Raw genomic sequence first — 107,122 nt, forward strand, 5'->3', positions numbered from 1 at the left:
AGCCGAGATCCTGCCACTGCACTCCGGCCTGGGCGACAGAACAAGACTCCCGATAAACACACACACACACACAAACTGGCCGCAGACACTCACAGTGGGATTTTAATTATTATTCCTAACACCAAAAATACAAGATGTTCAACTCACAACTTTTAAAAAATGAAGCATAGGAAGGTTTTGTTGTTGTTGTTGTTTATTTTGTGACTGTGCAGTGGCAGGATCACTCCTCTCTCCAGCCCTGACCTCCTGGGCTCAAGCCATCCTCCCACCTCAGCCTTCCAGGTAGCTGAGATTATAGGCGCGCGTCATCACACTTGGCTACTTTTTAAATATTTTCAGAGTTAGGGATTTGCAGGGGGTGAAGGGAGTGTCTCCCTATGTTGCCCAGACTGATCTTGAACTCCTGTCCTCAAGTGATTCTCCCACCTCAGCTTCCCAAAGCACTGGAAGTACAGAAGTAAGCCACCACACCCGGCCAGTCTCTCTTTGTTTTGTTTTGTTTTTCTTTTTTTTTTTTTCCTTTTGAGACAGAGTCTCACTCCCTTACCCAGGCTGGAGTGCAGTGGCAAGATCTGGGCTCACTGCAACCTCCGCTTTCCAAGTTCAGGCGATTATCCAGCCTCAGCCTCCCAAGTAGCTGGGACTATAGGCGCCCACCATCAAATCTGGCTAATTTTTGTATTTTTATAGAGACAAGGTGGCCGGGCGCGGTGGCTCACGCCTGTAATCCCAGCACTTTGGGAGGCCGAGGCGGGCGGATCACAAGGTCAGGAGACCGAGACCACGGTGAAACCCCGTCTCTACTAAAAATACAAAAAAAAAATTAGCCGGGCGCGGTGGCGGGCGCCTGTAGTCCCAGCTACTCAGGAGGCTGAGGCAGGAGAATGGCGTGAACCCGGGAGGCGGAGCTTGCAGTGAGCCGAGATCGCGCCACTGCACTCCAGCCTGGGCGACAGAGCGCGACTCCGCCTCAAAAAAAAAAAAAAAAAAAGAGACAAGGTTTCCCCAGTCTGCCAAGCTGGCCTCCAACTCCTGACCTCAAGTGATCCATCCACCTCAGCCTCCCAAAGTGCTGGGATTACAGGCATGAGTCACCGCACCCAGCCTTTTTTTAAGATCTCATTCTGTCGCCCAGGCTGGAGTGCAATCTCGGCTCTGCAACCTCCACCTCCCAGGTTCAAGCAATTCTCCTGCCTCACCCTCCCAAGTAGCTAGGACTACAAGCATGTGCCACCACGCCCAGCTAATTAGACACATGTTGGCCGGGCTGGTCTCGAGCTCCTGACCTCAGGTGATCCGCCTGCCTCAGCCTTCCAAAGTGCTGGGATTACAGGTGTGAGCCACCGCACCCTGCCTACAAAAATGCTTTTACAAGAGAGAGAGAGAAGGGAAGAGAGAAAGCAGAAAAGAAATGGAAAGAAAGAAGAGAAAACTCATAAAAGAAAAAGAAAAAATAAGAGAGAAGGAAGGAGAGGGAATCCAAAACAAATTGAGCTAGCTAGCCTAAAGATGTCCTCCCAGTGGCAAGTATGAATAACATCCTTCCATCCATCTTCATTGTTTAGGCTTCTCTCTCTCCCACAGCTTCCCAGAATAGGGACCTTCGTCTAACTCACAGCCCCACACCTGCCAGAGACAGAGCTTGCTAACTGTATAGGGAGCCAGTACACCTCATCAAGAGCCCTCACTCAAGCCAGTGTACCTAGATCAGGTTCCAGCTGTTCTACCTAGTGGTCATGTACTTTACTTAACCACTCAATAACTGTTCCTTCCTCTGGAAATGAGGAGGTTATATTAATATTACAAATACGTCAAAGGGTTGTTATGAAAACTGAAATGAGGTAGTATGGTCATTATATAGCACTTAGTGCCAGTGATGGTAAGCACTAGACAAGCATTAGCTATTTTTGTGTTTATTGAATGAAACAGAAAATAAGCTGTTTGACAACAGAGACTTGGCCGATTTTGTTAAAAGTTATATCATTGGGCTGGGCACGGTGCATCACGCCTATAATACTAGCACTTTGGGAGGCCGAGGCGGGGGGATCACAGGTCAGGAGTTCAAGACCAGCCTGGTCTTGAACACAGTGAAATTCCTTCTCTACTAAAAATACAAAAAATGAGCCAGGCATTGTGGCACCCACCTACAGTCCCAGCTACTCCAAAGGCTGAGGCAGGAGAATCCCTCGAACCTGGGAGGCGGGGGTTGTGATGAGCCAAGATTGTGCCACTACACTCCAGCCTGGGTAACAGAGAGAGACTCAGTCTCAAAAAAAAAAAAAAAAAATTAGCCAGCATGGTGGTGCACACCTGTGATCCCAGCTACTCAGGAGGCTGAGGCAGGAGAATCGCCTGAACCCAGGAGGTGGAGGTTGCAGTGAGCTGAGATTGCACCACTGCACTCCAGCCTAGGTGACAGAGCAAGACTCCATCTTAAACAAAACAAAGGAAAAAACAGAACCTACTACATGCCAGGCAGACACTGTTGTAGGTGATGAGGATATAGCGGGTTTGTTTTTGTTGTTGTTGTCATTGTTTTTTTTTTTTTTTTTTTTTTTGAGACGGAGTCTCGCTCTGTTGCCCAGGCTGGAGTGCAGTGGCCGGATCTCAGCTCACTGCAAGCTCCGCCTCCCAGGTTCACGCCGTTCTCCTGCCTCAGCCTCCCCAGTAGCTGGGACTACAGGCGCCCGCCAGGTCGCCCGGCTAGTTTTTTGTATTTTTAGTAGAGACGGGGTTTCACCATGTTAGCCAGGATGGTCTCGATCTCCTGACCTCGTGATCCACCCGTCTCGGACTCCCAAAGTGCTGGGATTACAGGCTTGAGCCACCGCGCCCGGCCGTTAATTGTTGTCATTGTTGTTTCGAGACGGAGTCTTGCTCTGTCACCCAGGCTGGAGTACAATGGCATAATCTCGGCTCACTGCAACGTCCGCCTCCTGGGTCCAGGCGATTCTCCTGTCTCAAGCTCCTGAGTAGCTGGGATTACTGGCGGCCGCCACCATGCCTGGCTAATTGTTATATTTTTTAGTAGAGACAGGGTTTCACCATGTTGGCTAGGCTAGTCCTGAACGCCTGACCTCAGGTAATCCACCTGCCTGTGCCTCCCAAAGTGCTGGGATTACAGGCGTGAGCCACCGCGCCCAGCCCTCATGTATGATTTCGTGTTTGTTCTTAAATTTTATTTACTTAATTTTTTTTTTTTTTTTAATTCGAGATGTTCCCCAGTCTGGTTTTGAACTCCTGGCCTTAAGCAATCCTCCCACCTCAACCTCCCAAAGTGCTAGGATTATAGGCATAAGCCACAGTACCCCGGCTGTTCTTACATTTTAGAAGTTTGATCATTTACAGTGTTTCTACCACCTATTACTAAGCATCATTCTAGGACAGTAAATCTAAGACAATTTCTACCCCTAGCTCTACCTTAAACTTGGACCCAACACTTCCCTTCTCAGGGTCTCAGATCTGTGAAAGGGAGTTTTTGAACCAAATGAATTGTTCCAGCTATGAGACTAGAATGTATTTCTTGACCTTGGAGATTGCATAATCTAAGGGTGTTCATTTTGGAGTTGGACAGATCTGGATTCCTATCTGCCATTTATTAGTAAAATAACCCTGAGCAAGTGACCCAGCTGTTTGGAACCTGTTTCCTTGTCTGTGAAATGAGCATGACACCTCCATCTCACACACTTTGTGAAGGTCCCTTGAGATAATTTATGTAGTGCTTAGCATAAATGCTAGATACAAAAACTCCTCTTTGAATGACAACAGTGACAAGTGGCAGTTTGAAGGACTCTGGAAGTAGACTGCCCGGACCCAAGTCCTTCTATCATTTTCTAGCTAGTTACCATTTTTCTGTACCTTGATTTTGCCTGTCTAAAATGGGGATAGTGGCAGGGCAAGGTGGTTCACAACTGTAATCCCAGCACTTTGGGAGGCTGAAGTGAGTGGATCACTTGAGGTCAGGAGTTCGAGACCAGCCTGGACAGCATGGTGAAACCCTGTCTCTACTAAAAATACAAATAATTAGCTGAGCATGGTGGCCGGTGTCTGTAATCCCAGCTACTCGGAAGGCTTAGGCAGGAGAATCGCTTGAACCTGGGAGGTAGAGGTTAGAGTGAGCTGAGATCCCAACACTGCACTCCAGCCTGGGTGACAGAGCAAAACTCCGGCTCAAAAAAAAAAGAATAGAAATTATCAGTTGGGCTGGGCGCAGTGGCTCATGCCTGTAATCCCACCACTTTGGGAGGCCAAGGCGGGCAGATCACCTGAGGTGAGGAGTTCGAGACCAGCCTGACCAACATGGAGAAACCCCATCTCTATTAAAAGTACAAAAATTAGGCCAGGCATGGTGGCTCACGCCTGTAATTCCAGCACTTTGGGAGGCCGAGGCAGGCGAATCACAAAGTCAGGAGTTTGAGATCATCCTGGACAACATGGTGAAACCTTGTCTCTACTAAATATAAAAAAAATTAGCAGCCGGGCGCAGTGGCTCAAGCCTGTAATCCCAGCACTTTGGGAGGCCGAGGGGGTGGATCACGAGGTCAGATCAAGACCATCCTGGCTAACACAGTGAAACCCCATCTCTACTAAAAAATACAAAAGGACGGGCGCGGTGGCTCAAGCCTGTAATCCCAGCACTTTAGGAGGCCGAGACGGGCGGATCACGAGGTCAGGAGATCGAGACCATCCTGGCTAACACAGTGAAACCCCGTCTCTACTAAAAAATAGAAAAAACTAGCCGGGCGAGGTGACGGGCGCCTGTAGTCCCAGCTACTCGGGAGGCTGAGGCAGGAGAATGGCGGTAAACCCGGGAGGCGGAGCTTGCAGTGAGCTGAGATCCGGCCACTGCACTCCAGCCCGGGCAACAGAGCGAGACTCTGTCTCAAAATAAAAAAAATTCCAAAAAAATACAAAAAACTAGCCAGGTGAGGTGGCGGCGCCTGTAGTCCCAGGGGAGGGAGGGGAGGAGGGAGGAGGGAGGGGAGGGGGAAGGGGGGAGGGGAGGGGGGGAAGGGGGAAGGGGAGGGGTGGGAGGGGAGGGCGGAGGGGGAGGGGGAGGGGAGGGGGGAGGGAGGCGGGAGGGAGGGGAGGGGAGGGGGAGGGGAGGGGAGGGGAGGGGAGGAGGGGAGGGGAGGGGAGGGGGAGGGGAGGGGAGGGAGGGGAGGGAGGGGAGGGAGGGGAGGGGAGGGGGAGGGGAGGGGAGGGAGGGAGGGGGAGGGGAGGGGGAGGGGAGGGGAGGGGAGGGGGGAGGGGAGGGAGGAGGGAAGAGAGGGAGGGGAAGGGGGATGGAGGAGGGGAGGGAGGGGAGGGGAGGGGAGGGGAGGGGAGGGGAGGGGAGGGGAGGGGAGGGGAGAGAGGGAGGAGGAGGGGGAGGAGGGGAGGGAGGAGGGGGAGGGAGGAGGGGAGGGAGGGGAGGGGAGGAGGGGGAGGGGAGGGGAGGGGAAGGGGGATGGAGGAGGGGGAGGGGGGAGGGGAGGGGGAGGGGAGGGGGAGGGGGAGGGGAGGGGGAGGGGAGGGGAGGGGAGGGGAGAGGGGAGGGGGGGAGGGGAGGGGGGAGGGGAGGGGAGGGGAAGGGAGGGGGGGGGGGAGGGGGGGGGAGGGGAGGGGGGAAGGGAGGGGAGGGGGAGGGGAGGGGGGAGGGGAGGGAAGGGAAGGGAAAGGAAAGGAAGGAAAGAAGGAAGGAAGGGAAGGGAAAGGAAAGGAAGGAAGGAAGGAAAGAAGGAAGGAAGGGAAAGGAAGGAAGGAAGGAAGGAAGGCAGGCAGGCAGGCAGGCAGGCAGGCAGGCAGGCAAAAACCACTGGACATTAAGTGCACAAGGAAAAACAACTGGACATAATACTTTTTTACTAGTGAAATTGCTGACTCCAAGTTCTTAGGCAGGGAATGTAATAAGTGAGTCTGGAATATATTACTGTGCCAGAAAGCAATGAAGTGCTCAAACACTGTGGTTGTGTCACAAGGACTTAGGGACCAACTTGAAGAAGCTATCATTTGCCAAACTTTTCGTAATTTCAGCATGAAAAACTGTAATAAATTTTAACATTGGAAAAAATCTGTAAATTCACAGTGATAATAAAAAAGGGGCAGGGATCTTCTTTTTTGTTGTGAAAAGTCTCGCTCTGTCACCCAGGCTGGAGTGCAGTGGCATCATATCGGCATTACAGGTGTGAGCCACCACGCCCGACCCAGACCCTGACTCTTACAAAAAAATAAAATACCTATAAATACATACATACATATAAAACATATACATACAAAAAACAAAGGCCATGTGCAGTGGTTCACGCCTGTAATCCCAGCACTTTGGGAGGCCGAGGTGGGAAGATCACAGGGTCAGGAGTTCAAGACCAGACTGGCCAACATAGTGAAACCCCATCTCTACTAAAAAATACAAAAAATAAGCCAGGCCTGGTGGCGGGCGCTTGTAATCCCAGTTACTAGGGAGGCTGAGGCAGGAGAATCACTTGAACCCAGGAGGCGGAGGTTGCAGTGAGCCGAGATTATGCCATTGTACTCCAGCCCGGGCTATAGTATCAGACTCCGTCTCCAAAAAAAAAAAAAAAAAAAAAAAAAAAAAATATATATATATATATATATATATATATATATAAATCATTAAAATGAAAACATAGGCCAGGCGCGGTGGCTCAAGCCTGTAATCCCAGCACTTTGGGAGGCCGAGACGGGCGGATCATGAGTTCAGGAGATCGAGACCATCCTGGCTAACACGGTGAAACCCTGTCTCTACTAAAAAAATACAAAAAACTAGCCGGGTGAGGTGGCAGGCGCCTGTAGTCCCAGCTACTTGGGAGGCTGAGGCAGGAGAATGGCCTAAACCCGGGAGGCGGAGCTTGCAGTGAGCTGAGATCCGGCCACTGCACTCCAGCCCAGGCGACAGAGCGAGACTCCGTCTCAAAAAAAAAAAAAAAAAACATAAAATGAAAACATAATGCAGCAAAAGAAGCAAGACAGAAGGGGTAAGCTGTCTTGCCTATGTTAGTCACACAGAGGCAGTGGCAGAACTGGTATCAGGAACTTTACCTCTACCATCCCTACAATTATCTATCTATATTGTTCAAGACAACGGCTCACTCTGTTGCCCAGGCTGGAGTGCAGTGGCACAATGCTGGCTTACTGTAACTTCAGCTTCTCAAATCATCTGTATCTTTGTCACACATGGAAAGTTAGAGTATCACTTGCTAAGGAGACAGATGAGATCCCAGCACACTACAGCCTTGAGTTCCTGGCCTCAAGCGATACTCTTGTAGGCAACCTCTGCCTCCTGGGTTCAAGTGATTCTCCTGCCTCAGCTCCCAAGTAGCTGGGATTACAGGCGTGCACCACCACGCCTGGCTAATTTTTTGTGCTTTTAACAGTAACAGGGTTAGCCAGGCTGGTCTCCAACTCCTGACCTCAGGTGATCCACCGGCCTCGGCCTCCTCAAGTGCTGAGATTATAGGCGTGAGCCACTGCGCCCGGTCAGGCACCGCCACTCTTGGAGGGCAGAGGCTGGCATCTTGCTGCATTGGCTCAAGGAAGCTCTGTAGGTACTGCTTCCTCGTTGTCTTGTTTCCATACTCAGCAACCTTTTCATGACCCATCCCCCTTCCTACATTTAATCACACATATCTCAGAGTGCTGGGGCTTTATTACAAATGGAGTTGACTGCTAGAGAGGTCCTTCTCCAATCTTTCTTCTGTACCTTCTTCCCTCCCAAAGACATCTCTCTAGGGGAGGTCAGTAGGCCATTAGGTAGGAGGAAATCTGGAGAGTGAAAAGGGGCAATGCTTTTGTCAAAGTCCTCTAAAACAACCACTGAGTCTGAAGGCTGGCTCCAGTTGAGAATCTTCTACTGGAAGAGGTTTAGCTCTCATCTTCAAGGTCCTTCATTTCTACATCCTGGGGAGCTTTTGTCTTCTTTTGCCTTTTGAGCTGTGGTTCACTAGTCCTGGCTGGCTTTGAAGGGGCTTCCACTGAGTAAAGGGAAGAAGGAAGTATTAACCCAAATAAATCCAGGATTCCCCTCACCCACCTCTGTCCCAGCCTTACCTTCCATGGCTGCCTTCTCTTTCTGGGCAAGCCGGATCTGCTGGAGTAGTTTTCTGCGCTTCTTCCCTGACAGAGTAATGTTGGCACGTGCACTGGACCTGATGGGTAAGTGGAAATAAAGATAGCTAGGTTAACCTGAACCATCCAAGGTCACACAAATGGTTCTGGCTATAGAAAAGGTATTAAATAAATGTAATACCAATAGTAATAGAAACCCTAAATATTTACATTAAAGAAGCTAATAAAAGGACAAGAAGCTAAAAAAAGGATCGGGGGCAGTGGCTCATGCCATAATCCCAACACTTTGGGACGCTGAGGTGGGCGGATCACCTGAGGTCAGGAGTTCAAGACCAGCCTGGCTAACATGGTGAAACCCCGTCTCTATTAAAAATACAAAAATTAGGCCAGGCACGGTGGCTCATGCCTGTAATCCCAACACTTTGGGAGGCCGAGGCAGGAGGATCATGAAGTCAGGAGATCGAGACCATCCTGGCTAACACGATGAAACCCCATCTCTACTAAAAATACAAAAAATTAGCCAGGCGTGGTGGTGGGTGCCTGCAGTCCCAGCTACTCCAGCCCATGGTGGCGGGTGCCTGCAGTCCCAGCTACGCCAGCCTGGCGACACTGCACTCCAGCCTGGCGCGCCACTGCACACCAGCCTGGCTACAGAGCCAGACTCCATCTCAAAAAAAAAAAAACAAAAAAAAAAAACACAAATCAGCCGGGTGCAGTGGCGAGCGCCTGTAATCCCAGCTACTCGGGAGGCTGGGGCAGGAGAATCACTTGAACCCGGGAGGTGGAGGTTGCAGTGAGCCGAGATTCACAGCACTTCACTCCAACCTGGGCAACAGAGGGAAACTCCGTCTCAAAAAAGAAAAAAAAAATTAAAAAGAAAGGACATAGAAACTAATTAATGTGATGGGAACTCTTCCTCAAGACACAGGAGGCCTTGAAACTTACAAGTGAAATCCTATGAGTACCTTTGGCAAAACTCACCGAGTTTTACACGCCTATGTGTGCACTTTTCTGTATGTAAAAATAAGTTTACTTATAAAAATCTATGTGAATGTACAATATTACTTGGAGAGTCAACAGATTTCCTGAGATTTTTTTTTGAAACGTAGTCTTGCTCTGTCGCCCAGGCTAGAGTGCAGTAGCGCGATCTCGGCTCACTGCAACCTCCGCCTCCCAGTTCAAGCAATTCTCCTGCCTCACCCTCCCGTGTAGCTGGGACTACAGGTGCCGGCCACCATGCACGGCTAATTGTTGTATTTCTAGCAGAGATGGGGTTTCACCATGTTGATCAGGCTGTTCTCCCGATCTCAGGTGATCCGCCCGCCTCAGCCACCCAAAGTGCTGGGATTACAGGCGTGAGCCACCGCCCCTGGCTTTCCTGAGATTCTTAACAGAATCCAAAACCCAAAGAAAGGTTGTCTGCTATTGTGAGAGGCTAGCAGAGCTTAGGAACTAACAGCCGACAGACATTCCCCGCATAAGCGTCAGTGCACAAGAAGGTGAGCTGAGAGGTGAAGCTGCTCCGGAGCTCTGCAGGGAGGAGGGAAGACTCGGTGGGGACGACCAACAGGATCTAGTACTCACGCCCGCTTCTTGAGGTGGTGCCGCGTGATCAGCCCTTGGTCTATCACAGCCCCGACCACCCGGTGCCTCAGACGCCGCTCCCGATTCAGCACCCGCCGGCGTTTGAACAGCTTCTTCTTCAGCTCCTACTGGGGAGAAAGATGTGAATCAGATGGAGTGGGCTCACCGCGACCCCGGACCGCTCCACGAGGCAACCCTGGCCCCTCATTGGTCCCAACTTTTGCGAGATAAACGGGCTCGGGGACACTTCAGGAAACAAAGTCGCGGCCCCCACACAGTCACCGTTCGGGGCCGGTTGATCTTTCCCCCGGGAGCTCCCATAGCTGCGATGCCACGCCAGTTCACGGTGCGTACTTCCGCTCAGCGCGGGATCCGCGTGGCTCCGCCCCGGCCTTCGGCGGGCCAATCGCAATTCGAGGGCGGGTCCTTGGGCTATATAAAGGAGCCCCGCAGTACGAGAGATCTTTCCGAGGGAGGTAAGCGAGGAAGTGGGGTTTTGGGTAGTAGTAGCCTGGATGGGGCATCCGGGAGCGGCGGCCGGGAGTGGCGGGGGTGTCGGGCGAAAGGCTCTGGGCGAGGCCTTAGGATCCTCCTTTTCTTGGCGGGGATCGGGCTTGTGGTACCGCTCCCCGTAATGTATGGAGGAAGAGGGAAAGGGCTCTGGCCCCCTCGGCGTCATGTCTTCGGTGCCGGCGGCTTCCCATCCGCTGGTTCTATCCTCAAGCGCCGGGACACCGGGAATCTCGGACCGGGACAACCGAGATCCAGCTGGCTCCTCCATGGGGGTGCTCACATGTTCTCATTTGATTTCAGGTCTGCGGACGCTGTATCCCCTCTTCTACTTCCCGCTGCAGCCAATAAAGGCCGTTCCTACCATAGTCAGTCTGTGTCCGCGTTCCTTTTTCCGAGACTGAAGAGTTCGGGGAAGCTGTATGCCGCCTTTCGCTACGCGGAATTTGCAGATCTTCCCCTGGACCTCGGGCCTCTGGATGGAGTAGGGTGGACGCTTCACACAAGGTTCTCTGGTCGAACTTAACTAACCTCCAGATGGCTGCGCTGCGTCGAATGCTCCACTTGCCGAGCCTGATGATGGGGATGTGCCACCCCTTTCCGGGTAGGGAGGTGGGGGAAGAGTAGGGAGGGCAGGGTGGGTTCCTCGTGACTCAATAGTGTAGTCCCTGAAATTGTGGTTCTCAGACCCTGCGGTGGGCTGTGCTTGGTGGCTCACGGCTGTAATCCTAACACTTTGCCAGTCTGAGGTGGGCAGATCGCTTGACTCGGGAGTTCGAGACCAGCCTAGGACAACATAGCGAGACCCCCGTCTACAAAAAATTAACCGGGCATGATGGCGCCTGTAGTACTAGCTACTCAGGAGACTGACGTGGGAGGATCACCTGAGCCCAGGATGGGGAGGCTTCAGTGAGCCATGATTGTGCCACTGCACTCCACCCTGGGTCACAGAGTGACACCCTGTCTCAAAAAAAAAAAGACCCCAGTGTATATATGCGCCATTTTTGCAGTGGCGAGATAGACCGAGTGACACCCTCCAACCGTGCCCACAGACTCACTGGCTGGTAGCTGCCTGGCGGACCGCTGTCTCTGGGATCGGCTGCATGCCCAGCCCCGTTTGGGCACTGTCCCCACCTTCGACTGGTTCTTTGGATACGAGGAAGTCCAGGGGCTCCTACTACCGTTGCTGCAGGAGGCACGGGCTGCCACTCCTCTGCGGGTGCTGGATGTGGGCTGTGGGACCTCCAGCCTATGTACAGGCCTCTACACCAAATCTCCACACCCAGTGGATGTGTTAGGGGTGGACTTTTCTCCTGTGGCTGTGGCCTACATGAACAGCCTCCTGGAGGGTGGCCAAGGCCAAACACCTCTATGCCCTGGGCACCCTGCCTCCAGCCTCCACTTCATGCACGCCGATGCCCAGAACCTGGGGTCTGTAGCTTCTTCAGGCTCTTTCCAACTACTGCTGGACAAGGGCACCTGGGATGCTGTTGCCAGGGGAGGTCTGCCTAGGGCTTACCAGCTGCTATCAGAATGCTTGCGGGTTCTAAACCCTCAGGGGACCCTAATTCAGTTCTCGGATGAGGACCCTGATGTGCGACTGCCCTGCCTGGAACAAGGGTCCTGTGGCTGGGCTGTGACTGTGCAGGAGCTAGGCCCTTTCAAGGGCATCACCTACTTTGCTTACTTGATTCAAGGCTGTCATTAAAGACATTTTAGTAGTCCTAACCCTAGTATTTCTGTGGGCAAAGAGAGGGCTGAAGAACTATTGTCTTTGCAAGCTGTCTGGCTGCAAAGTGAGTCCTGGCTTCCACATTTAGTAGCTGGGTGCCATGTTGCTGAATGTTTCTGTTCCCCAGTTTACTCATCTGCAGAGTGGGAATAATCTGGGGTTACAGAGATTGCATACAATGATGTGTGCAATATTTAGCACAAGATGAATGCTGAAAAGAGAAGGTACAAGTGGGTCTTTCCCCAGTTTCAACTAACTGGAGCTCCTAAAAGCAGCAGACAGGAACTGAATCCAAACCCCGGCGCCGACTGACTTGTATAATCTAGTGGCCTAAACTGTAAGCCTCATTTTTCTCACCTGTAAAAGGAGATTGTGAGAGGATGGGTATAAGGAGCTTCATAAACCTGGATGAGATGTTTGAGAGGGAGGGAACAATACTTACTCTCAAAGCTATTAGGAGGCAGGAGACAAAAATATTCCACAAAGCCACTTCAACAAACACAGGAGCCTGTTGCTGAGTCCCAGAAGGGACAGTGGTGGCTTCCAGACACTTTATGTCCTCAAGAATCCAACAAGCATCTTCATCATCCTGGTCTGCCCCCAGCTAAGTCCAGCATTAGGTGTTCTGTGGGCTCCAAGCCCAGCCTGGGATGGAGGAGAAGAAGGGAGAAAAATATTACTGATATATTATCAAATTACAAAACTGGCTTATTCCTATAATCACAGCACTTTGGGAGGCCAAGGTGGGCAGATTGCTTGAGTCCAAGAGTTTGAGTCCTGGCAATCAAGTGACATCCCTAACTCTACAAAAACAAATTAGTCAGGGATAGTGGCACAGGCATGTAGTTCCAACTACTCAGGAGGCTGAGCTGGGAGGACTGGTTGAGCCCTGGGAGGTTGAAGCTGCAATGGGCCGTGATAAGCTGCTGCACTTATGTGGTATTCTTTGCAATGGGCTGTGATAAGCTGCTGCACTTAATGTGGTATTCTTTGCTTATGAAAATATAGAGCAATTTTATCACTAAGAGCCTAACCTCGTAGCCTCAATTTTTTCATTTATAAAGGGGAAGTACCTTCATTGGGTTTTTCTGAAAATCATGAAGTAAAAGTGTTTAGCATAGTACCTGGCACATAGTAAATGCTCAAAAAAATGTAGCTTCTTGGGAGGCTGAGGCAGGCAGATTTCCTGAGCTCAGGAGTTTGAGACCAGCCTGGGCAATACAGTGAAACCCTGTTTCTACTAAAATACAAAAAAAAATTAGCTGGGCGTGGCATGGTGGCGTGAGCCTCTAGTCCCAGCAACTTGGGAGGCTGAGGCAGGAGAATTCCTTGGACCTGGGAGGCGGAGGTTGCAGTGAGCTGAGATCCTGCCACTACACTGCAATCTGGGCGACAGAGCATGACTCTGTCTTAAAAAAAAAAAAAAAAAGTAGCTTATTTAACAGTGCACAGACGTGGCCGGGCGCGGTGGCTCATGCCTGTAATCCCGCCCTTTGGGAGGCTGAGGTGGGCGGATCACAAGGTGAGGAGATCGAGACCATCCTGGCTAACACGGTGAAACCCTGTCTCTACTAAAAATACAAAAAATTTGTAAAAATACAAAAAAAAAAAATTGCCCGGCCGGTCTTGGGGCAATTTTATCTTTTCCCGTAGCAATGTAAGTATTTTGAAAGTACAGATTAAGGCTGGGTGCGGTGGCTCATGCCTGTAGTCCCAGCACTTTGGGAGGCCGACATGGGATGATCACAAGGTCAGGAGATGGAGACCATCCTGGCTAACACGGTGAAACCCCGTCTCTACTAAAAATACAAAAAATTAGCCAGGCGTGGTGGTGGGTGCCTGTAGTCCCAGCTACTTGGGAGGCTGAGGCAGGAGAATGGCGTGAATCCAGGAGGTGGAGCTTGCAGTGAACCGAGGTGGCACTACTGCACTCCAGCCTGGGCGACAGAAGGAGACTTGTCTCAAAAAAAAAAAAAAAGAAAGTACAGATTAAAGGATGGCACCCATTCTGATACCAGAACTGCTCTCTACAATTCAACTTTGCCAACTGCCTTGACTTTTATCTCCCACATCTTCACATTTATTGAGCACCTGCGGTGTGCGGCACTGCGGAATGCAGGGGCCATAACTGACTTCCATCTTGGCTCTGCCCAGAACATTCAGATCACAGTGGCCCCCTGAATGAGCCACCTACCTTGCCTGGCTCTTCACTTTGGTCTTAGAGGAAGGCCTCAGCATCCTCTTCCTCACCATCAGTGAGCAGCAGCAGCTCCTCATGGGGCCAATGGAGATCCCCACTGTCTTCATTCATCTCAGAGGCTTCCACCACAATAGACAGCAGATGGGACTTTTGAGAGAAATCCTGAACAGGGACAGCAAGGAGGTTCGGCCAAACTGGAAGGTAAGCCAGCTGCCAGACACGGGGTGGGGAAGTATAACCTGAATATGCCAGTGACCTTCAACCTTGCCAATTATCTTCTATGTCCCAGAGAGTGTTGGGCGGCCTGGGACTTTCTGGATGCTGGGAGGAGCCTGGGCTATTTGTAGTCCAAAGCCCATCCTCCTTGCTTCTCCCTGGCACGAGGGCCATGGTGGTGATTCTTAGAGTGCAAGATGATTGAACTCAGAGGAGGGTACTCCTGCCCAGTGCATCCCACAAACTGTTCCTTTAATCTTCTTTGGAGCCTGGCGCCTTAAGCATTGACTGTGCTAAGGGATTATGGGCTTTCAGGGGAGGGGAAAATGCCCAAGAGATGAGATCAGATCTTTATTTCTACTTACTCCCTGGAGACACTGGGATGGCAGCAAGGGTAGGAGACAAGGGCACCTGGATTAAAGCCCTGTGGGCCAAGAGTCGTGATAACCAACTTGGAAATTCCTGACTCCTTTGCTTACTGATTTTCCCAACCTGGCATGTTTGTATGTTATTTAATGAATATTTATATGGTGTTTACTCTTTGTCAGGAGCTGTTTTAATTGCTTTACATATAACTCATTTAATTCTCCTAAAACTGTGAGACAAGTACTGTTAGAAGCTCATTTTCTGATGCAGAAACCAGGGCACAAGAACTTGCCTGTAATCAGTCACACAGCTAAAAGGTGTTTTCTTCTGTAAAGCAGAATTCAGTATGTTAAACGAATCCAGCCTTTTAGTGGTTGAAAACAAAGGAAAACAGCCAGGCACGGTGGCTCACGCCTGTAATCCCAGCACTTTGGGAGGCCGAGGTAGGCGGATCACGAGGTCAGGAGCTCGAGACCAGCCTGACCAACATGGTGAAACCCCGTCTCTACTAACATTACAAAAAATTAGCCGGGCGTGGTGGCGGGCCCCTGTAGTCCCAGCTACTCGGGAGGCTGAGGCAAGAAAATGCCGTGAAACCGGGAGGCGGAGCTTGCAGTGAGCCAAGATCCTGCCCCTGTACTCCGGTCTGGGTGACAGAGTGAGACTCCGTCTCAAAAAAAAAATAAATAAATAAAAGAAAAGAAAAAGAAAACAAAGCAAAACAAAAAGCAATACCAGCGGGCGTGGTGGTGCACGTCTGTAATCCCAGCTATTCGGGAAGTTGAGGCAGGAGGATCCCCTGGGCCCTGGAAGTCGAGGCTTCAGTGAACCATGATCGCCACTGCCCTCCAACCCTGGGCGACAGAGCGAGACCTTGTGTCCAAAAACAAACAAAACCACGCCCACACACTAACAACAAAACCAAAAAAAGCCCTAGACAATACCAAGTGTGTACCATAACGAGAAAAGGAACAAGTTGTTTGTAAAATAAATGTTAAAGATAAGTTACTATTACCCATTTCTCCAACCAGTACACTTGACTTTCAGTGTTTGTTCCAGAGTTGAGGGGATGGAGAGGGATGTGTATGTGTGTGGATGACTTCCATTCGCTGTGTTGAAAACGCCCAGGTGACTGCAGGAAACCACAGAGCACAGCTCGGGGCTCTACTGATCGGGAAACGTCGGAAGACAGAAAAATGGGCAATCATAAAACCCACGGCAACCATGAAGACACGGACTCTCCCCCTAGCAATCCCACCCCGGAACTGAGGATACAGGGTGCCCGCGCTCAGCCCTTGGCGCCAGCGCTTCTTGGACACCCTCAACCCCCTCAGCTAAACTTGAGATCCCGGTGCTCCGGATTCTAAACGTTTCCTTGGGCGGGTCCTCTCTAGCCCGCCGTTTATCTATGGTTTCTGCTATAGGGCGCTCTAGCCTGCGCGAAGGGGCAGTGAGACCGCGCGGGTACGGCTCGCGGCTGCGACGAACTCCCGTGGGCGCCCTGCTGGTTGTGCAGGCGGCCATGGCGTTCTTGCGGAAAATGCTGATCACAGTCGCATTGCTGGGCGCAGGGGCTGGCGTGGGCCTCGCGCTCCTTGCTATCGTGACCCCGGGAGAGCAGCGGAAGCAGGAAATGCTAAAGGTAGAAGCAACTGGTAGTCCCGAGGATGGGTGGGCGGGTGGAGAGCCCCGTACTGGAGCTCCTGCGAACTCCCCTTCCTGCCCTCAGGAGATGGCACTGCAGGACCCGCGGAGCAGGGAGGAGATGGCCAAGACCCAGCAGCTATTGGTGGCCACTCTGCAGGAGGCAGCGACCACGCAGGAGAACGTGGCCTGGAGGAAGAACTGGATGGTTAGCGAAGGCGGCGCCGGCGGGAGGTCACCGTGAGACCGGACTTGACCCTGTAGGCGCTGGGACCTGGGCTCGGGCTCAGGAATCCGATGCAGGCTTTCTCCTTCGTGGGCCCAGCGGGGAGTCCGGCCGAGATGCCATGCCTAGGACCCTCCAGGGTCCTGTGAGCTACCGTCCGGTGAGCACGTTCCCCCCAAACCCTGGACTTACTGCTTTAAAGTCCGCAAGGCGGACCAGGGCCGAGACGCGAGTCGGATGTGGTAAACTGAAAGAACCAATAAATCATGTTCCTCCAGCCAGAATGAGCCCTGCAGTCGACACCTACCAATGCTTAGAGACCCGTGGTCGGTGCTGGGGGCGCGGCCTGCACCTGCTACCTGTCCCATCCCACCAGAAGCTGATCCCAGTAGGTATCCCGACCACATTCTCTTTTTTTTTTTTTTTTTTTTTTTTTTTTTTTTTTGAGACGGAGTCTCTTTCTGCCACTCAGACTGGAGTGTGGTGGCACGATCTCGGCCCACTGCAACCTCTGCCTCCCAGGTTCAAGCGATTCTCCTGCCTCAGCTTCCCGAGTAGCCGGGATCACAGGCGCGCGCCACCACGCCCAGCTAATTTTTGTGTTTTTATTAGAGACAGGGTTTGACCATGTTGGCCAGCCTGGTCTCGAACTCCAGACCCAGGTGATCCGCCTGCCTCGAACTCCCAAAGTGCTGGGATTACAGGCGTGAACCACCTCGCCCTGCCACGGCCACATTTTCTATTTCTTTTTTTTGAGTTGGAGTCTTGCTCTTGTCGCCCAGGCAGGAGTGCAGTGGCACAATCTTGGCTCACTGCAACCTCCGCCTCCTGGGTTCAAGCTATTCTCTTTACTCAGCTTTCCAGGTAGCTGGGATTACAAGCGTCCGCGACCACGCCTGGCTGATATTTGTAGTTTTAGTAGAGGCGGGTTTCACCATGTGGCCAGGCTGGTCTGGAACTCCTGACCTTAGGTGATTCGCCCGCCTTGGCCTCCCAAAGTGCTGGGATTACAGGCGTGAGCCACTGCACCTGGCCAACCACATTTTCAAAACAGGTCATGTGGTGTCAGGTTGGAGTGTACTTCCCAGGATAACCGTGGGACATTCCTGAAATCTGAACTATCCTGGAAAATCTTGAAGTAATGGATGCCTACAGAGGACACTCAGGACTCCTGTCCTTGGAGCGAGATTGGAGGGGCATCTAGCACTTAACATATGCCACGGTGCTGTGGCCATTATTTAACCTCTGGTTAATCAAGCTTAGGAGGCTGACTTACTAGGAGTAAAAGGAGTGTGCTTTGAGTCACAGTTCTTGGTTCAACTCCAGCGTGTTACAAACCTCAGTCCTGTTGTATGAAAGGTCATAACTACTAAGATTATTGTAAAAAATTAATTTAGAAATGTAAAGTGGTCTCCAATCTCTGAATTCTGGTCAGGATTTATTGGAGTTGCCACTGAGAGGATGAAATAAGTGGGGTCAAAGCCCCACAGCCTAGCCAACCAAGTTGCTCCTTTTTTGTCTATCCTTTGGTTCCCAAGCAAGATTGCAATTGAAAAAAAGGCTGCTGTTATTAAAGTCAGAACACCAAATAAAGCTTTTCTTTCTATTTTCTTTGAGACAGAGTTTCTCTGTTGTTGCCCAGGCTGGAGTGCAATGGAGCTATCTCAACTCACTGCAACCTCCGCCTTCCAGGTTCAAGCGATTCTCCTGCCTGAGCCTCCCCAGTAGCTGGGACTACAGGGGTGCGCCACTACACCAGGATAATTTTTGTATTTTTAGTAGAGACAAGGTTTCGCCGTGTTGGCCAGGCTGGTCTCAAACTCCTGACATCAGGTGATCTGCCCGCCTCGACCTCCCAAAGTGCTGCAATTACAAGTATGACCCACCGTGCCTGGACCCAAATAAATCTTTCTAACACTGGGGTATAAACCCAGATACGAGCATTGGTGCTCTTTTCAGATCTTTTTTTTTTTTTTTTTTTTGAGACGGAGTCTTGCTCTGTCGCCCGGGCTGGAGTGCAGTGGCCGGATCTCAGCTCACTGCAAGCTCTCCCTCCGGGGTTTACGCCATTCTCCTGCCTCATCCTCCGGAGTAGCTGGGACTACAGGCGCCCGCCACCTCGCCCGGCTAGTTTTTTTTTGTATTTTTAGTAGAGACGGGGTTTCACCGTGTTAGCCAGGATGGTCTCGATCTCCTGACCTCGTGATCCGCCCGTCTCGGCCTCCCAAAGTGCTGGAATTGCAGGCTTGAGCCACCGCGCCCGGCCTTCAGATCTTTACAGAGTAACTGTGTCCTCTCCCCTAGCCCAGGAAGGAGAGGAGGAGTCAGGAGCAGTTTGACAGGACACCAGGGTGGGGTGATCAGCATCCGGAGGGGCCATCATAGAGAAGCTCATCAGTGCTTCTTGGTTGGTTTTAAAAAGCAGAGAGAAGCGCCAACATGTGAGACCCTGTATCTACTAAAAATACAAAAATTAGCTGGGCATGGTGGTGCATGCCTGTAGTCTACTTGGGAGGCTGAGGCAGCAGAATCGCTTGAACTCAGGAGGCAGAGGTTACTGTGGGCCGAGATTGCCACTGCACTCCAGCCTGGGTGACAGAGCAAGACGTTGTCTCAAAAAAGAAAAAAATTACCCTTTTAGCCCAGCATTTTGGGAGGCCGAGACAGGCGGATCTTGAGGTCACAAGTTTGAGACCAGCCCGGCCAACATGGTGAAACCCCATCTCTACTAAAAATACAAAAAATTAGCCAGGTGTGGTGGCGCACACCTGCAAACCCAGCTACTAAAGAGGCTGAGTAGGCCGGGCGCGGTGGCTCAAGCCTGTAATCCCAGCACTTTGGGAGGCCGAGACGGGCGATCATGAGGTCAGGAGATCGAGACCATCCTGCTTAACACGGTGAAACCCCGTCTCTACTAAAAAAATACAAAAAAAAAAAAAAAAAAAAAAAAACTAGCTGGGCGTGGTGGCGGGCGCCTGTAGTCCCAGCTACTCGGGAGGCTGAGGCAGGAGAATGGCGTAAACCCGGGAGGCGGAGCTTGCAGTGAGCTGAGATCCGGCCACTGCACTCCAGCCCAGGCGACAGAGCGAGACTCCGTCTCAAAAAAAAAAAAAAAAAAAAAAAGAGGCTGAGGCAGAATCGCTTGAATCCGGCAGACGTTGGTTACAGTGAGCCGAGATCACACCACTGCACTACAGCCTGGGAGCTAAAATGAGACTCCACCTCAAATAAGTAAGTAAAATTATCCTTTTAGTAGCTAATGCTTACTGGGGATTTATTAGGTACTAGGCACTATGCTAAAGCATCTTATACCAGCATTATGTAACCCTCACGACAATCCCAAGAAACAGGCACTATTATCCCTATTCTATTAAGAAGCTAGGTTTTGGCCGGGCACGGTGGCTCAAGCCTGTAATCCCAGCACTCTGGGAGGCCGAGACGGGTGGATCACAAGGTCAGGAGATCGAGACCATCCTGGCTAACACGGTGAAACCCCCGTCTCTACTAAAAAATACAAAAAACTATCCGGCCGAGGTGGCAGGCACCTGTAGTCCCAGCTACTTGGGAGGCTGAGGCAGGAGAATGGCGTGAACCCGGGAGGGAGAGCCTGCAGTGAGCTGAGATCCGGCCACCACTCCAGCCTGGACGACGGAGTGAGACTCCATCTCAAAAAAAAAAAAAAAAGCAGCTAGGTTTTCTGGGTGAGATGTGAAATAACTTAAATGACATCACTAAGGTAGCAAAGCTGAAGGAAAAGTATAAGAAAGATGTTGCTGGCCGGGCGCGGTGGCTCAAGCCTGTAATCCCAGCACTTTGGGAGGCTGAGGTGGGCAGATCATAAGGTCAGGAGATTGAGACCATCCTGGCTAACACGGTGAAACCCCATCTCTACTAAAAATACAAAAAATTAGCTGGGTGTGGTGGTGGGCACCTGTAGTCCCAGCTACTCGGGAGGCTAAGGCAGGAGAATGGCATGAACCTGGGAGGCGGAGCTTGCAGTGAACCGAGATGGCGCCACTGATTCCAGCCTGGCCGACAGAGCAAGACTCTGTCAAAAAAAAAAAAAAAAAAGGCACTCTTGTGTTCTCAATAAATAAATAAATGAAAAAGCAGCAGCAGTTGGGCTTTTATGTTCCATCTTACCATAGGAGTAAAAGGTGCCATTCAATGTACTCTCCACCCCTTTTAGCACCTCTCTTCCTCAACTTCCCCAGCAGTTAATCAGACCCAGAGATTAGAAACAAGTGTCTTTGTTGGAAACTAAAGATGAGGAAGAGGGTCTGCTACAAATGCATTCCCTTTTAGCCTCTTCCTCTGCCTTGGTTTTTTCCCTCCCAGCCATTCAGGAAGGAGTCAGGCATGTACAGAACTCAGGGTCTATTTATTAGGAAGGAGATGTCAGTGCTTTATCAAAGATGAAGGGGTCACAGAGGGACGATGGGACAAAGGCCCTCAGCTGGGACATTTCTTGGCCACAATGAGAACAGCAGAAGGCACGAGTCCTGAAGATGGAAGAAAACAGGCTTGAACCACAAGGATACTTGGTTTTTGCTCCCAAAATTCCTGGCCTTGCACCATATTCACAAAACCCCTTCTCTTTGCATCCCTCCTTTTCCCAAGCATGCCTCCCTACTCCCCCATGTCCTAGTTTCTAGTCTTGCAGCCATACCCAGCTCCTGCAGAGGCCGCTCCATGTCAGCTTCTGAGAAGGCCCGTCTGGGGAAGCCACTGAGCAATTGCACAGGGTCCTGGCCCCCTCCTGGTTCCTCCCCACGGTGGAGCTCCACATAGAGCCTCACGGCTGCCAGCTGTTCCCGGGCCCGGAACGTCTGGGTCAGTGAGGTCCCATCTGGCAGCCTGACCTAAAGGGCAGGGGAGATACTCAGTACTGTGGGCATCAAAACTCAATGAGGTGCCCAAGTAAGGCAAAGAACTAAAGCTAGCCCCTCCTTCTTAGATTGAAGCAGCACAACTATTTAAAGCACCAAATGAACAGCCACTTAGGCTCTGCTTTACTAAGTGTGGATGATAGACTCCCAGCTCCCTCACAACCTAAGAAAGACAAGGATAAGATTATACAAAAGAATCTGGATAAATACCACATCACCAGATAGCTGCATAATAAATCAAATAAGAACATGAACAAGTAAAAGGGTAACTGCTGAGTAAGAGAGAGGTATGAGTTTAAATATGACTGGAGCAGGTGAAATTTGATACCTTTCCCAAGAGTAGATAGGATTTCAAAAGTCATTTACAAAGAAGGGAAAGATTTGGCAAAGGGCACATTAACTGAAAACAGCTCTGAAATGGGCACCTTAACAGGCAACAAAAGGGGTCCCAGGAGGAAGATAGGAATCAGAATCAGTACCTGTATGCGACACTGGTCATACTCCCGCTTGGTGGGAGGCTCCTGGCTGGGAGAAGAGGGAACAGGACCTGGCTCTGGTGCTGGTGGGGGTGGCTGAGAGCCCACACTGCCACCATACTAAAGGGCAAAGCAAAACACTCAATCAGGTACTCACCCACCCTCAGGTGAAACACATCATGTAAGCCCAAGATTTCCCTCTGAAGCTGGAAAAGATTTACTAACCTGCCCACTCCATTACCCGTGGCGTCTTCTCAATCACCTACCTTCTTGGCTCTCTCTGCTTTGTCCCTCTCGATCTTTTCTCTAACTCTTTGTCTGGAATGTAGACAAGAGGAAATTAGGTCAGACATCAACAAAGCAAATCTTGATTTCTTTCTCATCTGCTATCCATCATCTCCATTGCCTAGACCTGGCTGCTAACTCCTCGGCCTTTTCCCTCCGCCTCTCCTCTGCAGCCCGGCGCATCTCATCTTCCTGTAGCCGCTGTCGTGCTGCTGACAACTCCTGCCCTTGTCTCCTGCGCTGCCGTTCGCGTTCCAATGCCTCCCGTTCCTCTCTCTCTTCACGCTCCCGCTGCTTCTGGGCCACCAGCTCCAACATCCTGTGTTGCCAAGAGAAAACAGCTCAAGAGAAATGGACAGAGTGAGAAGGTGCAAAGTTTACCATAAACAAAATTAGGCGACATATATCCCAAAGTAGATTAAAGAAAAGGAAAAGAAAATGCCAAGAAAGAGGAAATGTGGAAAGGTCAAGGTTCTTTGATCGGATGTGTACCGGGGCGAGGTGGAAGACGACCCTCAGAGACGCGAGACTGTTCTTACTGTACCTCTTAGTCTGTTCCTGTCTTTCCTCTTCACTCAAAACGGGTTTGCCTTCTCCGGCAGCAGAACCAGATCCTACAAACAAACAATCGGCATTATTATCCCTTCAGATTCTCCTCGGACCCTCCTGAATAATCACACGGTGTCCCTCAGTCAGGACCTTCAAGGCCGCCTTGCTCTGAGGAAGTGGGCTCCCGTCCCAGGATATGTCCAAGGGGGGTCTCTAGAGGCTCGTCCACATCGGGGTCGTCTTCGTGCTCCATCAGCCTGGCAGGGAAAGTTGGCGGGGAGCTTAGCTCTGAGGCTACCCCTTCCGCTAGCCCCCAATTCTCCGCCACCCAGGACGAGCGCTCACCAGTCCATCGCAGCCTCGATGCCCTGGTTCCCTGTGAGGGCCAGAGCCTTCTCCCTGGGGGCAGAAACACCATGAATAGCGCCCACGAGCCATGGTGACCGTCAGGCTGACGAAAAAGGCCGGGACAGGTCCGCGGCCCCCCACCCCCGCAGGCCGCGGTTGGGGAACTCTCTTACGCGCGTCCCCTGGGGAAGCCCATCTCGATGAGACTCTCAAGAGCCGTCAGCTCCGCCATGGCGCCGATACCGCCGCTTCCGCGGGGACCTGGTGTGTGACGAGAAGGAGCGCGGGAAGGGTCAGCGCGAGACAACCCGCCCTCGACGCCCGCGGACGGGCGCTCGCTCTCTCACCCGGCTCTATAGCAGTCAGGGACACCGACGAGAAGAAAGCCGAGGGGAAGCGGAAGTACCGGATCTGTTTGGGTCACGTGGGGGCGGACGTCGACGGGTGCCGCTGAGAACCAGAAAACTTCTGGCCCTGCTGCCAGAACTTTATGTGGGCGGGAACAGGGAGGCAACCCACCAAGCCAAGGCTCCTGGCTGCTGTGGGGAAGAAAGCTGGTGCGGCTCTGAAACCCGTGGGCGGAATGAAGCCAGTTCCCGGAACTTCATCCTGCCTCACCCTCCTTAGAAATTAGAAGGAATATGGTCCCTTAGCGCAACGCTTTGGGAAGTTCTTTGGCAATGTTTGCAAGGAGCCGAAGAAATGTACTTGCTCTTTGGTCCGCTCATTCTCTCTGGGGAATTGAGCCATCCTCTGCCTGACTGCCAAAGGGATCTTTGCGAAACACAATGATCTAATCCTGTCCTCACCTCCCTGCTTAAAACTCCATGACACTTCCACCATCTAGGACAACTTACTCTTTTTTTTTTTTTGAGATGGAGTTTCACTCTTGTTGCCCAGGCTGGAGTGCAGTAGCGCAATGGCGCGATCTCGGCTCACTGCAGCCTCCGCCTCCCGGGTTCAAGCAGTTCTCCTGTCTCAGCCTCCCGGATACCTGAAATAACAGGCGCCTACCACCACGCCCAGCTAATGTGGTTTTGTTTGTTTGTTTGTTTTTTTGTTTTTTTGTTTTTTTTTTTTTGAGAGGGAGTCTCGCTCTGTCGTCCAGGCTAGAGTGCAGTGGTGCGATCTCGGCTCACTGCAACCTCCGACTTCTGGGTGCATGCGATTCTCCTGCCACAGCCTCCTGAGTAGCTGGGATTTCAGGTGCCTGCTACCATGCCCAGCTAAGTTTTGTATTTTCAGTAGAGACGGGGTTTCACCATGTTGGTCAGGCTGGTCTTGAACTCCTGACCTCAAGTGATCCACCTGCCTTGGCCTCCCAAAGTGCTGGGATTACAGGCGTGAGCCAAAGAGGCTATTTTTGTATTTTTAGTAGAGATGGGGTTTCTCCATATTAGTCAGGCTGTATGATCCGCCCACCTCTGCCTCCCAAAGTGCTGGGATTACGGGCATGAGCCACCACGCCCAGCTGTTTTTGTTTTTGAGACAGGATCTGGCTCTGTCGCCCAGGCTGGAGTGCAGTGGTGCAATCTTGGCTCACTGCAACAGCCTCCTAGGCTCAAGCCATCCTCCCACCTCAGCCTCCCAAGTAGCTGGGACTACAGGCACATGCCACCACACCTGGCTAATTTTTCTTTTCTTTTCTCTCTCTCTTTTTTTTTTTTTTTTTTTTTTTGAGACAAAGTCTCACTCTGTAGCCCAGGCTGGAGTGCAGGGGCACAATCTCAGCTCACTGCAACCTCGGCCCACCCCAAGTTCAAGCGATTCTCCTGCCTCAGCCTCCCGAGTAGCTGGAATTATAAGCACCCACCACCATGCCTGGCTAATTTTTGTATTTTTTAGTAGAGAGGGGTTTCATCATGTTGGCCAGGCTAATCTTAAACTCCTCACCTCAGGTGATCCACCTGCCTCAGCCTTCCAAAGTGCTGGGATTACAGGCGTGAGCCACTGCGCCCGGCCTACTAGAGACTTTTGTATGATTAATCCATATTTAATCATTACAACAATCCCTATGATGTAGAAACTATTTTTAGTCACAAAAAAACAGACTCTAGGTCAGGCATGGTGGCTCATGTCTGTAATCCTAGCACTTTGGGAGGCCAGGGCGGGTGGATTACCCGAAGTCAGGGATTCAAGTCCAGCCTGACCAACATGGTGAAACCCCATCTCTGCTTAAAAAAATGTAAAAATTAGCTGGGCATAGTTGCATGTGCCTGTAATTCCAGCTACTCAGGAGGCTGAGGCAGAAGAATTGCTTGAACCGAGGAGGCGGAGGTTGCAGTGACCCGAGATCGTGCCATTACACTCCAGCCTGAGCAACAAGAGTGAAACTCTGTCTCAAGAAAAAAAAAAAAATACAGAGTCAGAAAGATGGTTTTGTTTGGCTGGGCACGGTGGCTCACGCCTGTAATCCCAGCACCTTGGGAGGCTGAGGCGGGCAGATAACAAGGTCAGGAGTTCAAGACCATCCTGGCTAACATGGTGAAACCCCATCTCTACTAAAAATACAAAAAATTAGCCAGGCGTGGTGGCACACACCTGTAGTCCCAGCTACTTGGGAGGCTGAGGTAGGAGAACCACTTGAACCCGGGAGGCAAGGTTGCAGTGAACCGAGATTGTGCCATTGCATTCCAGCCTGGCGACAGAGTGACAGGCTGTCTCAAAAAATAAAAGAAAAGGTGGTTTTTCTTTTTGAGACAAGGTCTGGCTTTATTGCCCAGGCTGGAGAGTGGTGGCACAATCTTGGTTCACTGCAACCTCCTTCTCCTAGGCTCAAGCCATCGTTTCACCTCAGCCTCCCAAGTAGCATGTACCACGCCTGGCTAACTTTTGCATTTTTATTATAGTAGAGGTAGGGTTCCGCCATGTTGCCCAGGCTGGTCTCGAACTTGCGAGCTCAAGCCAACCCCGTCTTGGCCTTCCCAAGTGCTGGAATTACAGGCGTAAGCCACGATGCCCAGCCAAGATGAGATAATTTACCTAAAGTCGCAAAGTAAATAACAAAGCTAGGATTCAACCCAAGGCAGTGTGTGTTCTCTAAACCACTATGCTATGTTGCCTCTGCACGGTAGAGTGACAAGCACGGGCTTTATTTTTTTATTTTATTTTATTTTATTTTATTTATTTATTTATTTTTTAAGAGACGGAGTCTCGCTCTGTTGCCCGGGCTGGAGTGCAGTGGCCGGATCTCAGCTCACTGCAAGCTCCGCCTCCCGGGTTTACGCCATTCTCCTGCCTCAGCCTCCCGAGTAGCTGGGACTACAGGCGCCTGCCACCTCGCCTGGCTAGTTTTTTGTATTTTTTAGTAGAGACGGGGTTTCACCTGGTTAGCCAGGATGGTCTCCATCTCCTGACCTTGTGATCCGCCCGTCTCGGCCTCCCAAAGTGCTGGGATTACAGGCTTGAGCCACCGCGCCCAGCCTTATTTTATTTATTTAATTTATTTTTTGAGACAGAGTCTCCATCTCAAAAAATGAAATAAATAAATAGTAATAATAATGATATAGTATGACCTCTCATTATTTGTAAATAAATGAACACTAAGGAAGGCCAGGCACAGTGGCTCATGCCTATAATCCCAGCACTTTGGGAGGCTGAGGCAGGCAGATCACTAGGTCAGGAGATCGAGACCATCCTGGCTAACACGGTGAAACCCCATCTCTACTAAAAATACAAAAAATTAGCCAGGCGTGGTGGCGGGTGCCTGTAGTCCCAACTACTCGGGAGGCTGAGGCAGGAGAATGGCGTGAACCCAGGAGGTGGAGCTTGCAGTGAGCCAAGATTGTGCCATTGCACTCCAACCTAGGCAACAGAGCAAGACTCTGTCTCTAAATAAATAAATAAATAAATGGCTGGGTGCTGTGGCTCACACCTCTAATCCCAGCACGTTGGGAGGCAGAGACGGGCGGATCACGAAGTCAGGAGATCGAGACCATCCTGGCTAACACGGTGAAACCTCATCTCTACTGAAAATACAAAAAATTAGCCGGGCCTGGTGGCGGGAGTCTGTAGTCCCAGCTACTCGAGAGGCTGAGGCAGGAGAATGGCATGAACCCAGGAGGCAGAGCTTGCAGTGAGCGGAGATGGTGCCATTGCACTCCAGCCTGGGCGACAGAGCGAGAGTCCGTCTCAAAAATAATAATAATAAATTAAGTAATTAATGAACGCTGAGGAAATACAGGAATCAAGTGAAAGGCACAGGGACAAAAGAGAAAAAAAGAAAAACTAAAAATAAAAGGCACAGGTTATTCACTACAGTGTTATAACAAGTGTATTCTGGATAACATATGTATTCTTTTTTTTGTTTTTAAAGACGGAATCTCACTCATTGCCGAAGCTGGAGTGCTCACTGCAACCTCTGCCTCCCGGGTTCAAGCGATTCTTCTGCTTCAGCCTCCTGAGTAGCTGGGATTACAGGTGCCCACCACCACGCCCAGGTATTTTTTGTATTTTTAGTAGAAATGATGGCCGGGCGCGGTGGCTGAAGCCTGTAATCCCAGCACTTTGGGAGGCCGAGGTGGGTGGATCACGAGGTCAGGAGATCAAGACCATCCTGGCTAACATGGTGAAACCCCGTCTCTACTAAAAATACAAAAAACTAGCCAGGCGTGGTGGCGGGCGCCTGTAATCCCAGCTACTCAGAGGCTGAGGCCGAAGAATGGCGTGAACCCGGGAGGCGGAGCTTGCAGTGAGCTGAGATCGCGCCACTGCCCTCCAGCCTGGGCGACACAGCGAGACTCCGTCTCAAAAAAAAAAAAAAAAGGAAATGAGGTTTCACCATGTTGGCCAGGCTGGTCTCGAACACCTGACCTCAAGTGATCTGCCCACTTTGGCCTCCCAAAGTCCTGGGATTACAGGTGTAAGCCACCAAGCCCAGCCAGGATAACATAGTATTCTAAATTTATTCTAGAGGTTCGATAATGAATAATTTTTTTAAAATTTTTTTTGAGATGGAGTCTCACTCCGTATCCCAGGCTGGAGTGCAGTGGCATGGTGTTGGCTCATTGCAACCTCTGCCTTCTGGGTTCAAGCAATTAGTCTCAGCCTCTCAAGTAGCTGAGAATATAGGTACCTGCCACCATGCCCGGCTAATTTTTATATTTTAGTAGAGATAGGGTTTCATCTTGTTGGTCAGGCTGGTCTCAAACTCCTGACCTCAGGTGATCCAGCCACTTCAGCCTCCCAAAGTGCTGGGTTACAGGCACGAGCCACTGTGCCTGGCCTTTTTTTTTTTTTTTTGAGACACAGTTTCACACTTGTTGGCCAGGCTGGAGTGCAACAGTGTGATCTAGGCTCTCTGAAACTTCCGCCTTCTGGGTTCAAGCGATTCATACTCAGCCTCCCGAGTAGCTGGGATTATAGGCATGCACCACCACGCCCAGCTAATTTTGTTTGTTTGTTTGTTTGTTTTTTTGAGACGGAGTCTTGCTCTGTCACCCAGGCTGGAGTGCAGTGGCCGGATCTCAGCTCACTGCAAGCTCCGCCTTCCAGGTTTACACCATTCTCCTGCCTTAGCCTCCTGAGTAGCTGGGACTACAGGCCCCTGCCACCTCGCCTGGCTAGTTTTCTTGTATTTTTTTTTTCAGTAGAGACGGGGTTTCACCGGGTTAGCCAGGATGGTCTCGATCTCCTGACCTCGTGATCCGCCCATCTTAGCCTCCCAAAGTGCTTGGATTACAGGCTTGAGCCACCGCGCCCGGCCTGCTAATTTTGTATTTTTAGTAGAGACGGGGTTTCTCCATGTTGGTCAGGCTTGTCTTGAGCTCCCGACCTCAGGTGATCCACCCACCTCATCCTCCCAAAGTGCTGAGATTACAGGCATGAGCCACCGCACCCGTCCTGATTTTTAAATTTTTTGTAGAGTTAAGGTTTCAATATTTAGCCCAAGCTAGTTTTGAACCCCTGGTCTCAAGCCATCCTCTTGTCTTAACCTCCCAAAGTGTTGGGTACAGGCATAAGCCGCTGCACTGGGCCATGTTATTCAGTATTAATTGAAATTTGTATGTGTTACTTTTATATTTTTTAATTTTTATTTATTTATTTCCTTTTTTTTGAGACGGAGTCTTGCTCTGTCTTCCAGGCTGGAGTGCTGTGGCGTGATCTTCGCTCATTGTAACCTCTGCCTCCCTGGTTCAAGTGATTCTCCTTCCTCAGCCTCCCGTGTAGCTGGGATTACAGGTGCGTGCTATCATGCACAGCTAATTTTTGTGTTTTTAGTAAAGGCGGGGTTTCACCTTGTTTGCCAGGCTGGTCTTGAACTCCTGACATCAGGTGATCCGCCCTCCTCAGCTTCCTTCTCGGCTTCCCAAATTACTGGGATTACAGATGTGTGCCACTGTGCCTGCCTTATGTGTTACTTTTTTTTTTTTTGAGATGGAGTCTTGCTACGCCACCCAGGTTGGAGTGCAGTGGCGTGATCTTGGCTCACTGCAACGTCCGCCTCCCAGGTTCAAACGATTCTGCTGCCTCAGCCTCCGGAGTAGCTGGGATTACAGGCACGTGCCACCAAGCCCGGCTGATTTGTTTGTATTTGTAGTAGAGACACGGTTTCGCCATGTTAGCCAGGATGGTCTCCATCTCCTGACCTTGTGATCCGCCCACCTCAGACTCCCAAAGTGCTGGGATTACACCGCACCCAGCCCATGTGTTACTTTTATAATTAGAAAAAATTATAATGGCCTGTAATCCCAGCACTTTGGGAGGCGAAGGGGGGTGAATCATTTGAGCCCAGGAGTTCAAGTCCAGCCTGGGCAAAATAGTGAGACCTCCCCCCACATCTCTATAAAATATATACATATATATATATAATTTAAAAAGGTATAATATCCACACAGGCCGGGTGCGGTGGCTCAAGCCTGTAATCCCAGCACTTTAGGAGGCCGAGACGGGCGGATCACGAGGTCAGGAGATCGAGACCATCCTGGCTAACGCGGTGAAACCCCGTCTCTACTAAAAAAATACAAAAAACTAGCTGGGCATGGTGGCGGGTGCCTGTAGTTCCAGCTACTTGGGAGGCTGAAGCAGGAGAATGGCATAAACCCGGGAGGCGTAGCTTGCAGTGAGCTGAGATCAGCCACTGCACTCCAGCCTGGGTGACAGAGCGAGACTCCATCTCAAAAAATAAATAAATAAATAAATAAATAAACAAATAAATAAATAAATAAATAAAATAATAATAATGGCCACACAGTTGAGGATTATACTGTGTAGTAACACAATACAGACTTTTCTACATTCACTTAATTAAAAAAAAATTCAAGGCCAGGCGTGGTGGCTCAGGCCTGTAATTCCAACACTTTGGGAGGCCGAGGCGGGCAGATCACAACGTCAAGAGATCGAGACCATCCTGGCCAACATGGTGAAACCCCGACTCTACTAAAAAAAAAAATACAAAAATCAGCTGGGCGGGGTGATGCGCGCCTGTAGTCCTAGCTACTTGGGAGGCTAAGGCAGGAGAATCGGTTGAACCCGGGCGGCGGAACTTACAGTGAGCCGAGGTCGTGCCACTGCACTCCAGCCTGGGTGACAGAAGTATGTATACTACTCTGAAAAGTGGATGTGTGGACAGTGATTTGAAAAGAATCGTAAACAATAAACATTACTTCCTTTTAAAGGTCCTTTAATGTTTTTACAGTGGATATGCAATAAATACAAATGGAGGGAAAAAAGGGATGAGAAATTCCTTGGTATTACTGTCGTTTTTGTTTTGTTCTACCTAGCAAAAATATAAATTTATTCTTAAAATCCCACTGAAGACACTCATTGACAGAGCTGTTTTGAGGGTGCATGATATGGATCAACTAACTACAAGCAATGGGCCAGTGACCTGATTTGTAAGGCCCATGGACTAAGAACGATTTTACATCTTTAAAGAAGGGGGTCTGCGTGGGCACCGTGGCTCACGCCTGTAATCCCAGCACTTTGGGAGGCCAAGGTGGGTGGCGTACCTGAGGTCAGGAGTTTGAGACCAGGCTGAGCAACATGGTGAAAACCCATCTCTACTAAAAAAATACAATAGTTAGCCAGGCATGGTCGTGGGCACCTGTAACCCCAACTACTTAGGATGCTGAGGCGGGAGAATCACTTGAACACAGGAGGTGAAGGTTGCAGTGAGCCGATATATATCGCGTCATTGCACTCCAGCCTGTGTGACAGAGGGAGACTCCTTCTCAAAAAACAACAAAACAAAACACAAGGGCGTCTGGCTGTGTTGCCCTGGCTGGACTGGACTCAAACTCCTGGGCTCAAGAGATCCTCCCATTTCACCTTCCGGAGTAGCTGCTACTATAGGTTCGCATTACTATGTCGGGTGGTTTTTCCTTTTTAAATGGTTACAAAGGTCACATAAATACTCACATAATAATATTCTCCATTTTATCCTCTTAAACCCAAAGGTTACATTATTTACTAGCTGACCGTTTAAAAAAATAATTGGGGGCCCCTTTCTATTCTTTCCCAGACCTCAGCCAGGAAAGAAAGCGCCAAGTCCCAGACCTAAACAAGCACTCAGCCCAGAGAACCATGACTCTGCTGTGGCTCTAGAGCCTGGGGCTGGCTCCCAGCTCGCCGTCCAGCCCTCCCTGGAGGCAGCGGGTTCCCCTCTTTCCAGGCGCCGGGCTGAGCGCCCCAGGTGGGGCTAGCTGTGCCCAAGATGCCCCCAGGCCCCTTTCAGAGCGCCCCTGCGGCTCGGGCGACGACTCGGCGCGGGCAGCCCCAGCGATCGCGTAGGCAGAAGTGCCACACCAGGGCGGCACAGCTCAGCAGGGCCAGGGCCGTGCCCACCCCGACGGCGGCGTGGACCAGAGTGCGGGGGTTGGGCGGCACCGTAAAGCGGCTGCAAGGCCCGAAGGCAGGGATGTCAGCCCCCTCGAGGCCCTCTCTTCCAGCCTCAGGCACGCGGCTTGCCCCAGCCTCGTTAGCGGCCACCACACAAACGACATAAACGCCCCCTGGCTTCAGCCCCTTCAGTTCGGCTCTGCGGACCGTAGCGTTCAGCTGGGGGCCCTTCTGCGCAGCCTCGCTGCGGTCCCAAAGCAGCAGCCAGTAGTGGAAGACGGGGGAGAAGGGGGCACACCAGTGGACCACTGCGCGGCCCTCTTCCGCCACAATGCTCACTTCTCCCATGCGCGGCGGGTCGGGCGGCTGGGCAGGGCTGGAGAGTCCTGGGCACAGGCAGGCCGCCGGCCCGGCCCTCTGTAGCTCCTTGCAGGGCACCTGCAGGTGTCGGCAGTGGTCGTAGTCGCAGGGGACAGCCGGAAAAGGCGGCCACGTCGTCTCAGTCTCATCTTCTTCCTCTTCTTCAAAGTCTTGAGGGGCCAAGGGCTGAGCTCTGGGAACCAAGAAGATCACGGCCAGGAGCCACAGAAGGCAGGGAGAGCCCAGCATGGAGACTGGAAGGGAAGGGTTGGATAGATAAAGCCTGTTCAACCGGAAAGCCTGCCATGTCCTCTGTCTGGACACAATCTCTGGAGACAGGAAAATGCAACTGGGGACCAGAAGAGTAAAGAGGTTGGAATGAGGCAGACACACTTATTTGTCAACCAACTTCTGAGTCCAGGCTATGTGCTTGGTTTTAGACAAAAAAGAAAACATGGTCTGACACATGAGACAGATGCATGATCAGCATGTGTTAAGTATTAGAAACAGTTAATAAAGTGCTAGGGGAGAGAAGGAAATGATTTACCTAGCCCAGGGAAGAACGGTAGGATATTTACTAGCTGCCACCCAGAGAAAAGATCTAAGCCAAACAAGTAACAAAGCTGGGCCCCTAGGCTAATGCCTATAATCCCAACACTTTGGGGGAGATAAAGGCAAGAGGATTGCTTGAGGCCAGCATTCCAAAACAGCTGGGGCAACACAGACCCCATCTCTACAAAAAAAGTATTTAAAAATTAAATATTAAAAAATTAAAAAATATTAAAAATATAGTCCACATGCCCGTGGTCCCAGCTACTCAGGAGGATCACTTGAGCCCAGGAGTTCAAGGCTGCAGTGAACCATGATCACCCCACAGCACTCCAGCCTGGGTGACAGAGTGAGACCTCAACTCAACAAAAACATGTATCTGTCAGTGACACAGGCAAAAACCCAGAAATGAGACAGAAGAGAGAAAACACAACAGTAGGGAGAAATATTGTAAGCACAGCCGCATTTTTTTTAAACAAGAGAAAAAAATAGGGACGCTGGAATCCTCCCTCCCCACCTGCTATCTGTGCAAATCCTGTCCAAGGAGTCCTGGCCCCTGCCTGCCCTCCTCCTCCTCTCTGGCCCATAGCAGCTCCTCACCAGTGGGTAGGCCTTGATGCAGCGGGAATCCACCAGCCGATGTCTGTGGGTGTTAAGCTGAGGGATCCCCAAGATCTCAGGCTGTGCTGTCAGGTTGTATCTTCAATGCTGTTTGGCTGGAAGCTTTTATAACCTTCGACTGTGATGTCACCACCTAGCTCCCCTCCTCCTCCCCCCACCTCCCTGGTGATTGCCAAAAAAGAGGGCTGCTCCCTTCAGAGGGACCGAGTCACGGGGCCAGGGATGGGGAAAACCACATGCAATGGTTTCAGCTGGAGCCCAGGATGCCTGGGTTCTGGAGGGGAGTGGAATGTGGAAAGCAGCCAGGCGCTTAGAATCCGAAGCCTGAAGTCATACGAAGGGATGGGGAGGGGAACATAGGAGGCGGCCACCTGGCTGGTATTAGAGGAAAACAGCTGCGAACAGCACAGGCCTGAGCTGCAACATGCTGTTTTGGTAAAAATCATACCACATCCATGGCAGTCATTTCCTGTCTTCTGCCTCCCAATGGACAGAGAAAGGCAGGAAGGGAGGGGCATAGAGGGGGCCAGAATGATGTCTCCCAGCTCTCCAAACCTGCCCTACACCAGCCCCCTCCCCTGGGGGAGACGAAAGTCACATGCAGGGAGTAGGAAGCGTGCTAGGGGTCAGGATAGCTTCTCCCTCCTTGGACTTCCTAGGCTTATGAATGGAAACATCTGTGCTTAAAATAGCCCGGGGCTGGAGGCCTTCCCCATGAGCAGCCCCTGACAAGAAGACCTCCCCTCTAATGGTGGAAAGTGAGAGATGCCTGGGGAACACAGGGTTTTCAAATGGCCGTGAATCCATTTCAGAGTCAAGGAGGAAGCTGACACAAAATAGTTTATTGAAGGAAAAACGAGGGGAGAGGGGTCAGGTGGGAAAGTGCTGGAATGTGAGGAGTCTGCCCCTTCAGGAACTAGAGCAGGTGGGGCGCTGTCGGAGAGCCCCCTCAGCGGGTTCGGAGCTGCCCAAAGTTTCTGGGACAGGGGCAGAAGCAGGAGCAGGAGCAGGAGCAGGCAGGTTGGCCTCCGTCAGCAGAGCTGCATCTTCCCAGGAGCCTGAACCTGGGCCAGGAAAGGGAAAAACAAAATCCCAAATGGGATATTAGATTAACCGGGGGTCCCACCCAGGACACGCCGCAGGATGCCCCTCACCATCACTGGCCTCAGGCTCTAGCTCCTCTTCTCCGCTCAGGGGCTGCTGATCTGGTTTCTCCTCCTCAGACAGCTGACCCTCTGCAGCCAAAAGGGGAACGCAGGGGTCAGACCCAGACACTCAAGGAGAAAGCCAAGGAGTCAGGAAGGAGAGAGTGTGGCGGCTGCACCATACCTGTCCCCGAGGGATCTTCAGGGCTCTCACCATCCTCTGTAACATCTGATTGTGGAGTTGACTCCTCCTGGCCTTCAGGACCTGTGCCTCAAAAGCAGGAGAGGACAGGTTAGGGTTAGGGTGGCTGTGCCTGGATGGCAGTGTCAACCTCACCTTCCTCACCTTTCCTTTGACCCTTGTCTCAATCGGTGATACCCTAAGCCTCATACTGGATGAAGCAGGGACTCCCTCTGGTCCAGCCCAGCTCAACCTAGCCCACCTCAACAGCTCCCCAGCCAACACCTTTACCTGGCTGATGAGCAGAGATCCTTCGTTGGACTTCCTTCCGGGAATTGTCTCTTTTTCGGATGTTAACCTGTGGAGGAAAAACTACTGAGCAGCAGGGACTGACTTCCCTCACTAACAATCAGGGCCCTCACACCCTAACCCCCAACATACCCCTGACCACCCACAAAGATCAAAGGGACAAAAGGGGGTCCTTGCTCCTTTCCACCTGCAATGAGAAGCGGTGTCGGGGCCAGATGCCCCCCCACACCCACTGCATGTAGCTGAAGAGCACAATGACGCTGAGGAAGGTGAAGTTGCTGGCGACACCTATGAAGGCGCAGGTCATCGGGAAGTTGTACAGCAGGTATCTGAGGCAGGAAGTAGGGACAAGAAGGGAGTAGCAGTTACCAGAGAGCACTGGCCTTCTCATGTCCCAGAAATAATTTCTAGGGCAATTCAAGTGAGTTTGGCTACAGCCGGCTCTGCTGCCCCTGCCTCCCACCCGCACAGTTCCCAGAACCTGCTGTACCAGGTTCCAACAAAGGACAAGGACCTTGGGAAGTCTCCTGTGGGAGGGTCATAGGCCATAGCCTCAATGTTGTCTGTCTCTCAAGAGTCACCCCAACTCTTGCTGAGCCAACGGTTCAAGACAGTAGCTCTCAATTCTGTCAGCCCATCAGCCTTCCTTGGGGTGCTTTAAAAAATTCTGCTCATAGGCCGGACACGGTGGCTCACGCCTACAATCCCAGCACTTTGGGAGGCTGAGGTGTGCAGATCACAAGGTCAGGAGATCGAGACCATCCTGGCTAACATGGTGAAACTCCATCTCTACTAAAAAAATGAGCCAGGTATGGAGGCGGGTGCCTGTAGTCCCAGCTACTCGGGAGGCTGAGGCAGGAGAATGGCGTGAACCCGAGAAGTGGAGCTTACAGTGAGCATGAGATTGCGCCACTGCACTCCAGCCTGGGCAACAGAGCGAGGCTCCGTCTCAAAAAATAAATAAATAAATAAAATAAATCTGCTCACTTGGGTGGAGCCCTCAGCCCTGGATTTCTGGGTGGAAGGCAGGGCAGAGGGAAGATGAAAACGGATGATGGAGGGTGGCAGGGGCAAAAAACAAAAATTTAAAATTCTGATGCCTAGACAAGACCGTAACAAACTCTGGTTCAGTTGGTCTGGGCAGGGTGCCCAAGGGTGTTTTTAAAAAGTCCCCCAGGGAGCTGACAGGCCAGTATACAGCAGCTGTGAGACCCTCTGGCCTATGTGAAACCCAACTCAGCTCTGCTCTGTGAACCCATTACCTCTGCTTGGGACCCCCTTGGTGGACGGTTAGCTCCCATGAGAGTTGCCCAAGGTCCACTCCAGTTGGCCCTCACCTGAGCCCAGTGAAGTGCGCGTGGATGCGGAGGTAGGCTCCGTACAGCTGGATGCGCTTGCTGTGGATCTCAATGATCGCTCCAGTGGTTGGCACATACTGCGAGGGGGTGGGGTGAGGGCGGCGTCAGGCCAGGGCCCTGCCGCTGGCACTCTTACCCTCCCCATCTGAGCCCCACTTCCAGCCTCTCCGTTGTGATGTCTCCTGAGCCTGGAGGCTCCTCAGGTAGAATCCTGGGCTAATGGGAGGGGCTATCGCCTAGTCATCGTTCACCTCACTCACCGAGTTCTCTCTATAGTCTGCGTAGAGTTCCACCTCCAGCAGCTGCTTCTGCTCTGCAAAGCCAAAGAGCAGGAGGCTAGAGAAGACCAGTGTGTCCAGCATCTGGAGCAGGTCTGAGCGGTAATGCAGCATCACCTGCCGTTGGTGGGAAGCAGAGGCTGGGAACAGGTGCGCCAGATCCCCATGATCCAACCTACCCCTCAACCATCCCTGAGTAGTCTATGAAGGTGGCTTCTTCCTCAGGTCCCCGGCTCCCTCACCTTCACTTCATACCCCTCAGTCTTCATCCAACCATTCCAATTGCTTGAACCTCTCTCCCTACCCAACCACACTCTATTATAGAGCAAAGGCCTCTCCTTCCAAGAAACCTTCCTGGATTAAGCCCAACACTGTCTCTGATCTGCCTTTCCCACCAAGTAGTTCTGTAATCCAGGATGGGATCTAAGTCCCAGTGCACCGTCTGAAGCTTTTTTCCCTCATGTAGATGTCAGGAATTTGCTTCATGATGAGGTTGTGTTGTTAATTAATGGAAGAATGGAGTCTTAACATGTATTAGGCCAGGTGCAATGGCTCATACCTGTAACTGCAGCACTTTGGGAGGCTGAGGTGGTTGAATCATTTGAGACCAGGAGTTTGAGACCAGCTTGGTCAACGTGGTGAAACCCCACCTCTACTAAAAATACAAAAATTAGCCAGCTCTGGTGGTGGGCACCTGTAGTCCCAGCTACTTGGGAGGCTGAGGCAGGAGAATCGCTTGAACCCAGGAGATGGAGGCTGCAATGAGCCGAGATCACGCCACTGCACTCTAGCCTGGGCGACAGAGCGAGATCTCTGTCTCAAAAACAAAAAAAACAATAAACAGCCACTATGTGCTAATAGGAATTTTACATTTCTCCATTGAATCCAAACTAGTCTTGCTATGAGGCAGTTACTATTATATCCATTTCATAATACTTTATACCCAAGAAGTTAAGTCAGGTGACCCACAGCTAGCTTGTTTCTGAATGAGGACACAAGCCCCTGTCTGTCTGGCTCTAAAGTCTGTTTTCTGAGAGCAGCTCCACTCTTCAAACTTAACCCCAAAGCTGGGTGTGCTCATGAGATACCTAGGGTGTCTGGCAAAGGTTTCTGGTTTGGTAAGCTGATTCCTTTCTTTTTTTTTTTTAAAGACAAGTTTCACAAGTTTCTTGTTGCCCAGGCTGGAATACAGTGGTGCGATCTCGGCTCACCACAATCTTTGCCTCCCGGGTTCAAGCAATTCTCCTGCCTCAGCTTCCTGAGTAGCTGGGATTACAGGCATGCACCACCATGCCCAACTAATTTTGTGTTTTTAGTAGAGACGGGGTTTCTCCATGTTGGTCAGGCTGGTTTCAAATTCTGGTCCTCAGGTGATCTACCCGCCTCGGCCTCCCAAAGTATTGGGATTGCAGGCGTGAGCCACTGCGCCCGGCCTTGATTCCTTTATCCTGATGTGTCTGTGCCCTCAAAGCCAAGGGTGTTTCTCCTGTGGAATCCCTACTCAGACATTCTTTTTTTATTTTTTTGAGACGGTCTTGCTCTGTTGCCCAGCAGGGAGAACAGTGGTGCAATCTTGGCTCACTGCAGACTCAACCTCCCAGGTTCAAGCGATCCTCCCACCTCAGCCTCAAGAGTAGCTGAGACTACAGTCGTGTGCCACCATGCCCAGTTAATTTTTTAAACGTTTTTTGTAGAGATGGGTTTCGCCATGTTTCCCAGGTCGGTCTTGAACTCGGGCTCAAGCAATCTGCCTGCCTCGGCCTCCCAAACTGCTGGGATTACAGGCATGAGCCACCGCATCCAGCCCCCTACCCATTCTGATCCTGCTATCTTCCTCCACACCTTCTCAGACAGGCCACAAACACTTACCGAACGCGAAGAAGTGGAGATGATTCGGCCACCTCTGGTGTAGCAGGAAATGGTGACCAAGAACATGCCCAAATCTTGATTCACAGGGGACTCTGGCAGCTCAAGCTCTAAGGTAACACGATACGGCTGTCCATACATCAGCACCTGCCGAAGGTAGCCCCCATTTCTTTTAAAAAAATTTTTGTTGAAAATGTACTGTCCCTATTCCACCTCCCTCCTAGCCCCCCAATACCCCCAAATACTCGGCCACAACCCTCTTGGGTGGCCTAACAGGCCTTTCAATCTGTCATCCCAAGAAGGTGCTGCCCCCTTCTGGTGGCTGGAGCCTGTCACGTCCAGGTCTTCGGTATCCTGTTGGCTCTCCTGAATCAGACTCGCTACCTTGTTCCCAGAAAGGTTGTGTCACCTTTCTTTTCCAAAAGTGAACCGTCATGTTGCCAACTGGGCCATCTGTGACTCTGACCTATGTGCCGGTGGGGCTGTCCCCAGGGCCCAACCTGCCCTGTCTTACATTATTAATTAATCAAGTGCTGACGGTGCTCAGTCTCCCCAGCCAGCTCTGGCACAGTCATCCTCACTCCAGATCATCTTTCTGCCATTCTAGGTCCCTTATCTTGGTTCTGTTGGTAGCATCCCATGACTCAGAGTAGGAAGGCTTCTTCACAGGGATCACTCTCAAGAGGTTAAAGATTTGCCACCAAGCCGGGCGCGGTGGCTCATGCCTGTAATCCCAGCACTTTGGGAGGCCGAGGCAGGTGGAACACCTGAGGTCAGGAGTTTGAGACCAGCCTGGCCAACGTGGTGAAACCCCGTCTCTACTAAAAATACAAAAATTAGCTGGGCATGGTGGCAGGCGCCTGTAATCTCAGTCATCCAGGAGGTTGAGGCAGGGGAATCGCTTAAACCCTGGAGGTGGAGATTGTAGTGAGCCAAGATCGCGTCAATGCATTCCAGCCTGGGCGACAAAAGCGAAAAAAAAAAAAAAAAGGAAAATACTGCCCTAGCCCATAGTGAACTACCTCCAAAATGTGGGCTCAGCCTTGGGGGTGCTTTCAGTGTTTATCACTAAGGCAATGGTTGAAACCATTGATAGGGGCCTTTGATGGGGTTTCACCATATTGGTCAGGCTGGTCTTGAACCCTGACCTCAGGTGATCCACCCGCCTTGACCTCCCAAAGTGCGGGGATTACAGGTGTGAGCCACCACGCCTGGCCAGAATCCACATCTTACAGTTTGCCACTTAAATACATGCAAATGTATGCAATGTATAGTTTTCCATCAATGCTGTGAGTTCATTGACAGCAGTGACCACATCTACTTCTAGCAAGCCGTTACACATAGTAGACAGATTATTTCATTCATTAATTCATTTAAAAATGTTCATTGTCAACAAACAAAATGTTCAACCTCTTCTAATTATCAGGGACATGGGCTGAATTTGCTCTCATCCTCCTTTTTTACCTCCCTTCCTCATGTGACAGTCTCACACCTGATCATTTCAGTTCAGGCTCCCTCCCTTGGCTCCCTGCCTCCCCATTATGATCTCAGCAATGGGCCACAAAACCGTATGCACCATCCCAGGTACTGCGGCTTTCTCATTTCTTCTCAATAAAGTTATTTGTTATTATTTATCTTTTTGAGATGGAATCTCGCTCTGTCACCAGGCTGCAGTGCAGTGCTGCGATCTTAGCTCACCACAACCTCTGCCTCCTGGGTTCAAGCGACTCTCCTGCTTCAGCCTCCCGAGTAGCTGGGATTACAGGTGTGTGCCACCACGCCCAGCTAATTTTTGTATTTTTAGTAGAGACGGGGTTTCACTGTGTTGGCCCGGATGGTCTCGATCTCTCTTTTTTTTTTTTTTTTTTTTTGAGACGGAGTCTCGCTCTGTAGCCCGGGCTGGAGTGCAGTGGCCGGATCTCAGCTCACTGCAAGCTCCGCCTCCTGGGTTTACGCCATTCTCCTGCCTCAGCCTCCTGAGTAACTGGGACTACAGGCGCCCGCCACATCGATCGCCCGGCTAGTTTTTTTGTATTTTTTCAGTAGAGACGGGGTTTCACCGTGTTAGCCAGGATGGTCTCGATCTCCTGACCTCGTAATCCGCCCGTCTCGGCCTCCCAAAGTGCTGGGATTACAGGCTTGAGCCACCGCGCCCGGCCGGTCTCGATCTCTTGACCTCATGATCCCCTGCCTCGGCCTCCCAAACTGTTGGGATTACAAGCGTGAGTAACCGCGCCTGACCCCTATTTTATTTTTTATTTTTGTTTTTATTTTTTTTTTTGACACAGCGACTCACTCTGTCACCCAGGCTGGAGTGCAGTGGTGTGATCTTGGCTCGCCACAACCCGCGCCTCCTGGGTTCCAGCGATTCTCCTGCCTCAGCCTGCCAAGTAGCTGGGACTACAAATGTGTGGCACCCCACCTGGCTAATTTTTGTATTTTTAGTAAAGACGGGGTTTCCCCATGTTGGTCAGGCTGGTCTCAAACTCCTGACCTTGTGATCTGCTTGCGCTGGCCTTCCAAAGGGTTGAGACAACAGGCGTGAGCCACTGTGCCCAGCCTATTATTATTGAGACAGAGTCTTGCTCTGTCGCCCAGGCTACAGTGCAGTGGTGTGATCTTGGCTCACTGCAACCTCTGGCTGCCGGGTTTAAGCGCTTCTCCTGCCTCAGCCTTCTGAGTAGCTAGGATTACAGGCCTGCGCCACCACGCTTGGCTAATTTTTCTATTTTTAGTAGAAATGGGGTTTGACTGTGTTGGCCAGGATGGTCTTGAACTCCTGACCTCAGGTGATCCACCTGTCTCCTCAGCCTCCCAAAGTGCTGAGATTACAGGTGTGAGCCACCACACCTGGTTATAATCCTAACACTTTGGGTGGCTGAGTTGGGAGGACCACTTGAGCCTAGTAGTTTGAGACAAGCCTAGGCAACATAGTAAGTAAGACCTTGTCTCTACTAAAAATTAAAAAAAAAAAAAAATCAGCTGGGCATGGTAGCACACACCTGTAGTCCCAGCTGCTTGGAAGATCACTTGAACCTGGGGGGTTAAGGCTGCAGTGAGCCATGATCGCATCATGGCACTCCAGGCTGGGCGACAGGGCAAAACCTTGTCTCAAAACATAAAATAAAATAGAACCCCAGACTCTATAGTTTATACTCCTCCCTTCAGAGGTGCGACATCCTGTCATTAGATCAGTTTCCTCCCAAGTATCACTTTTGAAAAATAACTTCAGGCTGGGCACGGTGGTTCATGCCTGTAATCCCAGCACTTCGGGAGGCTGAGGTGGGCAGATCACCTGAGATCACAAGTTCAAGACCAGCCTGGCCTAAGTGATGAAACCCCACCTCTATTAAAAATACAAAAATCAGCTAGGTATGGTGGCATACACCTGTAACCCCAGGTACTCAGGAGGCTGAGGCAGGAGAATTGATTGAACCCAGGAGGCAGAGGTTGCAGCGAGCTGAAATCGTGCCATTGCACTCTAGCCTGGGTGACAGGAAAGAAACTCCATCTCAAAATAAACAAACAAATAAATAAATAAATAAAAATAATTTTAGGCTGGGTGTGGTTGCTCACTCATGTAATTCCAGCGCTTTTGGAGGCCGAGGTGGGTGGATCACCTGAGGTCAGGAGTTTTAGACCAGCCTGACCAACATGGTGAAACCCTGTCTCTGCTAAAAATACAAAAATTAGCCAGGCGTGGTGGTGGGTACCTGTAATCCCAGGTACTCGGGAAGCTGAGGTGGGAGAATAGCTTGATCCCAGGTGGTGGAGGTTGCAGTGAAGTGAGATCGTGCCACTGCGCTCCAGCCTCAGCGACAGAGCAAGACTCTGTCTCAAAAAAAAAAAAAAAAAAAAAAAAAGAAAGAAAAAGAACCTATCCTTTATCAGAGCCTCCTTCAGCTTGCCTACTATATAGGGCCCAGTCGCCATATGCATTTCTCAGGGTTCCCAGAGGACTGGCCAGATGCCAGTGTGACGTTCCATTGTTGACATCACACTGGTATCTGGCCACTCCTCTGGCACAGTACCCTTTGTAATGACAGGCTGCACATATTTGACAACAGTTTCATAATTTTATATAAATGCTTTCAAAACTCTTGGGTAGATGCGCATCTTATTCCACTGTAATAACTGATTTGTTCATTTAGGTCTAAAACATTGCTTACTTAACCTAGCAGATATTGCTTACTTTACCTAGCAGATACATAGATAATACTTCACCTGATACAGATGGTCCTTAATTTACGATGGGGTTACATTCCGATAAACCCATCTAAGTTAAAACTATCATAAGCTGAAAATGTATTTAATACACCTAGCCTAAAGAACATCATAGCTTATTTAGCCTAGCCTATCTTGAACACACTCAGAACATTTATGTTAGCCTACCTATAGTTGGTTAAAATCATCTAACACAAAGCCTATACTTATAATAAAGAATATCTCATGTGATTTATTGAATACTGTACTGAAAGTGAAAAACAGGCTGAGTGCAGTGGCTGACGCCTATAATCCCAGCACTTTGGGAAGCCAAGGCGGGCAGATCACAAGGTCAAGAGATCCAGACCATCCTGGCCAACATGGTGAAATCCCATCCCTACTAAAAATACAAAAAAATTAGCTGGGTGTGGTGGTGTGCGCCTGTAGTGCAAGCTACTTGGGAGGCTGAGGCAGGAAAATCGCTTGAACCCGGGAGGTGGAGGTTGCAGTGAGCTGAGATTGCGCCACTGCACTCCAGCCTGGCAACAGAGACTCTGTCTCAAAAACAAAAACAAAAAAAAAAAAGAGTGAAAAACAGAATGGTTGTATAGGTACGTGAAGTACAGTGTCTACGGAATGTATGTCACTTTTGCACCACTGTGAAGTTGAAAAATTGTTAGGTTGAATTATCGTTAAGTCAGGGACTATGTTGAGAAAGAACATGTCTAACACCTGCTGCAGAAAGATCAATCAACACATACAACTCATTTTAATTTCTTTTCCTTCAAAGCCTTCCTGATTAGTCTTTTTTTTTCCCCAAGACGAAGCTTCATTCTTGTTGCCGGCTGGAGTACTATGGCATGATCTCGGCTCACCGAAACCTCCTCCTCCCGGGTTCAAGTGATTCTCCTGCCTCAGCATCCCGAATAGCTGGGATTACAGGCATGTGCCACCACACCCGGTTAATTTTGTATTTTTAGGAGAGACAGGGTTTCTCTGTGTTGGTCAGGCTGGTCTCGAACTCCCAACCTCAGGTGATCTCCCAAAGTACTGGGATTACAGGCGTGAGCCACCGCACCTGGCCAGTCTCTTATTACTCAGTTTCTGCTCTCTAGGCCTTTCTCAAGTCTTCCTATTTCGAGTCATCAAAGCTCTAATGAAACCTCTCTCTGGTTCCCATACTCACCCGATCACGTCCACCCTTAGTCAGTGAGACATTGGCAACAGGGAAGGAGCAGAGTGAGGTGGTGGAGGAATCACAGTCGGTCCTAAATGAGAATGGAGGAGGATACTCTGCTAAGTTCGTATTACTAGTCCATCCACACACCTTAACCCCCTAAGGCTCCCCTGCCCTCCTCCCTTCTCTCAGAACAGGCACCCTTCTCTATGTTACAAAGATGAAGAACAATGTGGCCAGGAGATTCAAGATACCAGAATGATTATTTCATTCTCTTCCTATGACTTCAACATATGTCCTCTCATTAGAGCAGATGTTCTTAGATGGGAATTTACAGATACTTATTTAGTTTCACACTTTAGTGTTTCTAAAGACTTAAGGAGCTTGATAAAAATGTAAATTCCAGGGCCAGGCAGTGATGGCTCGCACCTGTAATGCCAGCACTTTTGGAGGCCAAGATGGGTGGATCACCTGAGGTCAGGAGTTTAAGACCAGCCTGAACAACATGACGAGACACCCTATCTCTACTAAAAATACAAAATCAGCCGGGCATGGTGGCGCATGCCTGTAATCCCAGCTACTCGGGATGCTGAGGCAGAAGAATCGCCTGAACTTGGAGGCAGAGGTTGCGGTGAGCCAAGATCACGCCACTGCACTCCAGTCTGGGCAACAAGAGTGAACTCCATCTCAACAAAAAAAAAGAAAAAAAAAAAAAAGTAATTTCCAGGGTCCCACCCCAAGAGATTCTGATTTGGTAACTCTGATCTGGGTCTTAGTTTGAGAAAACGCCTCCAAAAGGATCTACAGATGGTTATTAAGAGGCTCACGAACCCCTTCAATTGTAGGCAAATTTGCACGTGGGGGTGTGGGATGCCTAGGCATGTATATACATTTTTTTTGTTTTGTTTTGTTTTTTTGTTCAGACGGAGTCTCGCTCTGTCGCCCAGGCTGGAGTGCAGTGGCGGGATCTCAGCTCACTGCAAGCTCCGCCTCCCGGGTTTACGCCATTCTCCTGCCTCAGCCTCCGGAGTAGCTGGGACTACAGGCGCCCGCCACCTCGCCCGGCTAGTTTTTTTTTTTGTATTTTTAGTAGAGACGGGGTTTCACCGTGTTAGCCAGGATGGTCTCGATCTCCTGACCTCGTGATCCACCTGACTCGGCCTCCCAAAGTGCTGGGATTACAGGCTTGAGCCACCGCGCCCGGCCGTATATACATTTTTATGGCAGGAAGGGCCATAAGAACCATTTCCTACAAGTTTAAGAAGCTCTGCTTTAGAAACTATAGCTCCAGACCAGGAACTTACGGGAAAAAATGACTTTAAACCATTGATTATAACACCTTTCTCTGCATCTGTTGACAGGTCCTACAACCACTGTTGAGAAGAGAGAACTAGGCTGGGTGCGGTGGCTCATGCTTGTAATCCCAGCACTTTGGGAGGCCGAGGGGGTGGATCATGAGGTCAGGAGTTCAAGATCAGCCTGGCCAACATAGTGAAACCCTGTCTCTACTAAAAATAGAAAAAAAAATTAGCCAGGTGTGGTGGCAGGCACCTGTAATCCCAATTACTTGGGAGGCCGAGGCAAAGCAGGAGAATGGCTTCAACCCGGAGGCAGAGGTTGCAGTGAGCCGAGATTGTGCCACTACACTCCAGCCCAGGCAACAGTGCGAGACTGTCTCAAAAAGGAAAAAAAAAAAAAAAGAAGTGGGAACTTGGTGGGGCACGGTGGCTCACGCCTGTAATCCCAGCATTTTGGGAGGCCGAGGTGGACGGATCACCTGCGTTCAGGAGTTCAAGACCAGCCTAGCCAACATGGTGAAATCCACAGCACTTCGGGAGGCCAAGGCGGGTGGATCACAAGGTCAGGAGATCGAGACCATCCTGGCTAACACGGTGAAACCCCGCCTCTACTAAAAAAAATATTAGCCGGGCGTGGTGGTGGGCGCCTGTATTCCCAGGTACTCAGGAGGCTGAGGCAGGAAAATGGCATGAACCCGGGAGGCGGAGCTTGCAGTGAGCCGATGTTGTGCCACTGCACTCCAGCCTGGGCGACAGAGCAAGACTCCATAAAAAAAAAAAAAAAAAAAAAACACCCATCTCTACTAAAAAATACAAAAATTAGCCAGGCGTGGTGGCACACACCTGTAATCCCAGCTACTTGGGAGGCTGAGGCACGAGAATCACTTGAACCAGGAAGGCGGAGATTGCAGTGAGCAGACACTGTGCCACTTCACTCCATCCTAGGCGACAGAGCGACTCCATCTCAAAAAAAAAAAAAGAGAAATTTGGCACTTGTTAGGGTTTGTAAAATGGGAAGGAACTAAGGGGCCAGTCAAGAGGCAAGACTCTCTGGGAAGCAAATTTATGCACCTACTCATCTTATGTTTCCATAATCTCTATTGTGCAGCAAACTTTCAGGGACTGGGTGTGGGGAAAAGAGAGATCAGACTGTTACTGTGTCTATGTAGAAAGAAGTAGACATAACAGACTCCATTTTGTTCTGTACTAAGAAAAATTCTTCTGCCTTGAGATGCTGTTAATCTGTAACCCTAGCCCCAACACTGTGCTCGCAGAGACATGTGCTGTGTTGACCCAAGGTTTAACGGATTTAGGGCTATGCAGGATGTGCTTTGTTAAAAAAGTGCTTGAAGGCAGTATGCTTGTTAAAAGTCATCACCATTCTCTAATCTCAAGTACCCAGGGACACATACACTGTGGAAGGCCACAGGGACCTCTGCCTAGGAAAGCCAGGTATTGTCCAAGGTTTCTCCCCATGTGATAGCCTGAGATATGGCCCTGTGCAAGGGAAAGACCTGACTGTCCCCCCAGCCCGACACCCGTAAAGGGTCTGTGCTGAGGAGGATTAGTAAAAGATGGAAGGCCTCTTTGCAGTTGTGATAAGAGGAAGGCATCTGTCTCCTGCTCCTCCCTGGGCAATGGAATGTAAAACCCGGTTGTACATTCTATTTACTGAGATAGGAGAAAACTGCCTTAGGGCTGGAGGTGAGACATGCTAGTGGCAATACTGCTCTTTAATGCGCTGAGATGTTTGTATAGGTGCACATCAAGGCACAGCACCTTTTCTTAACCTTGTTTATGACACAGAGATCTTTGTTTACATGTTTTCCTGCTGACCCTCTCCCCACTATTACCCTATTGTCCTGCCACATTCCCCTCTTTGAGAGGTAGAGATAATTATCAATAAATACTGAGGGAACTCAGAGACAGCGTGGGTCCCCTGGGCACACTTTTCTTTCTCTATACTTTGTGTGTCTCTTTTCTTTTTTTTCTTTTGAGATGGAATCTCGCTCTTTCACCCAGGCTGGAGTGCAGTGGCACAATCTCAGCTCACTGCAACCTTTGCCTCCAGGGTTCATGCCATTCTCCTGCCTGAGCCTCCTGAATAGCTGGGACTACAGGCGCCTGCCACTGCGCCCGGCTAATTTTTTGTATTTTTAGTAGAGACGGGGTTTCACCGTGTTAGCCAGGATGGTCTCGAACTCCTGACCTCGTGATCCACCCCCCCCCCCCCCCCCCCCCCCCCCCCCCCCCCCCCCGGCCTCCCAAAGTGCTGGGATTATAGGCGTGAATCACCACGCCCGCCTGGCATCTTTTCTGTCTTTTGTCCCACCTGATGAGAAACAGGTGTGGAGGAGCAGGCCACTCCTTCACTGGGAGGCAGTAATGTAAAAGGCAAACTACTGCTTTCCTAATAACTCCTGAAAGCCAGGTTGGTTCTGCACTAAAGGGTTGAGTTGGCTCAAAATTCTACATTGGCCCTTAGAGAGGGGTGATCCAACCAAAATAGAATTGATCCTCATAATGATATAAGTGGATTTTTTTTCCTTTTTCTTTTTTTTAAACCAGATTTCAGTAATCAGAGGGAGAACTAGAACCCTAGCCCTGGCAACCCAAATCTAGCCTTGCGCTGTCAAAGTTGGGAAGTCCTGTAAGCACACCTGGCTCCAGTTTTCCTCATCTGTGTGGGGAAAAGAAAGAGAGATCACCCGGTTACTGTGTCTATATAGAAAGAAGCAGACATAAGAGACTCCATTTTGTTCTGTATTTGAGATGCTGTTAATCTGTGACCCTACCCCCAACCTTATCCTTGCAAGAGACATGTGATGTGGTGACTCAAGGCTTAATGGATTGTGGGCTGTGCAGGATGTGCTTTGTTAACAAGTGCCTGAAGGCAGTATGCTTGTGAAAAGTCATCACCATTCTCTTAATCTCAACTACCCAGGGACCCGTACAAGGCCAAAGGTCGCAGGGACCTCTGCCTAGGAAAGCTAGGTATTGTCCAAGGTTTCTCCTCATGTGATAGTCTAAAACAATGCTGCTAAAAGGTTTATGGAGATGTTTGCATATGCATCTCAAGGCACAGCATTTTCCTTTGAATTTATTCATGTCACAGAAATCTTTATCGGTATGTCTTACTGCTAATTTTCTCCCTAAAATGATCCTATTGTCCTGCCACTCCCTTATCTTTAAGATGGTAAAGATAATTATCAATAAATACTAAGGGAACTCAGAGACTGGTGCCGGCGTGGGTCCTCTGTATGCTGAGCGCTGGTCCCCTGGGCCCACTTTTTCTTTCTCTATACTTTGTCTCTGTGTCTCATTTCTTTTCTCAAGTCTCTCGTTCCACCTAACGAGAAACACCCACAGGTGTGGAGGGGCAGGCCACCCCTTCAATCTGTAAATGAGGGAATTGAACTGAGCACCAAGGGCCCTACAATTCCCATAGGAGTCCTCTATTTTGCTAGAAAGCCCCTCTCACCTGTAGTAGAAATGAACGGGGCTGAGGTGGCTGACCGTCGGCATGTAGGAATAGTAGAAAGAGCCATAGAGGAAGACAGACACCCAGAGCAAGAGGAGGATGGTGCAGAAGAGCACCCCAAACTGCAGCAGCAGCCTGCGGGCACGGCCTGCCAAGACTTGGCCCACTTCCTGGGCCCACAGTAAGGCAGGTACTGGAGGATCGTTGACCATGGCCGGGAGAGCAGGGTGTCTGGCCCCAGGTTCAGGCCTTGTGTTCCTAGCTGCTCTGCCACCTGGACGCCACCCCTGGCCATGGGATGCAGGAGCTGGTGGTTCCTGGAAAGAGAGAGGGGGGAAAAGAGTGACTCCTTTCCCCAGGGAAGTGGGGACAAAAAAGCTTACTGGACTGGCTTTGAGGAACGAGAGATAGCAGGACAGCAAAGTCACTGTTTCTTTTTTTTTTTTTTTTTGAGACGGAGTCTCGCTCTGTCGCCCGGGCTGGAGTGCAGTGGCCGGATCTCAGCTCACTGCAAGCTCCGCCTCCCGGGTTCACGCCATTCTCCTGCCTCAGCCTCCCGAGTAGCTGGGACTACAGGCGCCAGCCACCTCGCCCGGCTAGCTTTTTGTATTTTTTAGTAGAGACGGGGTTTCATCATGTTAGCCAGGATGGTCTCGAACTCCTGACCTCGTGATCCGCCAGTCTCCGCCTCCCAAAGTGCTGGGATTACAGGCTTGAGCCACCGCACCCGGCCGTCACTGTTTCATATATACGGCCTTTCTCCAAATGATTGTGCCACTCAGCCAATTATCCCTTCCCTTTCCTCCACTGTGTTCCCTCCCGCCCAGTGCGAGATCTCCTCAGTGGAATTCCTTCTCTAGGCATTTGATTCTGGGACAAACCACCTTGATACTCATTCACAGCTATGTAACAAAGAATAAGCACCTTACAATTTTTTTTTTTTTTTTTTGAGACGGAGTCTCGCTCTGTCGCCCAGGCTGGAGTGCAGTGGTGTGATCTGGGCTCACTGCAAGCTCCGCCTCCCGGGTTTATGCCATTCTCCTGCCTCAGCCTCCCGAGTAGCTGGGACTACAGGCGCCCGCCACCTCGCCCAGCTAGTTTTTTGTATTTTTTAGTAGAGACGGGGTTTCACCGTGTTAGCCAGGATGGTCTCGATCTCCTGACCTCGTGATCCGCCCGTCTCGGCCTCCCAAAGTGCTGGGATTACAGGCTTGAGCCACCGCGCCCGGCCGCACCTTACAATTCTTACAAAGAGCTTCACACACGGTGATACTGAATCCACACTGCTAGGCGGCTGCACGAAGAGAATGTCGACTTGCCTAAGGTCATAGGGCCAGACTTGAAACCAGTAGCCTAAGAGTAGCCACAACTGCTTCCCGAGTTTCTCCTCTCCGCCTCGAGCTCAGCTCGCTCCCCGATACGGCTGCGCCCCATGCCAGACGGAGCGCCCTGCGCCCAACCGCCGCTTCCCGCCAGTCCCCTCCGGCTCGGGGGTGGGCAAAGCGCCCGGAGCCCCTACCTAATCGTGCAACCATGGAAACCAGCCCGCCGGCCGCCACTGGGCGGTCGATTCACCAGCCACGCGCGCTGCCAGGGCAACCGTGAGACGGGTCTTCCGGCTCCCGGGGAAGTCCCGCCCCTCTCCGCCAGCCTCTTTGGTAGCCCTGGGAGGCGGGGCTTCGGCCCAGGGCGGGGTCCAGCGCGGCGTCCGGCGCAGCGGGGCGGAGCCTTCCCGGGTTGCGAGGCTGGCCTCTCCTAGCGCTCTGTGTGGCAGGTTTCCCTCTGGTTACCGTGACCAAAGGGGAAAGACGCCCGCCTCCCTGCAAGCCCCAAGATATGCCCCAGGGGATGCGCTGACTGCAGCCTCCGCTTGGCCCTCCCTCGAGACTGCAATCACATCCCTCCGTGCACACCTTCACCACAGGCCATTTCACCCGCGAAGCGGGCAAGTGAGGCGGTCATCCAGTTGGCGCTGATTTTTATCGCCCACAGCCCCTAGGACCTGTAGGCATCTAAGGCGGGGGCATTCGCCTAGAGCATGTTGCAGTCTGCGGCAACCTGGACCTCCTGCGTTGTTGCGCAGGCAGATTAGTCCCCTGTTCCCAGCGTGGTAGCATTTCAGCTCCGCGTTTTGTGGACCTTCTCTGACCCTAACTGGATGCAGTCTTCAGAGTCCCCACAGCACATTATCTAGACTAGCTTTTGGCAAGTGGTATCTTCTATTTTGTAGACGTCTAATCACCCCAGATAAAGTCCTTCAGAGGGCAAGGCCAGTGTTGTGTACATCTTTGCACACTGTTGCGGGCGTGGGAAGTAATCAAAATGAATGAAAATCTTCAAACCAATCCACCACCCCCTACTTCACGCCAGCCCACCTATTTCCAGTATATTTCTGCTGACTGTCCCCACAAGGCCTCCTACCTCCTCTTTGTCCGGTCCTTTGATCTGGTCTCCGCACACCTCTTTTTCCCCAGCTTCCTCCTTTTGGTCTACCTTTTCTGTAGACATCTTCCTGACGAGCCTCTGCTGCCTCTGGATCTTCCACTGAGTCACTTGTGGCTAAGATGTGAAGTGGCAATCCAGACGCTGATACCTGTGGCGCATCACATTTTCCTGGATATGGAAAATGGAGGGTCCCTGGGAGAGAAACGAAGATTCAGGTGCTAAGTGCTGTGTCAGGGTAGAGGGAGGAAGGAAGGAGGGGGGCGACTGCCCAGCTGATGTCAGATTTTCAAATGAGCAGGGTCCCCCCGCAGCCAGTACAGACTCCACTGCAGGGGCTGTCATAGGCCCAGACCACCCCATTTGAGAGGGGGAGTCGGCCTTGGCCTCAGCTCTGTTGGGGAGGGCTCTAGCCCAGACTCAGGATGCCTGCAATGGGGGAGGGGCAGGCAGTGAACCAGCGACAGTGGGGGTGTGCGCAGGGGATGCAGGCAGCTAGGCTCCCCCACTGGCCAGGCAGTTGGTATGTTCCAGGATCTGAGCAGCTCCTTCTAGCATCCTTCATCCTTCAGGTACCAGCCATCCAGGCAGTGCTTCAGCTGCAGAAACTGAGACCACTCCTCGACGGACCTCTGGCCTGACCCTCCCCAGTGGCCTCCTTGCCTATAGTCACTGCTTCTGCATCAGACACTTTCAGCTGCAACTCCCTGCAGGGTGGGGCACCCATCTCAGGCAGAAGGTTTTGGTACCCTCCACTGACCCTACACCCAGGTCTGCTACTGCTGTGCTTGTGGCTTTAGGTGAGTAGGTAACAGCCTGTTTTTCTCCTGTTGGGGCTCACTGGAGCAGATAGGGGTGATGTGCCCTCCTCATCAGGGTTGGTTGAGGTCTTCAGAGCTGGGAACACACATGGTTTGAAGGGCTGAAAAGCCTTACATCATTTGTGTAAGGTTTAACGATCTATGGCCCAGGCCATGAGGGAGTTTGGGGAGCACCTCATCCCACCCTATTTTTTCTATGAGGAATACAGGGATGAGACAGTCCACTGGAGGAGGAGGAGGATACGAGGGAAACAAAATATTGGGGTATGACCACAGCCTTGTAAAGGTTGGTGTGGAGTGAGCATGGAGGAGGGCCTCCAGCTGAGACGGTTCTCTGAGAGGTCCCTTTTTTTTCCAGGATGAAAGGTGAGACTCCGGTGAACAGCACTATGAGTATTGGGCAAGCACGCAAGATGGTGGAACAGCTTAAGATTGAAGCCAGCTTGTGCCGGATAAAGGTAGGTGGGACCCTGGCTGGCTCCCATTAGTTGGCCAGGCCGTGCTGTGCTGCAGGTTCCCAAAGCTCAGGATAAGAGATGCATTCTTTCCTGCACTCCCTGAGGTCAGGGGAGGAGTCTGGGGCTATGCAAAGAGAGCTGTCCCCAGGTCTCTGTGGGGGATGAGGGAGAAGACAGTCGTAAGGAGCCCTGGAGATGGCAAAAGAGAACCCATTTGGGAAGGGAGGCTGCAGTCCCCTTTAGAGGTCCTGGCTAACAGTACCCCTCCTGGCTGTCCCAGGTGTCCAAGGCAGCCGCAGACCTGATGACTTACTGTGATGCCCACGCCTGTGAGGATCCCCTCATCACCCCTGTGCCCACTTCGGAGAACCCCTTCCGGGAGAAGAAGTTCTTCTGTGCTCTCCTCTGAGCTCCCCTGTCCCTTCTCACAACTCCTCCCTTTTCCTTCTCCTGGGCCCTTCCTTAGGTCAGTAATTGACGTGAGCCCCTGAGGCTCCCTGCATCCCATCCCTAACCCTTGCCTGACCATGTGAGGTTATCTGAAGCACAAGGCCCACCCTCATCTGTCGACCCCATTTCCTTCCACCTTTGTGGCCGACCCCAAGCACCCCAGACATATGAGGCACCCTTTGCTCCACCCACAGCAGGGCCCCGTCAGACTCTGCCAGCGTCCTGCCCACTTCCTTTGGTGACCCGCTCAGACAATGGAGAGAGGGATGGGCCAGGTTCTTGCTCTCAGTCTCACCTGGAGCTACTGGAGAGTAAAGTCATTTGAAGAATAAAGTCATCCAGAGCCTCAGGACAGTTCCTGTGTTAGAATTCTTGGGGGGAGAGGATCATCAAGCAATAGATCTGCCATACCCAGGGAATAGAGCCAATCAAAGCAGGCTAGACATTGTCAAGGATCGGAGATAAGCCAGGTTGGGGGATGGCGGGCGCGAGAAAGCGTCCACAATGGAAGAATTAAGTACAACAGACGCTCAAGAGGCTGCGGAGAGCAAACACACACACACACAAACGTGCAACGAAGCCAAGTTAAAAGGTAAACAGGCCGAAGAGGGTGGATTTAGGGGAGGGTGCGGGAGTGCAGTTGTACAGCAGAGGAACTCTTAGAGGGGGAGGGGCGGAGCTTGGCTTCAGTTACCCCGACTGGAGCCGGTTTTATACCTAAGATGGCTGCGCCCACAGCCGCTCCCATTCCAAGATGGCCGTACCAACATGGCGGCCCCCACGTCACGGAGTTTACCGTACAGGGCTTCTCTTAAAATGGCGGCCCCCAGGGAACCGGCGTTCTCAATATGGTCCCTTCCACCCTCTTCTGGTCTCAAAATGGCTGCCCCTTCCTTCACCAAGTCGGGGCCCGCGCCCTGCGACCCTGAAATCTGGATTTCGATGTCCTCGCCGTTAAGCCGAAGTCACACGGGAGGCCATAACGAAGAATCACTAAACAAGGGGACCCCAGGAAGCACAGCGTGGCCGACGCTGGTCGCGTGGATCTTGCAAGGGAATCTAGGTTTCTACATCTTGCCAAGCTTTGGAGCGGAAATATTAGCGGCAGGGGGTTAACCCCCAGCGATGCCCGTCTCGGTGCACCGCTCCTCAGTCGCTTCCTGGTCTTCCCAGGAGCTGGATAAGCCTGAAATTGCTCAGTTTGGGTTTCCTAGTAGAACTGGGGCTTGTTTTTGCTTTCATTTTCCCCTCAGGCCGACTCAGCCACATCAGCCAGAAAGCTGTGGCCCGACACTTAAATGTGCCTTGCAGGAGTCTAGCATGCTGTTTGGTCAGGGACCAAACTTAAGGCTTAACATGTCATGGTCATCTCCAGGACTCAAACATGGCGGAGGTTTACGAACACCAGAATGCCTCCTAGACTCTTTTCCTTCCAAGGGTGCACAGAGCCGAGATAGGACCAGGGCCAAGGCAAAGAACGTAAACAATCCCAGTATATGTGCTCCTCATAGAGTCAAGGTCCCCTAAACTCAGGGACGCATCCTTCTGAGGAAAAGTCTAGGCTGGCTGTTTTGTGCCTGGATATACTTTGGGAAGGGAGGCTGCTTTGAAATAGTAGGGACAGCTCATTACCTCCAGCTTCCAGGTACCTTTGCACAGAAGACAGCAAAGTGGAGAGAAGAAACCAAAGGAAGAAAGGGTGTTATCACCAGCAACTGAACTTAGCCTCCTCCTAAGGACATTTTCATGAATTTCAGGGACTCCCAAGCAGCTTTTTACTGTTGATGGCAACTTCTGAGCTCTAAGTCCTGGAGAGCTTCTAATTAATTCCCTCATCCTAGAGATGAAGAAACAGGAAAAGTTTGCCCTCCTGGAGTGGGACCCTACCCCCATTCTGTTGAGGAGGAGCCTCAGTTCCTTCTTGGCACCGTGAAAATTCCAGGAAGGATCAATCAGGTCCGTTTTAATCCCTGTATCCTGACAATGGCACATATCAGGCACCCAAATACCCAATGAATGGATTGTACTGTACATGCTTAAATGATAAATGCGGCATGGCAGGGACCAAGCACCTTGCTTCCTCGTCCCCACTGTATCACGGTGTTGGGCAAATTCCAGGGGAGTAAGTGAAATTTTCCACAACAGCTCAGACATGATTAAAAAAAAAAAAAATGGGAGTGTTTAATAAATGTAACCTTGATTTTTAAAAAAGCCGCTGTTGGGCCAGGTGTGGTGGCTCACACCTGTAATCCTAGCACTTTGGGATGCCGAGGCCGGCAGATCATCTGAGGTCAGGAGTTCGAGACCAGCCTGGCCAACATGGTGAAACCCGTCTCTACTAAAAATATAAAAATTAGCCAGTGTGGTGGCAGGTACCTGTAATCCCAGCTATTTGGGAGGCCGAGGTAGGGAATCACTTGAACCCGGGAGGCAGAGGATGCGGTGAGCCAGATCGCGCCACTGCACTCCAGCCTTGGCAACAAGAGCGAAACTCCGTCTCAAAAAAAAAAAAAAAAAAAAAAAAACCAACAACGAAAAAACAAAGCGCCTCTCTTCAGTTTTTCTGCACACACTATGTTCCTACCCATCAGATTATAACTGCAAGGCTGCAGCACTAGTTGGGAAAAAGGGGTTTAAGAAGTTACTAGAGACCAGGCATGAGCTATGATTAACCACTTAAAAAAACGATTAATTAGCTCTAACAGCAACTTTAAATATCCTAAAGAATAGATGGGTACCAAAATCAAGGGTGGCCTAAAGGGTACAAAGCCATAAACCCAGGTATCTGAATCTGTGTCACATAGAGAGTAGGAATTAGAGCAGTATCTACGTCAATACTACTACCCCTTCAGAACACTGGATGTCATGAACCTGTGGTATCTGAGCTTTAAGACCCTGACCATGTATTAGAAACCACTGTTAGGATCAGTTCAGTGCTAATAAATGGTGGCTGGGAGCGGTGGCTCACACCTGTAATCTCAGCACTTTGGGAGACCGAGCGGGCAGATCACGAGGTCAGGAGTTCGAGACCAGCCAGGCCAATATGGTGAAACCCTGTCTTTACTAGAAAAAAAAAAAAAATTAGCTGGGCCTGGTGGCACACATGTGTAGTCCCAGCTACTTCGGAGGCTGAAGCAGAAAAATCGCTTGAACCCAGGAGGCTGAGGTTGCAGTGAACAGAGAGTATGCCACTGCACTCTAGCCTGGGTAACGGCGCGAGGATCTGTCCCCCCCCCAAAAAAAAAAAAAAGCAATGATGCTGTTGTAAATTTAAGTTACCGTCTCATTCTCCAAATTCACTGGAAAATAACCCCCATCAAACTTCTGTTGAATGAGTGGGCTTTCCCCCTAGCAGTAATTATTCATTCATATACTTATTTGGCTCCACAATGGAACTTTACATTTAACTTCAAGCATCCAACTGGTTTTTGCATAGACCAAATACAAAGGTCATGAGTTATAATTTATTTTCTTATACTTCAATGGCTCGACTCTTGGCCTAAGCAAGCACTAAATAACACTAATAACTACCCACCCATGTCAACTGACTGCATGGCTGGCTCCCAAATGAAGGCATGGTAGAATAGGGAGGGAACGGCAGCCACCATGCAATAGAGAGTTCTCCTTGGTTGGAGCCCATGCAACCTGAGAAAGAGGCATTAAAACATGAATAAATAACCCAATGACACCCTCCGCCCCAGTCAGTGCAGCCACAGGAGATAGGGTGAATTCAATCCAAATGGTTATTTATTCTAAAACTGGAAGCTACTTTGCCTACATTTTCGCCAGAATGGTGTAATGAGAACAGGGGAGGAAAAAGTTACAGATGTAAACAATGACACAGTTACATTTTTTTTTAAATGGTAAAACCCTTTTTTACTGGCCACTTCCAAGAATGCTTTACAGGTTGTGCAAAAACATTTACAGGCTCCATGTGGTGTTTTTCTCACAAGCTTTCCTGTCTACAACTACAACAGACGTCTGATAAAACACTAAACAAGTGTTCTAAGGAAAACAAGGCTACGGATTCCTCTGGTTACCAAAATACACATTTTCCCCCTTAACAAAGTTTTTCATAATAAAAAGACAGAAACAAAACCCAGACATCTACTGTTGTTGCAAATGATCTCTTGGACTAAACCAACAAGGATGTGGCAGTTTCACTTTCCACCCACCTAGAAAAAGTTTTGTAAAAAAGACGACTTTCTAGTGTCAAATATCAACAGCAAGTACCTCCCCTAATCTCTGCTGGAAAAAAACCTAACTTGATTTAGTTTAGTCCCCTTGCCCCTGAGGGCCCTAGCATCCCCATCCATGTCACAGACTACAAGAAAGATGCTATTTGCAGGACTAAACATCTGAAAAGGGGTGGCAGCCACTGCCTCAGGAAATTCAATTTTCTATTATAACATAATCTTGCCCTAAGGGAATTTCTTTGGGCTCCAGTTTTTACCTCCTTGCCTTGACACTGTAAGCAAAGCTTTCTCAAACTCCCTTAATACAAAGTTAATGTATTACAGAAAAATTCATGCAATCACTCCACTGCCACACACAAATCCATTTGAGGACACCGCAGGGAAGCAGTGCCAAGAGAAAGGACATGGCCATGAGAAAGCAAACGTATCTCCTACCAGCCCTGTTCCAGCCTTGGGGTCAGAGGTATTTGGGCGGAAGGGTGTGTCATGACAGACAGAGACACTGGAGGGCAGAATAAGGGTCTGTACAACTGAACAAGGGCTGCAGGGCAGTAACAGTGGGAGGAGAGGAAGACCAAATCAGCACACAATTTTAGAGAGAGCTGCCCAGGTGAGGAAATGGAAGTGAAGCATTTTCTAGTGGCACAACCCAGATTTTCTCACTAGGAAGTGCTGCAGTATGTGGTGTCTGCTGAGTAAGCTCTCGGCTGACAGTGCTGAGCAGAAGGATGAATAAAAACTGAAGCTAGACATTGAAAAAACATTCCATATCCCACCCATATTCTTGAACCCAGCAACCTACAGCTGTCTATCAAGAACTGGGAGGGTATTGCTAAAGTCACAAATGAAACTATCCCAAATGAAGTCTCTTGGCTAGAGGCCTCTCTGGGGACACACAGGGAAAGCGCCCCAAAAGGAATTTTGTTTCTAGAAGTCAGGACGGGGTGCTACCTTTCACACGCACATTTACACACATTCACACTCACTCTTCCCAAGGTTCAGCAGCCCCACTGAGCTGCCTCCCACCCCCCACCCTCCCCTCTTCTATCCACTCTCTACCTGTGTATCAAAAAAACCAGCAGGGCACGAGCCCTCCACACTGTAGAAAATAGTTGCTATTCTCAGCACCTGGGCCTAGGAGCCCACACCACAGGATTCACCTATATACACATCCCACCGCAGTGAAAAGAATCCTGCTGTGTTTTCGTGTGAGCTGAAACCCTGAGAAACGTTCCTTCTCTCGCACTGTAAGAGGACACTCTAACAGGGATGATTTCAGAGACCTCCCACCTCTTTCAACCTTGGAAGACAAAGACTAGAGACTGGCAAATCACAATCTTCATGAAGGCTGAGGGCTGCAATCTCATTCTCCCCAAGATTTTATGGGAATTAATCAATGTGTTTATAGAGGGGGCAGGCTATTCTGCTCTGCAATCAAGGACAGTCCCCAGGCTTTCTTGGCCTGGGAATCCTGCATGATAGAACCACCCACTGGCAGTCTCCATGCCTCAGCCAAACAGCACAAAGGCACAGGAAAATGGAGAGTTGGGACACTGTAAGCCTCCCAGCCCACCAGACCACATATCCCAAAAGGGAAAGGTCGGTAAAGAAAATACAAACGGTTAGTTGGTGCAAGTGATTGATAAGAGCCAATCGTTTATTTTCACTGCCCCAGTCACAAGCTCTCCCCCGTCCCCACTCCTGCCTGCTCCTACCTGCTGCGGAGAGCACCCTCGCACTGCCTCCCCACCCTCCCCACACCACCTCATCACTCTCCTTTACTTGGCTGCCAGTCCAGCTGCCTCAGAATGTCAGAAGGGTGCCATTTTCAGTTCTTTTCCTGTCTGACTGCAGGGTATAGAACAGGCAGCCCTAAGTGCTGCTTTCTGCGCAAATGTTTTTTGATTACAAATCTCTAACTAGGTTTGAAATGTTTTATAGAATAAGACAATATTCTTTTCAACAAACTTTAAAAAAAATGTACAGTTTCGTTGTTTCCACCTCCCCCCTCCCCCACCCCTGCTTGAGCACCCTCCCCCCCTACCGCCCCTCCCCGGCAGCTCAGCCCCACCCCGACAGCCCCTGTTTTCCTTGGTTGTGTTTTGCGGGGGTGCCTGGCACCCCCAGAGATTCAGCTTCATGGCTGACAGGTGACCATGGCAGGGGCTTCACCGATACCCTTGGTAACCGTAGTAGTTCCTGTAGTATCGGTCTCTGTCCTGGGGGTGGTGGTAGTAGTAACTCTGCCACTAGAAGAGAGGGGAAACCCCATCACTTGGAGCCAGAGCTGGCTGAGGATGAAGAGGCACAACATTCATCCTTCTGCTCCTGCCCCCCGTTCACCCTGTATCTATCCCAAGAAGATACTCACATCCCGATTGTATTGTCTGTAATAGTCTCTGTATCTGTTGTACTCATAATCTCGCCCGTAAAATCGATCATAGTCTCCCCTGTATCGATCATAGAAATTACGGTAACCCTGAGAAAGGAAAAGAAAAAGGAGTGAAGATTTATGGGTTTTTGGCAGCATGACCCACTGCGACCCCCTTTTAAATGGGACACATCTTAGCTCGATATTATAAATTGGTTTAATTTTCCCACAGTAAATCTTCCAGAACATATTAAATGGGCAAAACCCTAAGCCCTGAGAAAACAGGCAAACCACTCTGCTCCCCTAAGCCAATAGGAATGGCTCTCACAGCCCAGAGTGAGGAGCAGAAGGAGAGCTGCACTCACCCCTCTGTTTCCAGGCTGCCCCCAGTACTGCTGCCCGTAGGCCCGGTTGTCGTAGCCTCGGCGCTGCCCGCCCACTGGAAGAGAAATGGAGAGCGCGCTCAGACAGCTGGCATGGGGTCCTGGCTCCACGTCTGGGTGGAAATCAAAAAGTTGGAGCCAAAGGCAATTCTGGGGGAATATGAGGCCTGCTTCGGCCAGGCTCACGTATGTTAATTAAAGCACCAGCCAGGAGCTTTTAAAAAGTCTGAGGGGGGAGGGCAGAGGAACAGAGACACAAGAAAACCAAGCCACTTTGTTTTTGAACCTCCCCAATTCCTGTAAAACATTTAAGATGGCAAAAGGATACATGGCAGAGTTAGAAACATAAAGAAAAACTGCCATTCATAGAATCACAGACTTTCAGCCCTGGAAGGGATTTCAGATGTCATATAACCCATACCTATCATTTTATGCAAAAGAAACCAAGTCTCTGTCATCAGCTCCTTAAGGGCGGGAACTGTCAGCATTTACAGTACCTAGCACATAGCAGGCACTCGAAAATTCTGCTGACTTAACAGTGACACACACACATACACACACATTTTTAAAGAGCAGTGAATGCACACTGAGGTTTTAACTGACAAACTAGACATTCAGGGGGAAATTAATTCTACTAATAGCCTAACTTGCTTGGTTAACTTCCTCCCCCGACAAAAAACAATGAATAAAGCATTCACTTTCTTGTCTATACAGTTAGGTTGATCGAAATGACAGAGGAGCAAGAAAACTGAAGATGAGAATCTGATTTAACTGCACAAATCCTCAGATAGGAACAGTGACACTGCAAACCCATATGTTAAAATGAAAACTAGACAGATGAGAGAGCCCAAGCATTGCTTTTCAAGGAAACAAATACTTTTGTGAAAAGTAATTCTTTTTTTAAAAAGAGGATTTTTGTTGTCAAAGAATTATGGAAAAAGCACAAGAAAAAGGCAGGGATAAAGAACACAGGAAGAAATAAGCTCCATGAAGAAGGCACATCCCTATTGTTAATGACCTGACTTGGTTTCCTTGGCCTTCCCTTGCACATCTTGCTGTACTAAGCACAAAGAATGGACAGAAGCAGGGGGGCTGGCAGGTCCCCAGGACTCACCATAGCCTTGGCCCCGGCTTCGGTTCTGCCGGTTCCGCTTGTTCCGGTTGTTTCGGCGGTTTGTCCGCTTCTCGGAGGGGGGCAGAAGCTTCCTCGCCTCCTCCTTGTACTTAGTGACAATGGGCTGAGCTTCCTCCTTCTCCAGCTCCCCATATGTCACCTCATCCATATAGTCGCATTTTTCAGGCAAAGAGAAGTTGGCTATAAGAGTAAGAGAGAAGCTTGTGGGCCTGAAAAGTGCATAGATGGGTAAGAACTCATTACGAAAACTCTACTACAAGAAGCATATGACTTCCTATGCCTCACCTATTACTGCACAAAAATGTGCTAGGTTCATATCCAATCGCATCTAAATAATGACATTAACTTTTTCTACTCTAAGTTTTCTCTAAACTGTAACAGACCCAGGCAACGGGCTATGTAGATTTACAAGTTCTCAAGTGATCTATAATAAATTAGGAGTGAACTGGGTTAAAGTTTCTTATCAGGACAGAAGCAGGTAACCAGAGGCTAAAAGTAACTGAGAAAGTTTTGGTGTTGGTCAGATAAGATGCTAAGAAATAACATTTAAAAAGAGACTCAGTGATGGCTGGGCATGGTGGCTCGCGCCTGTAATCCCAGCATTTTGGGAGGCCAAGGCAGGCGGACGGCTTGAGGTCAGGAGTTCGAGACCAGCCTGGCCAACATGGTGAAACCCTGTCTCTACTAAAAATACAAAAATTAGCCAGGAATGGTGGCATGCGCCTGTAATCCCAGCTACTCGGGAGGCTGAGTGCCACTGCACTCTGGCCTCAGTGGCAGAAGAGAGACTCAATGAGTAACTGACCCAAGCCTAAAGGCATCTGCTCATCTATACAAGGAGAAGACAAGAGTACAAGGGCTCTCATTTACCACCTGTCCATGATAGGCCAGCACATCTGCCAGTCTCTGGACATCAAGTTCAGAAGCTGAGTCCCCATGGAAATTCAGTTCAATGGGGCTCTCACGATTCTTAGATGAATACAGTTGGCCCTCTCAGTTTTATAAAACTGAGCTACATTTCTCTGAGTGCCTAAATATGAGTTATGGACTGGCAAAGTTCATTCTGAGTAAACTCTGAGGATCTGGCTCATAGATGTGCAAACCAGTTCCCATGCCTGGGGATTATCAGAATTTGAAGAGCGAACAGTTGATAGAGTAGATGGGATGTCAGGAACTAAAGGCAGCAAGGGGAAAAAAAATCACATTTTAAGGGAATAGTAGGAGGATCAATCAAAATATTAATATTTCTTTCTCGTGTAGACATTACTGTCTTATGTATTGCATTACAGACTTCAGCCAAATTAACAAACAAAACATAAACATAATGTGACACCAGAAATCAAGTTACACCAACGAGATCATTCACTCCAACTGCTATATTTTAATTTGAACCACAATAATCTCTCCCTGCGGCCAGGCGCAGTGGCACACACCTGTAATCCCAGCACTTTGGGAGGCTGAGGCGGGTGGATCACCTGAGATTAGGAGTTCGAGACCAGCCTGATCAACATGGTGAAACTCCGTCTCTACTAAAAGTACAAAAATTAGCTCGGTGGGTGCCTGTAATCCCAGCTACTCAAGAGGCTGAGGCAGAGGTTGCAGTGAGCTGAGATCGTGCCACTGCACTCCAGCCTGAGTGACAAGAGGGAGACTCTGTCTCAAAAAAAAAAAAAAAGCAGAGTAAGAAATGGAGATAAACAGTAGATGTGGCCGGGCGCGGTGGCTCAAGCCTGTAATCCCAGCACTTTGGGAGGCCGAGACGGGCGAATCACGAGGTCAGGAGATCGAGACCATCCTGGTTAACACGGTGAAACCCCGTCTCTACTAAAAATACAAAAACTAGCTGGGCTAGGTGGCGGGCGCCTGTAGTCCCAGCTACTCGGGAGGCTGAGGCAGGAGAATGGCGTAAACCCGGGAGGCGGAGCTTGCAGTGAGCTGAGATCTGGCCACTGCACTCCAGTCCGGGCGACAGAGCGAGACTCCGCCTCAAAAAAAAAAAAAAACAACAAAAAAAAACACATTAGATGTACCAAAAATATTTACTTAACAAATAACTGATTCACGGAAGCCTTTCCCTTGAGTTTAAATCACCCTACGGTCACTATTTCCCTTTCTTCTTCTTCTTCTTTTTTTTTTTTTGAGATGGGAGTCTCCCTCTGTTGTCCAGGCTGGAGTGCAGTGGCACAATCTCAGCTCACTACAACCTCCACCTCCCGGGTTCAAGCAATTCTCTGCCTCAGCCTCCCAAGTAGCTGTGATTACAAGTGCCCACCACCATGCCCGACTAATTTTTTTTGTATTTTTAGTAGAGACAGGGTTCCACCCTCTTGGCCAGGCTGGTCGTGAGCTCCTGACCTTGTGATCCACCGGCCTCAGCCTCCCAAAGTGCTGGGATTAGCGACATCAGTCACCGCGCCCGGCTCACTATTTCCCTTTCTGTATCTTTTTCAAAACGAGTCAAGGTGGCTGGGTGCAGCGGCTTATGCCTGTAATCTCAGCACTTTGGGAGACGAAGGCAGGCAAATCAACTAAAGTCAGGAGTTCCAAGACCAGCCTGGGCAATATGGTGAAACACCGTCTCTACTAAAAATACAAAAATTAGCTAGGCATGGTGGCACATGCTTGTAATCTCAGCTACTTGGGAGGCTGAAGCAAGAGGATCGCTTGAACCCAGGAGGTAGATGTTGCAGTGAGCTGAGATCACACCACTGCACTCCAAGCTGGGCAACGGGGTGACACTGTCTCAAAACCAAACCAAACCAAACAAAAAACCAAAACAAACCAAGAAAACAATGAGTCAAGGGGTTATTGCTTCTCTCTGCTCATTCATTTACCTACAAGTGCTCGTAACCATTAAGTTCCTCTTCAGATTTATATTTTAGATGTACAGTGTCACTCCAGGTGCTAAGAGGCTTCAATAAGGTGTGCACTGACCAGGGATAAAATCTCTTTAACTTGTACAATTTTAGCCCACTGCTATGGTTTGAGTTATGTCCCACCAAAGTACCAGTGTTGGAAACTTAATCCCCAATGAGCAGTGTTGAGAGGGTGGGACTTTTTTTTTTTTTTTTCTTTTCTTTTCTTTTTACCCAAGGAGCATCCAGAAAAGGCACTTCAAAGAGGTGGGGAGAGGGTGGGACTTTTAATGTGAGTTGGTCTTGAGGGTTCCATCCTCATGAATAGATTAATGCCGTTATTGTGAGAGCGGCTTTGTTACAAAAGCAAGTTCTCTCACATGTGCCCTCTTGCCTTTGGCCCTCCTGCCACGGAATGATGCAGCAAGAAGGACCTCACCAGGCGCCAGTGCTGTGCTCTTGGACTTCCCAGCCTCCAGAACTATGAGGGAAATAAACCTCTATTATTTGTAAATTACAAAGTCTATAATATTCTGTTATAGCAGCAGAAAATGGACTAAGACACCCACCTTTCATCTCCAGCATTATAGATTCAGGCACATCATCTCCCTCTACTTCCTTCCTCAATTCCAGCCTCTTCTTCCAGTCTTCCTCATTAGGGACAACCACCACCACTTTCCGAGAGAAGGTCTTGAACAGTAATAGCTTCCGCCGTTGGCCAGAATTGTACACATTACACTAAGAAAAGGAGGAATAACTGATGTTTTGGAAGAAAATTATCACTCAAATTTAACCAAAAGAATCAGTATCAGCCAGGCACAGTGGCTCACACCTGTAATCCTAGCACTTTGGGAGGCCAAGGTGGGCAGATCACCTCAGGTCAGGAGACCAGCCTGGCCAACATGGTGAAACCTCATCTCTACTAAAATACAGAAATTAACTGGGCATGATGGCAGGTGCTGTAATCCCAGCTACTCGGGAGACTGAGACGGGAGAATCACTTGAACCTGGGAGATGGTGGTTGCAGTGAGCCAAGATCACACCACTGCACTCCAGCCTGGGTGGTGGCTGAGCAATATTCCGTCTTAAAAAAAACAAAAAAAGGCCGGGTGCGATAGCTCAAGCCTGTAATCCTGTAATCCCAGCACTTTGGGAGGCTGAGGCAGGTGGATCATGAGGTCAGGAGATCAAGACCATCCTGGCTAACACAGTGAAACCCTGTCTCTACTAAAAATACAAAAAATTAGCCAGGCATGGTGGCGGGCGCCAGTAGTCCTAGCTACTCCAGAGGCTGAGGCAGGAGAATAGTGTGAACCTGGGAGGTGGAGCTTGCAGCGAGCCGAGATCGCGCCACTGCAATCCAGCCTGGGCAACAGAGCGAGACCCCATCTCCAAAAAAAAAAAAAAAAAAAGACTCAGTATCTTTGGTAACTCAGAAGACACGAGTTGAGGGATCAATACACATGATCTTCTTTAACTTTTCAAACTACATGACAGGTATTATCCTGTTTTGCTTATCAGGGAAACAGGTTCAGAGAAGATAAAGGACTTATCCAAATTACAAACCAGAGAGAATGTGGTGGAGCCAGGAATTCAAATGAGTTCCAACTCTTTCCATTGTCTTTATTACATGTTTTAGAGCCTGGGTCCATATATTTTCAGGTAAAAACACTAATCAGGGATACCTCTGAGTTCAAAAAACATTGCAACCATTAACACACAACCAGATGATCCTAATTAGGTAAGCTGATTCTGTTCCTTAATTCAGTCTCTCTTTATATACACACCCCACCTTGACTTTAGACAATTTTATCAGTTTAATACCTGATCAAGAATAAAGTTCCTTTTTGTCCGGGAAGCAATCTGGACCAGCTTACTAAGGCACTGGGAGGCTTGCTGAACTAAAAGGTCTCGGCTTTTGGGGTCCATCTCTGGCTCCTCGAGCCCCTTCATCTGATTAGTTTGAGAAGAAGTGAAAAAAAAACCACACAAGTTATATAGCAAGTTAGAGCCCAAGAGTCATTGGCACATGTCACCTCTTCAAATACTGAATCTATGATATCACTCTATTCCTAGTCTTCAATGCTGTGAATGTTGTCCATTTCCTGCAGTAGTCATTTCCAGTCTTAACCTGGATGTATTTCAGATCTTATGTGCTTTCAGAAATTTGACAACACAGCAAAGAAAAACAAAAATAAACCTACCTAGAACACATAGAGAGAAAAATCTCATTTCTCTATTTATGGGACCCTTGTTCTCAGACACCTGAAACTAACTCTCCATTAAAGATAGGTTATAAGAGTCTCTTGGTATCTGAAGAGCAAATACTGTATCTGACAAATATCCCCAACAGCAACTAACCCTCATTTGATTGAGCACAGTCTCAGCTCCCAGGACATTGTATCTTTTCTCAGGGTTTTCTTTTGCGTATTTCAGTGCCCACTGGGTCTTTCCAGATCCCGGTAGTCCCACCATCAGAATAACCTGCAAAAAACAGAACCAGAAATATAATGAAAGATAAGTGAGGGTCATGTTTATCAAATCCAATTTAAGAACATTCTCCCATTCCTGTTTGGTAATGCTCCGAGACCTGGGAGAGCATATGCACCCACCTCTGCAAAGCATACAACCTCAGTGTTTGTATACTGTTTGGCATACCTCACATTCCTCTATGGTCTTGGGAGGGACTGCAGTGCGCACACGCTCCTCAACAGGCACAGCATGAATGAACACAAACTCTTCTGGTGGTGGGAAGAAGGGCTCCTCCTTCTGACCAAAGTTTAATTCTACAACACAATTTTTGCAGAGGACATGGGGTAGAAGGGCCCGGTCTGCCAGGGATTCCTTGTTGATCCAGAACGCCACACCTAGGTCTTCTCCATTCTTGGAGAAGGAAAGTTCTACTTCCTCAGTCTCAAAATTCTACAATGACAAAGGACAAGAGCACTTATTGGCTGACAAGGCTTCAGGTTGATTAAACTTTACAATTTAATCTTTTTTCACACAGACTGCTGCACAATGTAACTAAGCGAGCCACGCATCATATGCATAAAAGCCAGCAGCTGATGGGAAGCACAGTGAATTCCCAGTGCCCTCTATCCACTCCTTGTTATGACCCGTGACTTTCAGGAGCACTCACAGCAAAGCAGCCAATAACATCATTCTCCCCAAAAGTCTGGCCAAATTCCTCAAACTGTCCATTTTCTGCCTTGAGTCCTCGTCCATCGAAACCGTAAGAGAATTCATCTTCACCTAGAACAGTCAACAAATTAGTTACCTACATCCGGACTTCCCACAGACTAAGCAATATGGTAGTAAACACTAATGACAAAGTTAAAGAAATAACCTTACCAAGCTGTGGACGGGAAAAATCAACAGACCACCCAACTCGAAGGAGAGAGACCTCTGTGCAGCCTTCTTTCATTGGGAGATTCTGGGTTACCTGGCCAAGTCAGAAAGGGAACTATTAGATATTGTGACCAACTGAGTAGCAAACTCTGAGTTAGAAAGACACGATTTTTATACAAACTGAAAACGACAATTATCTCAACAACAGAATAACAGTCACTGAACTGAAAGCCACAGGGATCAATTTCTTGGTTACTGAAACTAAGGTTCTTGTTAAAGCACAGTGCTTTTACCTACCTGCACTAATAAAAGCCTGACTGGACAGAAGTCCAGTATACATAGGTAGTAGTTTAATGAATAAATGAAAGGTCTTTTAAAAAAAATCTTTGTTCCTCGGCCAGGTGTAGTAGCTCACGCCTATAATCCCACCACTTTGGGAGGCCAAGGCGGGCGGATCACCCAAGGTCGGGAGTTCAAGTTCAGCCTGACCAACATGGAGAAACCCCATCTCTACTAAGAACACAAAATTAGCCAGGTGTGGTGGTGCATGCCTGTAATCCTAGCTGCTACTTGAGAGGCTGAGGCAGGAGAATCACTTGAACCTGGGAGGCGGAGGCTGTGGTGAGCCGAGATGGTGCCATTGGACTCCAGCCTGGCTAACAAGAGCGAAACCCCGTCTCAAAAATAAATAAATAAATAATAATCTTTTTTTCTCCCTAAGAACTGTAAGTATCCAGGAATAAATGAATGAATGGTCTTAATGAGCTACCTTTGCCTCAAAGCAGACTTTTCCCTTTGTCACTCCATAAGTACTCCTTGCCCCAGACCAAAGGGTGGGGAACTTCTCTGAGAAAAGTGGCTGCCCTCCATAGCGGTCTTTGCTCACTTGAAAATGCAGATCCGAGGTATCTGTAAAGAAAAAAGCAATCAGTTTACTCCAATGTCCAATATTTGTAAGCTACCAACAGAGCACAAGTATAGCCAGTTGTTGAAGTGGATACAAAGTCTCATAGAATTTATAGGCTATGAAGTTTTAATCTCCAAAATCATTTTTAGGAGATTAGTTAAAAACCACAATCTGTCTGCCTTATACATACACGTGTCCAGGTTCACAAGAGTTTGATCCTCCTCCTCATCTTTTGCCTCTTCTTCAGGAGGCAGTGGAGACTTTGAGCTATATATGTAAGATAGAAAAGAAACAAAATGTAAACAAAGTCCTCTTCTTTGAGAGGTGTGTGTATGACATTATGTCCATTTTAAACTATCAGTGAATATCAAATCCCAGCAGACAGATTTTTCAATAAATGAGAAAGGGCAATAGGAGTTTCCATGGTAGATGCAATCTAAAACTCATGCCTATAAAAACCTATTCCATTTTGAATCCACCCTCCTTCCAGTCTCTCCAGTCAATACCAGGTATACCAAAATCAGAGCAAACACTCCCTTCAAGGAAAGGGACTGTTTCCCTCACCGGCTGTGGTAAGCCTCCTCTCGGAATTCATAGTAAGCTCGGCCATGTTCATCCTTCTCATCCCGCTGTCTCTTTACCCCCCGCCGCTCACCATCTGAGCCTGCTGGTTTTGACTTTTCACTATCTTGGTCATCTCCTACAAAAACGAGGGAAAGAAAATCAGCAGTTTTCATACTGTGTAGAATAAGCTCAGAACTAATAGACACTAACGGGGAATCTGAGAATCTGTCTGATCAAAACAGCTAGGTTATTCCCACTACATTCACAGAACATTTTATTTCTAAAGATCATCTTTCTGTCATTGGCTGTGATTTTATTTTATTTTTTAAAGAAGGGACATTATGGGCTAATTACAGTCAAGCAGTAGATAAAAATTGGACAATTTTTGCATTCTAAATTTATCCACTTAAATCAGGTCAAACTTGCAGATTTCCCCAACAATATGATATAAAAAATATCCCCTAGGTCTCTAAAAAAACTTCAAAGGTTAATTTGACTCTTGTCAGATCTAGATTTAAGGTAGGCAGTTAATACGTATTTTGTAACACTTTTCCACAACTTCATGATACAGAGAAGCCTCAATTTTTCTTTTCCCTTTCCTACCTTGAAATGCACAGCCAAATGGACTCAAGTGCATTAAACACAGCTGTATTTTTACCAAGGACTTCTACTAAAGTTGTAAGAGCAAACCACTAAGTCACAAGAGATCCATAAATAATACTTCATCTATACCGCACATAATTTGGGGCAGAAAGGTGGTGTTGTACATTTAGCAACATTCTCTACAAGAGGAAAAACCCTGGAATTTTTCCCTAGGCTTTTGCATTTTGCAAAGCTAAGGTTTTTAATAATAATTTATTTAAAAGTCTTTTATCCTTCAATATATACATATTTTTTGAGATGGAGTCTTGTTCTGTTGTACCCAGGCTGGAGTGCAGTGTTGTGATCTCAGCTCACTGCCACCTCTGCCTCCCGGGTTCAAGCCATTCTCCCGCCTCAGTCTCCCAAGAAGTTGGGATTACAGGCACCCGCCATCACGCCCGGCTAATTTTTTGTATTTTTACTAGAGACAGAGATTCACCATGTTGGCCAGCCTGGTCTCGAACTCCTGACCTCAGGTGATCCACCCGCCTGGCCTCCCAAAGTGCTGGGATTACAGGCGTGAGCCACCACACCCAGCCTATCCTTCAATATTTTTATCTGCTCTTTAGGATACAGTTTATGTAATGAGATTGTTGTTTCAGGACACAGGACAAACAATCTGCAAGTTGCATGTGATTGTTGTACAATGGGTTCCGATTATACCATGAGTCTCGGTTAGTGGCCTAAAAAAATGACTAACAAAAGAACTAAGGCCACCCACCTTATAGTAAGACTTATCCTCCCTACTCTGACATAGTGTTATGGATCAGTTCTAACCATCCAATCACTTCAAAAGAAAGGAGAAAGGTCACTAACTCCCTGGGGCAATTCTACAACACACCTCTTCCACAAGCTTACTCAACGGACCCACCAGCACCTCAATCATTACCAGTCAGGAAACGAGGGACCTGAAATGTAAAAGGCTAGCACCAGGTATTCAGCAAATCTACAAACATGCCCATCCAAGGACTCAGTGGGAGAATTAAAATGTAATCATAATCCAAACAAGATAAAAACCCTAGCCAAGTAACGTTAACTAACTCTAAATGCACTTGATTAACGTTTTCTCTTCACTGGTTAACTATTAAACTCGACAGTGTTACACTAGAAGCTCTCCCCTACAGCTCAAAGGGGAGCAAGGTTGGATTTTCAGATTCTCTGGCTCAAGCTCTGGCAACATGCTTTTAACGGAGCGGACTTTGACGGACTTCGATTTTCGCTTAACATTTTTACGGTGAAAAAGTTAACAGGTAGCCCAAAGGCCTGACCCTCTAACCGTGGGCTTACTTCTCCGTGTAATCCCCAATTGCTTAGCACGTTCTCAACTAAGAAAAATATAACAAGCACCGTGGGAGACTGTTCCACAGGTAGCTCACAAGCAGTTCGCATACAAAATCACTCACTGCCACCCACTATCACCAAAGAACCAAGTTAGGCAGGAACCGTCCTTCTGCAAAGAGTAGGACCACGAGAGGCGGCCTAACGCCTCAGAAAGGTGGGTAGAGAATGAAAGGCATTCCATCAGATGGCACTTTGAGGCAAGTGAAAGCAAGCACTCGGACCCCGCGGTGCAGGGCGGGGTGCGAGATCAGGGGAGCAGCCGGCAGGTTGGAGCCGGGCTCGGCTGCCAGCTCCTCACCCTGTTCCTCGGCGGCCTTGTCACCCGGCACCTCGGATCCCGGCGTCTCGTCCCCGCTCCGTTCCTCGGGTTCGTCTTCCTCCCCCTTGCCGGGGCCCTGCTCTTCGCCACCATTTACCCCGCCTGACCCGACCGTGGCCTCCACCGGCTTCTCGGAAGCATCTGGCTCGGCCGCGGCCTCCATGGCTGCCGCCTCCGGGGGCTCCGGCGGCGGCTGCGCGGCCTGACCCAAGGCCTGAGCAGGGGGTGGCTCCTCGTCCTCGTCCTCAAGCAGCGCCTCCTCGTCCTCCTCCTCCTCCTCTTCGTCCTCCTCCTCCTCCCCGCCTGGGCCGCCGCCCGACGCGGCCACAGGCCGAGGCTCCGCCTTGCAGGCCCCGCCGGGCCCGGCCCCGCCGCCGCCGGCCTCGTCCTCGAGCATCTCGGCGTCCAGCGCCTCCTGCAGCCGCTGCGCCAGATCCACCTTGAGGCCGCGCGAGTCCAGGCCCCGCCGCTGCAGCTCTGACCGCAGCTCGGTCACTTTCAGCCGCTTCACCTCCATCGCCGCCGCCGCCTCCTCCGCCTCCCGCCGCCTCCTCCCCTGCGAACCGTCGACCGAGTCCGACCGCGCAGGCGCCGCCGCCGCCGCCCGCCTCCGCCTCACGCGCCAGCACTAAGCCCGCGCGAGCGAGCGCACGCACGCAGGACTGGAGGCCGCGCACGGTGCCACTGCGCAGTGTTTGCTTCTGCTTCCTCTCCCCTCCCCCTTTCGGCTCACGGAGCCCAGAACAACGCCGCGGGGAGCTGTTTCCCCTCCAGGCCTTCGGTTCCCCAGCCGCGGGCAGGCGCGCGCGGAGGACGACGGAGTTCCTCCCGCCCCCTGGCATCCCTGGGCCAATCGCCGCCGGTGCTTTTACCGCGCAGCCGCAGTGGAGTCCGAGACGGGCAAGGCTGGCTGTGGCTCAAGTGCCTCGTAGCACGGAAGCGTGTGCGCGCCGGTCTTTCTGTACTTCCAGCTGGGGGGTTCTGCGCAGCCGCTCGGAGCTCCCCGATGCCATTGCCCCTCCCACTACCGTTACTTCCGTCTGACTTCTAATTGCTGCGGCGTCTTAGAGGTTGCTAGCGTCTTTTTCCTACTGTCTGTGTTTGCAGCAGTAACGACAAAAAAGTCAAAAGAGAATGTGTTGCAACATGTAAGCCTACTAGCAATTGTGTTTCTGGCTAGGAAGCAAAAGGGCTCTCCAGAACCAAGAAATACAGTAATCACTGGCCCTCCTTTTTTCTCAATGCCTCAACTTCTACCCAGCAACTGAGGCCCTTGACCCCGCCCTTTTTCTCTTATTGGACAACTTGAATCGTCATTTGCCGTTCCGATTGGTCATCCAAGATCGCCTGGATTTTTCCAATTGGCGAAGCTGCCAGGGGATTCCGCCCCCCACCCCCACCCCCGTTTGGTTCGCTGAGGAGGCGGGGTCGTTTCTGCGGGATTATTTTTCTGGAGCCTCTTCTGATTGGGCGATGTGGCGCAATGCTCGCCACCCTTTAAGATACCAAACTCCGCATTTCTGACCTGCTCCCGCCGGTAAACCGAAGCCTGGGAGAGTTCCAGGCTTGGGTATCTGCAGAGGGCGAGGAACTGGTCGCGGCACCGGGTGGGCTTGCAGCTGTGACGCTTATGTGGACACCTGAGTCTCCCTTGGTGTTGGTTCACCTCGGTTTCCCAGTTTATATTACTGACGTCAACAGATAAATGATTGCTGAAAAAGGAAGAAGAGTTGGAATTGCTTCAAGCCCCTGGACTTTTAGCACTAGTCCAGCCCACTCCCTTCTACTTCCAGGTCGGGGGGCGGGTCCGAAAGAAAGGCGGAAGCCAGTGTGCCCGGCGTTCTCACGCCCGCAACAATTTCTGAGTAGGGCGTCGCTTGAGTTTTTCGGAAAGTCTCCACACCCCCGCCCCCCCCACATCGTCTTTTTAGGAAGTCGCTTAATGTTTGGCTTCATTATTCCCACATCCCCTTCCTAACTATTTGCCTGCACTTCTGGAGAAAAAGACTGCAGAAAGGAGAGGTGGGGCTGTGCGTAGAAACAAGCAAACCGGAGGTCCCTCTTGGGGGACCCTCCAGGAAGAAGAGTAATTTCCTGCCTCCTTGAATTGGCTACTACAGTCAGTTATTTTGTTCCCAACCCCAGAGCTTCAATTGCTCCTTCACTTAGCAATTCCGCAAGAACCCTGGGCGACAGTTATGGAGAAGCGTCTGCAGGAAGCTCAGCTGTACAAGGAGGAAGGGAACCAGCGCTACCGGGAGGGGAAGTACCGAGATGCTGTGAGTAGGTACCATCGAGCTCTGCTTCAGCTGCGGGGTCTGGATCCGAGTCTGCCCTCTCCGTTACCTAATCTCGGACCTCAGGGCCCTACCCTCACGCCTGAACAAGAAAACATACTGCATACCACCCAGACTGACTGCTACAACAATCTAGCTGGTAAGAACGGGGCTAAAGGGGGCCAGAGAGCATTAAGACAGGAACATGAACATCTGTGAACATTGAGGAAAAAAAACCGCTGACTTTTTTTTAACTGTCATCCATTTATTCCGCCATGAGTTAAAATAATCTGCCAATCTGTGGGGGCTCTAATTAAGTTGCCATAGAGCAGGGCTTCTCAGACTTCATCTGGAGAGTTTGTTAAAACACAACTTCCTAGGCCCCATCCCCAGAGGTTCGGATGGGTCTGACGTGGGGCCTACTAGTTTGCATTTCTTTCTTTTTTTTTTTTTTTTTTGAGATGGAGTCTCGCTCTATCGCCCAGGCTGGAGTGCACTGGCACGATCTGGGCTCACTGCAGCCTCCGCCTCCCGGGTTCAAGCAATTCTCCTGCCTCAGCCTCCCGAGTAGCTGGGACTACAGGCGCCAGTCACCACACCCAGCTAATTTTTTTTTTTTTTTTTTTTTTTTTTTTGAGACGGAGTTTCGCTCTTGTTGCTCAGGCTGGAGTGCAATGGCGTGATTTCGGCTCACCGAAACCTCTGCTTCCCAGGTTCAAGCGATTCTCCTGCCTCAGCTTCCCGAGTAGCTGGGATTACAGGCATGCGCCACCACACCTAATTTTTGTATTTTTAATAGAGATGGGGTTTCATAATATTAATCAGGCTGGTCTTGAACTCCTGACCTCAGGTAATCCATGCGCTTCCACCTCCCAAAGAGCTGGGTTTACGTGCGTGAGCCAAGGTACCCAGCCCCAGTTTGCATTTCTAACAGCCTTCTGGGTATTGCTGATAGCTTTAGGGAATTTTGCAGGCTATAGGGCAAAACTATACCTAAGGTCAGGCCATTGTTTATTTAAGGGACATTTAATATCTAAACCACCAGCTGAAGCAATGAACGTGTTTCACAAATATTAAATGTCCCTTATTTTAATATTAGGTTTAAAGTGGGTCGTGTAACTTTTCCTCATTATTCTTTTTCTTTTTTTTTTTTTTTTTTGTGAAGGGTTTCGCTCTTGTTGCCCAAGCTGGGGTGCAAATGGCACGATCTCAGCTTACTGCAACCTCCTCCTCCCGGATTCAAACGATTCTCCTGCCTCAGCCTCTGGAGTAGCTGGGATACAGGCATGTGCCACCACGCCCGGCTAATTTTTTGTATTTTTAGTAGAAATGGGGTTTCACCATGTTAGCCAGGCTGGTCTGGACTCCTGACCTCAGGCGATTCGCCCACCTCGGCCTCCCAAAGTGCTGAGATTACAGGCATGAGCCACCGTACCCGGCCCAATAATTTTTATTTATTGAGTGCCTATAACATGTTGGGCAGTCATTTACAGATGTCTGCCATCTTCACAAAACTGCAAGGATTATCCCCATTTTACAGATAAGGAAATCAGATCATGTCACTGCCTAAAACACCCCATTGGCATCTCATCACACTTATGAGAAAATCCAAACTCACCTCGGTCCCAGCACCAACTAGCTCTTTTTTTTTTTTAATTTTTTTTTGAGACTGAGTTTTGCTCTTGCTGACTAGGCTGGAGTGCAATGGCACGATCTTGGCTCCCCACAACCTCCGCCTCCCAGGTTCAAGCAGTTCTCCTGCCTCAGCCTCCCGAGTAACTGGGATTACAGGCATGTGGCACCATGCCCTGCTAATTTTGTATTTTTAGTAGCGATGGGGTTTCTCCATGTTGGTCACACTGGTCTGGAACTCCCAACCTCAAGTGATCTGCCCACCTCGGCCTCCCAAAGTGTTGGGATTACAGGTGTGAGCCACCACGCCTGGCCTTATTTTTTATTTTATTATTATTATTATTATTTTTTGAGACAATGTCTCACTCTGTTGCTCAGGCTGGAGTGCAGTGGTGTGATCTCGGCTCACTGCAAGCTCTGCCTTCTGGATTCAAGCGATTCTCCTGCCTCAGCCTCCCAAGTAGCTGGGATCACAGGCGCCTGCCACCACACCCGGCTAATTTTTGTATTTTTAGTAGAGACGGGGTTTTGCCATGTTGTCCAGGCTGGTCTTGAGCTCCTGACCTCAGGTGATCCACCCGCTTTGGTCTCCCAAAGTGTTGGGATTACGGGTGTGAGCCACCATGCCCTTCCTGAACTGGCCCTTTTATACACTTGATGCCCAAAGTACATTTCCACCTTCACGTTTTGTAGGCTGTCTTTCCAGCTAGAATGCCCTGTCCTTTGAATGACACACATCCAGATTTGGACTCAAAAGTTGCTTCCTTAGAGAAGCCTTCTGTCGGCCGGGCGTGGTGGCTCATGCCTGTAATCCCAGCACTTTGGGAGGCTGGGGGTGGGTGAATGACGAGGTCAGGAGATCGAGACCATCCTGGCCAACACGGTGAAACTGCGTCTCTACTAAAAATACAAAAATTAGCTGGGCATGGTGGCGCGTGCCTGTAATCCCAGCTACTCAGGAGGCTGAGGCAGGAGAATCGCTTGAACCAGGGGAGTCGGTGGTTGCAGTGAGCCGAGATCGTGCCACTGCACTCCAGCCTGGCAACACAGTGAGACGCCGTCTCAAAAAAAAAAAAAAAGAAGCCTTCTGTAGTTGGGCGCAGGGCGCAGTGGCTCATGTCTGGAATCCCAGCACCTTGGTAGCCAAGGAGTTCAAGACCAGCCTGGGAAACGTGGCGCAACCCCGTCTCTACAAAAAATCACAAAAATTAGCCAGGCTTGGTTATGCGTACTGGGGTAGTCCCAGCTATTCTGGAGACTGAGGTGGGCCAATGTCTTGAGCATGGGAGGTCTAGGCTGCAGTGAGCCAAGATTGGGCCACTGCCCTCCAACCTGGGCGACACAGCAAGCAAGACTCAGTCCCCTCCATTCCTCCCACCAAAACATCTTCCATAAGCAAACAGCACTCTGACTTCATTCATTCTCTGTCCCAGCATAGTTTTATTTTTCTTTTTTTTTTTTTTTGAGACGGAGTCTCGCTCTGTCGCCCGGGCTGGAGTGCAGTGGCCAGATCTCAGCTCACTGCAAGCTCTGCCTCCCGGGTTTACGCCATTCTCCTGCCTCAGCCTCCCGTGTAGCTGGGACTACAGGCGCCAGCCACCTCGCCCGGCTAGTTTTTTGTATTTTTTAGTAGAGACGAGGTTTCACCGTGTTAGCCAGGATGGTCTCGATCTCCTGACCTCGTGATCTGCCCGTCTCGGCCTCCCAAAGTGCTGGGATTACAGGCTTGAGCCACCGCGCCCGGCCAGTTTTATTTTTCTTAAAGCAATTCTTTTTTTTTCCAGACCAAGTCTCGCTCTATCGCCCGGGCTGGAGTCAGTGGCGCTATTCTGGCTCACTGCAAGCTCTGCCTTCCGGTTTCACACCATTCCCCTGCCTCAGCCTCCCAAGTAGCTGGGACTACAGGTGCCCGCCACCACGCCCGGCTAATTTTTTTTTTTTTTGAGATGGAGTCTCGCTGGGTCGCCCAGTCTGGAGTGGGAGTGCAGTGGCCAGATCTCAGCTCACTGCAAGCTCCGCCTCCCGGGTTTACGCCATTCTCCAGCCTCAGCCTCACAAGTAGCTGGGACTACAGGCGCCCGCCACCTTGCCCGTCTAGTTTTTTTGTATTTTTTAGTAGAGACGGGGGTTTCACCGTGTTAGCCAGGATGGTCTCGATCTCCTGACCTTGTGATCCACCCGTCTCGGCCTCCCAAAGTGCTGGGATTACAGGCTTGAGCCACCGCGCCCGGCCTAATTTTTTGTATTTTTAGTAGAGACGGGGTTTCACCGTATCAGCCAGGATGGTCTCGATCTCCTGACCTCATGAGCCTTGGCCTCCAAAGTGCTGGCATTACAGGTGTGAGCTACTGTGCCCAGCCTCTGAAAGCACTTTTAAAACTTAATTTACTTGGGCCGGGTGCGGTGGCTCACGCCTGTAATCCCAGCACTTTGGGAGGCCATGACGGGCAGATCACAAGGTCAGGAGATGGAGACCATCCTGGCTAACACGGTGAAACCCCATCTCTACTAAAAATATTGTTAAAATTAGCTGGTCATGTTGGTGGGTGCCTGTAGTCCCAGCTACTTGGGAAGCTGAGGCAGGAGAATTGCTTGAACCTAGGAGGTGGAGGTTGCAGTGAGCCAAGGTCGCGCCAGTGCACTCCAGCCTAGGTAACCGAGGGAGACTCTGTCTAAAAACAAACAAACAAATTCATTTACTTGTTTCTTGTGTATTCCTCCACTTTCTCTTTTTTTTTTTTTTTTTTGAGACAGTTTCACTCTGTCAATCAGGCTGGAGTGCAGTGGCATGATCTTGGCTCACTGCAACCTCCGCCTGCCGGGTTCAAGTGATTCTCCTGCCTCAGCCTTCCAAGTAGCTGGGATTACAGGCGCCCGCCACCAAACCCAGCTAATTTCTTTGTATTTTTAGTAGAGATGGGGTTTCACCATGTTGGCCAGGCTGGTTTCAAACTCCTGACCTCAAGTGATCAGCCAGCCGCAGCCTCCCAAAGTACTGGGATTACAGGCATGAGTCACTGCGCCTGGCCTCAACCTCTTTAATCATCAAGATGACTGCTTTGCTTCTCTTATTCTCTACTTCTAGCTCAGTGCCTGGCACATGGTCATTGCACAAGAACTGGTTGTTGAATTAATGAGCAAGGGTGATAGATTGGTTGACCTCTGGGGAAATAGCTAAGTATAAACCATATGACCACTTGGTGGGGATGTTGTAGAAGGGATACAGACATCAGCACAGGCCCTTTAATGTGCTTATCAGTGCTGATTCTTGGTCTTTCTCAGCACCGTGATTTCATAATACTATGTTTAATTCCCACAGTTGTGAAATAGGGAATGTGTTTCCCTTCTTAATCATCAAAAGGCAGAACATTGACCTGAATTGGCTCGTCCGCAGGTTTGTATTTCAAGGTCCCATTAAGTCATCCAAGAGAATAGTGAAGTTATATACTGGATTGTTACTGAGAATCATGATTTTGGAGTTAGAGAACGCTTCATTCAAATTTCATATTCATTCCACCTAGAAGCTATAAGATCTCGGACAAGTTACTTCTCTGAGTCTTGATTTCTTCATCCACTAAATGAAGATAGTAACACCTATGTAATCGTGTAGATGCAAAGATTAAACAAGACAGTGTATATCAAGCACATAGCACAGTGCTTGCCATTTCCTCACACAATTAATGGCAACCATTATTAACAAAGCTGCAGTACAAGAACTGTGGTGAAATGGGGAATACAGGACATAGAACCTTGGGTAGAAGAGACACAATGAAGATAAATTTGTTTTTTAAAAAATTGTAATGTATCTTTTTTTTTTTTTTTTTTTTTTGAGACGGAGTCTCGCTCTGTCACCCAGGCTGGAGTGCAGTGGCCAGATCTCAGCTCACTGCAAGCTCCGCCTCCCGGGTTTACGCCATTCTCCTGCCTCAGCCTCCCGAGTAGCTGGGACTACAGGTGCCCGCTACGTCGCCCGGCTAGTTTTTTGTATTCTTTCAGTAGAGACGAGGTTTCACCGTGTTAGCCAGGATGGTCTCGATCTCCTGACCTCGTGATCCGCCCGTCTCGGCCTCCCAAAGTGCTGGGATTACAGGCTTGAGCCACCGTGCCCGGCCAATTGTAATGTATCTAATTTTTTTTTTTTTTCTTTTTAAGATGGAGTCTTGCTCTGTAGCCCAGGCTGGAGTGCAGTGGTACAATCTCGGCTCACTGCATTCTAATTTCATATAAAAAGTTAATGGGGCCGGGCACGGTGGCTCATTCCTGTAATCCCAGCACTTTGGGAGGCCGAGGCAGGTGGATCACAAGGTCAGGAGTTGGAGACCAGCCTGACCAACATGGTGAAATCCCGTCTCTACTAAAAACACAAAAATTAGCCAGGCATGGTGGTGAGCGCCTATAATCATAGTTAATCAGGAGGGTGAGGCAGAAGAATCTCTTGAACCCGGAAGGCAGAGGTTACAGTGAGCCAAGGTCACACTTCTGCACTCCAACCTGGGCGACAGAGCGACACTCCATCTCAAAAAATAGTAATAATAATGGGGGGCTGGGCAGGGTGGCTCACGTCTATAATCCCAGCACTTTGGGAGGCTGAGACGAGTGAATCACCTGAGGTCAGGAGTTCAAGACCAGCCTGGCCAACATGGCGAAATCCCATCTCTACAAAAATACAAAAATTAGTTGGGCATGGTGGTGTGTGCCTGTAATCCCAGCTACTTGGGAAGCTGAGGCAGGAGAATTGCTTGAACCTGGGAGGCAGAGTTGCAGTGAGCTGAGATCGTGCCATTGCACTCCAACCTGGGCGACAGAGTGAGGCTCCATCTCAAAAAAAAAAAAAAAATAGGGTCTCAGCTGGGCATAGTGGCTCACGCCTATAATCCCAGTACTTTGGGAGGCCAAGGTGGGCAGATCCCTTGAGGTCAGGAGTTCGAGAACAGCCTGGCCAACATGGTGAAACCCCATCTGTACTAAAAACACAAAAATTAGCTGGACATGGTGGCACATGTCTGTAATCCCAGCTACTCGGGAGGCTGAGGCAGAAGACTTGGTTGAACTTGGGAGGTGGAGGTTGCAGATCACACCACTGCACTCCAGCCTGGCTAATGAGTGAGACTCTGTCTTAAAAAAATAATAATAATAAATACATTTGTTACCCGGGATACACTTGTTATAACACTGCAGTGAATACCCTGCCAAAAAGGGGGGCAGGGGAAGGTCTCACTTGTTGCCCAGGCTGGTCTTGAACTCCTGGGCTCAAGCGAATCTCCTACCTCAGTCTCCCAAAGTGCTAGGATTACAGGCATGAGCCACCATGCTCAGCCCAGAGTTTTAAATAAATGTTAAAGTATGTTGTTATCAGCTTTAGAGCCAGGTCTAACTCAGTACTAAATGTGTAGCAGAAAATCAGTAAATATTGAAGTAGATTACAAGATAATGTGAAGTTTTTTTGTTTTTTTTTTTTTTTGAGACGAAGTTTCGCTCTTGTTCCCCTGGCTGGAGTGCAATGGCACAATCTCGGCTCACCGAAACCTCCGTCTCCCAGGTCCAAGCGATTGTCCTGCCTCACCCTCCCGAGTAGCTGGGATTACAGGCATGCATGCGCCACCACACCTGGCTAATTTTTATTTTCAGTAGAGATGGGGTTTCTCCATGTTGGTCAGGCTGATCTTGAACTCTTGACCTCAGATGATCTGCCCGCCTAGGCCTCCCAAAGTGCTGGGATTACAGTCATGAGCCCCTGCACCGGGCTGATATGTGAAGCTTTTATTCACTGCTGCATCCCCAGTGTGTAGAAGAGTGTCTGGCATATGGGAAACACTTTAGCATTTGTTGACTGAATGTCGTTGTTACCACCCTATTTGGTACTGCCTTGAGCTGGCCAGTGGAACCTGGTGTAACGAATCCCTCCTCTCTCTTCTGTCTTTTCATTTGGCCCATTAGCCTGTCTCCTTCAGATGGAGCCCGTGAACTACGAACGAGTGAGAGAATATAGTCAGAAAGTCCTGGAACGACAGCCTGATAATGCCAAGGCCTTGTATCGGGCCGGAGTGGCCTTTTTCCATCTGCAGGACTATGACCAGGCCCGCCACTACCTCCTGGCTGCCGTCAATAGGCAGCCTAAAGGTAAGGGAGAAGGGCTTTGAAATGGTAAGGACAAAATTGTCTTGCTAGGGTGGATCTGTGGAAAGGAGATTTTATTTTACTTTGCCAATGTATTATTTTCAATAAGTAATACATTCACATGGTTGAGAATTCAAACTGAAAAAGTATATGATGAACAGACCTTTTTCTACTCTTATGTTCTTGTCTCCACAGAAAAGCAGTATTATTGGTTTCATGTGTAGGGGGTTGATGCTTAATCAGGCATACACAATATATATGTCGGTATGTCTTTCATATATATATGTATGCCTATTTTAATATATATGTATATCAATGTGCTTTTATTTCTAAATACATATTTTATATATTTATAAATATACATATATATATACATATAATAGGCAGGCTGGGCGGGGTGGCTCACGTCTGTTATCTCAGCACTTGGGGAGGCCAAGGTAGGTGAATCACCTGAGGTCAGGAGTTCGAGACCAGCCTGACCAACATGGAGAAACCCCCGTCTCTACTAAAAATACAAAATTAGCCAGGTGTGGTGGCGCACGCCTGTAATCCCAGCTACTCGGGAGGCTGAGGCAGGAGAATTGCTTGAACCTGGGAGGCAGAGGTTGTGGTGAGCCGAGATCCTGGGCAACAAGAATGAGACTCTGTCTCAAAAAAAATAAACCAGTCTTGTTTGTCAGGGCTGGGTACTGTGGTTTACACCTGTAATCCTAGCACTTTGGGAGGCCAAGGCAGGCAGATCACCTGAGGTCAGGATTTCAAGACCAGCCTGACCAACGTGGCGAAACCCATCTCTACTTAAAAAATAAATAAATAAATAAATAAAAATACAAAAATTAGCCTGCATGGCTGGACACAGTGCTCACACCTGTAATCCCAGCCCTTTGGGAGGCCGAGGCAGGCAAATCATGAGGTTAGGAGATCGAGACCATCCTGGCTAACACAGTGAAACCCCGTCTCTACTAAAAAATACAAAACACTAGCCGGGCGTGGTGGCGGGCGCCTGTAGTCCCAGCTACTTGGGAGGCTGAGGCAGGAGAATGGCGTGAACCTGGAAGGCGGAGCTTGCAGTGAGCTGAGATCGCACCACTGCACTCCAGCCTGGGTGACAGAGGGAGACTCCATCTCAAAAAAAAAAAAAAAAAAAAAAAAAACACACACACACACAAAATAACAAAAAACCAGTGATTGGGATAGGATGTGTGAATGCCAACAAATCACCATTTTTATCCGTTAGCTCAGCTAACCCCAGGTATGACCTAGAAAAAGGGCAGTCCTGCTGAGAGAGAATTTGGGACTTTGTTTCCAAGGCAAAAAGGATATTGTGAAGCAGATGAGAGACTCATTCCTGTGTTGGTTGGTTGAGCACTGAAAATTGTCTCCTTTTTGCGTTCTGGCTTACAATAGCCACAGGATACTAGTAGCAGAGTCCCCAAATGTATAGCAGTGCAGTAAAATCTCACTAATCTAAATGAATGAGAAAGGCATTAATTATGAATTAATAAAGATATAAAATCTATTTGTTCATGTTTTTCACCTTCAAGTACATAAATTAACCTGCCCTCTTTATGAATAATATCTTTAGAGGCTCTATTTTAATAATTGTTTCATCAGTCTTGCTTTCATTATGAAATTAGCAACCAGTGGCCAGGTGTGGTGACTCACATCTGTAATCCCAGCACTTTGGGAGGCCAGGGCGGGTGGATTATGAGATTAGGAGTTCGAGACCAGCCTGGCCAACATGGTGAAACCCCGTCTCTACTAAAAGTACAAAAGTTAGCCGGGCATGGTGGCGTGCACCTGTAGTCTCAGCTATTCAGGAGGCTGAGGCAGGAGAATCACTTGAACCCAGAAGGTGGAGGTTGCAGTAAGCGGAGATCGCGTGCCACTGCCCTGCAGCCTGGTGACAGAGTGAGACTGTCTCAAAAATAAATACATAAATAAATAAATAGGGCCGGGCACGGTGTCTCAAGCCTGTAATCCCAGCACTTTGGGAGGCCGAGACGGGCGGATCACGAGGTCAGGAGATCGAGACCATCCTGGCTAACACGGTGAAACCCCGTCTCTACTAAAAATACAAAAACTAGCCGGGCCAAGTGGCGGGCGCCTGTAGTCCCAGCTACTCGGGAGGCTGAGGCAGGAGAATGGCGTAAACCCGGGAGGCAGAGCTTGTAGTGAGCTGAGATCCGGACACTGCACTCCAGCCTGGGCGACAGAGCGAGACTCCGTCTCAAAAAAAAAAAAAAATAAATAAATAAATAAATAAATAAATAAAAATTAACAACCAGTCCAGCCCGGGACAGAGATTGTTTTTTCAATTCCAAAGGTCATTAATTAATGAGATTTACTGTTGCATAGAATGGTTGCAATATATTCAGATCTTGGAGAGATTTAAAAATGGGAGCATGTTAACATTGTTTCTTGCCACAAGGTACGATTATGGTCTTAACTGACTCTGTTTCTAATTGCTTCTCCATCATCTTCCAAGATGCCAACGTCCGGCGGTACCTCCAGCTGACACAGTCAGAACTCAGCAGCTACCACAGAAAAGAGAAGCAGCTCTACCTGGGCATGTTTGGTTAACAAAGAAGAAAGATGCTCCTCCAGTTGAACTTAGGTGGACCATTAAACATGCATGAAGGAGAAAGCTGACCCTCAGCAAGATAAATGAACCCTATACCTCTGACCCAGGTGGATTTTTGTTGCCAGTTCTGCACAAACTTTACTACTTAGACAGTCTGAGTCTTTTTCTGTCTATCCTGTTTATTTCTATAGCGTTCAATACATGTTATTGTTGGGGATATTTGCCTTGAGAAATATAATCAGAAAATATTCATCAGCTGTGGGTGGAATTAATCATATCTCTGGCATAGATTTTTCATGACAGTGTTGTTAGATATATAAAGAGGCGACGGCTTGCAGAGGATGGCATAGTAAGGATAGGGAGAAAGAAGTGTCTTCATTTATTTTTTCAGAAGCCCAAAGCAAAATGGGAAATATGGCCAGGCACTGTGGCTCATGCCTGTAATCCCAGCACATTGGGAGGCCGAGGCGGGCAAATCACGAGGTCAGGAGATCGAGAACATCCTGGCTAACACAGTGAAACCCCATTTCGACTAAAAATACAAAAAATTAGCCGGGCATGGTGGCGGGCGCCTGTAGTCCCAGCTACTCAGGAGGCTTGAGGCAGGAGAATGGCATGAACCCAGGAGGCGGAGCTTGCAGTGAGCCGAGATCGCGCCACTGCACTCCAGCCTGGGCGACAGAGCAAGACTCCGTCTCAAAACAACAACAACAAAAAAAAGATGCAAAGATTAGCTGGACCTCGTGGTGTTCACCTGTAGTCCCAGCTATTCTGGAGGCTGAGGTGGGAGGATTGCTTGAGTCTGGGGGACAAAGGTTGCAGTGAGCCAAGATTCTGATAGCGCTCCAGCCTGGGCGACAGAGTGACATGTCTCAATAAATAGCCCAAATGTATTAAAGTAACTTTTTGTTTTTTGAGGCAGTCTCACTCTGTTGCCCAGGCTGGAGTACAGTGCCATTTTGGCTCACTGCAGCCTCTGCCTCCCAGGTTCAAGTGATTCTCGTGTCTGAGCCACCCAAGCAGCTGGGATTACAGGCATGTGCCACCATGCCTGGCTAATTTTTTTGTATTTCATTTTTAGTAGAGACATAGTTTTGCTGTGTTGGCCAGGCTGGTCTTGAACTCCTGGCCTCAAGTGATCCGCCCACCTCGGGCTCCCAAAATGCTGGGATTACAGGTGTGAGCCACTATGACCGGCCAAAAGTAACCATTTTGTTTAAACTAATTTTTTTTCTTTTCATTTTTTTTTTTGAGATGGAGTTTCACACTTGTTGCCCAGGCTGGAGTCCAGTGGCGCGATCTTGGTTCACTGCAACCCCTGCCTCCGGGGTTCAAGCGATTCTCCTGCCTCAGCTACCCGAGTAGCTGGGATTACAAGCGCCCGCCACCACGCTCAGCTAATTTTGTATTTTTAATAGAGATGGGGTTTCACCATGTTGGCCAGGCTTGTCACGAACTCCTGACCTCAGGTGATCCACCCGCCTCGGCCTCCCAAAGTGCTGGGATTACAGGCATGAGCCACCGTGCCCGGCTTTTCTTTTTCTTTTAATGTTAAGTTCCAGTAAGCAGAGATCGCATTCCACTGCACTCTAGTCTGGGCAACAAGAGCAAAACTCCATCTGTAACAAAAAAAAAAACAAAAGAGAAACAGTGAGGAAGGGCTTTTCTTGCTTAGTGCCTTTTAAGCACCTGATAGAACTCTCTGGAAACTGTGTTGGACTTGGAGGCAGGTTGCAGTATGGTGCAGTCCTGGATCAGTAGGAGGTTCCATCAACCAGGAGCCCCTTTGTTATTCTGTTTCTGTTTTTTCATGGTGGATAATGTCTATGATGTGGGTACCACATAGATGAGACTATATAGCACGACCTCTACCTTTATAAGTGGTGGCAATAAGCATGTGATTAACCATCATATAACCACAGAGCAAACAGACTTCAGGGAAAAAAAATACACTTTAGTCCTTTATCAGTAACACCCCCTTTCTCAGTGGGCTAGACTTCTCTTTATTCTTCCCTATACCTTTAAATAATACAACCATCAGCTTACAAGAAAAACTTACTAAAGTCCAAGGACAGGAGAGGCATGGTGGCTCACCCTTGTAATCCCAGCAATTTGGGAGGCCGAGGTGGGTGGATCACCTGAGGTCAGGAGTTCGAGACCGGCCTGACTGACATGGTGAAACCCCCATCTCTACTAAAGAAAAATACAATATTAGCCAGGTGTAGTGGCACATGCCTGTAACCCCAGCTACTTAGGAGGCTGAGGCAGGAGAATCATTTGAGCCCAGGAGGTGGAGGTTGCAGTGAGCCGAGGTCATGCCATTACACTCCAGCCTGGTCAACCAGAGCGAAACTCTGTCTCAATCAATCAATCAGTAAAGCCCAAGGACAGAACAACCAAGTAAAATATCTTATCCCTCTTCCCAGCTTCTTAAATTGCTAGGCCTGGGTTTATTGACAAAACATCGGGGGGCCGGGCGCGGTAGCTCAAGCCTGTAATCCCAGCACTTTGGGAGGCCGAGACGGGCGGATCACGAGGTCAGGAGATCAAGACCATCCTGGCTAATACGGTGAAACCCTGTCTCTACTTAAAAATACAAAAAAAAAAAAAACTAGCCGGGCGAGGTGGCGGGCGCCTGTAGTCCCAGCTACTGGGGAGGCTGAGGCAGGAGAATGGCGTAAACCCGGGAGGCGGAGCTTGCAGTGAGCTGAGATCCGGCCACTGCACTCCAGCCTGGGTGGCAGAGCAAGACTCCGTCTCAAAAAAAAAAAAAAAAGATTTGGCCGGGCGCGGTGGCTCAAGCCTGTAATCCCAGCACTTTGGGAGGCCGAGATGGGCGGATCACGAGGTCAGGAGATCGAGACCATCCTGGCTAATATGGTGAAACCCCGTCTCTACTAAAGAATACAAAAAACTAGCCGGGCGACGAGGCGGGCGCCTGTAGTCCCAGCTACTTGGGAGGCGGAGGCAGGAGAATGGCGTGAACCTGGGAGGCGGAGCTTGCAGTGAGCTGAGATCCGGCCACCGCACTCCAGCCTGGGCAACAGAGCCAGACTCCGTCTCAAAAAAAAAAAAAAAAAAACATCGTCAGGCCGGGCGCGGTGGCTCAAGCCTGTAATCCCAGCACTTTGGGAGGCCGAGACGGGCGGATCACGAGGTCAGGAGATCGAGACCATCCTGGCTAACACGGTAAAACCCCGTCTCTACTAAAAAAATACAAAAAACTAGCCGGGTGTGGTGGCAGGCGCCTGTAGTCCCAGCTACTCGGGAGGCTGAGGCAGGAGAATGGCGTGAACCCGGGAGGCGGAGCTTGCAGTGAGCTGAGATCCGGCCACTGCACTCCAGTCTGGGCGACAGAGCGAGACTCCGTCTCAAAAAAAAAATAATAATAATAATAAATGAGGCCGGGCCTGGTGGCTCACCCTTGTAATCCCAGCACTTTGGGAGGCCAAGGCGGGGAGGATCACCTGAGGTCGGGAGTTCGAGACCAGCCTGACCAACGTGGAGAAAGCCCGTCTCTACTAAAAATGCAAAAAAATTTAGCGGGGCGTGGTGACTTAGCCTGCAATTCCAGCTATTAGGGAGGCTGAGGTAGGAGAATCGCTTGAACCCAAGAGGTGGAGGTTGCAGTGAGCCGAGATTGCACTGAGCCAAGATCATGTCATTGCACTCCAGCCTGGGCAACAAGATTGAAACTCCGTCAAAAAATAATAATAATAATAATGAGACCACAGTGGCTGTAACTGTGATAGCTACTGCTTTACAGATCTTGCAGGCTGGGCATGATGGCTCACGCCTGAATCCCAGCACTTCGGGAGGCCAAAGAAGGTGGATTGTAGGCCGGGCGCGGTGGCTCACGCCTGTAATCCCAGCACTTTGGGAGGCCGAGGCGGGCGGATCAGAAGGTCAGGAGATCGAGACCACGGTGAAACCCCGTCTCTACTAAAAATACAAAAAAACATTAGCCGGGCGCGGTGGCGGGCACCTGTAGTCCCAGCTACTTGGGAGGCTGAGGCAGGAGAATGGCGTGAACTCGGGAGGCGGAGCTTGCAGTCAGCCAAGATCGCGTCACTGCACTCCAGCCAGGGGGACAGAGTGAGACTCCATCTCAAAAAAAAAAAAAAAAAAAGAAGGTGGATCGCTTGAGCCCAGGTGTTTGATACCAGCCTGGGCAACAGGGCGAAATGTCATCTCCACAAAAGATACAAAAATTAGCCATGCGTGGTAGTGCACGCCTGTAGTCCCAGCTACTTGGGAGCTAGAGGGGTAGAGGCTGCAGTGAGTCTTGATAGTACCACTGCACTCCAGCCTCGGCAACAGGGAGACCTTGTCTCAAAAATAAATAAATAAATAAAAATATTGCAAATACCTGACTGCCACCTGCAAGAAAGCATGCACTTCATGCTGGATATTGAAAGCAAATTCTTGCTCCTCAGGAGAATCTCACCAGGAACAGAGCCTCTTTAGCTAAGTAGTGCATGTGACCACAACTGTCTACACATATAGACCATTTATTATGCCTTGATTTTAAGAACTGATGTTCTGAGACAACCAGTTTTTTTTTTTTTTCTTTCTGCTTAGTGTTTCTGTTGAAATCGAGATATACAGACCGTAAAATCCACCCTTTTAAGGGTGACTGATTCATAAAGGCATTTTGATTTGATTTACTCTAGGGAAGACTTGAAAGGGTGTTCCACCCAGCTAGCACAGCTTTTATTGTATTTATTTATATCTTGCCTTGTTTCATCAAGGAATTAAAGCAGTAAGGTACTTGCATAAATAAAATTAGAAGCCATTTGAAAGATAAGCTAGAAGGTTATTTCAACACAAAGAATGTGAAAGAACATAGAATTCACTGAGCAGAAAAATGTTAACCATCTTTTGCTTCCCATATGTCCTAGTTAAGGAGCTTTCTTTAGCCACATCACTGCTCACCTTTCTCTCCTTCCTGTAACTCAGAAATAGTCACTTGCTGGTAAGGGTTCACAGTGCTGAATATGACACTGACTCAAAAAGACAGAAAGAAAATTCAGAATATTTACTTGTTATTTTCCCCCTTTTTCTTTTTTTTTGAGATGGAGTCTCACACTGTCACCTGGGGTTGGAGTGCAGTGGTGAGATCTCGGCTTACTGCAACCTCTGCCTCCCGGGTTCAAGCAATTCTCCTGCCTCAGCCTCCCGAGTAGCTGGGATTACAGGCGCCCACCACCACGCCCAGCTAATTTTTTGTAAAGATGGCATTTCACTGTGTTGGCCAGGTTGGTCTCCAACTCCTGACCTCGTTGATCTGCCTGCCTCAGGTTCCCAAAATGCTGGGATTATAGGCGCAAGCCACCACACCCGGCCTATTTCTGTTTTCCTTCCTGCTTTATTTACAGTGACGTCCTTATGTACCAAGGAAAGGTTTGTAGGGAAACCTCTAGACCCTCATACAGCACAGGCGGGGCCAGACTCCTCACATATTCCTAGAGCTCTTTTTTGCCCCTATCCAATGATGGCACCCCAACTCCCATTTCTTTGCTATCTCCACTGTCAGTAACCACCCGCGTGACCTTAGGTGAGTAACCTAAACCTCCCTAGACTGTTGTCATCACACGTTTCAAGTGAGGGAGTTGGACTCCATGAACTGTAAGATCCTCTCATCCTGAGTTTCTTACTTTAGGTTTTGCAAGCACCCATCATTGTGACAGCACCTCAGATCCTCAACCTCCCGCCACTAGTCAGCCACCACGGGCCTTAGTGTTGCCTGCCTTTCAGTGTCTCATCTTCAGAGAATTCATTCATATCTACAACTTGCAGGCAAAAATTTCAAATAATCAATAAAGTACCCATTCTATCAACAAAAGGTCTTTCGGTGGGGAAAGCAGAGGTAACAAGGGAACAAAGCCAAATACGCAAAAGGACAAAAAAAGAAAACAACTTATGGTTCTTGGTTAACTATGTTCAACTATTTATTATTATTTTATAGTGATGGGAGGCCTCACTATGTTGCCCAGGCTAATCTATAACTCCTAGCCACAAGGGATCCCTCACTTCGGCCTCCCAAAGTACTGGGAGAACAGGCATGAGCCACTGCAACAGCCCTTCAAACAATGTTTTTTTTTCACTGCAACCTCGGCCTCCCGGGTTCAAGCAATTCTCTTGCCTCAGCCTCCTGAGTAGCTGGGATTACAGGCACCCGCCACCAAGCCTGGATAATTTTTCTTTTATTTTTGAGATGGTCCGGCCGGGCGCGGTGGCTCCGAGTTTTGGTCTTGTCGCCCAGGCTGAAGTGCAGTGGCGCAATCTTGGCTCACTGCAACCTCCACTTCCCGAGTTCAAATGCTTCTCCTGCCTCAGCCTCCCAGGTAACTGGGATTACAGGCGCCCACCACCACTCCTGGCTAATAGTTGTAGTTTTAGTAGAGACAGGGTTTCATCATGTTGGCCAGTCTGGTCTTGAACTCCTGATCTCAAGTGATCCACCCGCATCGGCCTCCCAAAGTGCTATAATTACAGGAGCGAGCCATCGTACCTAGACAATTTTTTTGTGTTTTTAGTAGAGATGGGGTTTCACCATGTTGGGCAGGCTGGTCACCTCGCAAAGTGTTGGTATTACAGGGGTGAGCCACTGCACCTGGACAAAACAATGTTTTTAACCAGTATAGCAGGCAGGTTGTTTGCAGTTGCAAGCCAGGTTCAAATGCTGGCTTCCCCTTAATTAGCCCCTGTGACCCTGAACAAGTTAACTTTGATTTCTAAGTCTCAAGTTTGTTTATGAACAACAACAAACGAAACAGGAGGTGGACCTCATACGTCCTAACGTTGAGGATTAAATGAGTATTTATACGAAATGTCTGATACAGCCCAGAAGACAGGAGCTCAACTGCAATAATAAATCATAATTTTATAAGCTTCCTTAATTTGTATACTTTTCCTAAGTAAAGGCTACATCACCCTCTGCTTGTCCCACTTTTTTCCTCATGAGCAATCTGACCCCTACCCCTATCCCAAGTACAGATGTGACATTCCAAAAAGAACTGAAGGAGAGGTATGAAAGCATGCAGGTTTTTAGAAGAAATCAGCCAACACCAGTTCAAAGAAATACTTTCATTCCTAGCTTTATGTTCCAGAACATACAGTGAGAAGCAATTACACCTCAGGAAAATTCCCAGTGCCCTTGGAGAGAGCTGTCATATGCTCTGCCCCACAGAGTCCTGCTTATCTGGCTGGGCAAAGAAAAGGGTAGGAGGCCGGGCGCAGTGGCTCATGCCTGTAATCCTGGCACTTTGGAAGGTCGAGGTGAGCGGATCACCTGGGGTCAGGAGTTCGAGACCAGCCTGGCCAACATGGTGAAACCCCGTCTCTACTAAAAACACAAGAATTAGCTGGGCATGGTGGTGCGTTCCTGTAATCCCGGCTACTCAAGAGGCTGAGTTAGGAGAATCGCTTGAACCTGGGAGGCAGAGGTTGCAGTGAGGTGAAATTGCCACTGCACTCCAGCCTGAGGGACAGAGCAAGACTCTCTCAAAAAAAAAAAAAAAAAAAAAAAATGCGGTGGCTCATGCCTGTAATCCCAGCACTTTGGGAGGCCGAGGTGGGCGGATCACGAGGTCAGGAGATCAAGACCATCCTGGCTAACACGGTGAAACCCCCGTCTCTACTAAAAATCAAAAAAATTAGCCGGGCGTGGTGATGGGCACCCTTAGTCCCAGCTACTTGGGAGGTTGAGGCAGGAGAACGGCATGAACCCGGAAGGCTGAACTTGCAGTGAGCCGAGATCACGCCACTGCACTCCAACCTGGGCGACAGAGTGAGACTTCATCTCAAAAAAATAAAAAATAAAAACAGAAAAGGGTAGGAACTTTCAGCCTGGGCAGAACCTTTATTCTTGTCACCCAGCAGGGGTGATGAGATGTCACCAACCTTCTGAGCTGCCATCTAAGGATGGTAAGAGCAGCCTAGCGTCAGCTCATGCTCCTTAGATGTTAGTTTTTGGGGCCAAGTACAAAATCTTTGGGTGGCCCTCCACCACTGCTGCTCTGTCTGTCTGCTGTTGGGGAGCCAGGGAGAGGTTGCACCCCTAGAAGGGGTCCCACTTCTGGATCCGGTTTGCTGCGTTTGGCCAGGTCCTCGTTGTGAGCCTTGCGGATGTGGCGGTAGAGGTCCCCTGACTGTGTGTAGCTCCGCAGGCAGTAGCGGCACTCGTAGGGTCGCTCACGTGTGTGCACCGTGGCATGTCGCCGCAGTGTGTAAGAGCATGAGAAGGTCTTCCCACATGTCTTGCAGGTGGGAACATCCTCAGTAAAAACCCCAAAGCTTCCTGGAGCTGCTTCGTACTCAGAAGGCAGGTAAAGCGGCTCATGCACGGATGCGGGTGCAGACAGGGGTGAGGTCACCAGTCCTCGATGATACTGCCCTGCACCTGGCAGCAGATGGTAGGGTAGATGAGGGTCTGAAGGCAGGAAGTGGTCACTTGGCCCCACCTCCTCCAGTCCTGCTGCCCCTGGGTCTTCAAAAGCCTCTGGCTGGGAGGGTTGTCCCCCATACACTGCTCCTCCAGGTGGGAACGCTCTCTCAGGATCCTGAGGCTGGTCATCTGACACATCGGTCTCTTCATCAGAGATCACAATAGCTTCAACTTTCACCTGGACCAGTTCAGCTTCAGCTGGGGCTGGAGCCTGGGATGGAATTGGGGCTGAGACAGGGGCAGGGGCTGAGCTGGGGGCTGAGGCTGGGGTGTAGAAGCCTTGCAGTGGTCCTCCAGGATCCCTTGGTTCCACCACCCTCAGACTCTCAGGACCCACATCAAGAGATGGCAGTGGCTCCAATGAAACTGCTGGGATGCCGGAAGAGAAGTAGTTTGCAGGAATGGTCTCAGTGGAGCTACTAGGGCTGGCAAGAGAGACATCAGCCACCGGCGGAGGAGGTGCCCGCAGATGTGGTGCGTCAACCTCCATGCCAGGCTGTGTAGTGTCAGCCCCATTGGACATTGGTGGCTCATCTGGAGGACGGACAGTAGGTGAGGGAGCAGCAGAGCCTTTCCATTCCCCTTTGCCCCAATGGCCTGATGTCTCAGCAGATGACAACGAAGGCTGGGGGCCACGCGAAGTACTGGACAAAAACTCCAAACTAGGAGGCTGTGAGTTGGTTTCTTCCTCCTTCTTGGTACTGTCTGCCTCTGCCAGGGCCCGGGCTTGAAGCCGCCGCTTACACACCTTGACGATGTCATTCATGTGCAAGTAGCTGGCAGCTGCCAGCACATCCTCCACAGGGGTATCCCCTCTCAGGGCCAGCTGGCCAGCATACATAAAGTCCAGAAGCAGCCCAAAGGCTGGGGCTGTGACAATTTCATTATGAATACACACCAGATCCCTCTTATCCAATTCCCGCTCCTTGTAGAAAAGCTGGAAAAATGGGCTGCAGGACGCCAGCACAGCCCGATGGGCCAAGAACTGGGTACTACCCACCATCACGGTGCAGTCACAAAGGAAACCCTGGGACCGCTGCTCCCGGAGGCTCTGCAGCAGCTGCTGACTGTGTTCTGGGAACTCCATAGTACCCCACGAAGGAAAGGGGGCCCAAAAAAGGTCCCCACCAGTGGCTCCCTGAGAAAAAAGGACAGTGGGTTAAGACAAGTAACCTCCCCAGCAACCTTATCAGCCCTTAACTATCACTTCCCACCCCAAAACAATCGCTTAAGTTACTGCCCTTCTTTCTCCTAGGTCACACCCAAAGCTCTCCCATAAGCTCCGCCCACCTCGGCCTAACCTTAGAACAGGCCCCACCCCCGCCAATAAGCCCTGCCCCCGGAAGTCCCGCCCCTTAGCCACCCTCCGCTTCCTTGATGCCCACCCGGTAGCTTCCAACGGCTCCACGAAGTAGGGATCTTTTTCGCTCCCAGGCCTTGCCAGGCGATGCTTCGACGCCCCACTTCGGAAACTCCCTAAGCATCTCCCTCACGCATTCCAGGAGCTAAGGACTCCCAGGGTGGGAACTAGCAGAGAAAGCTGATCCTTCACCCACCACCGAGCAGCCACAGGGCGAGCTCCGCCCCTTCCCACCTTCTCAGTTTTAATTGGCTTAAAAATTGCCCTCCCCTGTCACGGATTGGTCCGTTTTCCAGTAACCAGCCTCCCTCTAACGGCCATCTGCAATTGGGTGCTCGCCGCCATCGCTTTTACAGTCAGGCGTTGGATTGGGTGGCGCTCCTGTCCTCAACGTTTCCTCCTTGTCCCGCCTTCCTTGCTTCCGAGCTCTCAGGATTGGCTCAGCTTCTTCTACCTAATCCCGGGAGCAGGAGGTGCCCGGCACCTAGTCCCTGAATGCGGTGCTCTCCTGGCAAGGCCAGAAGTTGGGAACCCTGCAGTGTTGGACCTGAGCTGACAGCATGCCACTCCCGCTACAGGCTGACAGAGAATAAGAGAACCAACTAGGCCAGGCGCAGTGCTTCACGCCTGTAATCCCAGGGCTCTGGGAGGCCGAGACGGGCAGATCACTTGAGGTCAGGAGTTTAAGAGCAGCCTGGCCAACATAGTGAAACCCTATCTCTACTAAAAATACAAGAATCAGCTGGGCATGGTGGCGCATGCCTGAAATCCCAGCTACTTGGGAGGCTGAGGCAGGAGAATCTCTTGAACCCAGGAGGCAGAGGTTGCAATGAGCCAAGATAGCGCCACTGCACTCCAGCCTGGGAGACAGAGCAAAACTCCATCTGGAAAAAAAAAAAAAAAAAAAAAAAATCCAAGATGCCCTACTGCTCCACTCCTCCAAGCTAAGGTTCCGGGGCTCCCGACTCAGTGATGGTGTGAAAGAACTAGCAGCTACAGGGATGATGTCATGGTGTCCCTAGCCTGGACTCTTACGGTCAATTTATAGTTGAGAGGATAGAGTGTTCTTTGTTTCCAGAACGTGCTAGGCAGGTGCTGGTAGGAAGGGGTGAGAATGGAGTCAGGGCCATAAAATGTCTCAGTACAGGAGAGAAGAAGCAAAAACCGTGTCTACTTCTGAAGGAATATTTGAGAGTCCCTACACACCTAGAGGAAAAGGCTGTAAGTTGGGAGTCAGTGATAACTGCCCTGTCTGACCCAGGCAGTGTTACTAGAGGAGTAAACTCGGTGCCCTAATCCTCAATTCTTCACCCACCACTCTAAGCATCTCTATCTTATTCTGCAGTCAGGCCCTCCAATCAGACCTAACCAGAATTAGGGAGAGTTCATCTACACAACAAACTTGTGCTAGATACATGCAGGGTATGTTGGCCTTAGCTTGAGATCATGACTCTTCAAGACACTGTTCATTCTTACAAGCCATACAATATTTACTGTATAGGAATTAAAACTAATAAATGGGGCGGGTACAGTGGCTCACGCCGGTAATCCCAGCACTTTAGGAGTCCAAGGCGGGCAGATCACCTGAGGTCAGGAGTTCGAGACCAGCCTGACCAACATGGAGAAACCCCGTCTCTATTAAAAGTACAAAAATTAGCAGGGTGTAGTGGCGCATGTCTGTCATCTCAGCTACTTGGGAGGCTGAGGCAGGAGAATCGCTTGAACTCGGGGGACGGAGGTTATAGTGAGCCAAGATCTCGCCGCTGCACTTCCAGCCTGGGCAACGAGCGAAATTCCATCTCAAAAAAAAAGAATAAATAAATAATAATAATAATAAAAATACAAAAATTAGCTGGGTGTGGCGGTGGGCGCCTATAATCCCAGCTACTTGGGAGGCTGAGGCAGGAGAATCCGTCTCAAAAAAAAAAAAAAACTATATATATATATGTATGTGTATATATATATATATATATATGTATATATATGTTGTAAATAGAGACAGGGGACTCTCTATGTTGCCCAGGCTGGTTTCAAACTCCTGGGCTCAAGTGATCCTCCCAGCTTGGCCTCCCAAAATGCTGAGATTACAGGTGTCAGCCACCAAGTCTAACCTTTTTAATTTTTTATTTAATTTTCATTTATTTTTCTTTTTTTGTATCTTGCTCTGTCGCCCAGGCTGGAGTGCAGTGGGGTGATCTTGTCTCACTGCAATTTTGATCCCTCAGGTGATCCACCCACCTCAGCCTCTCAAAGTGCTGTGATTACAGGCATGAGCCACGTCGCCTGGTCTCATATATATGTATATTTTTTGTTTGTTTGTTTTGTTTTGAGACAGTGTCTCGCTAGGTTGCCTAGGCTGGAGTGGGTGATCTTGGCTCAATGCAAGCTCCATCTTCTGGGTTCACGCTTCTCCTGCATCAGCCTCCCAAGTAGCTGGGACTACAGGCGCCGGCCAGCACGCCTGGCTAATTTTTTTTTTGTATTTTTAGTAGAGACGGGGTTTCACCGTGTTAGCCAGGATGGTCTCGATCTCCTCACCTCGTGATCTGCCCGCCTCTGCCTCCCAAAGTGCTGGGATTACAGGCGTACGCCACCGCACCCGGCTAATTTTGTATTTGTAGTAGCGACAAGGTTTCTCCATGTTGGTCAGGCTGGTCTGGAACTCCCAACCTCAGGTGATCCGCCCATCTCGGCATCCCAAAGTGTTAGGATTACAGGCGTCAGCCACCACGCCCAGCATATATATTTTAAATAGAGACGGAAAATAACTATTTACTAAAATCAATAAATGACGCAAGACTAATGGCATTGTTTTAAGGCGGGTTAGAGGGAGACACTGTTTTTCTCTCCTCTCACACCACCACGACAATCAACAAAGAAGGCTTCTGTGTGACTAAATGTGTTGGTTTTTTCCCCTGTCCACAAGCAAGCAATCAATTCCAGCTGAGTGTTTAATGCCAACACTGTCTACCTGGAGATAACCTCAGATCTCAAAGGTTTAGGGCGCAGCTCCCAAGACCGCCCTCCCCACCCACCCCCCAGTACTAGTTTCTTTTCGTTTCTTTTGTTTTATTTCTTTTCTTTTCCTTCCTTTCCTTTTCTTTTATTTTCCTTTCTTTGCCTCTTTCTCTCTTTCTCTCTCTCTTTTCCCCTTTTTCTGTTCTTCTTTCTCTCTCTTGTCTCTCTCTCTACCCCTGCCTCCCTCCCTCCCTTCTTGTTTGTTTTTTTAAAATCAAATTACTGTTTACCAGACATGCCCCCTGACTTCTGATGCCAGTCAAAAGCCCCAGGCTGTTTTACCTGTGCCTCTGATTGACCAACTGTAAATCTAGGCCCCCACAACTCTACTTGGGCTTGGTTAACTTACTAGGGTGGCTCACAGAAATCAGGGAAACACTTACTTACGTTTACTGGCTTATTATAGAGGCTATTTCAAAGGATGCAGATGAAGAGGTGGCTAGGGTGAGGTATGGGGGAAGGAATGTGGAGTTTCCGAGCCCTCTTCCGGTGTGCCACCTTCCGAACCTCCAGGTGTTCAGCTACGTGGAAGCTCTGAACCCAGTCCTTTTGGATTTTTGTGGATGACTGCTGAAACCATTAGCCACTGGTGATCAACTAAACAGTTCAGCACCCGCTCCACTCCCCAGAAGTTGGGGGTGGGCTGAAAGCCCCAACCTTCCAATCATGCCCAGATGTTTCTGGTGACCAACCCCCCACCCGGAAGCTACCTAGGGCCTGCCAGCCATCAGTTAATCATTAGCATACCAAAAAAATCGCTTTAGAGATTTAGGAATTGTATGCCAGAAAATGGGGTCAAAGAAATGTATATTTCACAATATCACACTGTTTCAATAGGAGACAGCTCGACTCTCACATCTGCTTCTGTTAGCTATTAGGATATATTGTATTGATGGAAATACATGAAGAAAATTTGGTCTCACACAGACATGTAACTAGAAGAGTACTTCACCAGTCCCCTGAAAGGTTCCTTCCAGGACCACAATTTCAGAATTGCTGTTCTGAGCTTTCAGGCTCTACATGTACCCACTTTGAGGAGCAGACACAACAGTCCTTTTCATTGCTTTGGTGTCTTTTTTATCCAAAGTTTCAGTCTCAGGCAGTAGAGTGTACAGTAGTGAAGAATGCAACTTTCCCAGGTGCAAGGGCTCACACCTGTAATCCAAACACTTTGGGAAACCAAAGCAAGAGGATCACTTGAGGCCAGACGTTCAAGACCAGCCTGGTCAACAGAGTAAGACCCATAGCTCTGCAAAAACTAAAAAAATTACCCGTGCATGATGACCCACACCTGTAGCTGGGGAATGCAATGAGCACTCCAGCCTGGCAGCCTGGGTGACAGAATGAGACCTTTTCTCAAGAAAAAAAAAAAAAAGCGGGGGTGCTGGGCACAGTGGCTCAGGCCTGTAATCCCAGCATTTTGGGAGGCTGAGGTGGGTGGATTACCTAAGGTCAGAAGTTCGAGACCAGCCTGGCCAACATGGTGAAACCTCATCTCTACTAAAAATACACACACACACAAAATTAGCTGGCCATGGTGGTGGGCACCTGTAATCCCAGCTACTTGGGAGGCTGAGGCAGGAGAATCACTTGAACCTGGGAGGCAGAGGTTGCAGCAAGCCGAGATCACGCCACTGCACTCCAGCCTGGGCGACAGAGGGAGACTCTGACTCAAAAAAAAAAAAAAGAAAGAAAGAAAAAAGAAAAAAAAAAAGGAACACAAGCTTTGGAGCAGGTCCGCTATTCATACTCAAATACCTCCCCTTAATCTCTTTCGGTCTCATTTATAAGGTCCAACTCCAGAGGAATGGAGTCAGTGTTGTGAAGTAAGAAAGTTAATATTTCATTTATATAGGCGAAGGGGTGGCCAGCCCCTCCACACCTGTGGGTGTCAGGTGGAACCAGAGACTTGAGAAAAGAAATAAGAGAGACAAAGTATAGAGAAAGAAAAGTGGGTCCAGCGGCACTCAGCATACGGAGGACCCGCACCGACACTGGTCTCTGAGTCCCTTCAGTATTTATGGATCATTATCTCTACCATCTCGGAGAGGCGGGTGTGGCAGAACAATAGGGTAATGGGAGAGGGTCAGCAGGAAAACATGTGAACAAAGGTCTCTGTGTCATAAATAAGTTTCAGTAAAGGTGCTGTGCCTTGATGTGCACACAAACAAACATCTTGGTGCAATAAAAAGCAGTATTGCTGCCAGCATGTCTCACCTCCAGCCCTAAGGCTGTTTTCTCCTATCTCAGTAAATACAACATACAATGGGGTTTTATACCGAGACATTCTATTCCCAGGAACAAGCAGGAGACAGATGCCTTCCTCTTAACTACAAAGAGGCCTCCCTCTTTCACTAATCCTCCTCAGCACGGACCCTTTCCGGGTGTCGGAGAGACCGTCAGGTCTTTCCTTTCCCAGGAGGCCATATCTCAGGCTATCACATGGGGAGAAACCTTGGACAATACCTGGCTTTCCTAGGTGTGCAGGAAAGCCACAGTGTATGTGTCCCTGGGTACTTGAGATTAGAGAATGGTGATGACTTTTAACAAGCATACTGCCTTCAAGCACTTTTTAAACAAAGCACATCCTGCATAGCCCTAAATCCATTAAACCTTGAGTCAACCCAGCACATATCTCTGCACATGTGCTGTACACATGGGTTGGGGCTAGGGTTACAGATTAACAGCATCTCAAGGCAGAAGAATTTCTCTTAGTACAGAACAAAATAGAGTCTCTTATGTCTACTTTCTACATAGACACAGTAACAGTCTGATCTCTTTCCCCACTTGTAGGCAAGCACGCAGGACTTTTTAGCAGGATTACATTTTTCATAGAAGATTGGTACATAGTTATAGTAATTTGGTTGGCTATAGACAATGTTTCCTTTTGGGAAAAAGTACATGTAACTTTTTTTTTTTCAATGTTTTTTGATTTGGAATCTCGCACTGTTGCCTGAGCTGGAGTGCAGTGGCATGATCTTGGCTCACTGTAACCTCCTCCTCCCAGGTTCAAGGGATTCTTCTGCCTCAGTCTCCCAAGTAGCTGGGATTACAGGCACCTGCCACCACGCCTGGCTAATTTTTTGTATTTTTAGTAGAGATGGGGTTTCACCATCTTGGCCAGGCTGGTCTTGAATTTCTGACCTTGTGATTCACACGTAAGTTTTTTTTTTTTTTTTTTTTTTTTTTTGAGAGGGAGTCTTGCTCTGTCTCCCAGACTGGAGTGCAGTGGCATGTTCTTGGCTCACTGCAACCTCCACCTCCCGGGTTCAAGCAATTCTCCTGCCCCAGTCTCCCAAGTAGCCAGGATTACAGTCGTGAGCCATCGTGCCCGGGGCATGTAACATTTTTTAACAGAGGATGAAATAGTCATGGATTTCCTGCACTCCAGCCTGGGTGACACAGCGAGACTCCCTCTCAAAAAAAAAAAAAAAAAAGAGTTAATCTATAATCTGAGAACAGAAATTGTAAACTATATGTGACTCACAGTCATATCTCTCTCGAGGCTTAAAATGTTTTTTGGGATTGCAATAGCTTTTAATTTCTTTCTTTCTTAGGGTTGCTCTGTTGCCAGCCTGGAGTGCAGTGGCGCGATCTCAGCTCACTGCAGCCTCCGCCTCCCGGGTTCAAGCGATTTTCCTGCCTCAGCCTCCTGAGTAGCTGGGACTACAGGCACGTGCCACCACGCCCCGCCAATTTTTTGTATTTTTAGTAGAGTCGAGGTTTCGCAATGTTAGCAAGGATGGTCTCAATCTCCTGACCCCATGATCCGCCCGCCTCGGCCTCCCAAAGTGCTGGAATTACAGGCGTGAACCACTGCGCCCGGCCTAAATTTCATTATTTTCTGTAGCTTCTTGGCCTTTTGGCTAAGGCTTATGTAAACTTTTTGTTATTTCTACACCAATTTCTGTAGATTATTATGAGAATTAAGGGAGATAATTATATAAAGGGCTTAACACAGTATCTGGCATTTAGGAAGAAAGCAGTAAGTGGTAGCTATTATTTATTATTATTATTATTTTTTGAGATGGAGTTTCGCTTTTGTTGCCCAGGCTGGAGTGCAGTGGCCTCCCAGGTTCAAGCAATTCAGAGAGTTGCTGGCCGGGTGCAGTGGCTCACGCCTGTAATCCCAGCACTTTGGGAGGCCGAGGTCGGTAGATCACCTAAGATTGGGAGTTTGAGACCAGCCTGACCAACATGGAGAAACCCCATCTCTACCAAAAATACAAAATTGGCCAGGCGCTGTGACTCACGCCTGTAATTCCAGCACTTTGGGAGTCTGAGGCGGGCAGATCACGAGGTCAGGAGATCGAGACCAGCCTGGCTAACACGGTGAAACCCCGTCACTACTAAAAATACAAAATATTAGCCGGGCGCGGTGGTGGGCGCCTGTAGTCCCAACTACTGGGGAGGCTGAGGCAGAAGATCTCCGCCCGAACCCGGGAGGCGGAGCTTGCAGTGAGCCGATATTGCGCCACTGCACTCCAGCCTGGGCGACAGAGCGAGACTCCGTCTCAAAAAAAAAAAAAAAAAAAAACAATATATATATATATATAAAATTAGGTGTGGTGGCACATGCCTATAATCCCAGCTACTCGGGAGGCTGAGGCAGGAGAATCGCTTGAACCCGGGAGGCGGAGGTTGCAGTGAGCCGAGATCGCGCCACTGCACTCCAGCCAGGGCGACAGAGGGAGATCCGTCTCAAAACAAAAAAAGGAGTTGTGGTTTGATGCCCGGTGGGAGGGGCGGGGCGGTGGTGAGGGGCGGGGCTTAGTGGTTCACGCCCACGGCTACAAGGCCCAATCAGACCCGTGGAGCAGGTGGAGTTCCGCCCTCGCGGAGGAGGTGGAGTTCCGCTCTCGTCGTCGCAGCAGGCGCGGGACTGGGGCTGCGGCGGCTAAGTGTGTTTCCGGTGGATTCCCAGGGGCGGTCGGAGGTGTGGACTGTTCCTGCTTGCCTGCTCTGGGACGATGTTCTACCATGTGAGCAGGGCTCAGGGTGGCGGCAAGGGCTGGGTGGAAAGGAGGAGCAAGGCCAGGCGCCGGCGCGAGACTCCCCTTGTCCGATAACCTCCCGGCGCGTGGCCTGGTCCCCATCCCTCTTTTCTCCGCAGATCTCCCTAGAGCACGAAATCCTGCTGCACCCGCGCTACTTCGGCCCCAACTTGCTCAACACGGTGAAGCAGAAGCTCTTCACCGAGGTGGAGGGGACCTGCACAGGGAAGTGAGTGCGGAGCTCACCGCGCCGCCAGATCCTTCGATGCGCACACAGGGCGCTATACCTGCGACCCCTCCCCAACTCCTACTCGTCCTGCCACCCACTCTGGGGACCCCGCTAACCCTCTCAGGCAGCCAGTTGCTTCCTGCTTTGGGTTCCCAGGGCGCCCTCTGTAATGCTGGACAGTAAGACTTCCTTCCCTCAGCTGACATTGGTCATTCATTCATTTACTCCTCAAACATTTAAAAAGCACTGGGTGTGTGCCAGGACCCGTGTTGGGCTCAGAACAAGGTAGAATGGGAACAAGATAGAATGAGGCCAGCCCTTGTGGAGCTCACAGTGTAGTTATTGTTCCTGTGTCTCCTCTCTGTCATTCTGCTGGTTTTCTCTTATCCCCTGTGTCTAGGGACCACACACCATGGGCCTCTATATATCTTCTGAATGAACGACCAGAAAAAGTGGATCGAGAGTTTGGGGGAGGAAGGAAGTAGACTGGGACTTGGCCATCTCTGGGCTTTGCACAGAGGGGCCTCTCTGATATTGATGAGCTGGGACCCAGCCCAGGGCAGTGGAGTACTTGGGCCTCCAGCATCAGAAAAACCTGCAGGAACATGCAGATTCCTGAGCCTCCTTATTCCCTACAGAATCAAGACTCTGTGAGGCAGACCTGAGAATCTGCATTTTAAGATGATGATTCTCAGGCATCCCGAAGATTGAGATCTGTTTCCTCAAGGACTCCAGCCTTCTTGTACATTTACTGTGAAATTACCAGAACAGCATTTGGTCTTATACATACTGATCTGTGTTCTGTCTTCTCTTGGTCATTAAGCTCTCTGGGAGCAGAGGTTCTATCTACTTGTCCTTTTGCTCTCCCCGACCCTACTCCCAAGAGCTCAGTGACTTTTATTGCAGATGTCTCTAGAGGCTCTTGGACACACAATGTCTTTCTGTTTCTCATCCTCCTTGCAGGTATGGCTTTGTAATTGCTGTCACCACCATTGACAATATTGGTGCTGGTGTGATCCAGCCAGGCCGAGGCTTTGTCCTTTATCCAGTTAAGTACAAGGCCATTGTTTTCCGGCCCTTTAAAGGGGAGGTCGTGGATGCTGTTGTCACTCAGGTCAACAAGGTGAGACCATACCTAGGGGAGGCATTGGGGTAGTCTCTCAGTAGATCTGGGTTGGGTCCTGTCTCCACTTCATAACTGTGCCTTCAGCTAAGTCACCTTACTTTTTTTTTTTTGAGACAGAGTTTTGCTCTGTCGCCCAGGCTGGAGTGCAGTGGTGCTTACTGCAACCTCTGCCTCCTGGGTTCAAGTGATTCTCCTGCCTCAGCCTCCCAAGTAGTTGGGACTGAAGGCACGTGCCACCATGGCCGGCTAATTTTTTGTATTTTTTTAGTAGAGATGGGGTTTTGCCACGTTGCCCAGGCTGATCTCGAACTCCTGAGCTCAGTCTGCCTACCTCGGCCTCCCAAAGCGCTAGGATTACAGGTGTGAGCCACCACGCCTGGCCATCACTTTACTTCTTGTGCTGCACTTTCAAATTGTATGGTAATCTTGCCCTGCCCAACTCAGAGGGCAAGAGTCAACATTAATAGTCATAACAATAAAAGCCTGTGTTGATTGAGTAGTGACTGTGGGCCAGGTGAAGTGCAGAGACTCACAATGACTCTAAAAGGTGGGTGCTTTCCTTTTTTTTTTTTTTTTTTAAGATGGAGTTTAGCTCTGTCGCCAGACTGGAGTGCAGTGGCGCAATCTCAGCTCACTACAACCTCCGCCTCTGGGTTCAAGCGATTCTCCTGCCTCAGCCTCCCAGGTAGCTGGGACTATAGGCATGCGCCACCACGCCCAGCTAATTTTTGTATTTTTAGTAGAGACGAGGTTTCTCCATGTTGCTCAGGCTGGTCTCAAACTCCCGACCTCAGGTGATCTGCCTGCCTCAGCCACCGAAAGTGCTGACATTGTAGGCATGAGCCACTGCGCCTGGCCAGTGGGTGCTTTTTACAGAAGCTAAAGCTTAGAAGAAGTTAAGGCCAGGCGCGGTGGCTCAAGCCTGTAATCCCAGCACTTTGGGAGGCCGAGACGGGCGGATCACGAGGTCAGGAGATCGAGACCATCCTGGCTAACACAGTGAAACCCCGTCTCTACTAAAAAAATACAAAAAACTAGCCGGGCGAGGTGGCGGGTGCCTGTAGTCCCAGCTACTCGGGAGGCTGAGGCAGGAGAATGGCGTGAACCCGGGAGGCGGAGCTTGCAGTGAGCTGAGATCTGGCCACTGCACTCCAGCCCAGGCGACAGAGCGAGACTCTGTCTCAAAAAAAAAAAAAAGAAGTTAAGTGTATTGGCCAAGATCATGTGGCCAACAGGTGTTCAAATCTTGGACTAACAGGCCTAAGCTCTTTAATACTTTAAAATGAAAGCTTAGGCTGGGCATGGTGGCTCACATCTGTAATCCCAGCACTTTGGGAGGCTGAGGTGGGCAGATCACCTGAGGTTGGGAGTTCAAGACCAGCCTGGCCAATATGGTGAAACCCTATCTCTACTAAAAATACAAAAATTAGCCAGGCATCGTGGCATGTGCATGTAGTCCCAGCTACTCGGGAGGCTGAGGCATGAGAATCACTTGAACCTGGGAGGTGGAGGTTGCAGTGAGTTGAAATTGCACCACTGCACTTCAGAGTGGACAACAGAGTGAGATTCTGTCTCAAAGTAAATACATAAAGAAATACAAATGAAAGCTTAAAAAAAAAGTGTGCTGGCTCACACCTATAATCCCAGTGCTTTGGGAGGCAGAAGTGGGAAGATTGCTTGAGCCTAGGAGTTTGAGACCAGCCTGGGCAACATAGCAAGACTCTGTCTCTACAAAAGGTTTTTAAAAATTAGCCTAGCATGGTGGTGTGCACCTGTGGTCTCAGCTACTTGGGAGGCTGAGGTGGGAGGAATGCTTGAGCCCAGGAGTTCAAAGGTACAGTGAGCTGTGATTACACCACTGCTTTCCAACCTGGGCAACAGAGTGAGAACCTGTCTCAAAATTTAGAAAACAAAAAACAAAAACACAACACTTGAGGGGACAAAGAAAAAGCAAGATCACTTTTTTTTTTTTTTTTTGAGACAGTCTTGCTCTGTTGCCAGGCTGGAGTACAATGGCGAGATCTGGCTCACTGCAACCTCCGCCTCCTGGGTTCAAACGATTCTCCTGCCTCAGTCTCTTGAGTAGCTGGGATTACAGACGCGCTACCACGCCAAGCTAATTTTTGTATTTTTAGTAGAGACAAGGTTTCACCATGTTGGTCAGGCTGGTCTTGAACTCGTGACCTCATGATTCACCCGCCTCGGCCTCCCAAGGTGCTGGGATTATAGGCATAAGCCACCGCGCATGACCATAAGATCACTTTTTTTTTTTTTTTTTGAGGCGGAGTCTCGCTCTGTCTCCCGGACTGGAGTGCAGTGGCCAGATCTCAGCTCACTGCAAGCTCCGCCTCCCGGGTTTTACGCCATTCTCCTGCCTCAGCCTCCCGAGTAGCTGGGACTACAGGCGCCCGCCACCACGCCTGGCTAGTTTTTTTTTGTATTTTTAGTAGAGACGGGGTTTCACCGTGTTAGCCAGGATGGTCTCGATCTCCTGACCTCGCGATCCGCCCGTCTCGGCCTCCCAACGTGCTGGGATTACAGGCTTGAGCCACCGCGCCCGGCCAAGATCACTCATTTTTTTCTAGGTTGGACTCTTCACAGAAATTGGACCCATGTCTTGCTTCATATCTCGACATGTAAGTCTGGGCACACTGGGTGGGGCTGAGGAACAGAGATACCCATTCATTACCATCTACTGAAGCATCCTTTTAAAGTGCTAACCTAATCTCACTTTCCTTTTAGTCCATCCCTTCAGAGATGGAGTTTGATCCTAACTCCAACCCACCATGTTACAAGACAATGGATGAGGTAAGTGAACAGAAAGAAGTCAGGAAGAGGAGGAGAGAATCAGTCATCCGAAGGGAGAATATTGGCCTGGGGATGGCCGAGCACAGATGGTCTCCGAATTACCATGGCTTGATTCATGATTTTATGACTTTACATGGTGCAAAAGTGATGTGCATTCAATATGCCCCCGGGCTTACAGTGAAGTAGTTGTGATGTAACCTCTCATAAACTGAGGAGCATCTGTACACTGTTCCCTCCTCTCCCCAGGATATTGTGATTCAGCAGGATGATGAGATCCGCTTAAAGATTGTGGGGACCCGTGTGGACAAGAATGACATTGTGAGTCTTTTCCCCGCCTCTACCTATACCAGGTTGAGCTGAGAGCTGTCGGATTTCTTGCCACCCAGTGTCGGGGGTTCTATGTTCTTCTGTCAGGAAGAAGGGATGGATGGGCAGAAGGCCTGGGGCTGCGGGGTAAAGGTTGGTTCTGTGCTCATCGTGGCTTCACTTTCTTTTTACCATCTTTCCTGCAGTTTGCTATTGGCTCCCTGATGGACGATTACTTGGGTGAGTGCCTGATCATGTGGGCCGGGGTTATTGCCTGGAGAAGGGGTGTGTAGGGGTGGGGAGTAATATAGGATTTAATGCCCAAATGAGAGAGACAGAAGAAACTTTCATGCTGTCTGCTTGAAAGATCAGGACGCGTTCCTTTGGATGAGAAGTACATGGTTGTGGCTGCCCCCACATTCTGGGTCTAACTGATGGGCTTTTTCTGGTTTCACAGGGCTTGTAAGCTGAGCCTGGTGGCCTCCTACCCTTGGTCCTGATCTAGGAAGTGTGATTGTCACACTTACCGTGTTGTCCAGAGGTCCAGTCTGGCTACTGTTGTGGAGGCAAGGAAGGCAACTCATTCCAGAAGGCATCTGGTGCTGCTTTTAGCTTAGCTACTCCCTCCTGATTTTTCAGTATGTGTTCTAAGTATAAAAAGTCCTTGGTTCTCATGGAAGTGTTTTCTTCTTCTTCTTCTTTTTTTTTTTTTTTTTTTTTTTTTTTTTTTTTTTTTTTTAGCAGTAACAGTAACTCTTTAAAGAGGCTGTGGAGTTGGCTGCTTACTAGCCCCTCTGTCTTATACTGATGCCTCTGCTATCCTTAGCCACCCAGGGGAGCTGACTAACCCATTTGTCCAGGTTTAAAGGTGACCTCATTGAAGTCAAGGCTCTGATGTTGGGTCTTTGGCTTCCAGCAAATGATACCATCATTAGCAGCATCCTGGGTACTGATCTAGTTCCAGAGTGTTTGCTCTTCTCCTGCCCTTAAAAGTAACCAAGAGCGGCCGGGCGCGGTGGCTCAAGCCTGTAATCCCAGCACTTTGGGAGGCCAAGACGGGCGGATCACGAGGCCAGGAGATCGAGACCATCCTGGCTAATACGGTGAAACCCCGTCTCTACTAAAAAATACAAAAAACTAGCCGGGCGATGAGGCGGGCGCCTGTAGTCCCAGCTACTCGGGAGGCTGAGGCGGAAGAATGGCGTAAACCCGGGAGGCGGAGCTTGCAGTGAGCTGAGAACCGGCCACTGCACTCCAGCCTGGGTGGCAGAGCAAGACTCCGTCTCAGAAAAAAA

At 49.6% G+C, this 107,122-nt stretch overlaps 12 protein-coding genes and 1 non-coding gene across 21 annotated transcripts; 6 read left to right on the forward strand and 7 right to left on the reverse strand.

The window, feature by feature from the left end:
• Positions 1-7,630: 7,630 nt before the first annotated feature.
• LOC104679342 (uncharacterized protein C11orf98) lies at positions 7,631-10,030 on the reverse strand. Of its 3 annotated transcripts, none has more exons than XM_010384879.2 (4): positions 9,934-10,030; positions 9,652-9,776; positions 8,050-8,147; positions 7,631-7,973 (listed from the first exon to the last, which is right to left on the reverse strand). In XM_010384879.2, exons 1-4 carry the CDS (start codon positions 9,970-9,972, stop codon positions 7,864-7,866), a joined length of 372 nt encoding a protein of 123 aa, XP_010383181.1. In that variant the 5' UTR covers positions 9,973-10,030; the 3' UTR covers positions 7,631-7,863. The 3 variants fall into 3 exon arrangements, with proteins under 3 accessions (XP_010383181.1, XP_030773259.1, XP_030773258.1); XM_030917399.1 differs by having other exon boundaries at positions 7,943-7,973; positions 9,870-10,015; XM_030917398.1 differs by having other exon boundaries at positions 7,943-7,973; positions 9,652-9,779; positions 9,870-10,015.
• Positions 10,031-10,056: 26 nt separating this feature from the next.
• On the forward strand, positions 10,057-11,889 carry CSKMT (citrate synthase lysine methyltransferase). The gene is made up of 2 exons (XM_010384880.2): positions 10,057-10,765; positions 11,214-11,889. The coding sequence occupies exons 1-2, from the start codon at positions 10,699-10,701 to the stop codon at positions 11,867-11,869; spliced, it is 723 nt and encodes a 240-aa protein (XP_010383182.1). The 5' UTR covers positions 10,057-10,698; the 3' UTR covers positions 11,870-11,889.
• LOC115893753 lies at positions 10,240-10,388 on the forward strand. The gene has a single exon (XR_004053808.1). It is a non-coding gene; the product is annotated as a small nucleolar RNA SNORA57 (small nucleolar RNA).
• A 357-nt stretch (positions 11,890-12,246) lies between the features above and the next one.
• On the reverse strand, positions 12,247-14,989 carry LOC104679344 (LBH domain-containing protein 1). The gene is given in 5 exon segments (XM_030917400.1): positions 12,247-12,431; positions 12,434-12,538; positions 14,093-14,329; positions 14,332-14,365; positions 14,367-14,989. Coding segments are annotated over 5 exon segments (678 nt in total). The 5' UTR covers positions 14,484-14,989.
• A 629-nt stretch (positions 14,990-15,618) lies between these two features.
• LOC104679346 (ubiquinol-cytochrome-c reductase complex assembly factor 3) lies at positions 15,619-16,829 on the forward strand. The gene is made up of 2 exons (XM_030917397.1): positions 15,619-16,317; positions 16,405-16,829. Exons 1-2 carry the CDS (start codon positions 16,084-16,086, stop codon positions 16,561-16,563), a joined length of 393 nt encoding a protein of 130 aa, XP_030773257.1. The 5' UTR covers positions 15,619-16,083; the 3' UTR covers positions 16,564-16,829.
• Positions 16,830-20,907: 4,078 nt separating this feature from the next.
• On the reverse strand, positions 20,908-23,489 carry UBXN1 (UBX domain protein 1). 2 transcript variants are annotated; one of them, XM_010384878.2, is made up of 9 exons: positions 23,266-23,487; positions 23,090-23,143; positions 22,895-23,001; positions 22,740-22,809; positions 22,323-22,514; positions 22,177-22,228; positions 21,914-22,030; positions 21,215-21,407; positions 20,908-21,047 (listed from the first exon to the last, which is right to left on the reverse strand). In XM_010384878.2, exons 1-9 carry the CDS (start codon positions 23,322-23,324, stop codon positions 20,998-21,000), a joined length of 894 nt encoding a protein of 297 aa, XP_010383180.1. In that variant the 5' UTR covers positions 23,325-23,487; the 3' UTR covers positions 20,908-20,997. The 2 variants fall into 2 exon arrangements, with proteins under 2 accessions (XP_010383180.1, XP_010383179.1); XM_010384877.2 differs by having other exon boundaries at positions 20,908-21,407; positions 23,266-23,489.
• A 7,207-nt stretch (positions 23,490-30,696) lies between these two features.
• LRRN4CL (LRRN4 C-terminal like) lies at positions 30,697-33,545 on the reverse strand. Its single transcript, XM_010384876.2, has 2 exons — positions 33,380-33,545; positions 30,697-32,484 (listed from the first exon to the last, which is right to left on the reverse strand). The coding sequence occupies exon 2, from the start codon at positions 32,477-32,479 to the stop codon at positions 31,763-31,765; it is 717 nt and encodes a 238-aa protein (XP_010383178.2). The 5' UTR covers positions 32,480-32,484; positions 33,380-33,545; the 3' UTR covers positions 30,697-31,762.
• A 676-nt stretch (positions 33,546-34,221) lies between these two features.
• BSCL2 (BSCL2 lipid droplet biogenesis associated, seipin) lies at positions 34,222-54,389 on the reverse strand. Of its 5 annotated transcripts, none has more exons than XM_010384871.2 (12): positions 53,163-54,389; positions 51,118-51,333; positions 48,697-49,013; positions 43,927-44,008; positions 38,541-38,684; positions 36,654-36,788; positions 36,373-36,470; positions 35,223-35,364; positions 35,018-35,084; positions 34,730-34,810; positions 34,555-34,635; positions 34,223-34,464 (listed from the first exon to the last, which is right to left on the reverse strand). In XM_010384871.2, the coding sequence occupies exons 2-12, from the start codon at positions 51,202-51,204 to the stop codon at positions 34,310-34,312; spliced, it is 1,389 nt and encodes a 462-aa protein (XP_010383173.1). In that variant the 5' UTR covers positions 51,205-51,333; positions 53,163-54,389; the 3' UTR covers positions 34,223-34,309. The 5 variants fall into 5 exon arrangements, with proteins under 5 accessions (XP_010383174.1, XP_030773112.1, XP_010383173.1 ...); XM_010384870.2 differs by having other exon boundaries at positions 34,730-34,816; XM_010384872.2 differs by lacking the exons at positions 51,118-51,333; positions 53,163-54,389 and adding an exon at positions 50,216-50,369 and having other exon boundaries at positions 34,222-34,464; positions 34,730-34,816.
• Positions 51,604-53,221, forward strand: GNG3 (G protein subunit gamma 3). The gene is made up of 3 exons (XM_010384875.2): positions 51,604-51,938; positions 52,318-52,417; positions 52,698-53,221. Exons 2-3 carry the CDS (start codon positions 52,319-52,321, stop codon positions 52,824-52,826), a joined length of 228 nt encoding a protein of 75 aa, XP_010383177.1. The 5' UTR covers positions 51,604-51,938; position 52,318; the 3' UTR covers positions 52,827-53,221.
• Positions 54,390-56,592: 2,203 nt separating the features above from the next.
• HNRNPUL2 (heterogeneous nuclear ribonucleoprotein U like 2) lies at positions 56,593-71,756 on the reverse strand. Its single transcript, XM_010384869.2, has 14 exons — positions 70,908-71,756; positions 68,627-68,762; positions 68,253-68,329; positions 67,925-68,064; positions 67,159-67,249; positions 66,947-67,059; positions 66,466-66,729; positions 66,169-66,291; positions 65,632-65,760; positions 64,377-64,545; positions 60,932-61,132; positions 59,800-59,873; positions 59,435-59,542; positions 56,593-59,312 (listed from the first exon to the last, which is right to left on the reverse strand). The coding sequence occupies exons 1-14, from the start codon at positions 71,443-71,445 to the stop codon at positions 59,232-59,234; spliced, it is 2,244 nt and encodes a 747-aa protein (XP_010383171.1). The 5' UTR covers positions 71,446-71,756; the 3' UTR covers positions 56,593-59,231.
• Positions 71,757-72,747: 991 nt separating this feature from the next.
• TTC9C (tetratricopeptide repeat domain 9C) lies at positions 72,748-83,786 on the forward strand. Of its 2 annotated transcripts, XM_030917253.1 has the most exons (4): positions 72,749-73,364; positions 78,156-78,230; positions 80,774-80,956; positions 83,442-83,786. In XM_030917253.1, exons 3-4 carry the CDS (start codon positions 80,788-80,790, stop codon positions 83,534-83,536), a joined length of 264 nt encoding a protein of 87 aa, XP_030773113.1. In that variant the 5' UTR covers positions 72,749-73,364; positions 78,156-78,230; positions 80,774-80,787; the 3' UTR covers positions 83,537-83,786. The 2 variants fall into 2 exon arrangements, with proteins under 2 accessions (XP_010383170.1, XP_030773113.1); XM_010384868.2 differs by lacking the exon at positions 78,156-78,230 and having other exon boundaries at positions 72,748-73,364.
• Positions 83,787-91,263: 7,477 nt separating this feature from the next.
• ZBTB3 (zinc finger and BTB domain containing 3) lies at positions 91,264-93,596 on the reverse strand. The gene is made up of 2 exons (XM_010385024.2): positions 93,372-93,596; positions 91,264-93,124 (listed from the first exon to the last, which is right to left on the reverse strand). The coding sequence occupies exons 1-2, from the start codon at positions 93,468-93,470 to the stop codon at positions 91,505-91,507; spliced, it is 1,719 nt and encodes a 572-aa protein (XP_010383326.1). The 5' UTR covers positions 93,471-93,596; the 3' UTR covers positions 91,264-91,504.
• Positions 93,597-101,177: 7,581 nt separating this feature from the next.
• On the forward strand, positions 101,178-106,506 carry POLR2G (RNA polymerase II subunit G). The gene is made up of 8 exons (XM_010384867.1): positions 101,178-101,346; positions 101,478-101,587; positions 102,551-102,710; positions 105,299-105,349; positions 105,456-105,521; positions 105,768-105,839; positions 106,034-106,067; positions 106,285-106,506. The coding sequence occupies exons 1-8, from the start codon at positions 101,335-101,337 to the stop codon at positions 106,296-106,298; spliced, it is 519 nt and encodes a 172-aa protein (XP_010383169.1). The 5' UTR covers positions 101,178-101,334; the 3' UTR covers positions 106,299-106,506.
• The last annotated feature ends 616 nt before the right edge of the window (positions 106,507-107,122 follow it).

Source organism: Rhinopithecus roxellana, chromosome 15, assembly GCF_007565055.1.
Source record: "Rhinopithecus roxellana isolate Shanxi Qingling chromosome 15, ASM756505v1, whole genome shotgun sequence".
Taxonomy (NCBI): Eukaryota; Metazoa; Chordata; class Mammalia; order Primates; family Cercopithecidae; genus Rhinopithecus; species Rhinopithecus roxellana.

Bases quoted from the DNA above. Each gene is read 5' to 3' on its own strand.
- BSCL2 (XM_010384870.2), bottom strand. From the start codon at position 51,204: ATGTCTACAGAAAAGGTAGACCAAAAGGAGGAAGCTGGGGAAAAAGAG. The intron at 35,365-36,372 runs GTGAGGGCCAAC...TTCCTGCCTCAG, and splicing joins GCGCACTTCACTGGGCTCAG to ATACCTGCTGTACAACTTCC. The intron at 35,085-35,222 runs GTGGAAAGGAGC...TTTCCTCCACAG, and splicing joins GACACCGCTTCTCATTGCAG to GTTAACATCCGAAAAAGAGA.
- ZBTB3 (XM_010385024.2), bottom strand. From the start codon at position 93,470: ATGCTTAGGGAGTTTCCGAAGTGGGGCGTCGAAGCATCGCCTGGCAAG. The intron at 93,125-93,371 runs GTGGGCATCAAG...CTTTTTTCTCAG, and splicing joins GAGCCGTTGGAAGCTACCGG to GGAGCCACTGGTGGGGACCT.
- GNG3 (XM_010384875.2), top strand. From the start codon at position 52,319: ATGAAAGGTGAGACTCCGGTGAACAGCACTATGAGTATTGGGCAAGCA. The intron at 52,418-52,697 runs GTAGGTGGGACC...TGGCTGTCCCAG, and splicing joins CCAGCTTGTGCCGGATAAAG to GTGTCCAAGGCAGCCGCAGA.
- LRRN4CL (XM_010384876.2), bottom strand. From the start codon at position 32,479: ATGCTGGGCTCTCCCTGCCTTCTGTGGCTCCTGGCCGTGATCTTCTTG.
- TTC9C (XM_010384868.2), top strand. From the start codon at position 73,127: ATGGAGAAGCGTCTGCAGGAAGCTCAGCTGTACAAGGAGGAAGGGAAC. The intron at 73,365-80,773 runs GTAAGAACGGGG...TTGGCCCATTAG, and splicing joins CTGCTACAACAATCTAGCTG to CCTGTCTCCTTCAGATGGAG. The intron at 80,957-83,441 runs GTAAGGGAGAAG...TCATCTTCCAAG, and splicing joins CGTCAATAGGCAGCCTAAAG to ATGCCAACGTCCGGCGGTAC.
- CSKMT (XM_010384880.2), top strand. From the start codon at position 10,699: ATGGCTGCGCTGCGTCGAATGCTCCACTTGCCGAGCCTGATGATGGGG. The intron at 10,766-11,213 runs GTAGGGAGGTGG...CCGTGCCCACAG, and splicing joins GATGTGCCACCCCTTTCCGG to ACTCACTGGCTGGTAGCTGC.
- LOC104679346 (XM_030917397.1), top strand. From the start codon at position 16,084: ATGGTTTCTGCTATAGGGCGCTCTAGCCTGCGCGAAGGGGCAGTGAGA. The intron at 16,318-16,404 runs GTAGAAGCAACT...TCCTGCCCTCAG, and splicing joins GGAAGCAGGAAATGCTAAAG to GAGATGGCACTGCAGGACCC.
- POLR2G (XM_010384867.1), top strand. The intron at 102,711-105,298 runs GTGAGACCATAC...ATTTTTTTCTAG, and splicing joins TTGTCACTCAGGTCAACAAG to GTTGGACTCTTCACAGAAAT. The intron at 105,522-105,767 runs GTAAGTGAACAG...TCCTCTCCCCAG, and splicing joins GTTACAAGACAATGGATGAG to GATATTGTGATTCAGCAGGA.
- UBXN1 (XM_010384877.2), bottom strand. From the start codon at position 23,324: ATGGCGGAGCTGACGGCTCTTGAGAGTCTCATCGAGATGGGCTTCCCC. The intron at 22,515-22,739 runs GTACAGTAAGAA...TTGGCAACACAG, and splicing joins AGACAGGAACAGACTAAGAG to GATGTTGGAGCTGGTGGCCC. The intron at 22,031-22,176 runs GTAGGTGATTGA...TTTGCCCTTTAG, and splicing joins AAGCAGAGAGAGCCAAGAAG to TATGGTGGCAGTGTGGGCTC.
- HNRNPUL2 (XM_010384869.2), bottom strand. From the start codon at position 71,445: ATGGAGGTGAAGCGGCTGAAAGTGACCGAGCTGCGGTCAGAGCTGCAG. The intron at 65,761-66,168 runs GTTAGTTGCTGT...CAAACTAATCAG, and splicing joins CTGTGCTCAATCAAATGAGG to ATGAAGGGGCTCGAGGAGCC. The intron at 59,874-60,931 runs GTGAGTCCTGGG...TTTCTCTTCCAG, and splicing joins AAGCCGGGGCCAAGGCTATG to TGGGCGGGCAGCGCCGAGGC.
- LOC104679342 (XM_010384879.2), bottom strand. From the start codon at position 9,972: ATGGGAGCTCCCGGGGGAAAGATCAACCGGCCCCGAACG. The intron at 9,777-9,933 runs GTGACTGTGTGG...TCTCCCCAGTAG, and splicing joins AGATCAACCGGCCCCGAACG to GAGCTGAAGAAGAAGCTGTT. The intron at 8,148-9,651 runs GTGAGTACTAGA...CTTACCCATCAG, and splicing joins CACCACCTCAAGAAGCGGGC to GTCCAGTGCACGTGCCAACA.